The sequence below is a fragment of the Cervus canadensis genome, chromosome 13 (assembly GCF_019320065.1).
Source record: "Cervus canadensis isolate Bull #8, Minnesota chromosome 13, ASM1932006v1, whole genome shotgun sequence".
Classification (NCBI taxonomy): Eukaryota; Metazoa; Chordata; class Mammalia; order Artiodactyla; family Cervidae; genus Cervus; species Cervus canadensis.
In genome coordinates, this window is record NC_057398.1 from 53,605,193 (window position 1) to 53,749,371 (window position 144,179).

At 41.9% G+C, this 144,179-nt stretch overlaps 1 protein-coding gene across 1 annotated transcript; it reads left to right on the forward strand.

Annotated features, from left to right (window-relative positions):
* Window positions 1-50,885: 50,885 nt before the first annotated feature.
* DUSP10 (dual specificity phosphatase 10) lies at window positions 50,886-90,947 on the forward strand. The gene is made up of 4 exons (XM_043485709.1): window positions 50,886-51,031; window positions 53,202-54,055; window positions 85,626-85,997; window positions 89,681-90,947. The coding sequence occupies exons 2-4, from the start codon at window positions 53,245-53,247 to the stop codon at window positions 89,944-89,946; spliced, it is 1,449 nt and encodes a 482-aa protein (XP_043341644.1). The 5' UTR covers window positions 50,886-51,031; window positions 53,202-53,244; the 3' UTR covers window positions 89,947-90,947.
* Window positions 90,948-144,179: the final 53,232 nt, after the last annotated feature.

The window sequence follows — 144,179 nt, forward strand, 5'->3', positions numbered from 1 at the left end:
ATGTTGTTGGATTCTGTTTGCTAGAATTTTGTTAAGGATTTTTGCATCTATGTTCATCAGTGATATTGGCCTGTAGTTTTCTTTTTTTGTGGCATCTTTGTCTGGTTTTGGAATTAGGGTGATGGTGGCCTCATAGAATGAGTTTGGAAGTTTACCTTCCTCTGCAATTTTCTGGAAGAGTTTGAGTAAGATAGGTGTTAGCTCTTCTCTAAATTTTTGGTAGAATTCAGCTGTGAAGCCATCTGGTCCTGGGCTTTTGTTTGCTGGAAGATTTCTGATTACAGTTTCGATTTCCTGGCTTGTGATGGGTCTGTTAAGATCTTCTATTTCTTCCTGGTTCAGTTTTGGAAAGTTATACTTTTCTAAGAATTTGTCCATTTCATCCAAGTTGTCCATTTTATTGGCATAGAGCTGCTGGTAGTAGTCTCTTATGACCCTTTGTATTTCAGTGTTTTCTGTTGTGATCTCTCCTTTTTCATTTCTAATTTTGTTAATTTGGTTCTTCTCTCTTTGTTTCTTAATGCCCACCCCAGTATTCTTATCTGGAAAATCCTATGGACTGAGGAGCCTGGTGAGCTACAGTCCATGGATCACAGAACAATCAGACATGACTTAGTGATTAAACAGCAGCAACCACATGACAAAGGATGCAGATGAGGAGCTCGATGAAGAGACACATTGGGTGAGGTCCAGGGGGCCCAACACAAGAACTTCTGCTCCCACGGAGTTGGGGTGCACCACCTTCCCAACACACAGTTGTGTTCACCAACCCAGAAGCTCTCTGAACCCCATATTTTAGAGGTTTTTATAGAGGCTTCATGGGGTATGTATGGTCTATTAATTCATTTCCCATTCCCTCTTCTCTCTAGAGGATGGTGGGGGGGGGGGAGTGGTAGGTAGAATGGAAAATTCCAAGCTTCTAAACATGACTTGGTCTTTCTAGCAATGAGTACCCATAAAAGATCCCACAAAGAGTTGCTTTATTAGAACAAATGGTGCTCCTATCACTCAGAAATTCCACGGGGTTTAGGAGCTCTGTGTCAGATATTCCTAACACCCCCATCACTCAGGAAATCACAAAGGTTTTTGGAGCTCTACGTTAGGAATGAGGGTGAAGAACCAAATATTATGACAAAAGATGTAGTCACATGTTCACTCAGGAAATGACAAGGGTTTTAGAAGTTCTGTGTCAGGAACTAGGATGAAGACTAAATATACATATCTTATTACATCTCAGGAAAAGTCCAAGCAATGGAAATGGAAAGAATAAGTTAGAGTAGGAATTGGCAACTTTTTTCTGAAAAGGCCAAGTAGTAAATATTTTAGGCTTTGTGGACCATTTGATGTCTGTGATAATGATTCATCTGCCACTGTAGCTTGGAGGCAGCCAGAGACAACACATAAACAAATGGGCATGGCTGTATCCCAATAAAACTTTATTTATAAATGTAGCCTGCAGATTGTATTTGGCCCAGGGCCATTGTTTGCTGACCCCTGAGTTAGGAGAAAGTTTCAGAACTAAAATTGTAAAAATTTACAGGTGTATCAGAAAATGGCGGTACAGTTCTTAGAATTCTTTCCCCAAGTAGGATGAGAGATCATGTTATTTTCTCACCTGCAACTCCCCACTACTGGGCTAAAGAAACACTCCCAATGTCATTATCACAGGTCTTCGAGAAACAGTAAAAAAAAGTGGACTGAGAATTGACTTATAAAGAATTGAGCGGTTAACAAAACAATGGAAACAGCCACATGCTCTGCCTGCAGAAAAGACTAAACTCAAATGAAAAAGTCTGGGTTTAAGGAGAAGAAAGTTAAAGCAGTCACTTAGTGACTGGGCTTCTTCAAAGCATTTGGCATGAAACGTCCACTGAATCATGGTTTCTGAAAAACTACATCTCAGACTGATTCTCCTAAATTCTCACACATTTCGCAGGAAGGTATCTTATGTGTACCTCCTTGCTAACTAGTCCCAGTTTTTCACTGTAACACCAATCCCAGCAAAGGGATGCCTTTGCTAATCCCAGTCCTGGTCCAGGGGTAGTTCGGTGTTTTTGGCATTTTCAGCACCAAGTCAGCACCAAGTGAGGCCAACCCCACCACTGATGGGAGACAAGTTCTGAGACTTATTGCTGTCCTGAGTTTGAAGCCTTGGAGAAGCAAATAACACAGGCTCGTGATTCAGAAAGGACCTGGTTTGGATCAAATGTGTAGACATTTGGGGCATTCCTTAACCCCTCTGATCTTTAGGTGCTTCACCTGTAAATTGAGAATTTATAAAGTACCTTCTTCCTGTGATATAAATATAAAGATTAAATGAGGTGGTATCTGAAGAGCACTTAACACAGCATACATTAAATGCTCAATAAACATGAGTAAACTACATTGGGCTTCCCTGGTAGCTCAGTGGTAAAGAATCCGCCTGCCAATGCAGGAGACGTGGGTTCGATCCCTGATCCAGAAAGACTCCCTGGAGAAGGAAATGGCAGCTCAATCCAGTATTCTTGCCTGGGAAATTCCATGGACAGAGGAGCCGGGCAGGCTACAGTCCATGGGGTCAACTGAACAACAACAAAATCTGTACTACTTTCTACTACTTTGGGACATACCTGGGTCAGGAAAGAAAATGAGATTTCCCCCCTTCAGAGATTGTGGATGATTCCAAAGAGACATTGCTTAGCTCATTGGGTGAAATAGCAATGTCAGGAAAACACCTAATGGTATCAATCTGTGGCCAGGTGCTTTCCATGCCTTTCCTCATTTAATACTCATCAAAATCCTAGGGGAAAGGCCTTTTTATCTCCATTTCTACTTATGGGAAACCAAGCCCAAGATACGTGGTGGGCATAACTCATCACCACTACCTTGGACCCAAACCCAGGTGTTCACAGAATAAGTTTATTTTTTCCCTACCTCATTGAGCAACTGTAAGTACTTATGTATATGGCTTGCATGTGCTGAGTTGTTCAGTCGCATCTGATCCTTTATCCATGGGATTTCCCAGGCAAGGATACTAGAGTGGGTTGCCATTTCCTTCTCCAGGGGATCTTCCCAACCCAGGGATCAAACCCATGTCTCCTGTAATGGCAGATGGATTCTTTACCACTAGTGCCATTTGGAAAGCCTGTGTATATGGCTTAGTACCACAGCTTCCTATTGGTATTAAGCCCTCCCTATACAATATAGTTGGAGAAGGCAATGGCACCCCACTCCAGTACTCTTGCCTGGAAAATCCCATGGATGGAGGAGCCTGGTGGGCTACAGTCCATGGGGTCGTGAAGAGTCAGACACGACTAAGTGACTTCACTTTCACTTTTCACTTTCATGCATTGGAGAAGGAAATGGCAACCCACTCCAATGTTCTTGCCTGGAGAATCCCAGGGACGGGGGAGCCTGGTGGGCTGCCGTCTATGGGGTCACGCAGAGTCGGACACAACTGAAGTGACTTAGCAGCAGCAGCATATACTATAGAGTTTTAGACCTTGTAAACACCTCTCATGATATCCAACACAGTGTCTTGTAAATGGTAGGGATTCTTATATTTTTTGAGTGAATGAATCTATTTCCTACCCATTCCTTCTTAGACACAAGATCCCTTCCCAGCTGTGGGTCCCCTAAGAGGACAATGATAAGCTAAGGCATGGAATTCCAACTTCTGTGAGTGTAGAGGTAGGGTATGGGGGACCCTGCATGACTGGAACCCCTGTTAGTGAGGATTGGAACCCAGGTCTTGGCCTCTGTCTCTGTGTCTCCCCATGTTGAAGGAACAGTGTCCAGCTACCCATCATCCTTTGCTCTCCCACCACTCTATTTATTGGGAGAAAGGCTTTCTGGAGTTGCCAGAAATCCTTTTGCTCTAATTTTCTGTCTGACATGAAGTGGGTGAATGGTTATCATTGAGGAAAAATAGAATTTGTAGCCAGGAGTGTCTGATACACAGTTCTCGTGAGGTTCCCTGGTCAAATTCCTTGACTAGGTCATCAGACAACATTTGGATGCTCTATGAACTTTTTTGCATGTTTACCCAGACCTCTGAACTCTTAGATCTTCTCTCACTGCAACTTACCACAGGGAAAGAAATAGATGACTGTAGACGGAAGCTATTTTAAAGAATAAATTGGAATTAAATGGTAATGATTTCCCTAGGCAAAGGCTTCTTTTGTAAAACAAACTGTCTTTGGTTGGATGACAAGAAAATCATGCCTTCATTTAACCCACTCTCCCCTCCTCATCCTTCGACTGGTCCTATAGGTTTACCTGTAGCCCCCAAATGGCTGGAACAGAACTTGAAGGCCCAAAGATGAATGGACTTTAAAAGATTCCCCTGGAAGCTTACCTGAGGCTGTGGTGATGGCCCCTTCACAGTGAAGGAGGTACACTGTGCATTTCCAGAGACTTTAAAGGCAGTGCCTTAAACCCTGAGTTTGTAACTAGGGCTTCTTTTAGTTAGTATTTAAAACTGCAGGGTGCTCTGGGGTGTGCTCTGTATACAGGTGTGTCTACACAGGTGGGGCAGGCACAAAGCGACCTAGAGGTGCCATAGGGGTAGGAAAGTGTCAAGTTCCTGACTGGGCCCACTGTAAGCTGGTTAAGAGTCAACAGTCATGATGGAATGCAAAGCTTCACTTCTGCATCAACCCAGACCACTGAGAAAGCTCTCAGGACAGCTACCATTTTAACAAGGGGAAGGTCAGGTTTGAGGGTTTGTTTTGTTTTTTAAAGTGATGTTGAGGCTTGGGTTGGGTTGGAGGACAGCAACTGGGGAGAGTACTGGATGGAGTCAAGGGCAAAAGTAGGCAATCCATCTAGGTCTGGGGAGTTTTTAACTTTCTCAACATGTAAACAATGCACAGAAAGCCCATTTCACCACAGTTCGCATTTTGCTGCTTGTTTGTTGATTTGTCAACTTTTGCAGGCGCTTGTGTGGACTGGGTTCTGATTTCTAGACCTTGTATAGGGAAGAAACTAGGGCTTCCCAGGTGGCTCAGTGGTAAAGAATATGTTTGCCAATGCAGGAGGCATGGGTTCGATCCCTGGGTCAGAAAGATCCCCTGGAGAAGGAAATGGCAACTCACTCCAGTATACTTGCCTGAAAAATCCCATGAACAGAAGAGCCTGGTGGGGTGCAGAGGGGTCACAGAGTCGGACACGACAGAGTGACAGACAAGCATGCTGTCCTCTCTGTATGGACACAGAGCCTTATACCTAAGTCTCAACTAACCCCCTCTCCTGTGACCTACAGGAAGCCCCTGCTGATCCTGACTGTGCTAATAAAGTGGGTGCTTGTGCTGGAAGTAATTAAATGCGATTGTCAGATCTCCAAGGGCTGAAACGCTATCTCTTGCCAGGGCAAGAGTAATAGCATAGCTCCTTTGTTGGGGATATAATGAAAGAAATGGGAGAGAAGAAAGCCCATTGTCAGCAGCACAGATCACTTGGATGTACCTGGGATTTCATATAAGGGTATATTTTGATGGCTCATTATGTTGGGAAGAATGTTTCCTTATCTTCAAGACTATTCAGCAGAACAGAGGAAATAATCCCAGTGTAACATTTATTTATCTTGATGTGGGGCCTTAATAGTCACAATGGGAGCTCTGTGTGGACCAGAGTGTCATGTGCACACCAGGTTCTTTAGTACTTCTCTGCTTTTACCTGGACAACTTATGTAGGTGGATCTGGGACTGGTCGAAATGGTCATCTTGCAGAGAGGCACGCCTGAGGACCATCATCCAAGACTGATCTTTTTCAGGACTGAGGTTCTGAAAATGACATTTTGATCCCCCAATAAAAGAGATTTTCCCCACTTCCTATTTGAGATTGGATGGCAGGTAACGGGAAAGTAATTTCCACTGTAAAAGAAGTCTGGGAAACCCTAGGTGGAAGGAAGAAACTGAGAATGCCTTACTCTAGGCCAGCTCAGAACTTTGATACGCTGATGTGCACTGTAATTCTGCAAGAAGGCAAGAGAATGCATTAGAGAGCCTTTCCCAAACCAGGCTCTTCTTAAGGATGAAGTCATTTGCAGGATTAGTGTTCCATGGGATGGAACTTTAAGACGTGATATTTATAGAATAACATTTCCCCCTGCCGCTTGGCATTGGGCTATGGGTCCTTTCCTAAAGGTTGAACTTTTATCTTGGCCACTTTTCTCTAAAAATTCAACTTTTAAGAACTTCTCTGGTGGTTCAGTGGTTAAGAATCCACCTTGCAAGGCAGGGGACTCAGGTTTGATACCTGATTGGGGAACTAAGATCCCACGTGCAGTGGAGCAACTTAAGCCCACGCATCACTACTGAGACCCATGTTGAACGAAAGTTCCCCCAATGCAGTGAAGATTCTGTGAGCCACAACTAAGACCTGACACGGCCAAATAAATAAATATTTAAAAGAATAGATTTTAGAACTATCCAGACATGATCAGATCAGTTATATTCCTAGGTTTCCAAAATAGGTCTCAGTAACCATCCTGGTTAATGGTTGGAGACCAAAGATGATTAGTATCAATCACAGGTCTCACCTGGCTCTTTCTTTCATCCCCCTCAAGCTCTCAGATGATAAACCTGGCTTCATTGAGTGCATGTCAGTATATCTGGACACTGGGGTCTCGGTGATTCCCATCATCACCACTCTCAGGAGATGCTCTTTATTACGCTGTGATGCTTTGAGTTAGGAAGGTGACACACTTGAGGAAAATGGTTTCCCCAGGAAAGAGCTGGCCCCATTCTTTTCATTCTTTTCCATTTCTTTTTCTCTTAAATATTTCTACCTCTGCTGGCCACTTTAATCCAAATAGCTCCTCTCATTTCTGCTTGAAGATTTGGCTTGCAAGATACCAGTTGTAAAGTCTGAATGGGTTTTGCACCTCAACCCTTATCATCATGGTTGAGAGCTGGCAAAGTCTACATATGGTTTCATTTGGATGATCCATGTATATCCAGCTTTTAGAACACCTGGCCAATGCTACCTACAGGGAGTGGAGGGGAGCATGAGGGATGATTAGGGTGCAGTGGTTCCATCCCGGGTCTATGTTCCTGCGCTGTCAATGATGTGGCTGCACCCCTGGTTCATGATCACTGCCAGCCCCTCACAATCACAAGGAAGGCTTTATTCGGCTCAGATCACCACTGTCCAAGGGAAAGCCAGCCCAACCTGCCAGTCACTTTGGATAGTGAAGATCAAGCTCATCACTTTCCAGGCCTTTCTATGTGACCCAGACAGGATTTTACAGCCAGTTCTGTGAAGTTTTGAGTTTTCAGTGCTGAATCAAACCACTTCCCTCTCATACTCTTCCTTCTGCCTCTCCTCTGTCAAATCTGTGTCACCAGTTTCTCAAATTCCCTCTTTTTTAAAAAAAATATTTATAGTGGGTTCTGTTTTCTTGGTTGGACCCTGGCTAATACAGGCACCCCAGAAAGCAAGCTGCCTAGATTCAATATCTACCCTATGCTCCTCACCTCTTTCCTCTAAGAAGAGCCTTGCATAGAAGATACAGGTAAAGTCTGGATGGTGGCTGTGGTCCAGCCCACAGTCAACACAATCAAGTCAGCCACCTGGAACTTAGAAAGGCCTAGCATCTATCTATTGTGAGTCCATTCCTTCTCCTAGATGGAGTAATTCATTCATCATCCATCCATCCATCCACCCATTATATTTTAGAGAATGCTTCTGTCTGCAGAAAACTTAGCTAGAGATCCAATTAGGGTGAAGCAGGATGCAGGCTATGAAAAGCACAGAAGCATCCTTTGAGCTTAATGTAAAAATTCCCCATACCAGCTGTGTTGAGATATGAGGTCTGCAGAAGCAGAATGTGGAGATCACAAGCTGGACCTCTCTGCTCCAATGCCCCCAGGCAATTGACTACAAGGGGTCAGTAGCTCTGTTTAGAGGTCTGGTGGGTTGTTAAAAACATGCACTCCAGCACAAGATGGGGAAAAATAGCATTCCATATTTTGTCTGCTGACAAAATGTTTCCACTCTGTTATCAACTCAGACAAAACCCCTTAAGTCCATCAGCGTTGACCTCTCAGGGCCTCAGCATAGAATGGGTGGGTGACAAGTCAACTGTGGTGCACAACAAAAAGATTTTCACAAACTCCTGTTTCTGAAAATGAAATGGGGCCGGGGGGTGGGGGGTGGAGAAATGCATGCTGGCTTCCCTGGAAGCTCAGATGGAAAAGAATCTGCCTGCAATGCAGGAGACCCAGGTTCGATCCCTGGGTCAGGAAGATCCCTTGGAGAAGGAAATGGCTACCCACTCCAATATTCTTGCCTGGAGAATTCTATGGACAGAGGAGCCTGGTAGGTTACAGTCCATGGGGTAACAAAGAGTCAGACATGACTGAGCGACTAACACTCACCCACAGAACAAGAATCCTCTTCATTGATGACCTCATAGTTGCCCCCACAATGAAGATGGTGCCATGCCAGGAGCTCCACGTGTGTGGTTTGATTATGTCCCCACAACTCTACACGATAAGCATTTGTTAATTCCAATTTTACAGATGAAGAGTCTAAACCCAGGTACATTTCTATAATCTGATCCGGAATATGAAGCTCACAAATGGCAGAGTTGGGAGCCAGGCCCATGCCCACTTTCTAGCTCAGAGCCTTCCCATGGCTCTTCCCCAGGCTACTTTTCAGTAACGTTTGAATTTTCATGGGCATATCCTGGGTTTCTAGGTCACTTACCCACAGCAGGGCTGGAAGGCAAGCTAAGTCACTTTCATGGTGTCAGAGCCAAAAAGAATGAGGTAAGGGAAAATCAGTGCTGGAAAAAAAAGCCCATCGGCAACAGGACAGGGACATGGGGCCCTCAGTAGCTTTGGGGCACCCGACTCAGCTCCTTTTTTTTTATGGGGACAGTTATGAGTTCAGGGCATGCCTAGGGGAGCAGTGGGAGATAGGAAATGCCTATGTCCCATCTCATAACTTTTTTGGAAGAGGGCTTCACATTACCAATGAGCTGATGCTGCTGAAAAGCCAGTGATGGTGGAGGACATGGACTTGCCACACACCAGCCATGTAAAGTTAAGCAAGCTGCTTAAATTCTCTGAGCCTCGGTGACACGTCTGTAAATGAGGCTATGAGAAATTCTTCCATTATAGATTTGTTGTGAGCATTAAAGGAGGGAATATTTGTAAAACACTTAGTGCCTGCACAGTGATGCTATTTAAGGGTTAGCTGCTATTCTTATCATTATTTTTTCTTATGTTCTCAGGTGGCCGGAGAGCACAGATGCCCTCCGTTGTGGACACAATGGAGCTTCTACAAAAATGTCAATGAGTCAGCAGTGACCGATATGGCCAAGGCATGCTTGACCCCTGGACCCTGCTGCAGACCTCAAGTAATAGTGACCCCGAGAAAGAAAGACCCCCAAACCTCTTATCTGGTGAGCCAGACAGTCTTTAGGCCCAACACCATTTTGGGGGCCTAGATGTGCCTAGAGGAACTTCTGACTTTGAACTCTAAAGTGATGGCCAGATACTCTGCCTGAGGTCTCACGGTGCAGGTGCGCTTGACACGCCTCACGGTTCTCCTGCAAACCCAGTGGAGAGAGGTAAACTGGTTCTGGAGAACAGGTTAGAGGCAGGGGTGAGGACAGGCACGCCACACACACACACAGACACGCACACGCACGCCCGCACCCCTCCTGTCTCTCTGGCTCACTCATGTCCGCTGAAAACGGTCACCTTCATCTTTTTCTGTGACTTGCCCTCTTAGTGCATCTGAATCCAGATCTTTTACTGCTTTGACTCACCTCTCGCTCTGCCATTCTTTAACTAGAGATGAGAATCAGCTCAAGACAGCATTTTGGCAGAGGGAAGAAAAGGAACGCAAATGAGAAAATGTCTTGAGACAAAAATCTATTTCTCTGCATCTTTAGGGGCTTCAGAGCTTTGATTTCAGGTTGACATTCTCAACTGTATCTATGAGAACACCAGCGAGGAAACAGGATGATACTGCATTGCTGAAGCCCTTACACAAGACGGCTGAGGAGACCATTTATCATATTTATCTATTGCGATGTGGCAGCTGACGGCGGGGCCCGTGTTGGGGCTCACACTTTGCTCCGGTCAGTACTTGGCTCTGGTTTTGAGGCCTCTGCCTCACTGACCTATACCCCCAGCTCCTCCTCTGTCCCGGGGGCTCCCGCCTGTCAGGTGACCACCCCTCTGAGACTCGGCAACCGTGATGATGGATGACGAGCAGTCTGCAGCTGGGCAGCGGTTAGATGACATCACCCAGTTTCATCCACTGTTTCCCCAGAAGGAAGTGGGTCAAGAGTATCGAAGCAGAAAGGCCATGGGTGGCTCAGTCCTAGGCTGAGGCCCTTGAAGTGGAAAGGATGACCCATGGGCAGGACTGAGACCCCATCACAGGCCAACAGCCAGGAGTCTGAGCCCTCCTATAAATCAAGACCAGCAGGAGCTCCTATGCTAGCCTCTGGCCCCTCATCTGTAAAATGGACACAGGAACATCTGGAAACAGCATGAGTCTTTCTACCTACAGAGTGAATCTGCAAAGTGGCTAAAGTTTAGAACAAGCTCAGGCTATCGGATTGCATGAGTCTCGGAAATTCCACCCTCATGAGTATCATCTTTGGGCCGGTTTGGATTCGGCAGTGGGGAGCCTGCCTAGTTATAGTCTTTTTCAGAACTCACACAAAAAGCCTGGCTCGTTTACTCAGAGGAAAACAGAGTGACATAGATGGGTAGAATTTGCAATGAATTGATCACCAGCTTGTGGCAGGGAGGGGGAGAGGGGTGGGGTGTGGATCTTTCATGAAGTGATGGGGGCTCAGTGGGTGGGTGGGGCATTGCTTAAGGGAAACTAGAGGAGCTGGTATATTTGTTTTTGACTGCTGAGTAGCAAGTAACCTCCAGACAGGTTTAAAACAAAATTATCAGCTGTTCTCTTTCATGGTTCCTGTTGATCAGGAATTCAACAGCAGCTTGGCTGGTAGTTCTGGCTAAAGGTCTGTCATGAGGGCAAGGTCATTAACAAAGCTGTCATATAAAGGCTTGTCCAGACCCCTGGGCCCTCATTCCAAGATGTCCCGCTCGCTGGCTGCAAACTGGTGCTGGTTCTTGGTGGGAAGCTCTAGTTTCCCTCCGCGTGGCCCCTGCAAGGGGTGCTCTTGAGTGCACTCTGGGCAAAGCAGTTGACTTCCCAGCTTAGTGCTAGATCTAAGAATAAAAGACAAGAGTCTCAGAAGTCACACCCATTCTTACTTCAGCTGCAGTCTGTTGTGGTCATTCCTGACTCACTGGGGGGAAAACTCATGAGGGTGTGAAAGGCAGGGAGGGAGGGAGGGAGGATCCATGGAGACCATCTTGGAAGCTGGCTACCCCAGCTGGGGGAAGTGCTATTTGGAAAGCCAACTAAACCAGACTTGAAAACGGGTGTGGAGGGGGAAGGACAGAGAGGAGCAGACAGATATCAGAACAGGAACTTGGGGACCAGAGACCAAGCCTCAGGCCAGCCTGTTCAGACTGGAATGCCTAGTATGAATCCATGCAGAGCAGACACATTTCCGTAGGGAGGCTGCAAACGAGGGGCTGACTCAGGTTGCAGCACTGGCTGGACCCAGGTTAGGCTACCTGTGAGGGGATTTGTGAACCAGACAGAGTCCTTCGTTCATTTCTGAACCTGGCTTGTCTAGGAGGACTGGATGCAGAGCCCCCTGGGTGAGGCAAAAACTGCTCAAGAGCCTCCCTTCTCAAGGCAGGATGGGTCTTGGAAGCAGAATGGACAACTGTGCAGGGAGAATGGAGAACGCAGAGGCTGGGAGGTGGCAGAGATGCTGGTGCTATCTGTCCAATGGCTGGGGCTGAACTATGCCTTGTGTCCTGAGGAAGGACAGGATTTCCTGTGACTGGTTTTGGTTTTCAACTGTGTGAATGGATGCTGTGCCCTAGAGAGAGAACTCAGAAGGTTTGAAACCAAAGGTGGACCCAGCAACCCAATGGACCTTTTTTGTGCCTCTCACCCTCAGCACATGGGATTAGTCACAAAATTGTCCCCCTTACATTTCTACCCATGCAGATGACACCACCCTAATGGCAGAAAGCCAAGAGGAACTAAAGAGCTTCTTGATTAAGTTGAAAGAGGACAGTGAAAAAGCTGGCTTAAAACTCAACATCACATCACTTCATGGCAAATATATGGGGAAACAATGGAAACAGTGACAGACTTTATTTTCTTGGGCTCCCAAAGCACTGCAGATGGTGACTGAAATCATGAAATTAGAAGATGCTTGCTCCTTGGAAGAAAAACTATGACCAACTTAGCACAGTAAAAAGCAGAGACATTGCTTTGCTGACAAAGGTCTGTCTAATCAAAGCTATGGTTTTTCCAGTAGTCATGTATGGATATGGGAGTTGGACCATAAAGAAGGTTGAGTGCCAAAGAATTGATGCTTTTGAACTGTGGTGTTGGAGAAGACTCTTGAGAGTCCCTTGGACTACAAGAAGATCAAACCAGTCAATCCTAAAGTAAATCAATCATGAATATTTATCGGAAGGACTGATGCTGAAGTTGAAAGTCCCATACTTTGGCCACCTGATGGGAAGAGCTGACTCATTAGAAAAGATCCTGATGCTGTGAAAGACTGAAGGCAGGAGGAGAAGGCGATGACAGAGGATGAGATGGCTGGATGGCATCACCAACTCAATGGACATGAGTTTGAGCAAGCTCTGGGGTTGGTGATGGACAGGGAGACCTGCTGTGCTACAGTCCATGGGGTCGCAAAGAGTCAGACATGACTGAGCAGATGAACAACAACAGCATTTCTACCCAGATCTCAACTTTCAAAGTCCTTTCAACATTACCTCCTTTGGTCCTCAGTTGTTATTCAGTCACTCAGTCATGTCTGAATCTTTGCCACCCTTTGGACTGAAGCATGCCAGACTTCCCTGTCCTTCACCATCTCTCAGAGTTTGCTCAAACTCATGTCCATTGAGTCGGTGATGCCATCCAACCATCTCATCCTCTGATATCCCCTTCTCCTCTTCCCCTCAATCTTTCCCGGCATCAGGGTCTTTTCTAGTGAGTCAGCTCTTCACATCGGTGACCACAGTACTGGAGCTTCAGCTTCAGCATAAGTACTTCCAATGAATAGTCAAGGTACTCAAAGCACAAGTCAAAGCTCAAGGGGAGTTGCCATCACTGACATCACTAAACACACGAGAAAGCAGAGACAACCAGAGGCAAGAGGCTGTGACCACACTCACCTGGCTGAGGTTAATGCTCTGACCTTGGTCCATGCACCCCTGAATACGGCATCAGCAGAGCAACCCCACAGAGGAAGTGCTGTAAAGGTTCCTGGGTAAAAGGATGAATCTGGGGCCCCCAAACAATAAGGAATGGCCCCAACACTTGCAACAATCCATGGGACTCCCAACCCTGCTGATACACATTTTTACAATTTTTTTTTTTTAAGATGTACCTCAGTGTCCTTTTCTTGGAATGAATCCTAGACACAAGCTCACTCTGCTCCTGGTTTTCAGCACAAAGAATCTCTACAGTAGGTTTCCTTTCAGTCTCCTAAATTGATCATTCCATACTATCAACTTACTTGCCTACTATCTGCACTTGACTTTTCCAGCAGTCAAAAGGCAGAATGGGAAATTCATTGGACCTCAGGTGTCTTGAGGCTTCCCTCAGAGGTGAAGAATTCACCTGAAATGCAGGAGATGCAGAAGATTCAGTTTCAATCCCTGGGTCAGGAAGATCTTCTGAAGGAAGAAATGGCAACCCACTGCGGTATTCTTGCCTGAAAAATCCCATGGACAGAGAGTCTTTTGGGCTACAGTCCAAAGGATTGCAAAGAGTCAGACATGACTGAGCAACTGAACACTCACTCATGGTAGGTGTCTTATGAGCCAAGGTCCTTTCCAGCCTTCGCTGATGAATGAACCAGGTCATCATCCCAGCAGGTACTCTGGTTAGTGTTCAGTGAAGGCAGACATGTTTTTAGGAGTGCATCCATTTCAAGGGGACTTTGCCAAGCAAGCAATGTCTGCCTTCTTTGTGAAAGTAAGGTTTGTAAGTCAACAGAGGAGGGGAGTGCTGTAAGGTTGGACTCCCCCCCTGCCCCCACTCCTGTGTGGGGGATGGAGAGTGATAATTCTCTGGTGCTTCCTTTCCATGTGGTGACCTTAGGCTCCCTGTCTTCCTGGTTGTAGGGGAAATCATGTACTGGGGTGCTGGGAAACATCTCAGTTCAGTTCAGTCACTCAGTCATGTCCGACTCTTTGCAACGCTATGGACTGCAGCAAGCCAGGCCTCCCTGTCCATCACCAACTCCCGGAGTTTACCCAGACTCATCTCCATTGAGTCGGTGATGCCATCCAACCATCTCATCCTCTGTCGTCCCCTTCTCCTCCTGCCCTCAATCTTTCCCAGCATCAGGGTCTTTTCCAATGAGTCAGCGCTTCACATCAGGTGGCCAAAGTATTGGAGTTTCAGCTTTAGCATCAGTCCTTCCTAGCCTTCTTGGAATGCCTACTCCAGCCATATGTCAAGCTTTTGTCCCTTGCAGAACACTTCTGTGGGGCAGGCTCTCTTAACAACATGAGCAGATGAAGAGAGACAGTCTCCTGGAGGCAAAATCATTTCCCTAGGACCCCACCACTTACTAGTTTCTAGAGCTGGGGTTTGAATGCAAGCTTCATGGCTCCTTTGTTCATAGTTTCTCTGACCATGTTATCACCCTGGGAAGGAGATCTGAAGTCTTCCAATGAAATAGTTTTCCCCTTGTAGAAATTAATACAACAATATAGCAATAAAATGTTCTAGAAAGATGATTTTTTCCAGCCAAGTTGCCCTGATACCCAGGGCTAGGAGAGGGGTGGGTTTCCTAGAGGTGGTGGCCAGGCAGCAAGAAGGGACCATGTTTGCTTAAGGTGCTGCTGGCACCTCAGGGTGGTCTAGCACGTCTCAGGGAGGGGTCTGAGAGTCAGCCTCTTGTGGTGTGGGCGAATTTTTTTAAATTATAAAAATGTCTGCAGGTCTGGTTTCAGCCTGACTTAGTAATTTGCTTATATAACCTCTGTGCCTCGTCTTGGTGGCCCAAAGGGCCCCTGGATCAAGAGTTTTATGAACATCCTGCTGTGTTTAGTCTGTTGTACCTGAGAGTATCTATTTCACTAACCCAGATGGTGCTGTTACCACACACATATCCTAAAAGGGCAGGGATTGTATTAACAAGTATAACCAGTAAAACCACAGCATTTTGATTTAGCAAAAGGGTCTGGCGCCGGAAGCAGGTAAATCCCCTTCTGCCCACACACCCAGTGCTCGCCACCCTTTTATGAAGTTAGAGTCTCGGGCTGTGCACTCCTCTCTGCTTCTGGGGGTCAAATAGGGCACTGGGGGAGCCCACAGGGCTCATGCTCAGCTCAGAACACTCCTGGACTATATGTGGGCTTTGCTGTTTCCTTAATGGCGGGAGAAGCCATAATTGCTTGATTTTCCCTTCTCTTTCTCTGTTGTTTCTCCTTCTTCTTTAGAGAATGGTGGTCTTTTTGGACCACACTTTCCAAATGGGCCCCTGAAGACCAATTCTAGGGTGTATTCCTCACCAGAAATATAGTATGTTTCTGATTATTGATAAGAAAGGTGAGGAGGCCCCACTGGTTTCCCTGAAAACAGTGTAATGTTTAAGTTCTTCTCTTGTACTCCTGCCCGCTCCCATTCTGCCACCCTCCAGAAGCACGTAGCTCACTGCTGAGCACATTATAAACATTGAAAAGTCATTAACTAATTAGTTTTTAAAGTCTATTTTTTTTTCTGTAGCAAGCCATTGTGGATAAGATGCTTCTTTTCCCCGCAAGAGGTTGCCCATTGACTTGAATGATTAAGCACATCTTCAGAGAGTCACAGTGCACTAGCATCTCTACTGTACAAGACACCTTTTTAGACACCAGAGAGGGAGGCCTGCAATGTGGTCCTCTGTTCCAGGCTCAGAACAAAGAGGTCTTTAGCTCACCAGCTCCTGGCAATGTCAGTGAAAATGAAAGTCACTCAGTCGTGTTGACTCTTTGTGACCCCATGGACTATAGAGTCCATGGAATTCTCTAGGCCAGATTACTGGAGTGGATAGTCTTTCCCTTCTCCAGGGGATCTTCCCAACCCAGGAATCAAACCTGGGTCTCCTGCATTGCATCTTTATCAGCGGAACCACCAGGGAAGTCTAAGGATACTGGAAAGGGTAGCCTATCCCTTCTCCAGTGGATCTTCCCCACCCAGGAATCGAACCGCGATCTACTGCATTGCAGGTGGATTCTTTACCAACTGAGCTAGCAGGGAAGCCTGACAAGGTCAAAGATTGCCAAATGAGTGTTGAGAATGATATAAGGACAGTCAGATTGTTGAGACTGTTTTATGTTTGTGAGTATTTTGCATTTAAATATGGGTTTGAGTTCATCATCTCATGTGGTGCTCACAAAAAAACCCTAAAGTTGATGTGGTATTTTATCATTTTGCAGAGGTGTTTCTCAGGTGTTACATGGTTTGCTAAAGGGGCACAGATAGTGAATGATAGAACAGGATCAGGCAGCAGGGTTTCTTCCTCGGTAAGTTGATGTTCTTCCCAGGAGCCCTGCCTGCTTGCCTTTCTTATTGGAAGTTACATCAGTCACTTAATTTAGGGGTCAAAAATGGCTCTCAGTGAAAATACATGTTCACAGGAAAACCTGTAAATGAGTGTTCATAGTAGGAAATGGCAACTTGATCCAGTATTTTTGCCTGGAAAATTCCAGGAACAGAGGAGACTGGTGGGCTTCAGCCCATGGGGTCACAAAGAGTTCGGTCAGTCATGACTGCACAACTGAACACAGCACAACGGCAGCATCTTTATCACCAAAACCAGAAAGCAACCCAGATGTCCACCAACAGATGAAGAGATATGAGATATATCCATAGGATGAAATACTATTTGGCTATCAAAAGGAATGAAATATTTCAATTCATGCTACAAAGTGGATAAACCCTGAAAAAACTATACTAAGTGAAAGAAACCTATCACAAAAGGCCACATATTGTGGGATGCCCTTATATGAAAGTTCAGAGTAGGCAAATTCATAAAGAGGAGAAGTAGATCAGTGTTTGTTCTTGGACTGGGGACTGGAAGGGCCATGGGCAGGTGTCCTCTAGTGGGTATGGACTTCTTGAATGATGAAAGTGTCTTAAAATTGGTTGTGGTAGCAATTTGAATATATAAAACTTGTTGAAATGGATACTTTAAAAGGGTGAATTGCACAGTGTGCAAACTATATCTCAATAGACTGCTATTAAAAGCAATTGTAACTTCCTCTGGCCATGGGTACTTTCAGGGCTCCAAAGCTCCTGGCTACTCTGATCTTCTCTCACGGTGAGAAATTCCCCCAACTCTTTGCCTGCTTCAAGTTGTGGGGGTGAAGTCAGGCACCTCCATAGTCCCAAATACAAACAGCTAGAAATATCTTCTCTGTGTCTCACACAGGAATGTACACTCAGCTCACCTGGTGATCTAGATAAAATGCAGATTCTGATCCAGCAGTTCCAGGACATAGCAGGCATGCTGCACTTCTAGCAGGCTTCCAAGTGATGCTGAGGCTGATGCTGGAGATCATGCTTTCAGAAGCAAGGGTGGCAACCACATAACCAGTTAGTGGAAATGTTTATTTTTCAACCTCTGACTTTGCCACATGAAGATGCAGCCTTTGATTCCAAAACACCAACCTGTGCAATTGAATCAAATATCAGAATCTTTTTCTACTCTCCATCCAGTTGTGAGGACCTTATACAGAAGACTACTAATCATTCAGAACACATTCATCTTTGTGGAAAACACCTACCAAAATATTTGAATATTTTTTCTTTGAACTAATCAAATTAGCTCTCTGTTTCTATGTGGTAGGGAAAACCCCACATTGTCCTAAGTTTGTGCCTCTTTGATTATGAGTCTACATTTTAAAATTACAAGATCCATTTCTATCTTCAAAACCCCAAAAAAGGCTTAGAAAAGCTCTTCAGAAGGAGAAAAAAAAAAAAAAAACCAAAGATTATGAACTTTTCAATGGGTTGTGGTAGAATTATGTATGCAGATTCATTTTTATTTAATAAGCCTCTGTTAACATGGGGGCTTCCCCGGTGGTTCAGCGGTAGAGAATCCTGCAATGCAGGACATACAGGAGACATGGATTTGATCCTTTGCTCTGGAAGATCCCCTAGAGGAGGAAATGGAAACCCACTCTAGTATTCTTGCCTGGAGAATTTCATGGACAGAGGAGCCTGGTGGGCTACAGTCTATGGGGTCACAAAAGAATCAGACATGACTTAAAGACTGAACAGCAAGAACAGCAAATAATAGTCTAGAAAAGTTTCTTGCAGATGTGTTACTTACTCACAGAGTTGCCAAGAGTCGGACAGGACTGATGCAACTTAGCCTGTGCCCACACACTGTTAACATAGCTGCAACATACTACCTGCCATGGCTATCCAGCAGAATGGCAGGTATTTAAGACCAGAAGACACTCTCTGGGCCCCTAGAGGGGCCTGGTTCCTGGTGGGGAGAAAGACGAGCTTACCACGAAAAGCAAGAAAGGAAGAGGAAGGAGAGCCACATTTGGGGCAGAGAGCGTGTTTGTGACTGCTGTCACTATGTGACTGGTTTGCTTTCTGTCCTCTCTCCAGATTTTGCTGATGTTGCTCCGAAATACTGGACATCCTCTTAACCCAAATAACACTTGCATTTACATAGGCTTTGCTAAAGACAAACAAGGGAAATGGCAGCGGTAGCATTAAGCTCGTGGAACCCTGCTTAAAAGCAGCCCTTCATCATCCTCAGGCAGGCTGGGATCCTAGGCTCCAGGCTCTGCAGATTTTGATAAAGGGAAACTGACTGGGTTCCAAACCTTAGAAGTGCTATGGATGTGGTATGAAAAAAAAAAAATTTCAAGTCGAAATTCCATTTCTGCCAAGGCTTTAGCTGGCCGACAGCTTGGCTCTGTGTACCTGCTGGGCTTTGATTTCATCTCTAATATCAAGATGATTATGTTAACTTCTTCACAGGTATGAAGCAAGGAGGAAATGGGCTAAAATATAGAGAAGAGCTTCATGTGCTGGAAAGCGTGCTGGGCTATGAGAGATAATGACTTTTTTTCTTCTCCCACATACACCAGGCTCACCTGCCCTTCTCCTCCCCTCCGATCTAGCAAAGTTCACCTACCATCCAGACACTGTCTCAGAGCTGTTTTCGGGTGATTCTTGATGAGCTAAGTGAATGTGGGGTTTTCCTAATGACTGTGTAATGTGACTGTGATCAGGGGACTTAAATCTGATAAGGGGACTTAATTTTCTGGGACTCTGTTTCTGCAGCTCTAAAATAAAGATATTGCATTTTGAAATTCTGCTAGAGAAATTCCCACCCAATAGTAGGCGGAATTTCTATTTGGGGCCCTATATCTTATCTTCCATATGAAAAAATTGTCTGCAGTTCATTTTTTTCTTCCCTGGATTTTTGAGTCTGAGTCCTTATTTCCCACCAGCTGGGAAAATAAAAGTTTGAAAACACCATGATACCTCTATTTGGTTAACCATCAGCTCTTTTTCATCATCCTTATTGCCTGGGAGTCTGAATCTACTGCAGGTCCTCCACCACCCCCTTCCTAAGGAGTACATGTATGTGTGTGCTTAGTCATTCAGTCGTGTCTGACTCTTTGTGACCCTGTGGACTGCATCCCTCCAGGGTCCTCTGTCCATGGAATTCTCCAAGCAAGAATACTGCCATGGGTTGCAATTTCCTTCTCCAGGGCATCTTCCCGACCCAGAGATCAAACCCACATCTTTGTCTCCTGCGTTGGCAGGTGGATTCTTTAGCACTGAGCCACTTGAGAACAGGGACCACTTATCAGCCCCTACTTTTGAGCTTTTAAAGCTAATCAGTGCAGATACTCTAATTCCTGTTATCTTCAACCAAATAACAAACCAGAAACTGGACAAACTCTTGACAGTAAAAATATCACTTTTAAATACGATTGATAAAATACTGACTGAGCCAATATGAACCTCAACTGATAAAAGTTAGTGAGCATTTCCAGCAAGCCTGCTGTTGAGAAAATATTTTTTAAAAAACTCAACCTTAATTAACCCCACCCCAAACTTGCTATATAAATTCTCTTCTCCAGAAGGTGAGACAAGTATGCATAATATAACATACATGCAGATATATGTCCTGTGTAAATTATTCCCAGGTCTCATTTGATAGATGTAGGCTATAAATCTACACTCAGGATGAAGAGATACACTAATAATTACTTCTCTAGTGTTAGATATTTGTAAAGTGACTTGCAGTTATTTATTACATGGTTCTTACTCTACATAGAACAGTATTCTCCTTGATAAGAGAGAGCAGAGGATGAAGTCAGGGCTGTCAAGAAAGGTTAGAAAGATGACTTTACTATCTTCTAAGGTTTAACTGCATGTTGCTGTTATTGTTTATTCATTAAGCCAAGTCTGACCCTTTTGCAACCCCATGGACTATGGCCTGCCAAGTTCCTCTGTCCATGGGATTTTCCAGGCAAGAATGCTAGAGTGGGTTGACATTTCCTTCTCCAAGGGATCTTCCCAAACAAGGATCAAACTCAAGTCTCCTGCATTGCAGGCAGTTTCCTTATCAGTTAGCCATAGCTTGGACCAAAGTGTTCTCTCTTGACACAAGACTACAACCACTGCCTAGCTCCTTCTTTTCTGTGAGAATGCCCTTAATTTGGGGGGAGGAGTGGAGAGTCCAAACAATAAAGGTTTGGATTTGATGAGACCAAGATCTTGGCCCTACTACCTCATTGACTAGCTTTGTGATCTCAGTCAAGTTGCTCCACTGTTTCTGGACTCTGAGTTCTTTGTCACACAAGAGTGATAGCATCAAATGTATCAGAATATAACAAGGTTTCCTATGAGAATAAAATAATAGGCAGAAAAACGTTTTAAAGATACTGAAAGTCCATAAGGTGGTGTTATTACTCTTATTCAAATAAACAGCTTTTTCCATCTCATCCTGTCTGAAAGTGAAAATTCATCCTGTCTGAAAGTGAAAATTCCTTGGTCAGCTTCCCTGTTCAAGATTTTAATCATTCACTTTGCCTTACCCCACAATTTCTTTATAGGTTTTAACTTCTTCTTTTTTTTATTTTTGAGACCAAAACAAAATAGCATAGTGGTTGAGATAACTAATTCTAGATTCAGATGGCAAGGATTTAAATTCTGGCTTATTTAAGACATCAAGCTCTGGTCATGATGAAGTAACTGTTACTGAACTAGACCTCCTTCCATAAAAAAATATAAAACAGGACAAAATATATGAGGCCTTCTTTCAGTCATTGAACATACAACATATGTACCAGAGTCTGATCCCTGAGAAGAGACAAACTCACAAGGTGAAAGTCACTTTGGCCCCAGGTCTCTCCTTGTGGAACAGCATAGAGAAATAGAGTAAAAGCAGAGGACAGAGGAGTCTCTCGGCTAAGGGTCAGCACTTGAAGCTGTTCAAGGGGCTGAAATCAGTGGGGCAGGACACAGGAGAGAAGGAAGGTGTGAAGAGAAGATTATGACTCTATTTGGAGGTTCCCTATGAGTTCTCAGGTGAGGAATGAATGGGCTGAACTTGCACAGAATGAGACAAAAGGATACTTAGATAATAGGAAGGGTTGTAAGCAGAACAGAGGTAATTGTGGTTCAGTCCTACTGGCAAATGTTGGATACCAACTTAGGTTTTCCTAACTATCAGCATAACCAGCTGGAATCCTAGGAAAAATACATGTGAGACGTACATGCCCTAGAATAAAATCTATTCTATAAAAAAATCTTAAAACCAAGCCTTGAGAAGGTCTGCATGGAAGACAAGGTTAGTAGTTTGAGACCCACCAAGATAAAAGCTTGGAAAACGTCTTGATCTTTTTATAGATTTTCCCTAACAAGGGGCTTCCCTGGTAGCTCAGCTGGTAAAAAATACTCCTGCAATGCAGGAGACCCCAGTTTGATTCCTAGGACAGGCAGATCCACTGGAGAAGGGATAGGCTACCCACTGCAGTATTCTTGGGCTTCTCGGGTAACTCAGCTAGTAAAGAATCTGTCCACAATGCAAGAGACCTGGGTTCAATCCCTGGGTTCTGAAGATCCCCTGAAGAAGGGAACGGCTACCCACTCCATTATCCCACTCCATTATCTTCCCTAATAAAGCTTAAACTAAAGCCTAAACAAATTCAAAGTGATTAACCAGTGGTGGAAATGCCTGCTAGAATAAAGCTCAAGGTTTCAGAGAATGATAACAGAATCCACAGTCTCTACAAGATATAACTAACAATACCTAGTATGCAATCAAAACTATTAAACATGGAAGGAAACAGGAAAATGTGATCTCTCATCAGGAAAAGAAGTCAATAGAAACTGACCTCGGGGTGGCCCAGAGTGGCCATGAATTAAAAGAAAATATGTTCTTAATGAGTAAACATAAAAAATATTAAAAGCAGAGAAAAAACTATAAAACAGAACCAAATGCTCATTTAAGGACTGAAAATTTAAATAATTGAGATGAAAATTTTACCTGAAGGCCTTAACAGGAAATGGAGACAGCAGAATAAAGGACAGAGGACCAACTTGGAGAAATATAGGTATAAATTATCCTAAAAAACTGCAGAGCAATATTAAATAGTAATACATCAGTCATGTAATTGCAGTTGCAGAAGAAAAGAGCAAGTACAGAGCAGGACATAAGTTATTTCAAGAAATAGTCACTGTAAAAGTCCCAAATTTGAAGAAAAAGATCACTTACAAATTTAAGAAGCTTGAGAAACCCTAGGCAAAATTAATATATAGAAAACCACACCCAGATGCATCATAGTCACACTTACAAGACAAAACTAAAAAAACAGGAAGAAGAGAAAGGAAAACAGAAGAAAAGATTAGTGGTATCAAGCCACAAAAACATACAGCAGAAATATAAATGCATATAATTTAGAGAAACTTGTCTGAAAATGCTACATACTATGTGATTCCAACTGTATAACATTCTGAAAAGGCAAAACTATAGAGATATTAAAAAAGATTAGCAATTGCCAAGAGTTTGAAGAGAGAGGAGAAGGATAAATCTTTGGAACCCAGGAGATTTTTAAGGCAGTGGAATGACTCTATACTATAATGGTGGGTACTTGACATTGTGTATCTGTCAAAACCCATAGAATGTACAACACAAAGAGTGAACCTTAATGAACATTAATGCTCCTAATGTAAACTATGGACTTTGGTCAAAGTAATGTATCAATATTGGTTCATCAATTTTAATAAATGTATTATGCTAATACAAGATGTTAATAATAGCAAAAACTGTGAGTAGGGGAAAGAGGGTATATGGGAACTAAAACTAATTTAAAAGTCATAGTCAATTAAGTAATTTATAAAAATTATAAACAGGAGGAAATGATGAGCAATTAAAACTATTCTTGTCACAAACAGTGGTGGCCAGAGACACTGAAACAGTGCTTTTAAAGTCTGTCAACCAAGATTTCCATATCCTAAAGAAAAATATCTTTCAAAAATGAAGATAAATGAATACCCTTTTAAATAAACAAAAGTTGAGACATATACTAAGCAGTTAATATAAGAAATGAAATAGAATGTTAAAAAAACATAAAACAAAAAAATCAGAGAAACAGAGGGATAAAAAAGTGGAAGGGAATAAAAGGGAAACAAATAGCAGGATGGTAGGATAAATTCAATGCTATCAATAACTTCATTCAGTGTAAATGCAATGAACAAATTATAAGGGGGTATGAAGAAAACTCAGAAAAGCTAACCACGTGCCAATTCTAGAACTTTGGAAATCAGTTTGGAAGTTCAAAGAAAAGACAGTTATGATTTTTATTATCAGACAATCTAGGAGGAAAATCACCAGGGTGGGAACTTGACTTCTGACATCATAGTAGAATCCAGATGTCAAAGGACACAATATGTGCAAAATAATATTTAGAGACACAACCTGCACACTGATGGTAGGACATGGGATGACCAGTTACCTGTAAAGGGATCGTAATCATGTGGTGTGATCAGATGGGTCTGCCTGGAGAGAAGGCCATGGGGGCCACATAGGAGCGAGGGAACTGACATTGCTGCAGGATTTTAAGCAAGATTAATAAGTTCTGCAGGTTTACCATACAACACAGTGTCTATAGCTAATGATACTATATTGAATCCTTAAAATTCTCTAAAAGGTAGGTCTTGTGTTCTTAACACACACACAGATCATATCATCATCATCATCCATGATTTTGATGATGGTGATTGTTTGATGGATGTATACATATGCCCACATTTACTGAGTTTTATATGTTAAATATGTATGGATTTTTACATGTACCTTAATACAGTGGAAAGAAAGAAAGAGACTGAGAGAGGAGCGGGGAGAAAGGAGGGAGGGGCAGGGCAGAGGGAGAAGGGGAAAGGAAGGAAGAAAGAAAGAAGGAAGGAAGGAAGGAAAGAAAAATAAGGAAAGAAAGAAAAAAAAGATTAACAAAATAAGGAATGAGACACTCTGGTGTAAAGGAAGAGTGCCCGAGCAGTATGCAAAATATGGGGATAGGAGTAGACAACCACTCAATGGCAGCGAGTTACAGATGCCAGCAGCTGAGGTGGCAGAGGTTCTGCAAGGCGGGGAGGCTGTTTCAAACCAGGAGTTTAGGAAAGTCCCCAAACACATGGGCGGGGCCACGGACAGAGCCAGACCTTGACCTTGAAGAACGTCAGGAACTATAATGGCCCTGGAGTCAGACAATGTTTCCTTCAAGCTTTGTGGGACTTGAAGTTTATACAGTTTGGTGGTTCAATTTAAGAAAAACAGTACAAAGCAACATATACAAAGAAAGACACAAAAGTGACTTCATTTAGAATGAGAAACCACAGCACGCTACATATTTGGAAAAGTTGGCAGTTCACAAATTTTATAGAACACAGAAATAGAACGTGATTTCACAACTGATATTCCTGACTCAATGCTCTGACCGCTATGTGTTTGACACATCTTTAAAATACTTTCTTTTTGTGTTTTGATTGCATATTCTTTAATCTCCTTTTCCTATTACAATGATATTGTAATTATTTTCTACACCAGAAAGATGATTCAGTCCCTCCTCTAACACGCCTGATTGAATTTTTTAAAATAAACGTAAATTTTTGAAATAACTTTTGATTTACAGAAAAATTGTGAAGATAGAACGGAGTCCCCATACACCCCACACCGTTTCCCCTATTACTGGTCTTTTCCATTTGCATGGTACATTAGCTGCCATTAATGAAGGGCTAGTAATACATTTCCTTTAACTAGTCAATACATTATTCAGGTTTTCTTAGTTTTTAACTAAATGTCCCTTTTCTATTCCAGCACCCCATCCAGACACCACACGACACTTCACTGTCAGGTATCTTTAGGCTCCTCTTAACTGTGGCATTTTCTTCCTTTCCTTGGTCTTGAGAAGTGGTTTGGGAAGCTACCAATATTCTTGCCTGGAGAAATGCAAGGACAGAGGAATCTGGCGGGCTACAATCCATGGGGTCGCAAAGGCTGGACAGGATTGAGTGACCAACACCTTCACCTCACTTTCACTTTGGAAGTCTACCAACCAGGGATTTTGTACTATGCCCTTCAGTTGGAATTTATCTGATGTTATTCTCATGATTAGACTGAGGTTACAGGTTTCAGGGAGGAAAAACCACAGAGATAAACTGTCATTTTCATTACACCTTATCAAAGGCACTTATCACTCCTCCTTCTCCCTCCCTCCTTTCAATCTGTCCCCTTTGAAAGGACGTCGCTAAGTCTGGGCCACATTTAAGGAGTAGGGAGTCATGCTCCACCTCCTTGAGACAGAACATTTACATAAGCTAATTTGAAATTTTCAGCATGGGAGATTTATCTCTTCTCCTCACTTATGTATTCAATCATTTATTTAATTATTATAAGTACATGGATGTTTATTTCATACTTTGGGTTATAATCCAATACTATTTCATTTGCTTTATTGTTCAAATTATTCCCAACTTTAACCATTGGGGGCTGTTTTACTTGGCTCCAATGCCACGTTTGAAATACCCCTGTCATTATGTTGCTATTTTTTTTAACACTTTACTTTCTGACACTGGAGCTATTCCAGGGTCATCTTGCATATTTCCTTCCTCAGGCATAAAATCAACCATTTCTCCAAGGAACTCTGGTTCCTTCTAATGGAGATTGATATTACAAAACAAGATCTAAATATTAAGTACATTCATTGACACTAAAATTTAGTCACTTCTGGGACCTTGCAGCTGACAAAATAAGGAAATAGAAATGTATATACTAGCCTGTGTAAATATACATATCTACATATATTTCTATATGTAATCATCTTTATCTATATTAAGCTAAATATCAGTTAGTACAAATGTCTGCTGCTCTCAACTATTCCTTCATGTATCATTCCAGACTCTTTTCCTTGATATTTCTAACCTCCCACTTCAACAGTGAGAAGCCTGCCCCTACCATCCACCCTCTTTTATTTAATTGTTCAATTCCAGTACCATTGTGCACCAATATCAGAATTGTTAACTCTTCCTCCTGTGAGACTCAGCTTTATCAGCTAGAGTATAGTACTTACACACAGTTTCTTTGGCCTTAAGTCTTACAGATTCTACTAATTTGCCAAGTTACTTAGGTCAGCACTCCTTCTGCGCCCCCATCCCTTTCAGTAAGGTTGTTTCACACATTAGTAATACAGTTAGATTATTTTGTCACATTCTGCATTCCATCCGAAGATCTCCTGACCTCTTAAATTATATTTTTTAATTTGTGTAAAGTTCACCCTCAGTGAATATTCCACATCTTCAATAAACTACCAATTGCCTACCCTTACATAGTACTTATTATGTGCCAGACCTGTAACAAACTTGTAGTTAATGGGGATAAGGCAGGGTCAGGGGAAGGATAAATTGGAAGATTGGGATTGACATATATACACTACTATATATAAGCTAGTTAACTAATAAGAACCTGATATAGCACAGGAAACTCTATTCCATGCTCTCTAATGGCCTATATGGGAAAAGCATCTAAAGAAAGAAAAGAGTGAATGAGTAAGAAAGAAAGAAAAGAGTAAATGAATAACTGATCCACTTTGCTCTACACCTGAAACGAACACGTTTTAAATCAACTATTCTCCAACAAAAGTTTTTAAGAAATAGATCACATTTTGTGATGCAAAATGACTAGTGTCTGGCATCCATAATTGTAGGAAATTTGATTTTTCCTAATGAGTGTTTACCAGGCTTCCCAGGTGGCTCAGTGGTAAAGAATCCACCTTCAATACAGGAGACGTGGGTTTGACCCCTGGATTGGGGAGATCCCCCAGAGGAGGAAACGGCAACCCACTCCAGTATTCTTACATGGGAAATCCCATGGAAAGAAGAGCCTGGCAGGCTACAGTCTATGGGGTCACAAAAGAATCAGATAGGACTTAGAGACTGAACAACAAGAAGAGCAAACAATAATTTGGAAAAGTTTCTTTCAGATGTGTTACTTATTCTTAGGAATGTCAAATACATTTGTAGGATTGTGACCAAAGTTGGTAAAACTCTACTGAGGTTTCGTGAACAAGCTGTAAGATTTGGGAGAACTTTCCACAGACCACCAGCTGGGGCCGGGCACTTCAGGCTTTGTTTCTCCTCCACATCCACATACTTCTGATGCCGCAGCCCCACACCTTTGTGTCCCAACATCAAGTGAGCCCTCCCAGAGGATAGTAGCAGTATTCCTGGTCACCATTCTTGCTTTGGAATAGTTAGTAGTGATGTAACTATACCTGGACGTGTTTAGATCCATGTAAAACACTTCTGCAGTTTTAAATAATTGCAGCTCAAATATCTTTGTTGCTGCAAGTTATTAAAAAATACTACCATGTGGGCATGAGCCTACATTCCTTAGAAAATGAGGGGCCCTGAGGATTAAATTTATTGGCTTCATGTAAATTTACCTCTGAGTCAATCCTTTCATTCATTTATTCAACAAACATTTAACGGTCACCTCACGTGTAAAGGGGCTTGTGTTCAAGTGAAAAATGAGACAAAACCCCTGACCTCATGCCATCAGAAACCCCTTTCAGTAGAAAGAAACAGTACAGCTTATTGACAAGTAATTTCAAAATTTTATTTTCCATGAAGAAAATAAACAGGTTGCTATGATGAAGAATAAGAGGAGGACCTAATTTTAAAAACTGCAAATGAGGTGATATCTAAGCTCAAACTAGAAGGAAGAAAAGGAGTCCAGTATGTAAAGAGCTGGGGATGAGCCTTCAGGGAAGGAAATGGCTCACAGACATACACTCAGGATGGAAAGAGATCAGCCTCCTCCTGGATCTGATGTGCTGGAGTTTAGTGAGAGAAAGAAAAGGGACAAGATCGAGGCTGTGCAGTGAAATGGGAGCCATACCCTACAGGGCATTCTCTGCAGGCCCAGAGAAGAATGAAAGTGAAAGTGAAAGTCACTCGGTTGTGTCTGACTCTTTGCGACCCCATGGACTATACAGTTCAAGGAATTCTCTAGTCCAGAATACTGGAGTGAGTAGTCTTTCCCTTCCCCAGGGGATCTTCCCAACCCAGGGATTGAACCCAGGTCTCCTGCATTACAGGCAGATTCTTTTGGTAAAGAATCTGAGCCACAAGGAAAGAATGAGTTGTATTCAAATGGCAGAGAAAGCGCTGAAGTATTGGGTTGGCCAAAAAGTTCTTTCAGATCTTTTCACTGCGTCTTATGGAAAAACCCAAAGGAAATTTTTGGCCAACCCAATATTTTTAAAAAGAGAGTGACTGTTTGAGACTTTCCTCTTTTAAAGTAGAGGAAACTCTTCTTTTAAAGGAGAGTTCTGTAAGGGGAATAGATTGGGGGGGGAGGTCATAAAGGGAGCTGGGAGACCAGTTATCTGGGTGGAGAGCTGCTTTCATCATTTCCAGACCAGGTGGCCTTGGGTAAGCTATTTAACCTCTCTTAGCCTCAGCTCGAAGTTGGGGTGGGGTGAGAAGATGGCCCCTCAGCCTGCTCTTAGTGTAACCCTAGAGTCCTCTGCTGAGACACAGACCACCTAGGAGGCAGAAGAGTGGTGGAAATTTCTGGTGTTCCAGGTCAGGGTCTGTCTCAACCCTGACTTTCGTCAGCAAGCCAGACACAGTATCGAGTGAACAAATGAACAGGAGGCTATCTCTCAAAGTGAGGTCAGGGGAATAAACTGAACTTTTATTTACTTTGCTGTTCTTGTGTGAACAGCAAGGAAAGGAACTAACTCCTTGGACTTCTTCAATAATCGTATTTTAGTCAGTCATTCGAAGCTCAAGCTTCATGAGAGGGAGGCTAGAAGGAGCTCCAGCTTTGTAGGTGGGCAGGCAGCAGTTGGTCTGCGGATGGCTAAGGGGATCTGCCAGACCCCTGGGATCCACCCAGTGTCAGAGTTGCGCCTGTCACTGTGGTGGAAATGATAAAGCTACAAAATAAGAGAAAGGCCATGAGTTCGCATAGTCTGGGGACCATACCTTTGTCTGGGGGATGAACAGAGCTGGTCAGGAAATTTGCTTAAAACATCCAGACTCTTCCCCTAAATTCTCTTCCCTAGAAGCTTAGCATGTAACTCCCTCTTACTCCTCTGTCATCTCCTCCTCTTTCTCTAAATATTCATTCTCCCCCCTCCAAACTTGCCTAATCTCCAACCCCCTCCTCATCTTTACCCAGAGCCTCTTTGCTTCCCCCATGACATATCTGACACTCTCTCAACTTCTCCAATTTGCATGGCCATCCTCTGAAAATAGCTCATCATTTATTTTTTTTCCACTCTCAGACACATCAACATTTAGTGAGCATGTATAATATATACCATGCATTGAGTAACTTTTCACATTTAAGTTTCACTTCTACCCTATGAGCTAAGTCCTGGTATTTTCCAGATTTTACTAATAAGAAAACTGAGGGGTAGCAAAATGAAGCAAATTGCCTGGAGGAAGTAGTACTTGCCAGCCTTGACCTCCTGTTGCTTGATTCCCAATGCCACATTCTTAACTAATATGCCATCCTGTCTCCAAGTGACAGTGATAAAACCTGTAACCTCTGGATGACCTTCCCACAAGGATGGAAGCGTGTTCAAGGTAACAGGGGTCACAGGAAACCAAGTTGTACCTGCTCATAGAGAGGGTAGCTCTGTTCCCTGGAGGGTGGAGTGGGGTCAGGGGACCTGCCATCCAGTGTGGAAGTGGCATTTGGACCCAGCATTGGATGGAGGTGTTCTCCCTGAGATGAGGGATGAAGAGAGTGCCCTCATCTCTTAGGATGGGCCTGAGTGGATGGTTCGCAGCAGGAAAAAGAAAACCCTCCAAGGAAACCTGGCAGACGGTCTCAGGAGCTGGTATGGAACACAGGAAGTAGATCCAGGAGAAAGATGTGGCAAAGCCAGGCCATCTTAGTTGCCAGGGAAACAGGAAAACAGCTTCAGGCAGGAGGGGCATCTATGAAGGTGGATGCTATGACAGAAGCGAGTCAGGGTCAACGACTCCCTTTTGGAAAATCAATTCATTTATTTAGTCATCAAATACTTCTTGTGCACCTCCTGTGTTCCTGGCCTGAGTCTCAGGGTTTGGTGTTCATGACTGAACAAAATTGACCGAATACTCTGCTCTGCGGAGAATTAATCGGTGCCACTCTTGCAGTGAAGTGACCAAAATGCACTGGATGATGACAGTGAGAAGAGTGTACCAGGCCTGAAGACACACACAGTAAGAGCTGTCAGAAGAATGAATCACCCAGGATGGGGGTCTGGGGGTGGGCAGAGGGGGACAGGGACAGGAGTTGGGAGGCTGCAGGGGGTGCTGGGAACTCCTAGAAGTTCTGCAAAGAATTTGTAGCTGATGGAGGAAATGTGTTTCTTTTATTGAACTGGGCTCATGAAAAGCTTTGACTGGGATGGTGCAGCTTCTTTAGCTTATGACTATCTGGGGTTGTGCTCCCAGTCAAGGTCAATGATCCGTTTTCCTTGGGCCTCGCAGCTAGTGGGGCAGTCTGGCCAAAGGGCCAGGGACTCTGTCCCAGGTGTCCTGGAGTTGAGAGCTGGAGGGAGGACTCTATTTCTGGCCCAGGGGAATTCAAGACTGGCAGCTTCCATGAAATCTTTATTTTTATTAAAAAAAAAAAAGAAGAATCAGGCAACAAATATTTGCTGTTGCAAACTTCTTTGCTTCGCAGAAAGAGTTTACTCTGAAACTCTTTCAAATACATACCAGAGAAAGATCCCTCAGTTGGTGCAAAATGGAATCTAAATAATCAAAAGTGTATTTATGACCAACTTTTCCAAAATTTGCCTCAGACAGGTCAGGATGTCCCAGTGAGCAGGTACTAATAAGGTGGCCTAATTTCTGTGACTGACGCTATAATACCAGTTTAAATTACTAGTTTTGTAAGGCATGTGATAGTAAAGCTATTCCAAACATTTAAATGAACAAATGCCTATGGCAAGGACCAAAAATTAGAGTCTATAATATTAATTGTGTAACTAACCTCTTTTGTGACCTTGAACAAATCATTTCACCTTTGTAAACCCAGGGCTTCTTTCCTCATAAAAGAGAGAGTGCATTAAACAATTCCTAAGTTCCCTTCCCATCCTGACGTAGCATTTCTGCAAGGTTCCATGAAGAAAATCACTAGGAGATTTGCATGAATGGAGCAGAGCTAGCATGCCTACCAAATGCAGAAGAAGAAAAGACACACAACAGCCAGAGGGTCACAGCTCTGAGAGCCTGGATCTAGGCATCCTCCTGTATAGGAGGATTGCACAGATGATGATACAGACTGTGGGCATCACTCACTCAGGAGAGATTTTGTTTTCCATTCTGTGGCCTAAGGGACAAGTTGTTGTGATCATGTAGATAAAGACTAGAGGGTCTTTAAGAGTAGTTTCATGTGTAGGCGGCTCCTTGGAGAAAGGTGCTCTGCATAAGTGAATTCCCAGATAAATCCCAAGTATATATCTGCAGCTATCAACACTACTTTCACTAGGTTTAACCTATTTTTCTCGGAGCTGGTGTGAAGAATATGCACTGTTATTCTGTGTTACCTGATAGGTTGTGGCTGGTTAAGGAAATAAAGTTCTGACTCTGGATGACCGGGTACTCTTTATCTTTAAAGCTTTTTTTAGTTTCCTCGCTTCTTTGTTTTCATTCTCTCTGCAGTTCACTCTCTTCTTGTCCTTGCTTTTTTGTTTTGATTTGCATGTGTCTGTTTCACACAGAACTACCTAGGGGAGGGCATGAAGGATATAACATGTGTAATTCACTTGAGCTTCCTGACTACTCCTTTCTCAGAATGAGGCTTTTATAACTTTCTATCAGGATGACAGAGCTACAAGACTGATCTCCATCAGTTACTCAGGTATGTACATCTGTATTTAGAAATCAAGAATCAATTCATAAAATAAGCAATGATTTGCTTTCATGAATCTCCTGTTTTAAAGAGGGAGGCAATGTGCATTGTGGGAAATTCAGATGGGGTCCAATCAGAAGAGGATCTTGCTCTATGAAATGTGAAAACATCACTTCCTCTTGAACTTTATGCTCTCTTGTCTGCAACATGAGACTAGGAATGCCCACCACAGAGCTGTTGTTAAGTTCAGATGTGGTAGAGAGATAAAGTGAAAACACTTTGTAAAGCACAACATGAAATTCAGTTCTTATGACATAGCGTTGCACTATTATTTGTGGGCCCATCTCATCCTCTAAACTGTAATCTATTTTCGGATAGAACGTTTGCCTTATATCAAAGGGTGAATGCAAAATATTTAACAACTGGCAGGGTGTCAGCCAATCAGGTTGGACCCTGGCCTAATCAAAGCAGATGCTGGTAATAAACAGCCAGAGTGCCTAAGCCTGCCCTTAGATCAGCCCTGCTCTCACCCATGGGAATCTTCCAAAGAACTAGTATAGTACCTTGCACAGGGATGCTCAGTGAATGAACGGAACTGCTGCTTTGCTGCTTTTTATCTACTTTGTATAACTACTCGCAAAAATTTTAGAGGAACGTTCCTCATTAAATTAAAAAAAAAAGAAGAACTACATCTCTCTATTTCCCCAAGATGTCTTAGGGGCATGTGATCTGTCTCTGCCCTACTTGACTTCCCCACAGAGTATTTTTTTCCAAGCTCAGTTCCAGGCACTAATCCCTGAACACCTGAAGCCTCTTTTCTTTTACCTGAGTTATAGATTCATTAACCCAGACTTTTTAGAAATGTTATTATTAGAACTTTAATCACCCATGTCCTCCTTTTAAGTTCTTTCTAAAATTACTTTCTGGCAATAATAATTATGTCAATCAGGGGCCAGCCAAATATAACTGTGGCCCTCGAGCCAAATCAAGACGGGAGTTTCCAGCCATAATCTATTATTTGGCTCCAAACCGTGTGCTAGTTTTCCTCCACCCCCACCCCACCTCCAAACTCCCTTCCCTGTCCTACCTGGCGTTCTTTGGCAGAAAATGACAATAATAACAAATGGAGTCCAAAAGACCAGGGTAGAATGTTAGAATTGGATCTGTCTTAGCATCTATTGCTTATGTTGGAATCTAGGGCCAGATTCTGCCAGTCATGTCTTAAAGGAATGTGAAAAATGACATCGTAAGTAAATAGGGTCAAAGTCAAGGGCAGAGGCCAAAATAGTGGTGGAATGGCAGGGGGTGGGGCAGGGCTTGGGAGGGTCGTGATATTTGGGTTGGAAGAGAGAGAAACCAGAGACATGTAGACATGAAAGAAGACACAAAGTGCGCAGGTGGTAGGACTCTCATTTTGCAAGGTGATCTCAGCCACGGATGCTTCTGATGTGATGCAGGAGAGCTGTGGCGAATGTATCAGATGCAGACAGAAGTCACATCCAGTGGACGCATGTTAGCCATGGCTCACGTGACTTCCCGCTTTCCCACCCTCCCATCTCTGTGGCCAGAATTCTGTGGAGTCCAGGCTTGGAGCTCACTTTGACCAGAGCCACGCAGCATTTCATGACCCCACTTTCATCATCTTTGCTCAGTATGAGGCCAACGACGTTGTCCCTTTCTGCCTTGACTTCATTTATTCATTCAACAAACAAGCACCAGGAACCTACGCTTTCCCAGACACTGCGCTGGGTGTTGGTGTGGCAAAGATTCTATTCCTAGGGGTAAGGCATTGCAATGACAGACACAGGAAGCCAAAAATCACACTCGAAGGGAGCAGTGTGCTTGAATACTCAGAGGTCAGATAAAAGGCAGACGCCAGTAGTTCAGAGTGCCCAACTTGGGAGGAGGGGTCTAGGAGCCATTCCAGGGTGCTTCTGTAGATGAGGAGGGACCGTGGAAGGATCAGCCCAGGAAGTGAGGTGTTTAGATTTGGGTGTGGACAGCTCATTGGGGTAGCAGTGTTGAGGGGTGGCTTTCCCAAGGTTTGTGGTAATATCCAAGCCCAATCTTGGTAGTCTGGACTAGATTGACAATCCTGAGGATGAAGAGAAGAGGCTGGATCTGAGAGCTAAGCAGTGAGTATTGAGGAGTCTGGTGAATGACTGACCAAGGAAGGTGCTGGAGGCCTAGGTTAAACTGCCCTCTCCCTTGTTTCTGTCTTAGAGACCTGGTGCGTGGAGGCACTGGCTCCCTGCAGAAGACAGTCAAGGAGCAGAAGTCGGTTTAGGAGGTGAGGTGATGGTGAGAGGTCTATGGGTATTAACGCAGACTGTCAGTAGGAGATGTTACCCAAAACTACCTGCTTTGTACACCGAGATGAGAAAGGGAATCCAGCCAGAAAGAAGGTCAATGAATACTCTGCTACTTTCAAGGAGGGAAAAATTTCAGCTACACTGAATAGTGTGCTTAGTAATTTTTTTCTTTTTTCTTTTTTGCATCTGACATAAGCTACTTCTCTGAACTGAGAGCAGCGATAAGCAGCCTGTGGTCCTGCTCTGGTCCACGGACCACACTTTGAAAAGCCTGGGCCAGATGAGTCTGGGCTGCTCGCACAAGTAAAATGCCAGCATGGCATCCCCTCCTCACCCCCTCCTTTGTCTTGCTTCCCACTGCACTTCTTAAACAGTTCTTCTCTGCCCTCCATGCTTAATGGATTGTTTACTCACATTTCCTTTTCATTTCTGGAGGAAAGGGTCCCCTGGCTAACGATTGTCCTGGTCCTGCTGACCCATTCCTCTGTCCTCCCGCCTCCAGGGTTTCTTGCTGACAACTGCTTTCTTCCTCTCTTGTACTTTTTGTATCTCATTTCAAGCAGCAACTCAGCTCAGCTGCCAAAACCCCCAACCCCTGCTTTCTGAAACAGAGTTCCCTGGTACTTCCACTCCTTCCATCTAGCTTTTTATCTCATCCCTTTCCTTAATCACAACACTTCTTGAAGGGGGGAGTCCTTGACACTGTCACCTCCTCTGTCATCTGGCTTCTTCTTCCTTGCCTCTCTGCCACTTGCTGTTAGTTGTCATGCCCAAGTGTACTCCCTGACCTCAACCTACTAAAGTTCCCTACAGCATCAGACACATTGTCATCCTCTTTTTTTGAAATTCCTTTCTAAGCTCCTCTTTCTCCTGATCTTCCCTTATTCCTCTGACTGCTTTTCCATAAATTCTTTCTTTTCCCACAAGTGCCTTGCAGATAGGATCAGTGTATTCTTTTAAAAAAAAATATTTTTAATTGGAGGATAATTGTTTTGTAATATTGTATTGGTTTCTGCCATACATCAAGGACCAGCATATTCTTTTCTAGAACTACTATTGAAAGTGTATTACTGGGTAAGTTGCTTCCACTCTGGCTACTATTTTTTTCTGCAAATGAGGAGCTTGGTATGAGGACACTTGCACTGTCTATTTCAGGAATAGTTTGATTTCAATGGCTTTTTACTGACTAGTTCTTCTGTGCAAAGAATGGCTTTGGGAAATGCACTCAATAAGTTTGAATGACATCAGGAGCCAAAGTTACTCTACCATCTGTAATGTGACAGTGACCCAACCAGCTACTGCAAACACTTAGTGGAATGAGACAGGGTTAGGGTTCTACAGAAAAACAGAACCAATAAGATGTGTATAGAAACATAGAAGAGGAGATTTGTTATTTGAGTCGGCTCATACAGTCATGGAGGCTCCAAAGCCACCCCACCGCTGCCACCGCCCCAGTCTGCAAACTGAAAAACCAGGACAGCCAGTAATTCAGTCTGAGTCCAAAGGCCTACAGAGCAGGGGACTGATGGTGCAACTCCCGGTTCAAGGGTGAAGTTCTAAGGCATAAGTCCCAGAGTCTGAAGGCCAGAGAACCAGGAACTCCTATGTCCAAGGGCAGGGAATTTTTCCCCTTTTACATTTTTGTTCTGTTTGGGCTGTCCAGGGATTGACTTATGCCCATGCACCTTTTTTATCCCCATCTATTTGCTATGAAGTGATGCGGCTGGATGCCATGATCTTAGTTTTTAAAAGCTTCATGGCAAACAGATGGGGGGAAAATGACAGACTTTATTTTCTTGAGCTCCAGAATCATTGTGGACCATGACTGCAGCCATAAAATTAAAAGACGCTTGCTCCTTGGAAGAAGCTATGACAAACCTATTAAAAAGCAGAGACATCACTTTGCTGACAAAGGTCCGTATAGTCAAAGCTATGGTTTTTCCAATAGTCATGTACAGATGTGAGAATTGGACCATAAAGAAAGCTGAGTGCTGAAAAATTGATGCTTTTGATCTGTGGTGTTGGAGAAGACTTTTGAGAGTCCCTTAGACAGCAAGGAGATCAATCCCAGTTAATTCTAAAGGAAGTAAATCCTGAATATTCATTGGAAGGACTGATGCTGAAGCTGAAGCTCCAGTACTTCGGGCACCTGATGTGAAGAGCTGACTCATTGGAAAAGACCCTGATCCTGGGGAAGATTGAGGGCAGGAGGAGAAGGGGCGACAGAGGATGAGATGATTGGATAACATCATCGACTCTATGGATATGAGTTTGAGCAGACTCCGGGAGATAGTGAAGGACAGGGAAGCCTGGCGGGCTGCAGTCCGTGGGGTCACAAAAAGTTGTGACTGACCAACATGCACATTGGTGAAGGTGTCTTCTTCACTGTGATGATTCAAATGCTCATCTCTCCAGGAACACCCTCATAGACCTCACATAGAAATAATGCTTCACCAGAGCTGTTTACTTAACATAGAAACAGGCAGCATATAAATAAGCAAACAAATACATGTGATCAGCATTGCTCACCTTTATTTAGCCAGCCAGCAACTGTTCATTGAACACTTATTCTGTACCAGACATTATGCTAGCTATACAAATATAATCATTGTTTATAATCCTTACAAAACCTCAGAAAGCATTGTTATTATTTCTATTCCAAAAATTAAACTGAGGCTCAGAAAGGGAAATGAATAGTCACAGAAGAAAAAAAAAAGGAGAAGTTGGGACGGTATTTTGTAATCTGCTTCTTCATGTACTTTTTGACAATGTCTATTTTCTCTTCTAAACTGTAACCTCTTTAGGACAGAGGATATGCTAACTTTGTTCATTCATGAATCCCTAGCATCTAAAAGAGAGGCATGGGGTAGACTATAAGTTAAGTAATAAATTGATCAAATTAAACTCCAGGGTCTCTTGACTCTAAAGCCCATGCCCTTTTTGTTGAGAGACTTGGTCTTTTATGAATGCTATGTGTCACAGATATGTATGTATGTGTATGTGTCACAGACTTTTGGGGAACACAAAGGAGAGCCCCATTAATGAGTTTGGGGGAGGGTTTCTGTGTTATTTTTGGCTAGGCCTTGCTAGAGAGTATACAGTCTAACAGACAGGGCCCAAGATGGCCAAGCAGCATTGGGATTGACTTTAGAATGTGTGGGCAGGGGCTGAGAGACAATACTACAGGAGAAAGTTCTAAGGAGTTAAGGAGATGGATTCAGTGCCTGGCAAAAAGTGATCAAAGGAATAGGAAACTCACTCCCTTACAAATACCTCTAGGGCCAGCTCTGTTGATCTGGAACAGCATTATCCAACGGAAATGTCACGCTAGCCACATGTGCAAACAATAGATGTAATTTTAAATTCCTAGTAACTCCATTTAAAAAATGTAACAAGGAACAGGTGGAAGTAGCTTAATAGTATGTTTTGTTTAATCCCATATTTCTAAAATGTTATTTCAAGATGTTCTTAAGATGAAATTATTCATGAGACATTTTGTCTATTTTTCCTATTGAATCTTCAAAATCTAGGCATGCATTTTATATGGACAGTAGGCGTTTATTCATTCTAGCCACGTTTCAAGTGCTCAAATAGCCATGTGTGGCTAGTGGCTACCGTATTAGACAGTGTGGGGCTAGATATACAAAGTATGTTCTGTGGACCAGCTACATCAAAGTTTCTGAAAAGTGTGAGGGAATGCAGAGGCTCCAGTCTCACCCCTGACCCCATGAGTCAGAATCAGCAGTTTAACAAGATACCCTGGGGAATCTGTGTGTAGTTGAAGCTGGAGAAGCTTTGGTCTAGAGAGCAGGCAGGAGCTTCCAGTCTGCTAGAAGCCAAGGAGGATGAAGCAGAGAGCTGTATATTCACAGTCAAGTGCTTCACACATTCCTGATAAAGAGCCAGGAAAACCAAAAACATTAGGCAGCTGCAAAAATACAGTACATTTTTATGTCCCATGTGGTTTTGTGAACTGTGACCTCTTCATTTCGCCAAATCCACTCCTTAGGCCCTTACGCTGAGATCTTGTAATAATTCAACTGTAGGTCGATTAACTTGGGAAAGCAAAACAAGGAATAAATAACTGCAACAAGATGTCACCATTAATTCTGGGATTTAAAATAGCTTTCTTAATACAGGACAGAACACTGGGAAAGCAATCTGCATTGACTGTGGAAGCTCCTGATGGGCTCAAAATTCAGGATGTTTAGATAAAGATTAAATATGCATTTGTGGGGGAGAGTGAAAATATTCATATCTTTCTTCCTTTAGGCTAAATGGACACAAATCAGAGGCTTAGAAACTTATCTCAGGTTTATTTTTGTATTTTCAATCTCTAGATTGCTTTAGATTTCTAAAACTAGACACTTTACTGCTTTTTTCTGCTTTCTCCTAATAAATTATAGTGGGGGGAGGGCGGGGGGATTTGTTTTCCTTCATTAATAATCATAGCTTAGATTTTCAAATAATTTTTTTTTCTATCCTAGACTTATTTGGTGTGTAGTCATTACCGTTTCAGAGTAGTTCTACACTCTTGGAAATGAAGGCATTCAAAGATGAGGTGTACTCAATTTAGTGTGTCTTCTGTAATACAGGAAAGGAATGGAGCTGTGCTAACACTCAGTAGAATGCTTATTTCCCAGGTCTTGCTCTGCTCTGTCCACAAAAACAAAGAAGGTTGTATTAGTGTATTAGTCAGGGTTTTCCATAGAAACAGAACCACTAGTATGTGTGTTTGTATGTATGAAGTGGTTTTGGGGGGGGGGTTGTTTTAAGGAAAAGGCTTCTCTGGTCATTCGCTCAGTCGTGTCTGACTCTTTGTGACCCCATGGACTGTAGCCCACCAGGCTCCTCCGTCCATGGGATTTCCCAGGCAAGGATACTGGAGTGGGTTGCCATTTCCTTCTCCAGGGGATCTTCCGGACCCAGGGATTGAACCCAGGTCTCCCGCATTGCAGGCAGACAAAGGCAGATGCAGGCTGACGCTTTAACCTCTGAGCCACCAGGGAAGCCCCTCTCTGGTCATAGAGGCTGGCAAGTCCATAATCTGCAGAATGAGCTGTCACTCTGGAGACCTAAGAAGAACCAATGTTGTGTTTTAAGTCCAAAGGCCATCTGCTGGTAGAATTCTTTCTTTTGTTGGCAGAGGGGGAGATTAGTCTTGGTTCTGTTGAGATCTTTAACTGGTTGGATGAGGCCCACCCATATTATGAAGGGCAATCTGCTTGACTCAAAATTCACTGATTTAAACATTGGTCCCAGCCAATGAAAGACCCTCACAGAAATATCCAGAATACTGTTTGATCATCTCTCTGGGCACCATGGCCAAGTCAACTTGACACTTGAAATTAACCATCACAGATGGAGATTGCAGCAGCTCAAAAACACAAGGGAAAAGCTCTGCATCATCATGAGAGAAGAAGGCACAATCTGCTCCTCATACTATGGGATCAAAGAAACTCATCTTTGGGGATCTCCAAGGTTTGAGTACAGTGTCTCTGAGCATGTATTAAAACTCAACATTCAAAAAACTAAGGTCATGGCATCTGGTCCCATTACTTCATGGAAAATAGATGGGGAAACAATGGAAACAGTGAGAGACTTTCTTTTCTTGGGCTCCAAAATCACTGCAGATGATGACTGCAGTCATGAAATTAAAAGATGCTTGCTCCTTGGAAGAAAGGCTATGACAAACCTAGACAGAATGTTAAAAAGCAGAGATATTACTTTGCTGACAAAGGTTTGTCTAGTCAAAGCTATGATTTTTCCAGTAGTCATGCATGGATTGAGAGTTGGATCATGAAGAAAGCTGAGTGCCAAAGAGCTGATGCTTTTGAACTGTGGTGTTGGAGAAGACTCTTGGGAGTCCCTTGGACTGCAAAGAGATCCAACCAGTCAATCCTAAAGGAAATCCTAAATATTCATTGGAAGGACTGACGCTGAAGCTGAAGCTCCAGTACTTTTGCCACCTGATGTGAAGAACTGACTCATTGGAAAAGACCCTAATGCTGGGAAAGATTGAAGTCAGGAGGAGAAGGGGACGACAGAGGACAAGATGATTGGATGGCATCACTGACTCAATGGACATGAGTTTGAGCAAGCACTGGGAGCTGGTGATGGACAGGGAAGCCTGGTGTGCTGCAGTCCATGGAGTCGCAAAGAGTTGGAAAAGGCTGAGCGACTGAATTGGGCATGCATTTGAACTCACTAAGCTTCCCCAAGGGCTGCTACCAGATCCTCTCATACTTGATGCCCTCTGGTCTGGCATAAAAACAATCAGCTTTTGTCTGGGTCAGAGTTGCCCCTCACAGGGATGCAGCAAGACCAGCAGCGTGACTGCTTCCCTCCCACCCCATGAGTGCGGGCCCAGCATCTGACAACCAGACTGAGCTTCAATGCTACCTCATTTCTGGCTGCAAAGATTTCAACAACTCCTTTCTGTGGCCAAATTCTGTTCTAGTCTGTTTATCTCATGAAAACAAAAATGTTTGGAATTGGCAACATTTCTCCTGCTTGACCAGTCCTTGCCCCTCTCTGCCCAAATGTACCTTTCCCAATCCCATAATCAAAAGTACAAAGAAATAATTTGTAAACAAAACAAAACCCCTCTCCTTGGCATATGTCCAGAAAAAAACTCTTATTTGAAAAAATACATGCACCCCAATGTTCACAGCAGCACCTATTTACAATAGCCTCGACATGGAAGCAACCTAAATGTACATTACTGGATGAATGGATAAAGAAGGTGTATACACACACACACACACACACACACACACACTACTTGGCCATAAAAAATAATGTCACTTGTAGCAACATGAATGAAATTAGAGATTATCATATTAAGTGAAGTCAGACAAAGAAAACAAATATCATATGATTTCACTTATATGTGGAATCTAAAAAAAGATACAAAAGAATTTATTTACAAACTAGAAGTAGACTCATGGACCTAGAAAACAAACTGCTGCTTACTAGGGGGATATATTAGGAATTTGTGATTAATATGTATATACCACTCTCTACAAAACAGGTAAACAACATGATCTACTGTATAGCACAGGGAATTATACTCAATATCTTTTAATAACCTACAATGGAAAAGAATCAAAAAATTAATGCATATTATATACCATTTTCCATGCACTTGAACTAACACAGCCTTGTAAACTAACTATGCTTCAATAAAAAATTAATATCTAATGTAAAAGCAAAAGAAAACAATAAAAATTTCTAGCCATCTCAGTCTTCCTTTTTTCTTCTTTTCTTCCTCCTTTCGACTTCTCCCTTATTTCTCCCAGAAGTAATCTTAACAATTGGAAGATGGGAAGTGGGAAAGAAAAAATTTGAACTTTAGGGAAAGTTGTAACAAATTCTAGGTAGGCTAGAAACAACAATTGGTAAAATATTCTGGGTCATCTTGGAGAGTGCCTAAGTCTCTAGCTTTTCTAGTTCCTACTTTGGAGAACTCACATAATACATGAGGACTGGGACTGTGCATTGACAGGGAACCAGAATTTTGTTGTCATTTCTGTTCTGTGCATAATACAGGGAAAATAGTTCATTGGACTGGTTGATGTCATTAATGCAATTTAAAGTTCAGATGAGAAGTTTATCAAGTAGCAGTAGTTTTCCTAGTTCCTGAGAATGGGGGCGGGGGAAAAAGGCAGAGACATTACTTTGCTGACTAAGGTCCCTATAGTCAAAGCTATTGTTCTTCCAGTAGTCATGTATGGATGTGAGAGTTGGACCATGAAGAAAGCTGAACACCGAAGAGTTGATGCTTTTGAACTGTGGTCCTAGAGAAGACTCCTGAGAGTCCCTTGGACTGCAAGGTTATCAAACCAGTCAATCCTAAAGAAAATCAGTCCTGAGTATTCATTGGAAGGGCTGATGCTGAAGCTCCAATACTTTGGCCACCTGATGTGAAGAACTGACTCATTGGAAAAGACCCTGATGCTGGGAAATATTGAAGGCGAGAGGAGAAGGCAATGACAGAGGGTGAGATGGTTGGATGGTATCACCGACTCAATGGACATGAGTTTGAGCAAACTCCAGGATTTGGTGATGGACAAGGAAGCCTGGTGTGCTGCAGTCCATGGGGTCACATAGAGTCGGACATGACTGAGCAACTGAACTGAACTGACCTGAAAGAGATGGGAGGCAGTTGTTGGTTCGTCCATACCCACTATGTCACAGGTTGATCCATACATCAATAGTTGAATGAAATAAGCTCCAGCACTCCATTTGGCCACTCTTTGATCCAATCTCTCTCTCTTAAAATTCTGAATTTTTGTGAGCTGAAAGTTTATGGCATCCATTCATCCATCTTAAAGATTCCAACTTGAACTAAAAATGTCATCAATTCCAATAGAGACTTTTCTCTTACCTGTTTAACACCTTGAAGTGACTTGAACTGACTTGAATTCATTTGAGCACCTACTATGTGCTAGGGGTGGTACTGCAGGCCCACTACTCAGCATACAGAGAATACTTAAATTCACCCATAAAGGGACTCATCCACCACATTTGTACGTTCTTGGCCCTCGCAAGCCAAGAGTGCAATTCTAAAGTGGTTGCTTTATCAATCACGTAAATCAGGGGACCTCACTGAACATTCTGCCTAGGTAGGAAGTCTAGTGGGCCACGGGACTCCTTCACAGAACAATGGAAACAGGGCTTCTCAGAGTGCTGCTCCCCATCTTGCCGAGAATAGAGAGGAGAGTTTCCTTTCAAAGCACATCACCCAACTCCCAGGAACATGAAAAACGTAGTTTCCAGGCACAGGTCTTGATGAAATGCCTCTTTCTGGAAAAAGCTGTTTATTGACATCGGTCACATGTTGGACAATAAACACTGGCCAAGCCCTCTGTTGGGCTTCCCTGGTGGCTCAGTGGTGAAGAATCCACCTGTCAATGCAGGAGACAGAGGTTTGATCCCTGGATTGGGAAGATACCCTGGAGGAGGAAATGGCAACCTGCTCCAGGATTCTTGCCTGGGAAATCCCATGGACAGAAGAGCTTGGGGGGCTACAGTCCATTAGGTCACAAAAGAGCTGGACATGACTCAGTGACTAAACAACAACAACAAAGCCCTCAGTTGGGAAGCTGAATATAAGAAAACAAATGCCTTGAATACTCTAAAACAGATGTTAAAAGGGAAAGTGAAGATACCTTCATTCTGTTGGAACAGTGAAAATAATGAGGGATATTTTCCTAAGTGTGGAAGATGAACATAATGTCAATAATGCTGGCAAATGCGAAAATACAACTATTGTGTGGATTTTAATGAGAAAGCTGATACTTTCATAGATGCTAGCGGAAAAGAAACTGGATTTAAACTGTAAATAGGATAATATGGCAACAAACAAACAAGAATGATGTGTAAACAACATGGATCCCCAAAGACAGATGCTTGATTAACATCTGCATGAATCATTCAGGAGAGGATTGGATTTAGGGACTTCAGAGGTCCCTCAAGTTTCAACTATCAGGGAGAAGGCAAAATGAGTAATTAGAAAAGTGTCAGATGAACCCGGATATGTAGCTAAAAAAACCCAACAATTCATGGCGCATATAAGAAAAATGCTATTCGTTCATTCATTCATTCATTTGCTGACTCACTCATTCATTGATTCAACGGAGCTTCTGCGCTCACCCTATGCTGGCTCCTGTCCTATGTTAGGGATGGGACAGTAACAAGACGTGGTTGGCAAAGGAGAAGTCATTGGCCCTTCCTGAATCTGTCAGTCGAGCCTGCAGTGAAACCCTAGCACTGCTAAGTTTACGGCACTGTTAGAGAGGATTCTGGAAATGGAGTAGAAGTTTAATAGGTCCCAAGCATGGAGGATCCAGTGGTGAGAGAGACCACATGAGACATAGTGGACTCTGGGGAGTTCAGGAGAAAGCAGAGGAAAAAACAGTGAATTCTTCCAAAGAGGTAATTAAAAATAGCCTGGCAGCTGGAGGCTGAGGGGGATATGATAGAAGTTTATAAAATCATAGAGACCGTGAATTAAATGACACAGAATTGTTAAAAGCAGATGCTCTGGGGCCGGATTGTCTGGGTTCAAATGTTGCCTCTGCTGCTTTCCAGCTGTGTGACTGGGGCAGATGACTTAATCCATCTGTATTTCTGTTTCTTCATCTTTCAAGTAAGGCTAACAAAAGTAACCGACTTACAGCATCCATACAGATATGAAGATTGAAATGAGTTCACGTCTGTGAATCTCTTTCAACAGTGCTTGGGACAAAGCAAAACACTACGAAATGTTACCCGCTATTATTTTTTTCTCCTTAGAATCAGTTTAATCAATGTTTAATTGTGAAGGACATAAAGCTCAAGACACACTCCGTAACCTAAAGGGAACTGTAGGATCCAGAAGTGGTACTGTCTTAATCCACTAGGTGATGCTGAGAAGGTTAGATTAATTCCTTCATGCTAGACCTGCAACAAGTCCTAAGGGGGTTTAAGAATGCTAAAGGTGTCTGTTTATCTCTTATCTTTGCTTCCCACAATATGCACAGCACAGCCTGACACAGCCTCCTGCGGCTGAAGGTCTCTGGGCCTGACAGCACTGCTTAATGAGAAAATGATTGCTCAGTTTGGCAAAGGGGAAAATGGTAAGTTTTTGATGTAGCAACACATAATAATAATAAGCCATCCACTGCAGAGCAAGGCATTGCCAGAGACCTAGGGCCAATGAGTTAGTGTTTGTTATTTTCACAAGGAAATAAGTTGGTGTCAAGATCCACACACCTGGGCCTAGTCAGAACCCTCTTGACAAAGAACAGGAGGAATGTGTGAGACCACAGACGGTGGGGGGCGTGGGGGAGGAATAACTAACTGCAGAAAGGGCATTTCTCACTGCAGCTGAGACAATTGTTGTTTAGTCCCTAAGTCTTGCCTGACTCTTTTGCAACCCCATGGGCGGTGGCCCTCCTGGCTCCTCTGTCCATGGGATTGAGAGTTTCTTAACCCCCAAGCCAATAGGTCGGTCGGTCACCTTCTCTACTGCCAGACTGGACTTTGAAATGAGGGCTGATGTAAAGCCTGGTGTTGGGCCCTGCCCTCTGCATTCACTGGGCCTCAGATTGGCTTGCAGGTAAAACAATGGACCAGGATTAAAAAATAAAGAAAGAAAGAACAAATAAAATAGCCAGAATCTGTTGTTTCCTTCCAGTGAAATCTTACTTTGGAGTTTCAGGAGTAATATATGTAGATACATCTTAAGAAAGGAGCAGTGGGGGTGGGGTTGGTCTTAGAGCTCCACCAGCTCTCTGCTGCCTTGGATTTAGTCACTCCCAGTTGCATCACATCCCTTCTCCCTCTGGCTCATCCTAACACAGTTTGAAAACCACTGGCCTAGATAAGCTCTCAAGTCCCCTCCAGGTCAATGTTCGACCTAGCTCTGTGGTTCTGGTGACTTTGGCACCAATGTGACCTCAAATCAAAGGAGCCATTTCAGGTTCTAGAAGAGCACTGTCCAATAGAAATATGTAAATGGCATAAGTCATTGAACATCTTCTAATAGTCATATTCTAAGAAGAAAAGGAGAAGGCAATGGCACCCCACTCCAGTACTCTTGCCTGGAAAATCCCATGGACGGAGGAGCCTGGTAAGCTGCAGGCCATGGGGTCGCTAAGAGTCAGACACGACTGAACAACTTCACTTTCACTTTTCACTTTCATGCATTGGAGAAGGAAATGGCAACCCACTCCAGTGTTCTTGCCTGGAGAATCCCAGGGACGGGGGAGCCTGGTGGGCTGCCGTCTATGGCGTCGCACAGAGTTGGACACCACTGAAGTAACTTAGCAGCAGCAGCAAGAAGAAAAAAGAAATAGGTAAAATGAATTTTATTAGCATATTTTATTTAACTCATATTCAAACTATAGATAATTCAGTATGTAATGACATAAAAGTAACATATTTTACATTTTTTATACAAAGTTTTCAAAATCCAGTGTAAACTTAGAGCACATCTCAAATCAGATTTGTCACATTTCAACAGTCACATGCAGCAAGTGGCTATCACACTAGTACAAGCAGATAAAGAAACTTCAGTGCCTCAAAACCTTTTCCTGAGTCCCAAGTGCACTTAGTCGTTGTTTTAGTTGCTAGGTCGTATCTGACTCTTTTGGGACCCCACAGACTGTAGCCCGTTAGGCTCCTCTGTCCATGGGATTTCCCAGGCAAGAATACTAGAGTGGGTTGCCATTTCCTTCTCCAGGGGATCTTCCCAACCCAGTGATCAAACCCAGGTCTCCTGCATTGTCAGGCGGGTTCTTTACCACCGAGCCACCTGGGAAGCCCCAAACTGCATTTTACCCATGAATTTAACGAGAAAGATCTGCAGGCCTCCTGTGTTCAAAACTCAGAGACAGTGAAAAGCGTAGACGGGCCCTCTCTGTTTCTGTTGCCCCCATAAGCACTGCAGTGGCTCGCTCTTTCAGGGGATCCTTCTCCTTAGCCTTCCCCAAGGCCTAGAAATGTCACAGGATATTTCAACAGGCTGGTCTCAATAGCTTCATCTGCTCATCACCTCACTTTTCTATCCCACTGCTCATCCCCCACTGCTTATTGATTTAACGTCACCTTTATCCTGCAGTTTCCTCTTTCTAAATGTTCTCTAAGCCTTTCTCTGCCTTAATTCTAGTATCTTCAGGAATCCACTTCAACCTTGAGTATTTTGAAAAGCTAACTCTCACCAGTCCCAACCCTCTGCCATCATCCCACACACTTAACCATTTGTGTGCACATAAAAGCAGTCATTTAATTAATACATCCCTTTTTCCTTTTGGTCAAGCCTCACAGCATTTGCAACCTTAGTTCCCCACCAGGGATAAAACTTGTGTTCCCTGTGGTAAAAGTGTGCAGTCTTAACCACTGGACCACCAGGGAAGTCCCTTAATACATTTTTCGATATTATCCATATTATGTCTCATATGCTGGCTTAAGGTAGCTTCACCCTCTTGCTTTAACACAGTGCTATGCACTGAAGGAAATCATATTTTTCTCACAATGTTTGTTTGTCGGAACAAAGATACAGCTCAGTACAATCATGTTAGAACACTCAAATGCAGTGAAGACGTGTCACTATTTCTTTGGGACTAAAATTGAACATTAAGGCTTTGCCAGATATTTGTATACAGATCAGGTTCACAGCCACTGGTTGGCTGATATTACTAATTTAAATATAAGGGTCGTACTTCAGATACTATTTCCTCATTTATGACTCAAAAAATGGAACAAAATCAACTCTTTTTTGTACAAAAGAATCTGTTTTTTTTTTCTACCACTATAATTTGAATATAAGCTATACACTTAGAGATGCTTAATTTAAAAAATAATTACATCTGTGTATATGTTAATGACATGTTTATTCCAAGTTTTAGGCTTGATAACTGATGAGGAATTTTGCCGTCTTTCCCAATTTTTCAGTAGAACTGGCTTAGATTCTTAGCTAACTAAATTATAATAATTCACTAGTTTGAAACTATAATAAAATAATCATCTCATTAAATGAACTGCTTTCCTTTTGAAGCTACTTTCCCCTCTGGGCCTTGTAGAAAGGCTGTTAAGAAGTATTCCTCAATTGCATAAATTCCTGCTTTGTTTGGACTTAGATACTGAGGTGTCAGCAATGAATTCATAACTTATAAATGGTGAGTACCTTTAAATAGAGGCACAGCATTTCCTGAAGTAAAGACAATACTTTTTTACTGAATGCCCTTGATCTGCAGAGAACCTCTCCCCCCCTCACCTTTCCCCCTACTCCCTCTACCTCCCCACTTCCCACCACCAAAGCGCTTACACTGGAACTTTTTCCTTTTCTTTTGAGCTGGAGTTTTGCTATTTTACAGACATATAAATAAACATAGTGTTTCTGAATGAACAGTATAAGAGATGAGAGTCAGAATCAGGACTTATAGTTAGAACTCTCCAACCCTGGATTAGTCAATATTTTTTCAATAATTATCTACAGTTAGGAAAAGGCAAGTTATTAAAGCTGCAAATAGATCCAGGGTTAGAGCCTCTGGAAAGTTCTTTTCTGATTTCTGTGGAAACTACCCAGAACCCACCTTTCTTGGCCAGGATCTGCTGATCCCTAAAAATGTAAGGACTAAATGGTGTCTCCAAGCCAGTCACTGGTTATCATTAAAGGGTAATGTGTATGTGTGTTAGTGTGTGAGTGGAGAGGGGGGCTACAAAAATCCTTTCCTGTTTAAGATCATTGCATGCATTCACTTCAGTTTGAAACACTGCTGTGAAGCCTAGACTGTGTGCATATGTATATATGGGATCTCTCAGCTCACTGAACATAGCTGGCCAGCAGGCCAAGGTTTGGCATCTTCAAATTTCAGGTCTGTACTTAAAGCAATGACTTGAATATGTCCCCAGGTCACTTAGCTCGCCTACCAGGCTTGCAACCTGAAGTACGTCCAGACGCCTTCAGTCTGGTAAGAGAAAAAGATCATAACCAAATAGTCTATAGTGCTCAGAACATATTACTCCACTGTAATTATTTCACTCTTTCACCCCTGCCTCTCTCAGACAGGAGACAGGAAAACGAAAAAAAGCTCTATTTCTTTAGGGTTCCTTGATGCAAACTCTCTGCAGTTTATCTCATCATCTCCACTTCTTTTCCTACCCCAAGACTTTCCCGCAGTTTCTCTGATATTTCCTGACGACGAACAGGCCAGCTGGCAACACACCCTCCTCCAAATCCCCTCTTTTGCTCAGATGGTCGCCTCTGCCCGCGACCCCTCCGGCGACGAAAATCAGGAGAACCCAGAGAGGCGGCGTCGGCTCCACTCATGCTGGTTATTTCTTCTCAGCTCCAGCTCCCTTCCTCCAGCAGCTGCTGTTCCAAAAGCTCCGGGCTGTTGGGTCCTCGGCTCCTAGGGGCCCTACAGGGTGGCGGGCAACTGTGGAGGGGCGAGGGGAAGGCGGGCCTCGGGCCGGCAGCGCGCTGCTCTGCGGAGCGCGGCGCGGGGACCTTACTCGCTGGGTGGAAGAGGGGGCGCTAGCGGGCAGGAGGCCTTGCCCGGGTGCCGGGGCGGGGGCGCGGCGAGCCCCAGGACGCCCCGGCTCTGGGGCGGTGCCTGTGCAGCCCCTCGGGGGCGCGCCCGTTGTAGCTTTTGGCTGGGAACCAGGCTGCCGCCTCCGAGCAGCCCTCCGCAGCGCTGCCTTCGAGCTACGGGTGGAGGCCCGGGAGGCAGGCGAGGGAAGCGGGGGCGTGACTGGGGCGCTGAAGTAGGCGAGCCACAGGGCGCCGCGCCACCGCCGCGCCGGGCAGCAGTAGGGCAGTCGGAGGGGCAGCGACATCTGCGGGCGGGCGGTCGATGCTTCCTGGCGGCGCGGAGCAAGCGGGGCGGCCCCGAGGACTCGGGCGGCGGCGAGGCTGGCGGGCCTCACTGCGGGTGGATGGACGGCAGACTTGCCAGTCCCACTAGAGCCCAGGCCTCCAGCGCATGGCCCCGGGCCTAGACTGTAGAAGAAGCAACGTCCCTGGCCGCTCGCTTACATTCATTCCCCCGCTCGGCTAGCTGGGCGACGTCCGTGGATCTTCGGTTTATCAAGTCACCTCGAGGGACTCAGGGAACCCGTTTTCCCAAATGGGGATAGTGATTATTCTCGTTGCCTCTTGCCTTTGGAAAGTTATTCTAACACGGTTGATCAGCCAGCCAGAGTAAGAAGGAAAAATAAGTAGCGTGGTCTGTCCCTTGGTGAGGGGATGTAGAGGGATCCCGCCAAGTGGGCAGAGCCAGTTTCAGGCGGAGCGGCAAACACAGCCCATTGACAATTCAGCCCCGGAAAGGGTTAACTGCATCCTGCAGGTTCGGTTTACATGTAAATAGAGAGCAGCTGCTCCGCGCGGGCCCCAGTTGGCCCTTTTAAGTTTTTGATTGGTTGCCAATGACATCACCGTCCGTATTATAACACAGTGGACCCAAAGCGGCGTCGGATAAACCCTCCTTAAAGAGCCATGGCCACGCCCCGGCTCCGCCCCCTCCAGGTGCCCATTGGCCGCGAGCTGCAGCGAAGTAGCGGTCAGGTTTCTCCGGATTCCTATTGGTTCAACCTGCCGTCGGTCGGCAGCCGACCCGCCCCCTCAGAACCTTACATTTACAGTGTAGCAAAAGAGAAAGTAACTATGTTGCTGCTGGAGATCAATGAAGCCTAGTGAATGAGGGCTGAATGTGCGAATCCCTTGCTGAAGCGGAGCGCCAGATGGTGGAGGGTTACACTTATTTATGAAGTAAGTGGAAGTCACTGTGGCTACTCCTGAGAGTCCAGGGGTGTGAGGCGGTGTGAGTGTGAGTATGTGTGTGGTGTGTGTCTGCGCGCGTGTGTGTTGCGATGTTTACGGAGGAGCCACAGCAGGTGAGGTTGAAGTGTTCCCGCTGTTGGCTCACGCCGCCCTGTGCGTTTACTCTCTCTGCAGTCTACTTGGATTGGGGGCGAAGGAAAAAATGAGGTTTGTTGGGATGCTTTGCGGCAGTTTTAAAGGCCAGGGACTTGTTAGTGCGCTGTGTTGCGAAGGAGGATGTTAAGTGCCCCGGAGTGGGGAAGCAGCATTCTCTGACCACTTAATTTTCTTTCCAGCCGCTGACTAGAGGTGGAAGAACGACTAGAGTGGGAGGGGGATAGCTCAGTGTTTTTCGGGGAGGTTTCCTAGGCTGTCTGGATGGTTTCACGGGCAATATAAACGCCCGACCCTCTGCTGCAGGGATGCAGGTCTCTTTATACACTCCGTGCGTGCGTGTGTGTCTGTGAGAGAGAGAGAGCGTGTGTGCGCGCCGCGCACTCTGTGTGGAGGTGGGGGTCCCAGCTTGTGTCTCCGCGAGCACGCTTCTGCGTCCCTCTCAAGGGAAATGGACTGTTGATCCTGGGACGTATCCTACCAGGTAACACAATAGCAAAGACTTTTCACCGCTGGGTCCAGCTGGGAAACAGTTATAGCTTCTGGAATAGTACTCGCTCTTCAAAAAATACTACGCAAGGGAGGAAGGGGAGGGGAAGGGAGGGAGGGAAGAAAGGAGAAAGGGAGGGAGAACAGGGGTTGGATTCTTCTTGCCCATTCAAAGGTGGTGAGAGAAAGCTGAGTCGGTGGGGATATGTGGATGTGATAGGTGCGTTGTGTGTGTGTGTGTGTGTATTCTGCCTGTGACATTTTGGCTCTGTGTCTGAGAATGGTGACAGTCGTGTGTAGACGGATGTTGGATGACATTTTTCCAGACATCTCTTAAAGTTGGTTTAGACGAGCTCCTCTTGCATGGCGTTTGGTTTCTCCTCTCTGTGTATGTCTAGTAGGAGAGGAGCCGGCAGGGCCCAGGAGTGGAGTGCCTCTATGACTATGGGGAGGATGGCACTGTCCCTTTGCAGGTACCCTCTCATGAGACAGGACATAGACCCTGTGGGCAACTCTTTACTTCTCACTGGGAAGTCTTCTTTATGAATCCATCCTCTTGAAGAGGGGGCACATCTGTGTGAGATCAAAAGATTATGCATAGTGGCTGCCTTCCGCTGAGAGAAGCTCTAGGATGTTCCTGTAGGGAAAGGTGGAGAATGGAGAGTTGAAGTGGTCCTTTCCTTAAAGGCAGGAGTGGAGGGGGTGGTGTGGCAAGGGAGCCATCTGAGGGATGGATCTGTCAGGATCGGGGTTTTCAGACCTCCCTCCCTAGCTTAAGGCTTTGTTTTAGGGGACCAGTATGTAATGAAAGAGGAAATGCAGATTAATTTATAAATAAGAGGGCAATAGGAAACATGGGAGGTTTTAATATGACTCTGTTGTGCTTTTCAAAGGACTTGGGAGAAAGAAAAGTGAGAATAGCTCAAAATTAAAGAGATTCACTTAGAGGGCTACTTTCATTCTGATATGCAGAAAGTTGACATCTGCCCCTGATGTATATTTAGCTGCTATATATTCCCATGAGCCTTGCCAGCACTCTTGGTCATTCCTTTGCCTTTGCAGTGGCTGAAGGAATTACATGGAAAGTATGCAAGGGTGGACGTATGGGTCCTTCTCAGATGGTTGCAGTATACTTCTGCCCTGGAGATGAGGCCCAGAAGAGATGCCTCTTAACAACCTTCCCTTCCATCTTGAGCTTTTCTGATCCTTTGTGCTTGTACTTTTTCTAAGGCTGAAATTGGATGTGGGTCCATGAAAAGTTGTTCATCAACATTTGCATAGACTTTACATCTAACCTTAGACTCAGCAAGGACAGGGGTTGGGGAGGGGGGTGGTCCTCAGGTGTGCATCCTCTTCGAATCCCTAGTGGTGAGAGTCAAGCTTTGAGTGACAGGATACTGGGCATGTAGGACGACTTCACTAAGAGGGATGCAAAGTCCTTTCCTAGGGATTGGATTCGACTGCTTTTTGTGTCACATGACTTTATTCTTTCTTTCCCCCCCCCCCTTCTTTACAGACTGTCTTGAGTTCTTCTTGAATTGCCAGTTTTCAGCCTCCTCATGCCTCCGTCTCCTTTAGACGACAGGGTAGTGGTGGCACTGTCTAGGCCCGTTCGACCTCAGGATCTCAACCTTTGTTTAGACTCTAGCTACCTTGGCTCTGCCGCCCCTGGCAGTACCAGCCACCCTCCTGTCATCGCCAACACCGTTGTGTCCCTAAAGGCGGCGAATCTGACGTATATGCCCTCATCCAGCGGCTCTGCCCGCTCCCTGAATTGTGGGTGCAGCAGTGCCAGTTGCTGCACTGTGGCAGCCTACGACAAGGACACTCAGGCCCCGACCCAGGCCACTGCCGCTGGCACCGTCGCCACCGCCGTCGGGAGCTCTGCCGCCTGTCCTGCCAGCCAGATGGTCAACAGCAGTGAGAATGCAGGCTCTCTAAGTCCATCAGGTGGGGTGGGCAGCCCTGTGGCAGGGACCCCCAAACAGCTAGCCAGCATCAAAATAATCTACCCCAATGACTTGGCCAAGAAGATGACCAAATGCAGCAAGAGTCACCTGCCGAGCCAGGGCCCTGTCATCATTGACTGCCGGCCCTTCATGGAGTACAACAAGAGTCACATCCAAGGAGCTGTCCACATTAACTGTGCCGATAAGATCAGCCGGCGGAGACTGCAGCAGGGCAAGATCACTGTCTTAGACTTGATTTCCTGTAGGGAAGGCAAGGACTCTTTCAAGAGGATCTTTTCCAAAGAAATTATAGTTTACGATGAGAATACCAATGAGCCGAGCCGAGTGGTACCCTCCCAGCCACTCCACATAGTCCTCGAGTCTCTGAAGAGAGAAGGCAAAGAACCTCTGGTGTTGAAAGGTAATGCCCCCACCCCTTCCCCAAGCACAGCCCTGGGGTCACCCTGGGTTTTCTCTGAGAAGTACCAGCATCCTCCTTCCGCTGGCTGCAAAAGACCAGAATTGCCTTTCTTCTTCTTATCTTCCCTTCTGTGCCCTCTCTTAATTATTTTGGGGTTGGGAGAGAAACCCAGCAACCTTGAACTGAAAGCCAGAAGATTTGGGCTCTAGTCTTTAATTCACCTTCTCATTTGCATTGTGCAAGTCATTTCCCCCTCTCGGAGATGGTTTTCTCATCTTTCTAAAAAGGGGCTCTATGACACCAGATGGCATCTTCACTCATGCCTGCTCTGGTACCTCTGTTCCATTCAAACTAGCTGGAAAGTTCTTGTCTCTCAGACTTAACCAAAGCTGATGGAACGGAGAAAACCGCAACTGTGGTGAACTGCAAGTAAACCTCCAGGTACCCAGTTCTTTCTGTGGGAAATTCTTCCTCTTTCTCACCTCTCTGAAAGTGACCTTCAAAAAGGGCAGAGATCCTTATTTTAGGACCTCTTAGAGAGTTCACCCCAAACATCCGTTCCGTTGCCAAAACTCCAAGGGAAAGAGTCATTTTTATGAAATACTCCCCAACACACTGTTTCTTCTGGTGTCACCTGACAACTGTTGACATCATAGCTCCTTCCAAGATGGGGTGGTGGGTCACTTGCCCCAGGACACTGAGCATGAATAACCGGGATGTCAGTGTCACTGAGCCCTGGCAGGAGGAATTAATTGCCCACCCGTCTCTGGGCTCCTTCTGCACAGCATTGCCTAACCTAGAGGGAGTCCGCATCCCCTGTCCCTCCCAGATGTACCTCTTTGCCCTTGGATGCCATCCTTTGGGACACTATACACCACACTTCATCTTTAGTGTTTTTTGTCAGGTGGTGGCAATGATGGTGGTAGTGAGAGACAGTCATCTTCTTTCTTCTCTTTCCTTGCGTGTTGAGTCAAGGCACACAGTCTGGGCCACATTGGCAGCCAGTCTCCTGCACTGTGTAGGCCAAAGGCATCGCTGGGTTCCTTTGAACACCTTGCATATTTAAATTGCAACAGGCCATTGGAATGAGCAGGGTAGTTGGTTTTCCGTTGTGGGCTAGTTCTGCCATTCTTCTTGTCTTGCCAATGGTGCGTTCTGCCTTTTGTTGAGGAGTGTTCTTAGAAATCCATTTCTAAATTTCTTGGACATCATCTCCCCTGCCCACCCTCACTGGCCTCAAGCCTACTCTTATTGGGCTCAACTAGCACAAAGGTACAGCTTCCCTTAAGGAAGGGCTGGTAGGCTCTCAGGGGAAGAAGAACATCATGGAAGTTACATCCAGAGTGTTCCAGAAGCACCCAGGCATTTTATATTGTTTTTGATGGGTTTTTTTGTGGTTACTGATATGCTCATATTTTCTCTGTGTATCCTTGTATTTTGTCGTTTTGTATTCTTGTTTGGCTGACTTTGCATGATTCCCAGTAGGTTTACCCAGCTAGCGTTCTGTCTCTGTGATCCTGGCTTGTCTCATCTTTTTCAGATGAGAAAATACACTCTACCAACTTATCATTTGTAAGAGTTTGTATTGGGGAGCCAAGAAGTGGAGAATCAATGGAGTGATCTTCAGGGTGGTCTCTCGCTCAGGTAGAGTAGATGCCGTTGAGGGAAAGCAGGCCTTTTGTGTCCAAATGATCTGAGAACAGGCATCAAATAATCCACGTGAAGATGACCCTGGACTTAAATATTGAGAGTGTTGAGGAGGAGCTGTAGATTCTACCCTCTACTTTGGAGTGGGCATTATTGTGTATGGGGGTGGCTTGTCAGTTGCTGGGAAATGAATCTCCTAGGTGTTGCTGATCAAAGTGGGGTTCCTCTCCCCATTTCCTGTGGATGCAGCTGAGAGCCCAGGCAGCCTGGGCTTGTTCCTCGGTGTCAGTAAGGTTGCCTCAATGGGGCGGGGCCAGACATGCTGCTGATGTCACCGCTGGGCGCCTGCCGCCACCACCGCCAACAGGGCTCATCATTTTCGGGTTGGTGAGACGCAGCGGCAGTCGACCTGGAAGTTGCACTGGTGGTAGAGGTTGTATTATTTGTAGTTTGGGCTCTTTCTTCAAATATCTGGGAATCTCGTTGAAGATATGTAGTTCGGGAGCAGAAGGATCTGTAATGTACTTTATTAATTATTTTTGTCATTGTGATTTTAGTCTCTTTGGGGGGGGGGAATGGCCTAAAATTGGGGCCATGATGGTAAAGAAGGGAAATAGATCAATATTAGAATGCCCCTCTAGCTGCCCTTTCATCTGGGTAAACCAAAGGTTAATACCACAACACCACTGAGGTGAAAATGGGGTGGGTACCTCTGAGAAAGCATGGCCAGCAACTTCTCCTAGGTTCCTGAGTGGGTCTATCAGACCATTCTGATCTGGCTTTTCTGCTGAGGTTTATTTTGGTAATCCCCACCCTTGGTGATGTAAGATTTTATTTTAGCAAGAGTAGTAGCGGTACCATTTTGGAAGGAGTGGTTTTCGCAGGGAAGATGTGGTGGGGGTGGGGGTTGGTTAGCATCTGAGGTAGATGCTTCTAAGGCTTCAGGAATTCATTTTCAGAGATTTCAGTCCAATCTCGGGTTAATTGATGGCTGACCCCTCTGATTCTCTGGTTTATGTTTGTAAACACTGGTTGCTACCCTCCCCGTCCAAGTTTTACGTCCCCCTGTTTCGGTGCCATGTTCTCCATTTTTGGTGCTGCCTGTCAAGCCGAGTGGCCGCTCAGACACTGTTTTAGTAATGCTGTGTCAGGCTGGGAGGAAACTGATGATAGGCGCAGAAGCCCCTGGGATTAAGTGACTGCTCTAATTTACAGTCCCCTCCCCGTTGTGACCTACGTCTGAATTCGTATTTTATTCTCATCCTCCAAAGAAGAAATGGCATCAGACCTGTGCTTCTGTTCCACCTGGCAAACCATGAGTCAAATGCGTACATGTGTAGAGACTTACAAAGGTTTAGAAAGGATTATAATCTGTTTCACACAAAGTTGATTATTAATGTGATTTTGTACCCAGCTGAATAAGGAGGCTAGATGATTCTGGGTTTTCCATAACAAGAGCTACCATGTTTGCTATGATGTTTATAAGGTTCCCTTTCTTTACAGCAAGGCTGAGTCCGGGAAAGTAATTTGTCATTTACCTATGTAGGAATGGATAGTCTATTATCACCTCCTCTTTAAAGACAATCTGTGCCTTTAAAACTTTTATTTCAAATACAGAGAAACATAGAAAAAAGTATCATGATCACCATATACCTAGTACCCAGATTAAACAATTGTTAATGTTTTCCCTCTCTGCTTTCTCTTCCTTTATTGGTTGTTGAAATATATTAGAAAATAGATAATGTTTAACTATATTTCAGTATGTTTCATGTTTAAACTTAATGTTTTCAAATTAAGAAGGATGGGCATATTTTATAGTACAGTACGGACAACATTTTCACTCCTAAATATTGGTGTCATGTTCCCTTGTTGACTTTCTCAAACTTGGAATTCCACTTTGACTAACTGGCTACTATTGAATCTATGGGAGTGCCCCCCCACCCCACCAACACCCACCCACTCCCCCAGACTGGGAGGGATCTATAGCGTCCTCTTCCACAGGAGTCTATCAGGTCCCATACCTGTACTTGCTCTGTGCTGTCACAAAACAAAGAGTGACTGACAGGTCTGCCTCTGAGTCAGCAGTATTTATTGGGGGGAGGGCTGGCGGGGGATGAGTGAGTATCACTTCAGGAAGCTGATTCAGTAGCAAAGATTTGATCACATAGAAAGGTAACTTTTTATGCTAGAAAACTTTCCGTCAAAACTCCTGAAGTGAGCAACATAGATGGCACATCTTCCCATAGTCACAAAGGGCTCTGAAGTCAATAATTGTAGGCAGTACTGAGTCTGATGACAAAGTGAAGGGCTGTGCTTAGACATCAGAGACCCCCGAGGAAATATGTTTTCTCTTCTGCATTGTTTTGTGGGGGAAGCAAAAGTCTTCCTCTTGTCCGTCAGGGATGTTAGGAGGATTTTTTTTTTTTTTTAAGATATGTGAAACAAAAGCATAATCTATATTCACAGGCTTACTGTTTCTGAGCTTCTGTTTAACATCCAGACATACTGAATATTAGCTGTGTAGCAAACGGTGGAGAGATTCAGGCAAGAGCAGGGGGCCAGCCTGTCTGAGCTCTCGTCTTGGCTCATGTGCCCTTGGCCAACGGCTACTTCCCTTATGTCCTTATTTTCCTTATTTACAAAAAGGATGTAACAGCGGTACTCTCCTGGTAGTAGTTTAGGTAGTAAATGAATTAATGTGTACAAAGTGTCTAGAACAGTTCCTCATACAGAGTGAGCTCTCACTCCATGTAGCCCAGTAGTATTACTATTGGTTGAACAGAAATGATGGTGTCAGTAAAACTGGAGTTTTGGCCTTTCTTCCAAAGGAGTGCAAATAACAAGTTAGGTACAGCCGTGTGTGTGTGTGTGTCTGTGTGTGTGCGTGTGTGCGTGTGTGTTGCTATGGCCTAAAAATAACTTGATGACTGTTACCTAATTTAAGTAGCATACAGTTGGAGTGCCAAGTAATTACAAAGACATGTTGGGTCAGAAGGCCAGAGTAATTTCGGCATATCCTAGAATTATTTATTCAGTGGGGAATTTGTAAAAATGTGATGATAAATCTGTCCAACGAATGTCCCTTAACTAAATAATGAAAGTATAAAACTATTAAGCTTTGCTTTTTCTGGCCTCTCATCAGGCTGATTTATTTTTGGAATAAGGATTGTAGTCTGACTATAAAAGGGGAGGTGGAAGGAGTGGGGAGTATGCTTCATTTTGAAAAGTTCTCGAAGCTCTGCATTTTGATGAGATGGAAGGCCAGGGACAAGGAGGGAGTTCATGGAAAGGCCTGCTCATGTCTTTCAGCGAGTCTTGAACTTTCCCTCCAGCTGGTTCAGAGTTGCCTGTATCTTCCTTAAGCTTTTGGATATACTGTGCTGCTTCCTAATTAAAATGTCAGTGAAAAGCCCACTCCTTGTGTGTTCAGTAGAGTTTAGCTCACTTTCAGCTGAGCTCCGATCGGGACTTTGCCACTGACCAGCCAGAGGTGTCCTTAGGTAACTCAGCTTACCACTCCAAGCCCGTTTCTCTTCACTGTAAAACAGGGATAATCCCAACATCAAGGATGAAAAACAATCTAAATAGAGTGTCTGACACATAGATAGCTGTCAATAAATCAGGCCCCTGGGCTCTGCCCCACTATCCCCACACCCTTTCAGAATCTCATCCATGAGACTGGTGGGGCGGGCAGTGGGATGGGAAGGAGGGGTGCCCCCTTCCTAAACACAGCCCTAGAGAGCATGTTAAATAGGAACCACTGTCCTCACCCATTTAGATCAGTTAAGTTAACCATCTGGCTTGTCAAGGACAAGTTCAAGAAACTCCTTTTAGATGAGAAAAAGCAGGGTAGAGGAAGGGAGATTTGGCAAAATTACAGGAACCGAAGCATTCTCTAGACATAGCCTTGTGTTCCTGCTCTCAGGAGCCAGCATTAACCTCTGACCAGGAGCTGGCCCTGCTTCCTTTATTCCAGCATTAGCACCAACCAGACTGCCGGGCTCAGCATCACTGGGGAGCGCTAGTTTGGGCATAAGTTTGCAGTCCCGAAGCAATTTGGTTCAAGCAGCTACAGGACACACGAGGGGCAGCAGTTCTCATCCCAGGAGAAGTCATCTCACCTCTTCTGAACTCGAGAATCCCAGGGCATAGAAGAGGAAGGAGGCTTAGAGGTCACTAGTCCAGGAACCTTCACTGCAGGCTGCGCCTTGAAATCACCTGAGGCAACTTAAAGCCTAGGATGCTCTGTTCCTACCCCCAGTGATTCTGATTAAATTGGTCTGGGGTCCAGCTGAAGTATCAAGATTTGTAAAAGCTCCCAGGTGATTCAAACATGCAGTGAACTGGGACACCATCAATCTCATCCAGTCTTCTTCTTATGCAGTTACAGAATTGGGGCCTAGAGAGGTTTACTGCTTATCCAAGGTCACATGCATGATTAATTTCAGAGCCTTAGTGCAAAAATAGGCCTTTCCAGGTCGATAGGTTGATTGTGTGTCTCTGTGTGTGTGTCTGTGTGTGTAGGTGTGTACTATAATCTAATGATAACAGTATCTACTATATTGTATGCAAATATAAAATAATACATATGTAATTTTAAAGATATATCTGTTTTAAAATCTTTATTGAATTTGTTGCAATATTGCTTCTAATTTTTTTTAATCCATCCATCCTGTTTATTAAGTTCACTATGTTTTTTTTTTTTTCCCCAAACTTTAAACTTTTTATTTTGTATTGGGATATAGCCGATTAACAATGTTGTGATAGTTTCAGGTGAGCAGTGAAGGGACTCAGCCATACATGTACATGTATCACTCTCCCCCAGACTCCCCTCCCATCTAGGCTGGCACATAACATTGAGCAGAGTTCCCTGTGCTGTGCAATAGGTCCTTGTTGATTATACATTTTAAATGCAGCAATGTGTACATGACCTTCCTAAAGTCCTTAATTATCCCTTCCCCTTAGCAACCATAAGTTCATTTTCTATGTTTTGTTTTTTTGGCCTCAAGGCATGTGGGGTCTTAGCTCCTCCACCAGATATCAAACCCAGGTACCCTGCATTGGAAGGCAAAGTCTTAACCATTGGACTGCTAGGGAAGTCCCTAAAATAGTATGTTTAATCGAGGATGAGATGGTTGGATGGCATCACTGACTCAGTGGACATGAGTTTGGGCAAACTCAGGGAGATAGTGAAGGACAGGGAAGCCTGGTGTACTGCAGTCACAGATTCGGACATGATTTAGTGACTGAACAGCAACGACAATCAATCATTTCGAGTATTGCTACCTTTGTTCTTGAATTTGGGGATTTCAGTCCAGAAGTATAAGGACTTAAGTCTAAGATATTATGAAACCAGCAAGCTTCATGGCCCTGATATTTACCTGGGTCCTAGAAATATAGAACAATACTCATGGTTATTTGATCCCATCTTCCAGGGAACTTAATGGTTTCAGGAAGAGCTAGAAAACAATGATCAAAATGCACCCCTATAACTAGATGTCTAAGGACTTATGGATTGGTTGGTTTCTGTGCATGTAAAGCCCTGTGGGTATGGGAGATTCATTCATTTCTTTAAATTTTCTTTCTTGTTTTTTTCATTGAAGTATAGTTGATGTAGAATATAGTGTTGCATTAATTACTGCTATACTGCAAAGTGATTGTTCATCAGATATCACTGAATGCCTTCTACATGCTCAGCACTGGTCTTCATGCAGAGGCATCTGCCGTCATAACTAGGAAAGTTTGAATGTTAGAATGAGATCATATGTGGACCAGGCTAATATTCCAAATTCATTTCACCTTGCAGCTCATGTACCTGTGTGGATTCTTCATTCTCTTCTGCAGCAAAATCTTGTTTAAGAAACAGTTTATCTGGAGGAAATATCATTCTCCTGGGAAATCCATGTTTGTGTGACCTTTGGCTTTTTTTCTCCTTTATTTTTCCCTTTCAAGATAGAGTCTGGCCTTTTCTTAGCACATCTTCTTGGGCCAACACAATTTTTTTCCAAAGTCTTGATCCAAAAAGAGGTTTTTTTCTTTTTTTAATTTTTTGGTTTTTTATCAAAAAAGGAAATGCACATACTCTCTCTGTCTCAAGAAGCTCAAGGCTGACAGGCCTCCTCTGTGCATTGGAGTGGAACTGTGTCATTTGAACCTCACTAATTTGGGACATGTTGCTGATAGGAATAAGACCTGTGTTTATTTTTTCCTGCAAGCTCTCTATGAAAAGAGGACATGCAAAGCAAACAAACATTGTAAATGGTATTTCAGAGACAAGGTTTTGGCCTGCTTAGGAAAAAAAAGAGTTTCCAAGTACAATTAAAAACCACTCTAAGGGACCAACTGAGCTATCAGGGAAGCCTACTGTAAGGGACAGGGCTGCGATAAAAACACAAGCATTTATCGTTTTGAAGCCTGTGCTATTTTCCCTAAACTGTGTGGGTCCCTCTTGCACAGATTTTCTGTGGCTACAGATCCATGTACTGTAACCTTACTAATTAGAAAAATGGGAGGGAAGGAAAAAGTGTGAGTGTGAACCACAGTCTGAATTTTATTGTAGAAGTATTTCAAAATACACATTTTATATTCATGTTGATGTAGTATCGTTTCTAATTATGAAGTCCTTGATTCTAGATGCTTTTATGCATAAGTGAGGAGGAAAGTCTCAGCATCTTTTTTTTTAGCTTATATCTGTATAATCTATTATTACTTAAAGTTGGGAAATATATCTATACTTATGTAAATATATTTACAAATACATTATATATATGTGTGTGTAAATATATTTATAAATATATATATATATGTGTGTATATATATATATATATATTTTCCAGCCCCCACCCCAACAAGACCCATATTTTATGTAACTTAAAGGGAAAACAAGCTTGAGCCTATGCTTTTGGATACAGAAATGAGCGTGCAGCCTGGTATTTTCATATAAGATAAAGTATGCTACCCCATGCTCTGCCTCTACATCACTAATGGGAAGAAAAGTTTTGTGGACTCATCAAATTATCCATATTGCCATGATGTTTTATTTGTGATAGAAGTCTACTTATCTTTCTTTCACCACCCCTCCCCAAGTCTGGAATTTCATGGACATCGAAATCAAGCTAAACTCTTCCAGAACTCTTCAACAAAGGGTGTGGTTTGGCCTTTCTACTTCCCAGTGGACTCCCATCAGGCATCTGTTGCCCAATTCTCAATTAAGTAAATAGATGGAGCTGCCCGATGCAGGGGGCATTGTCAGGCTGTCCTCCCTTTGAGGAGTGTAAGCTTTTCCCCTTATGATGTGAGCTCATGTGAGCTTACTTTATGTCCCTGGCTAAGGAGGCTGTCACCACTTTAGGCAGAACATTACTGTCCAGCTCTTTAGTACTCGGTGCTTATTCTATGGGAGAAATTATCCCATATTTTTTGAACTGTGGCTCTGGGGTTTGCTACCACTGGGCTAAGTATCACCAGCTGTTGCTCCTGGCAGACAGGGAAGAAAAAGCAGGTTGGGAGGAAAGGAAGGAGGGGCAGGGGTGCAGAGGAAAGAGAACAATGTGAGGGCAGAGGGTGCTGTCAGAGGCAGAGACCGGATCGTCAGGCTCCTCGACTGGAGTCCTGGGTTCCAGTTTTCAAGGCAGTGAATTACTCTCATTAGTTATGACAAAATGTCTGTGTCCCTCTTAAAATAATAAGACAGACTTCTCAGAAGGGCTTCCTTGAAGGGATCCGGGACTTCTTCCTGGGCCTTGTATTTCTTATTAAATAGCATATTTTTATGCTATTTAAGATCTATAAGATCTGTAAGATCTATAATGGTCTGATGATTCTCATGGAGTGATATTTTACTCTGACAGTGGAATACTATGTAATCACATATAACTGACCATCCTATCATCCCTAAAATTAGAAAATTATTTTCCATATAGTTTCGGGGGAAAAAAAGCGATTGAAAGCTTTCTATGTGCTGGGCATTGGGCTATCACATCAGCGTGTTAGTTAGTTCCCAGCACAGCTTCCTGAGAGAGGTTTTAGATTCCTAGTTTTACACGGGGAGAATCAGAGGAGGAGATTCAATACCCTCCCCTGCCCTGATTGTTAACCAGTGAGTTTCACTGGTTAACTGAAATGAGAACTGAAACCCAGTTCTAAGGATCTCAAAGGCTCAGTTCTTTCCAGGCTGGCCACATGTTTATTTACAAGCAAGCTATAGATCTCATTCCTTAGGGTCCCTTTAGCTGTGCTTTGTCTATGAAGTGTCCTTGGTTACCATATCCGTGCTGCCCCACACCCCCATTTTCTTGTATTTCCTCAACTGAAAATTCCAGTGCTCAGAGTGGCTGACTATGTCCTCAGAGAGGAGCTGGCTGCTCAGTGACCTCATCCTGAATTATATCCCAACTTTGGGAAACTTCAAATTTTGGTCACGGCAGAGGTACTAACTAGAGCAACCAATCAATGAAAGAAATGTTTAAAAACTGCAATGATTATTTCTGGCATTTATGAAATGTTTGCTATCTAGTGGACTCTGACATGGGAGCACTATTTCTCGTAACTGTACTCTACGTATGAGTGACTGAGACTCAGAGAGGTCCAGACACTTGTCCAGGGTCACTCAGCTGTACCTGGTAGAGACTGGGCACAGTGTTCTGAAGCTTCTGCTCCATGTATTTTCAACACAGAGATGTTTAGAGTGCATTCTTCTAGTAGCCTGTGGATCTGAGGATGAGGCTTCCTTCTTTTGTTCATATGAATGTATCACTTTCTAGAGTTGGGAGTAGATAAGGAAGAAGGAAGACAAGTATGAAATTATATATAATGAGTAAGAAGGCATGTTTGATAGGTATATATGACTATATCCCAAAGACTCTAAGACCCGACAATATTTGATTATTTATGGTTTATATTCATTATCTGTTCTATTAATATGGATAATGATATTAACTATGTTTTTTCCCCCCTCAAGGGTGTAAAGAATTTCTGTTGTTACCATTTCCACCTCTGGGAAGTGAATTTTCTGGGATTAGTGAATAAGAATTTTATCAAAGTATTTACTATTTATTGTTTTCCTCTTCTACTTTCTTTATCTTTCTTCTTCTGTTCTATAATCTAAGCTTATAAATACAGCTCAGGTAACCTGAGTGTGACAGGGACAGACCCCAGAGAAAGCATAAATAACATTCTTGAAGGATAGCAGAATGGACCCCTGGGAACCATGTGCTTGAAGTAGTATTCATTCAGGCAGAATTACTGAACATTTTTTTACACTGTCCCATTTTACAGATATGGAAACTAATTACTTACCCAAGAGAACGTCAGTAGTTGGTAGCAGCACTGGCATAGAATCCATATTTCCTAACTCTCTGTTTTATTAATTATCCTTTAAATCCCAGTGGGAGTATAATGCTTTGGTTTGCATTTGAGTTGTTACTAAATAAGCAAATTTTGTGGGTTCACGTGTTTGGCCAGGTTGCTTCATGTTTTCCTTCCCTTCCCCTTTGTAAGGAGCTGATTAAGTGACTTCTCAGTGAATTGATTGGCTGATTTGCATTTGTATTCAGCTTTCCTATTAGAAATTTGCATCTTTTCTAGCAGAGGGAATATATTAATAGTAAGTTAACAGCACAGATTCTAAAGTCAGCCTGCTGAGTTTGAATCTCAACTTTGCCACTTATTAGCAGCATGAAGTTGAGTGAAATAAATTTGGTGTGCCTCAGTTTTCTTTTCCATGAACTAGGGAAGGGAATGACAATTTTCTCATGCATTTCTTTGAGGTTAAATTAGATAATATATATATGAACAATGCTGGACACATAGTTGCTAACATTTATTACAAATGTATCATAATTATAATACCATATATCTGTAATAAAAGTTCATCATCATAGATTTATCTCCAAGGGATATATGAGTAATATATTCAGTCAAATAAATTGACATCGCCACTGGTGAATGTAAGTAAAAACGACTCTTTGATGCTTGGCAGATTTTTTTATGTTTAAAGGTTTGGAAAAACCCAGCCTTTCTAGTGGGGTGGATAGGTAACTACATCAGGACTTTTTTCTGAATCAGTGCTACTCTGGAAAATTATATACTATTTCTATGTAAGGAAATCTTATAAAATTAAGTCTTAGAAAGACTCAATTATATACCCACTGTTGGACTATTAAGAAAATTTTAGAAAGAAAAATTAGATGATACGCTAATCCCCCGGACTGGCCTAGTTTCACTTTTACATATTCTCTGCATTCCTTACCCATATATGTGCATATTTTGCAGAGTTTTTCATACAGAAACTGAAATTCATTTTCACTTTATACTGCGTATGCTTTTACTTCCTGTATAGTCATCACAGGTTCTCTTTGAATGTTATAACGTGTCTTATTTTATGGTTGTATCACTTTTTACTTAATTCGTTTGTCTACTCATGAAGTTAAGATTATTCCCAAATGTTTGATATTATAAGAGAAATCTCTGGAGGGAACCCCCTGTTTGGGAGTTTCTCTACTTTTCCATTGAGGAATGGAAGCTCCGGGCCAGCCACCTTGGGTTTCTTTTTTCCCTTTAATCCTCCTTCATTTTTTCATTCCTGCGTGTCTCTTCAAAAACAAGCTCCAACTGCCTATTAGAGTTTATTAGGTTTGTAGGGAAGTCTTTATCTTTCATCACAAAGTGTTTGCACAAATTTTGTGTGTGCCACACACGTGCCCTAAGGCATGTACTGTAAATCTCCAATTTCTGTGTTGGTGGGCAGAATAAGGGAGTGTAGAGGCACCCAGTCAGTACTATTAAAAACCAGAAACTATTGTGGACATGAATGATCTGGCAGGACCAACACCACCTCCTTGTTTCAGAAATCTGAGTCACTGAATCAAATAGCAGTTTGATGCTATTGATAAGACATTTTGAAAGGAATATCCTTGCAAATAACAACAGAAAGAGTTAGATTTTGTGAGAAGCTATTAAGTGTTTGTGCCCCTGCCCCTTTCTCCTCCTTTCTTAAAACACTGGGGTTTTAGTGCAGCTTGGAATTCTTTTGAGTGCTTAAGCAGTCAGAAGAATACATCAGGATGGAAAGACAATTCCCATTAGTTCGTTTGCCAAATTAAGGTAAAATGCCCTTTAAATAGGAGCTAATTCTCTGACAGATAATTAGCTTGTCTTTCTTGATAAAGTATGTGAATTGGATTGAGTTTATTATAATTAATCTTGCATATTATGTAAAAATGCATTTGTCTGCCCTTATTAGGTGAATCTCTTCATTCCTACCTTAAGGGTGGCTTGGAACTTCTATCCCACTCCAGTAAGAACTGACTGAATTGGATGAATGCCAGGGTGATGGGCAGCTTTGTTAAGGTTGGGAGAGGCTGAATGTGGAGTACCGCTATTCAAAGACAGGGCTTTCTTAATAATGTGTGTGTGTCCTCAGTCACTCGGTGGCATCCAACTCTTTGTGGCCCCGTGGACTGTAGCCCACCAGATTCCTCTGCCCATGGGATTGTCCAGGTATGAATTCTGAAGTGGGTTGCCAATTCCTACTCCAGGGGATCTTCCGGACCCAGGGATCGAAACTGTGTCTCTTGCATCTCCTTTACAGGCAGGTGAATTCTTTACCATTAGTACCACCTAGGAAGCCCTTTTCTTATTAATATCTACATCTAAAAACAAACAAACAAACAAAAACTTTGATTATGTTTTGGGTCCTGAGAAATCAGATGCTACAAAGCTGCCTAAATAATTGCCTTGAAATCAATCTCCTACTCATGACACTCTTTTGGATTTACAAAGCAGAGCATTTTCTAGGGACCGAAGAGAGGGGTGATTGGCAAGTACACTTGCTGGGGTCTAAGCGGTGACTCTGGGAGGTGGCCTGAGGGGGAGCAGAGGGGCTACCCAGCGACTTCATGAGCGCAGTGTGCCCCCCCTACCCTCCGCCCCCCGTAGCTTTCTTCCTCCCCACCCTCCAGCTATTCAGAGTTTCTTGAGACTCCCCATCTGGCTGCTTTCAGGGCTTCTTTTCTCATCAAAAGCTATTGTCCATGGCTACTTGATTTTGCCAAGGGCAAATGTGGGCTGGGGAGATGGAGTTTGGGATTCAAAGGACACACTGTAGATGATTCACCCAAGAGCCTCTCTCCTCCAAGCTCAAGTTTTTCTTTTCCAGAGAAGATATTTGATGTTGTGTGGGAGTTGCCTGACACAGGGCTTAGACCACCTTAGGGTGTAGCCCTTGGTCACTGTGTGTGTGTGTGTATGTGCACACACATATGTTAGTTAACATTTGCAAAATGGACACTCAGCATTACCTCATTTAATGAAGATAGCAATAGTCATCTCTATCTGCAGCCGTGGCTCGATATGATAGCCATGAGCTACATGGGACTTGAAATGAGGTGAGTCCAAACTGAGGTGTGCTGTGTGTTTAAGATACATGCTGGATTTCAAAGACTTTGCATAAAAAGTATTTAATATATTGCGTTGATCATTGTTTTACTGTAGATTACACATTGGAATGATACTATTTTGGACATGTTGAGCTAAGTAAAATATGTAATTAATGTTAATTCTACCAATTTCTTTTTCCTTTTTTAAAATATAGCTATGAGAAAAAAGATTTGTTACATAGCAACTGGCATCATACTTCTATGGAATAGCATTGATCTCTATATAGTGATAACAGTATTATTATCTCTGCTTTTTAGATGAGGAAACTGATGCTCAGAGAGCTTAGGTAAATTGCCAAAGTCACACAGCAGCAAGTCAAATTCTTACTGCAAAGCCAATGTAAAGCAATGTGATTATAGGGTAGGGACTTTGTTTGTAGTTTGAGCTCCGCCTAGGAGGAAGTGGGGGCTGGAGATTGAGTTTTGTCACGTGACTAGTTCACTCAGTGGGGCCTAGCAGTGAAGCCCTAATGAAAACTCAACTCCAGAGCTGCATTCAGCTTTCTGATTCATGAACACAATGGAAGGCTGATTAGTCCACGGGACGCTGAAGGTCCTTGTTCAGGACCCTCTCAGCTCTCTCTCTGTGTATCTCTTCACTTGGCTGGTCCTGATATGTGTATTCTTTGTAATAAAAACATCAAGCTCTTTCCTGCATTCTGTGAGCCATTTAGTGAATTATCCAACCTGAGGGGGAATGTGTGGGAAGCCAAGAATTTTAAGCTGATTGGTCAGAAGTGCGGGTGGCCTGGGAACCCCTGGGCTTGTGGCTGGCGTCAGAAGTAAGGGACAGTCTTGTTGGGTTTCATGCCCTTAGCTTATTGACTCTGTGTTGTTAGGGACAGTTACACTGTGGTTTTATAAGAATAGACTGCTTTCCATCGAGATGTATGTTTTAGGGGTACAGTGTCCAGGAAAACAGAGTACTGTAGCTTAACTTCTCTAACCCCACATCTCAGGTGACAATGGCCAGTTATGCTCTAGACTTGTGAAATGACTCAGTCTTCTGGCAACTGCTGTTGACCACGAGACTTGGCCCTGAGACAGGGTAGCCTCTGACACCACCATGCCCAGAACCTTCCAGCCTGCAACTCTTGGGGTCCCTCTGCTTCTTCATGTCCAATAATACCACATAAAGGGTGATGACATATATATTACATATCACTTTGATAACAGAGATTTTTAAATATTGGTGTTGGGATTAAGTTCCTTACAGAAAACTGTTGTAGGGTGATAACATAGGTAGGTGTGTTTTATAGTTTTTTTTTTTTTTTCTCTTTTTAAGTAGTTTGCAATGTCTGGGGCTTCCGAGGCTCAGTAGTAAAGAATCCGCCTGCCAATGCAGCTGACTCGGGTTTGATCCCTGGGTCAGGAAGATCACCTGAAGAAGGAAATGGCAACCCACTCCAGTATTCTTGCCTGGAGAATCCCATGGACAGAGGAGCCTGGTGGGCTACAGTCCATGGGGGTCACAAAAAAGCCGGACACAACTGAGTGACCCAGCAGCAGCAGCAGCAATGTTTTGAATCACACTTTTGTCATACGTGTCCTATTGACATCTCCTAAATGCTGTGTTCAGATCTTTTCTTTAGGGGCTTTGGTTTGGATTTTTAAACCATCATTCCATGTGTTTTCTTTTTCTTTTTCAGTTTGGTTTCGCCTTCCTTCTTAAAATAGACACTCTGTCTTCCCTGTGGTCCTGCTAACTGTCACCCTTCTGTTACCGCTGAGGCCTGGCTCTCTTCCTGAAGGCCCTCTTAGGTCACCAGCTCCTAGAAAGTGGACTCCTACAAGGGCATCTTGGGGCTGCCCTAGAAGGCTCATTTCTAAGAAAAGACAAACTTAAGCTGTGTAGTTCCTGCAAGGGGAGAGTCCTTTACCAATGAAAACGAGGAATGAAACAAAGACTGTTCTAGAATTGGAAAAGAAGTCTCTTGAAATGCCCACGGTGACTTGATTTCTACCTACTTGGGCCAGCTCTGGGCACTCTGCATGCTACCACTATGCCAGGCTTGCTCTTTAGGACTGTTCGGCTTTGAGGTTGCAGAGAGTTAGGTAACTGCCACTCTCAGTAACTGTGGGAGATAATTCCCAGTTCCTAGGAAGGTTAGAAAGAGTTTGTGAGAACCAACCAAAAAGGCACAGAAAACTGGGCGTTCTCTTCCCACTCTGTGTCCCTGAGTCTCACCTTCCAGAAGACCAGTGGCTCTGAGAAGTGCTTTGTCTCTGTCACTCAAGAACACCGGTAACGTGACCCCTGCGGGAGAACCAGGGCTGGAACAGTCTTTTTTAGAGAAGAGGAAACTCCTGTGTTTGAAGAAAAAGCTCCTAAGATATGACTGTATTTTAAAATGGCTGCTGAGTTAAGTAACTTGCGCAAAGGGGCAAGGTTAAGAGGGAGGGATGGGAGGACCCTGGAATTGCTGATTTTACACCCAGCCTCTGTCCCTTCAACAGGAGGCAGAAAAAATGGCCCTGGGGCTGGTGAATTCACATATTGTGACTCATCCATCTGCTAACTCAGCTTGTCTCAGTGGGCAAGCCAGTTAGCTGGGAGGGGGCCCAATTAGATCTCAGTACTGTCCCCCCCAGCCCACATTTCATGCTTAATAAATGCGTGTATAAATGGACTGGGGGGGTCTCTCCCCCTGTTCCCTGACTTCCCGCAGGCTGAGTGCTCCCTCCTAAGTAAGCTTTTACTTGTTCATGGCTCTTTCTATTCATTTATCACTTAAATAGAATGTCCACGAAGGAGGCATGGAGAGAGGAGAAAAGGTTAAGGGCCACAGGTATGATCTGTCTTTGACCCCAGCCATCCTCAGGCGTGGCTCTTGGTCAGTTCTACAGGCTGCCTCTTCCCATGAGCCTTTCCAGCCCCCCTTCCCAGTCTGGGAGGGGGACAGGATTTCTGTGTCCTCACGCTAAACTCACCTGGCTGGCCCTGTACCTGTCCTACACAAGTCTCAATGGGCTGGCATCACTTCAGGTGTTCTTTTTTTAAGATTTTATTCAAGTATAGCTGGTTTACCGTGTCGTGTTGATTTCTGCTGTACAGAAATCAGCAAAGTGAGTCAGTTACAGCTAGACAGACACATCTTCTTTTTCATATTCTTTTCCAATGTGGTTTATCACAGGGTATTCGAGGAGTTTTAAAACATTTCTTCTGCCAGGCCTTTTGCTTAATTTCCTCGATTTTTCCTTCATCGCTTTCTTTCTCTCATTTGACTCATCTTCAGAGACCATATATTTTTAAAAGCTTTTTAATCTTTTAAATTCCTAGCATTATACATGCTAGGAATTTAAAAGATTAAAAAGTTTTAAAAGATATATGCTGAGCAACATATAGTACATCTTTACAATGAACTGGATCTTTCCCCTCTCATTCCAAAGCTCATTTAATCTAGAAATATTTTTAACAAATATGTAACCATACTGCTTATTGTTTGTAATCAATGTGTCAAGAAATTCTGTCATTCATAGTCAATATTTCTCTTCTTTACAAGGAAGTTATAAGTTTTGTTGCTGCTCAGTCACTAAGTCCTGTCTGACTCTTTGTGGTCCCATGGACCGTAGCCCATCAGGTTCCTCTGTCCATGGGATTTCTCAGGCAAGAACACTGAAGTGGTTTGCAGTTTCCTTCTCCAGGGGATCTTCCTGACCCAGGCATCAAACTCATGTCTCTTGCATTGCAGGCAGATTCTTTATCACTGGGCCACCTGGGAAGTCTGAGATATAAATTAGGAATAGCTATTTACCTGTAACTGACACTCAGAGAATTTACAGTATAAGGACACTCAGCTAGTAATTGGCAGAGATGGGATTGGAATTCAGGTCTCCTGACTTCAAACAAGTTATTCTTCCACCCTCAGTGGCATTTCCTATCTCAACTAATGTGTCTCTTCTTTAAACTCTAGAAACATTTAATGAGCACCTACTATAAAAATCAGGTATGGCTGTAGGTGCCAAATAGTGCACACTCCCAATTTCTATGAATAACTCCCAGTATTAGTTCATTAAATCCTTGAAGTGACTCCATTGTTGCCTGTTGGAGCTATTATTAGCCCTGTTTTGCAAATGAGGAAGCTTGGGTGCAAGGAGGCTAAGGAACTTTGCTGAAATCATGCTGCTGGAAAGTGCAGCGGCTGCCTGAGCCACAGGGCAGTGATGTTGTTTTTCCTCTAAGATGCACAACAGCTCGGCTTTGTTGGGATCCACACTTTAAGAATAAACAAGGGAAGAAATTAACAAGTGATTTCAGATAAGCGATCAGTGAAGACTATGAAAGTTTAGAACTTCACAATATAGTGAAAGAGATCTGTGGGAAAGTTGCTGTAAATTAAAGGAAGACCTTTACGACGACGGGATCCTGTTTGATCTGAGGTATGAATCACCTACACGAGAACCTAGGGGAAGGGAGTTCCGGGAATAGGGAACAACACGTGCAGAAGTCCTGAGGTGGGAGGCAGGTCACTAGGGTTCATAAATCCCATGATAATGGCTCTCGTGGTTGTTCATCGATGTCCAGTTTGTCCACACTGTGCTGAAATTATAGAATGCTGAAATTGGGAGAAACTTACAGATGATCCAAACCCCTGGTTTGCTAGAAGTGGCATGAGGGGTCACAGAGCTAGCACCCAGTACAACTGCAGCATGGAAGCAGGGGCAGTGTTCCAAGTCCCTGCTGTCAGGATGTCCGTTCCCCGAGCACTGCTAGGCCTGGCTTCAAGGGAGGGGGCTGGCACCCTGCCGGTGCCAGACGTGGGGTGCATCTCAAATTTCCTCTCCTTTTTGCCCATCCCAGGTTGAACCAACCATGACCTGGCCGACCTTCCACTAAACCTCAAGTCTACACTGAAAATATATGATCCCAGTCCTCCCTGCCAGAGATGTACTGGCTTCCTGGTTTAGTTTTCCTTCCCTTTCATCCCAGAAGGTGATCCATGACATGGGGACACACCAGCTTTTGACCTGGTGCAAACTCGTGTATCTCTCGGCACACCAAGGCCCCTCACCTGGCTCTAGGCTGATCTTTCCAAGTTCAGCCCTCATGTGGGGCTTAGACCACTGGGCACGGCTGACTCAATGAATCCTTGAGCCAAGAGAGCTCATGCCTGCTCTTTCTGGCAGTTTATCCTTAATGCTCAGACTTGCTTAGTATTCTTGCCAAATATAGAATTCAGCTCAGTGGCTTGAGGAAGTTGTTGCTATGCCTTTTGTGAACTGAAAACTCTGGTTCAGTAAAACGACTCATGGTTTGATGTTGACACTTGATCCTTTCCCCTGCCACTTCCTGAATTCCCTAAGCCACAGCCTTTTGACCCCCAGATCATAGGAAAACACATCCTTGTAAAAGCTGTTTGTTTGGACATGGGAGTGTCAGCCACAGCTAGCGGAGATGCTCACAGCACTCTTTGCCCGGTGCTTCCCTACACGATAGTAAGGATGAAACCCACCCTTCACTTTCAAGACCCCATCTCGCTTCCTGCCTTTCTTCCCCTCCTCTTGTCGTGGATGTTTGTAGATGACCTTTTACGAACATGATTTCCAATGGGAATGTTTCACAGTAGAAATATGTTCTCTCCTGAGGCCTGCTCTTGATATTTCTAGAGATTTATTTAATTGGACTCTACTTAAATCCCTCTGGGAAACATACTTTTGCCATGAAGTTGTGATGTGTTTAATTTGGGGTCTAAGATAAATGCTGGTCCTCAGGGGAGGTGGATCATTAAGCAACAGTTTTCCTTTTGTACAGTGGGCTTGTTTAATGAATAACTTTACTGGGCTTTCCTCTGTTTGTTTGTTTAGCAATGCTTCATTATTTAAACTCCTGCGCTGCAAAGCAAAGAATGCTTTCCCCTCTCTTCAGAGACCTAAACAAGCGTGGAGAGTATCTGCTTGAGCTCTTGGGGAAAACACGGCTTTGTGTTTTATGGCTCTCTTCTCCTGTTAACATTCTCCCCTCTCTGGTCTTCCAGCATGATCTCATGGATTTCCCCGCCCCCCCTTCCTTAATCCTTCCTGATGGATTAACCGGTATTGAGCTTTTTAGTGAACAGAGGAGGAGAAGCCCTAACATGGTATCGAGTGGCCTCCCTGATACACAGAAAGTCTCCAGCTAAACCTTTCTTCAACCCAGAGAGAGGCTTCAGGAAGGACATGGGTCAGCACTGCTCCACGGGGAGAGTATAACTAATGAGGAGGCATGTGTTTTGGGGAAGAAATGGGCTCCTCTGCTTGTAGCTGGCTGTGGCACAAAGGTTCCGGAAGATTCCACAGGCATGCTTTAGGCAGCTTTCCCATCTTGACCTTGGACCACTTCTGGCTTGAATTTGAGATATGGTACCTACTTGGGCTGGCTCCCAGGGGTCAGATTCTCAGGCAGTCCGCAGCCATGGGTATGGTACTTCCAAAGTAAGCATTATAATTTATATTTTCAAAAAGTAAGCTATAGTGGGAATTAAAAGCATTGCTGTGTTTGTCTGCTTGGGCTGCCATGACAAAATACCATAGACTGGGTGCCTTCAAGAACAGACATTTATTTTCTCACAATTTTGGAGGCCAGAAGTCCAAGATCAGAATATAGGATGGTCAGGTTCTGGTGAGGTCTTCCTGGCTTGCAGATGGACACCTTCTTGCTGTGTCCTCCGTCTGAGACACACACAGAGGGACAGACCAAGGTATCTGCTGTCTCTTCTTGTAAGGGTTCTAACCCCCTGTATAAGGACCCCGCCTCATAACCTCATCTAAACCTAATTATTTCTCAAAAGTCCCATCTCCAAATAATATCACATTAGGGATTAGGGCTTCAGCATGAGAATTTGGGTGGGGACAGGGGGAGACACAGTCAGTCCATAGTGGGTACAAAATGTGTATTCTGCAAAAAGAAGGGTATGAATTTTGCCCAGGTTTGGAGTATAGATAAACTGTGCCATCTGCCAAATTATTAATAACTTTTTTCTCACTCTTCTCTCTCTTTCCCTTTCAAACTCATATTGATCATGTATTATGGACTTCTAAACATTCAGGAGTTTCCTGCTGAAGTTAGATTAACATCCCAATTGCTTAACGGCTCCAAGAGGCCCTCTGCAGACTCCTGGGCCTCCTCTGATCACTCTCGCTCCCTCATTCTGCTTCATCACATTCTGTCCCTTTGAGTCATCAAGGCCTCATGAGTCTCCTGCCTTGGCCTCTAGTGCAGTCCTCTCTGCCTCAACTGTTCTCCTGGGTCCCCTCCCCTTTAGCCATTTTCCAAACCGGTCAATCCCTTCTTATCCCCAGAGAGGCTGCCCTGAAACCTGATCTAATCTACCCCCTCTCACAGCATCCGAGACGTGGAGGGCACCTCATGGCCCTCATTGTCATTAATCATTATCTTTTTATTTGTGTTTTATATGTTGATCATCCATCTCCTCCCATTGGACCCTGACTGATGGGGAGGGAGGGAGGTGGGGAGAGGGAAGGGGCGTCGTCAGCCTGTCACTCAAATCTTAAAATATCTGGGAGGGCTTGCTCTCAGATAAAAGAGATCTTCTAAATATTTACTTATATATTTCACTGTGCTGTGTCTTAGTTCAAGTTTCCAGGCTCTTAGTTCCCTAACCAGTGATTGAACTTAGGCCCCTTGCACTGGGAGAACACAGTCTTAACCGCTGGACTGTCAGGAAAGTCACTAAAAGAGATTTTAAAAGTTGTGTTCATGTAACAGGTGTGTCTGTTTAGAAAACCCATAGGCCTGAGCTGTGTGTTTGCGATGTGCCTTTCTCCCTAGGAACTGGTTGGCCTGGGATGAAATAGGTAAAGTTTAGATGTGGAGGGACCAGAAGGAAATCTGAACTTTTCACGTTTTCAGGAACAAGAGGCTTGAACTTGTCTGTCTTTTCTATCAGCCCCTCTATATACTGTCTGTAGTTTGATAGGTACACTTTGTAGCAGAAAGCTGTTCCCTTGATTGAATCCCAAAGCTCTGTCTTGAAAAGAAGAACTATTGCGTTAATTTCTTTAATTGGCATTTTTGTGAGTGGGTGTGAAAGTCAGTCTCACAAATGAAAATGAAGTCCATAACGTGGGACTTTGGACAGACTTGGGGGAGAAGGGTGCAGCTAGACCCATAGAGGTCAGCTCCGACCAGTCCAGGCTCGGCCTAAGGGAGCATGGACAACTTCTCTTGCCCCTCAGGCTGAAGAAGCGACTTGGAAAAATCAATTATGCCTGCCTCCTGCCTTCCAGGTTGTTACTATTATTGCTCAGTCCCCAAGTCATGTCCCACTCTTTGCAACCCCATGGACTGCAACCTGCCAGACGTCCCTGTCCTTCACCGTCTCCTGGAGTTTGCTCAGATTTCTATTCATTGAGTTGGTGATGCTATCTAACCATCCTCTGCCGCCCTCTTCTCCTTTTACCTTCAGTCTTTCCCAGCATCAGCATCTTTTCCAATGAGTCTGCCCTTCCCACCGGGTATGCCAAAGTATTGGAGCTTCAGCTTCAGTCCTTCCAATGAATATTCAGGGTTGATTTCCTTTAGGATTAACTGGCTTGATCTCTCTGCCTTCCAGATGGTGCTTCCTGAAACTTTTAGGAGACAGAATGGGGAGGGTGATGTAAAGATGGTATTCTCTACACTCGGGGGCCTCATGGTGTGTGTGTTGGGGGTTGGGGGGACAGGAGGGAGGCTTGACCACTTTTCCCATCTTCGCTTCAACTCTTTAAAAATAGGTTTCAAAAATATTGTGTGGATCCATTGGACGTTTAAGCATCAAACATGTTCCAGGTAGAATCTCCCTTTTGTTTTCTTTCCAAAGTGTTTTATGAGAGAGGCAGGGGGAGGGTGGGGAGGGAGAAAGAGAAGCTAACAGAGGTAGGCTGGCAGTTCCGGGGGCCAAAGGGTGTTTTTCCTTAAAGTCATAGTGACTTCTGCCAAACCTGAGGGGTTCCTCCTGGCTGTGGGAACTCAGCGATCTTAAGTCTGAAGCCTGCTCTCAGAAAAGTCATCTGCTCATTAAAAGAACACAAGGCTGTTTAATTGTTGTCTTTGTGGAAAATTTCATGACTGTCATCAGCTGTTGCTTCTGGCAGTGCTTTCTGTTCTAATGTAAATAAATGAGGTAACAGATTTAAAGAAACAGGCTGTATTTACATACTTGGAGAGCGAAGTATGCTCTCAAACAATCTGCCCGTGTTCTTCAAATACACACAGATTAAACTGCTCTATCCTAAACACTAGTTACTCATTAAAGCCTTAAAGTACGAAAGCTAAGGAGGGGGCAACGCAAGTGCACCACCCTTCAAGGGAAGTAACAAGAAGCTGCTTTTTCTGTGCAGTTGAGAGCTACTTCAGCAGGCTGAAATTTAATCCCCAGCTTTCTTCTCCACCAATTCAGTAGTGAGGCAACTTCTTAAAAAATTTCATTTTATTGAAATACAGTTGATTTACAATGCTGTGTTCATTTCTGCTGTCCAACAAAGTGATTCAGTTACACCTAGACATATGGTCTTTTTCATATTCTTTTCCATTATCGTTTATCACAGAATATTGAATTTACTTCCCTATGCTATATCGTAGGACCTTGTTATTTATCTACTCTATGTCTAATAGTTTGTATCTGCTGATCCCAAATTCAAAATTCATTCCACGTTCAACTTCATTTTTGTTGCTTTTTTGTTTGTTTTTGATTTGTTTTTAAAGTAGCTTTATTGATCTATTATTTGAATACTATAAAATTAGCTCACTTTATGTTTTGTTGAATTATAATTGCCATATATTACATTAGTCTCAGGTGTATAACATAGTGATTCAATATTCTTATACATTACAAAATGATCACCATGCTAAGCCTAGTTTCCATCTGTCACCATACAGAGTTATTACAATATTATTGATGTTCCCTGTGCTGTGAATTTCATCCTCATGACTTACATATTTTATAGTTGGAATTTTGTACCTCTTCATCCCCTTCACTTTTTTGTCTGTCTCCTAACAAACCAAATAAACAAACAAAACAAAACTGAAACAGACTTATTAGAGAACAAGCTGATTATGGCCCGAGTGGAGGAAGCAGGAACAACTTGTGAGCTGAGGGTAGGGTGGTAGGGTTAAAAGGAGAAACTCTGAAACTTTGACAAAAACATGCTAGTGTCAGCGTTTCTTGGAATGCATACAATTAAAGCTTCATTTTCAGTTTTTATAAGTCAAAGTTCCTAAGTCATTGGATCTTTCTGACTCTGTTTGCTTTCTTGAGGTAAATATTTAGGCAGGAATTAACAACAAAAAAATTCTTTCCATTGAGGGCAGTACAAAGATTCTATCTGTCAAAGAAGGAAGTGATATATTTTAAAACACAAGAAGTCAGAGCCCCCAAACAAGTTAATAATTGGAAGTAGTTGTAGAAGTATGTAGAACCAAATATTTAGCGGAAAGCACACTGTATATTATATGAAGATTTAGGAAAGAGCAAAAATTATTGCTTTTAACTCTTGATACATATTATAGCGAAATATTAGCTGATTCAGAGTGCTAGAGTTTATAACCTCCTGAGCTGTTGTAGTAGAAAGGATGGCAAATAATCTGGAATGTCGATTTCAGGTAAGCATTAATAGTCTAAATTATGATTTTTGTCCAGCAGAAAATTCAATGAAAGGACCATATCATTAACTCAAAATTTGAGAATATTCTGGCATAAATTTTTGAAGACTTTTCTGTTTTTTTTTTTTCCTCTCAAAATATCACCAAATATAACTTTGTTAAATTACTATTAGGTGTAAAGATAGGGGTAATATTTATTTTGTGAGGGGCATTCTTGAAGTAATTTCCACCTATGATTTGTCACTAGGTAAGATAGACACCAGAGAGATCCTTTTACATATCTTTTAACTTACATGAGTTATTTCCAAAAAGAGATTGATCACCCATCCATGACTGAGAGATTGATCTCTTCCCTACAGTTATTGGTATCAAAACATATCAACAAATCACCTATCTTCTTATAACATGTAGCTAAGTCCTGTGTACAAAGGGATTTAAATTGGGTTATTCCTGCACTCTTTCCCTGATGCCTGATATATAATAGACTGCCTTCTACACTTGGCTTTTAAAGTACATCTGTAGAGAACTTGTATCTCCTACTAAAGAGACCAGACAGTACAAAATCCATGAGGCAAGGGACTAACAAACGAACAGATATATCTTCCCAGAACACAAATACTGCCCAAATAATCAAAATGTGCTCCTTTGAATTCAAGATCCTAATTTTTCTTAAAGAGTTTTAACCTTTATGGTAACTTGTTGCTTGTGTTTTTTCACACATTGGACAGTTCACATGTAAGCAATGAAATGACATCATTTTAAGGGTCATAGGGATACTCTTCTCTGACTCACAGTCTCCACCAGCAACACTGTTGGACTCAGCCTTCTAAGTTTCTCTCTTCCCCCCGTAACAAAGTCGTTTCTTTATCCCTTTTGTTCTTACCTTACACCTGGTGACACAGTACTTCTGACTCATTCTCCCTCTGTAATGCCACCTCGCTTAGGAAAGGATATGCATTCCCTGGGGACACAACTGATCATAAAACAGTTTAGGTGATACCTCCTGGTATTGAACTTGAAACCATTCCTACTATAAAATCCCCTCTTGCATCTATGACTTATGAAGACAATTTCCTGAAGAATAAGAGGTGGAAGTAATCTTTGTGGATCTAGATTATATGCCTAATATCCTATAATATTCTAATATTCCTCTCTCCTGTTAAGGTGGGTGATTTTCTTCCCTGAAAAGTATGAAAGAATCCCCCACCCACCCACCCCATCTTCTTTGAGACTTTCAACTCTGGAAGCCTGACGTCAGCTCCAATTTATTCAGGCTTTGTGAGAATAGGATCTTGAGAATCTGCTCAGGTGGACTCCAGTTTCCACAGAGAACCCACAAAATAGTATCCACAAGGACCCATTTTCTAACAGTCGCTTTCTCATTTATAGTGGTAATAACTCATGTAGCATCTTATCCATATTAAGGGCTCTATGACCTAAACACTACTGTTAGTTCCACATGATGGGTGTGGAAGTTGAAATGCAAAAGTGTTAAATAACTCACCAAGGTAACACAGCTAGTTAGGAGGGAAACCACGATTCTCAGCACAAGCAATCGGGCTCCAGAGTCTATGTTCTTAACCACTATCATCAAGCACCACTTTACTTTAAAAAACTAATTACCCAGTAAGAAAATCTAGACAACAAAAAGTAACAATGAATATGCTCACAGCAGGCTTGTAGAAAAGTCCATCTTGCATTCCTTTCCACTTTTGTTTGGATGTTCATGCCATTTGCTGACCTTCAGTGAGCATTTTCATTAGATTTCTGGAAAATACTCTTTTCAACTTAGCGTACAGCCAAAAAGCTGGGGTGCTAAAGTGCTGGCCATCTTTGGAAGATGGAAATGTTTTGCTTATAGATTCTGCATTTGGATGTAGTTTCTTTAATTTGCCACCCAGAGCACTGCTTCTGAATCACATTACAGAGGGCTCTTGTGTTTCTAGAGCTGGGATAGCCAAAACAGCTACAAGAGCTGAAATGCATCTATAAAGAGAGGTTTCCCACTTCAACTAGAATCCATTGCTTCAGTAGTACTCTCACCACACTGACCTTCTGTTGGAGGAAACTCACCAGTTGCGTTTTTACATATTTTGTGGGGGTACTGTGTATTCTTTGTTGTTGCCATTCAGAATCCACATGCTGACCATACTCATTTTGGCAGAGAACCTGGTTTTGAGATAAGGTTTGAAATGTCTGCCCCCAGGACTGTTGCTCATGCCTGGGAAATATTTGCACTGATAACTGCGAGGAATTTTGTGTCTGGAGAGATCACTCAGTCTGTGAGACTTGGGGGCACAGGGGAGAGAAGCGAAGGGAGGGGAGAAGAGGGATTTGACTGAAAACACTCAATTCTCCTCTGGCAAAACCAGGAATCCAAAGACATGCAGACTTTTCTTGGGAAAGCTAGGATGAAGAAAATGAAATCAGATGCTTTGTTTAGGAAAGACAGGATGCTGTTGCTTTCTTTATAATAAAAGTATATTATTTAAACTATAAAATTGCTCAGATACCTTGGTTCCTAGTTCTTCTTCAATAAACTTTTAAAATAAAAGCTCTCGAACATTAGCTTATCTATCATTTAGAGTCTTTATATTAAGCACAATTTTTTTCTGGGTTATAACCTCATATCTTGAAGCTCTTTTATTAATTCAGTTTGTACTTTATTTTTCCTCCTTTTCTGGCTTCTTTAGAAATTTTTTTGAGATATCTAGTTTTCTTTTTTTTATGAAAGTATAGTTGATTTACAATGTTGTATTAATTCCTGGTGTATAGCAAAGTGATTCAGTTACACCTATATACACATTCTTTTTTAAAATTTTCTTTTCCACTGTGGTTTATCATAGGGTATTGAATATAGTCCTCTATGCTATACAGTAGGACTTTGTTGTTTATCCATTCTATATATAAAAGTTTATATCTGCTAACCCCAACCTCACACTCCACCCCTCCCCCAAATTCCTCCCCTTTGGCAACCACCAGTATGTTCTTTATCCATGATTCTGTTTCATAGATAGATTCATTTCTGTCGTGTTTTATATTCCACATATAAGTGATATCACATGGTATCTGTCTTAGAATTTTTTTTTAGGTCTTTAAAGTGGTAGTTTCCCAAAGTAATGAAAAAGGTGCTTAATATGTGCTATATATTGTTTCAAAATACTTTATTCTTATAAATCAGTTTAATTCTCAAGACTGTCGATAAGGTAGGTGACCCTGTTTCATCTGTGGGGAAACGGAGAGGCCGAGAGGTAAGGACCTTGTACAAGGTCTCATTGCCAGTGTTTGGCAGTGCTGGGATTCAGGCTGAGCAGTCTGGCCTCAGAATCACTGCACTGCGTTGAGGGTTCTCACAAACTTCAGAGTCAGCAGATCTGCTGAAGGTGAGGGCAGCAGCAATGATGACACTGTAGTAATGAAATATTATTTATCAAATGCCTGATCATATGTTTACATAGGTATCCTATACCATGATTCTTTGGGTAGGTGATATTATGCCCACTTCACAGATCAGTAAACTGAGGCTTAATGAGGAAAAGAGATTTGTACCAGGTCTTACAACTCTCATGAGACAGAGTCACAGTTGCAATCTGTATCTGACTGCCTCTTACCCTTCTCTTAACCACCATGCTACATTGCCTCTGTCATCTTGTAATGTTCCTGTGTTGTCCTAACAAATACAAGATAATCAAAGCTCCTCATGAAGTGACCAGTCTGTTCAGCTTCTATGGGATGTGGTAAGGTAGGGAGGAGGGAAAGTCATTGGAAGAGAGAACCACATGAGCCCTCCTCCTTCCCTTCACTTCCAAACCCCTAAGGGAAGAAAACAGTCCTCCCTACAGACCTCTCTCTCAAAGCCACTACTATAAGATTCTGCTGGTTCATTTTGCTGTAAGCACCATCCTCAGAGTTCTTTAACTGCAGTATCTTTATGTGCATGACCCTTAGGGAGAACTGATGCTGACATTGGTCAGCAGACTGGCAGTTGAACAGACTGTTTGTTCATATCCCTCAATGAGCGTTTCCTTGTCTAGTTAATATGTGTGAATTAGAATATTTCCTTTTCTATCCACTCTGCCTCCAAAGATTCGATGAACAGAGTTCCCACATGGCTTAAACATACACATAATTTCGCACGTGAGCACCCCCTGGGATCCGGAGCATTTTGTGTCTGTCTGTCTCCAATTCCCTCTCTTCCCCTCCCCTATGGGTTTTCTCCCCCCATTAGGCAAATGGAAGGCTCATGCCACCTGTTAGCATTACGTCATTGGCTCCCCAGAACACAGTTGCACCAAAGGCCTTAAACAAAGTAGTTCTTCTTGTATTGTTTGCACTCAAAGAGCTGATATCATGCCAACTGATGTCATTGTATGTCTTTGTGTAACTGCTATGGCAACTGGGCAGGTGGGGAGTCTCCAGCTGATGTCATTGGGGAAGGAGGTGTAGAGACAGAATTTTAAAAAGCTCTATGCTGCTTTTTTTCTGTGTGTGTGGTTTTCTGGTGTGCAGTTGTTTTTTTTTTCCAAACTAGCTGCTTTTAAGACAAATTACAGCTTGAGTACCCGAAATAAGAACACAGAGAAGCCTCCCCCCCTCCTCCACCTACCCCCTAAAGGCTTCTTTTGAGTTTGTTTTGTTGTTCTGTCCTCTCATCTTATATGGAAAACTGTAACAACTGTCTTTTTCTTAAGGAAAAAAAAGTGAACTAGGTTCCCATCACAGAACTGGTGTGGAACTGTTTGCTAGGATTTTATGGAGCCAGAGCTGAGCAGACTTCTAAATAACTCTTCAGTCTCTTTCATGGAGCTTGTGTTGGTGATGGTGGGTAATTTCAAATTCTTGTTTAGATATTTCACTAATGAAGTTTTTTCTGGTAATCTCCATTTCTTCCATCTGCTTGAAAAATGATCCCTTTGGATCCAGATAAACTTTTTACTTTAATCATTATTTCATAGCAGAGTAAACTAATAAATGTAAAGGCAGAATTTAATTCTAGAAATTAATTAAAATGAATCTATAGCTCTTGTTTTTCTTTTCAAATATGTTTAGACACAGATGGTCATGATACTACTCCTTTCAAATCACCTTTGAGTCATGGCTGCATCTTAATGAAAATAATGATTTCCCGGGTTTTTACAACTTGTGTGCCATTGGCTGTGAACAGCACTGAGTCTTGGTCTGGATTACAGCCTGGAGCTTCCTGGTGTGGCTGGCAGAGATGAGACTTGAAATGGAGCAGGACATAGATTCAGAAACTGGTGAACAGTTCGACTTCCTGTATTTATTTTAACACAACCATATCCTGTTCACACTTATGTTTCCTCTCTTATCTCCTCAAACTATCAAGAGAGAAGTAAGGCATCTGTCTGGAGGACAGGGGGAGTGGTAAATGTTGTGTTCTGATGACTTTCAGCTTCTAGGAGATCTCCAGCTTCTGCCTGTGTTCAAAGGGAAGGCCAGAGTGTATCTGATTGATAAGAATTAGAGCTCGCTGAGTAGGTAATACTGTCAACTCTGATTTCATAGCCCTTACATGCACATTGTGTAACTTGACGTTCATAATAATCCTTTGGGCTTACCCACAAACACATCTACCAAATATTAAAGAAAAAGTTTAAACAACAGACTATAATCCATACATTTCCTAATTTAAATGAGTGCTCTTTTTTGCTTGGTTCTTTAGCTTTTGATCATGTGGATGGTGAGCATTTTTGAATCAACTTTTTTCATTTAATATTAAATAGAAACATAGTTTTTATTTTCATATGCCTTTCACAACTTTGAATGGCTACATAGTATTGTACCTGGGTGACTGACAACTTTTCTCTTTTCAAAAATGTTTTTGTTTTTGACTTGGCCTTTCTAGAAAACAGATACTGCTGTAGTGAACATCTTTATGCATCTAGCTGGATATCTTTGGGCAGAAGATTTCCTTAAGATATATATTCCCATAAATGATACTGCATTTGATGAGGGGGAGGTCTGCATACTTTGTATGGATCTCTGTATGCTGCTGCTGCTGCTAGTCGCTTCAGTCGTGTCCAACCCTGTGCGACCCCATAGACGGCAGCCCACCAGGCTCCCTGGTCCCTGGGATTCGCCAGGCAAGAACACTGGAGTGGGTTGCCATTTTCTTCTCCAATGCATGAAAGTGAAAGTGAAGTCAGTCCTGTCCGACTCTTAGTGACCTAATGGACTGCAGCCTACCAGGCTCCTCTGTCCATGGGATTTTCCAGGCAAGAGTACTGGGGTAGGGTGCCATTGCCTTCTCCGGATCCCTGTATACCAGATTCCTAATAACACTAAGAGGTATATGTCATTACCCTCATTTTACAGATGGGGAATTTGAGGCTGAGAGAGAGAAATTAACTTATCCAGATCACAGACCCAGGAAGTGGTGGAACTGGGATTATAACCAAGATAATCTGGGTTCTTCTAAGGTCCTTGCTTGTAACCACTCTCTTGTTTGGGAGCAAACTTGGCCTTCTGGGTGAGGTGAGCTTACAAAGGGTGCAAGTCACACACCTCCACTGCCCAGTTAGTTACTGGCAGAAATTCTACACCCGAGGAAGTCATCTGTGCCTTCCTGGGCTCCTAAAGTGCAAGGCTGTATATAGGCCACTGAGCATATGACTCTTAGGGGCAGATCAAATGTGCGGCTAATGAAATTGCCTGATGCTTCGTGGAACTCTTTCCAGGGGAACATGCCCCAGTTTGGATAAAAGGCATAAACCCAAACTATTGCATGCAGCCTCCGAAATTTGCCCTGGGTCTCCCAACCGACTTTCATTTGTGTTTTGATTTTCTTTCTAAAAAAAATACAATAAGCAACTACACACATTCATTCTTCCGCCAGCTCTGAAGTTCGAGGGGGGAGTCATTCTCACTTCCTGTGTTTGTGTTCCAGGTGGACTTAGCAGTTTTAAGCAGAACCATGAAAACCTCTGTGACAACTCCCTCCAGCTCCAAGAGTGCCGGGAGGTGGGGGGCGGCGCGTCTGCGGCCTCGAGCATGCTACCTCAGTCCATCCCCAGCACCCCCGACATCGAGAACGCCGAGCTGACGCCCATCTTGCCCTTCCTGTTCCTTGGCAACGAGCAGGACGCTCAGGACCTGGACACGATGCAGCGGCTGAACATCGGCTACGTCATCAACGTCACCACCCACCTGCCCCTCTACCACTACGAGAAAGGCCTGTTCAACTACAAGCGGCTGCCGGCCACCGACAGCAACAAGCAGAACCTGCGGCAGTACTTTGAAGAGGCTTTTGAGTTCATCGGTAACTATCTCCCACGGGGAACTCTCATCTTCCACCTTCCTTTTCCCTCCAGCTTTTTGCTTTGATAGCAGGTCCAAGATTTCTGCCTGAGCTGCAGAAAAGCTACGCGGAAGTGTTTTTGGGCTCCACCACCTGGTGCAGAGTATTCTCCTACGTCATAACCCAGCAAGTGTTTTGGAGCCATGGTTATCAAAGTACAGTCATTCAACTGGGTTGGGAATCCATTCAGTGAGACCTCCTCATCTCTCCAGTTCTTAGTGAAAAAGTGGCAGGGGTTAGCATCGAGATGTCCTATGACATCATCTCAAAAGAGTTGGTAGAAAGGAAGAAGTTGGTGGTCAAAGCAGGTGCAGGGGTATATGGTCTACTGAGATTCCTTGGCATTTTGTAGGGAGTAAAATATAGCCTGCCCTCTGGTGAGCTTCCCTGTGTCTCAGACAGTAAAGGATCCATCTGCAATGCAGGAGACCTGGGTTGGGAAGATCCCCTGGAGGAGGGCATGGCAACCTACTCCAGTCTTGCCTGGAGAATCCCCATGGGCAGGGAGCCTGGCGGGCTGCAATCCATGGAGTCGCAGAGTTGTTCACGACTGGGCGACTAAGCACAGCAGAGCACTGTATCCACAGGTTCCACCTCTGCAGATTCAGCCAGCCACTGATGGAATTTCTGGATATAGAGGGCTGATTGTACTGTGCCATTTTATATAAAGGGACTTGAACATCCATGGATTTTATCCATGGGAGTAGAGGGATCCAGGAACCAATGCCCTGCAGGTTCTGAGTGCTGGCTGTATTGTAAATATGACACGGGCTTCTAAGCTCATCTGTGTCTCCCTTACCTTGAGTCAATTGCCATTGCTTGAGATCAAGGTAGCATTTGCTGAAGGAGTGTTTCTGAAGGATATTTTTCAGAAACACAGTGCTATAGTGAACATCTTTATGTATCACATCAGTGCAAAGGTGGCGGGGGGAGTGGGGAGTAGTATTCCCCTTCAGTTTGCTTTGTCTCTCCATTCCTAAAGGTTGTGTAGCCAAAGGGTGTGAAGTTGAGTGCTCATGAGATGATGCTAGATTTCCTTAGTTCACCCAGGCTCATTAAGTAGAAAAGACCAAATAGTATAGCCCATGTAGTTCTCAAGGAGAGAAAGTTCTAGTAGCAGCAGGCTTTAATCTCCAGAAGGAAGCAACGACCAGCCTAACCCTAATCCTCAACTTTAACTTTTGCTGCTTCTAAGCCTCAAACTGTTGCAAGGCTTAAATGATCATTTGGAGAGGACCTGGTACTCAACAATTTTTTTTTTCTCAAGTGACTCCAGTCTTTCTTATACAAAAGAGTGACCCAGTCCTTTTCCTAAATATTGTAGCAGGTTGTTACTGGCCTCTGTCTCAGGAAGAATGCACTCATGTTCAGTGCTCCTTTGTCAGGAAAAAAAAAAAAAAACCAACTTGGATTTATCAGCCATTGAAGGAGGTAGATTTGCTGTAGAGTTGGCAGCTCTGGTCACTTGGCCCAGGCATTTTCTTGCTAATCTTGCCTGGTTTTGCAGGGCTATGAAATGTTCAATCTGGAAGGAAATTCCGAGTGGTCACTAAACTCAGACAAGTAAAGTGACTTCTCCTAGATTGTAGGAACTTTAGTGTTAGAGAAGGGACCAGAGCCTAATGCTCTTGACTCCAAGGCCAGACACTGGGGCTAGATGCTCGGGCAGTGTTTACAAGGCTCTATTATTGGGTTGGCCAAAAATTTGTTTGGATTTTTCTGTAAGTCAAATGTTACAATAGTTCTAATGCATAATGCTTGTGGATGCAAAGATACCTTAAATTCTCTATTAATGATATCTGAATCAAACTTTGAGTCCCAAGGGAGAAAAGTTTGCATCCAAGTAGATGAGGAACTTCCTGGTTGACATATGATGTCATGAGTGCAATTTTTTGTCTTAGTTCCAGTTGAGGGAAGTTAGGAAATTGTTTTCTGTTTAATGAGTAGCATCAGATGTGCTTAGGGTCTAAGAGGATTTCGATCAAAGCACCCACATTCCTTATAAATTATTCAGGCTCACCTGGTTTTTTAGAAAGAAAACAAAACAAACAAAAAAAATAAATAGCATTAAAGCCTGGAAACAGGTCCACATCACACCCTGAACAGGCACAATTTTTAAATTTTCATTGTTATATCATTGGGTAAACTGAAATCTTACAGTCTTGCTTTAAGAAAAACACACCCTGTTTTAGAAACATAATAGCATTCACAGAGAGGCTGATGTAAACTAAGCGGAGTCTAGGTTTAGGATTTAACTATGACAGTTGGTTATTGCTGTGTCGGCTAATATTATTCCTGTATTTGCCTGTGCCTGGTTAGTATTACTCCCATTATTCAGATCGGAGGATTGAGCCTCTGAGGAGTTACAGGATTCATGCAAGTTCCTCTGCAAGGTGGAACCATGGCCAGACCTAGCCCTTTGTGGCTCATCTTCTTAATCCCCATGCTTCCCACTCTTGGGGTGGAGGCCATTAAATAGTGTGTGCTAAAAAAAAGAAATTGAAAACAGGAGATGCTTTTGTAAAATACTGTTATCTATGAGAAGTAAGTCAAATCTCTGAATTTTTAAGATGAAAATTTGCACGATGTTTGTTTTATTGAGCTATGAGTGAGTAACCAGTAGAAGTAGTTCATGTTAAAATGTGGCTCTCCTTTACATACTCTTTTCCTAGTCTTCTAATTGGTATATTTTTCAGGGATACTCTCTTTGGGATGACTTTTATCGGGTTGGCCAAAAAGTTCACTCGGGTCTTCGTACTCTCCAAGAACCCAAATGAACTTTTTGGCCAAGCCAATAGTTTAGAAGTATCACTAAGAATTCATTCAGACAGTGCCCACAAGCTGTTCTCCTGGGTTTTTAATATATCTGAAAACCTTTAAAGTATTATCTTTTTCAATTGCCCTGGATTCTGAGCCATCACTGAAATTCCTCCGTCTTCCATGTCATTGCCATGTTAGAACAACATGCACGGATGTGTGGGGATTGGACAGTTCAGATGGAGGTCACACCCTGTGCCTGAGTACTGCAAGTCTTTAGTTTTGCAACAGTAGGGCTTTTTGGTGAGATGCTGAACACAGTAACTTTCTAGTTTTGTTCCTTTAGCCTCCTTCAGCATTTCCTAAGACTGAAACTCTTTATCTATTTAATACTAGTTCCTGTACAGAGCAGTTCTACAATATAAAAAAAGAAGTTCTTTTTCTCTATCACAGGTGGGAGGGACATTGTTAATAATACTAGTTTCGATAAGTGACACAGTGTGACGATGGGAATTAGCATCCTTAATCAGAAGGGTCTACTTAACCAGTGACTTATTTAACATTTAGGCTGATGATGTCATGGCTCCTTCCTCAGTTGACCACCATCACCTGTGAAGTCCACTATTAGGGTGAATGACTCTTTCACCTAATCTTCTGTCTAAATGTAGAAATGTAGGTTCTTATTCAAGCTAATGTGGCTTTTAGCCAGTTCTGGAGGTTGTGACATAAACAGACACAAATAGGAGATTATACTTAGTTTCCAAACCATTTTAATGTCGTCTTTCTCTACAAAATATGGCGTCATCAAGTCTAGATAAACGCTAACCTCTCTCCCTCCATCTCTCTTTCCCCTCCCCGGCACCTCTTGCTTTTCTCCCTCATTCCAGAGGAAGCTCACCAGTGTGGGAAGGGGCTGCTCATCCACTGTCAGGCGGGGGTGTCCCGCTCTGCCACCATCGTCATTGCTTACTTGATGAAGCACACGCGGATGACCATGACTGATGCTTATAAATTTGTCAAAGGCAAACGACCAATTATTTCCCCAAACCTTAACTTCATGGGGCAGTTGCTGGAGTTTGAGGAAGACCTGAACAACGGTGTGACACCGCGAATCCTTACACCAAAGCTGATGGGTGTGGAGACAGTTGTGTGACCATAGTCTGGCTGGAAAGGATGACTGTTCTCCATTAGGAGATGAAGAGGAAGGAGTATGGATTCTTTCTTTTCTTTTTTCTCTTTTTTTTTTTTTTAGATGGGGGTAAAGTTTGTGAATGGAAGCAAACTTGTTTAAAAACTTTATTTTTAACCAGTGTGAGAAGAATTTAACTTTTGATGCCATTGAGATTTACTTCCCACCAACTGACAAAGCAGGGAGTCTAAAGAAATAATTTTTTTAAGCCAACAATAAAAATATCATAAAACCTGTTTCTTCCCCTTTTCCTTTTAAGCTATTTGTAGAGTTTACGATTAACTAGTCTGTGCAGGTTCATAGACCGAAGATACTACACTTTAAACCAATTAAAAAGAACCCAAAGTAAGTAGAAAAGACATTGAATCATGAAGACCTAGGATCTGCCTGACCTGTCCTTACAGAAAACAAAAACCCAACCAAACCAAGCCCTGCTGTGCTCACTGGTGCAAAGAGAAGACCAGGGCAGCTTAAGTGGTCTAAGAACCCTTCACATTCTTTAAAGAAACAAAGGATACTGTTGATTTTGTGTGTTTCATACTCTGGATTATTTTTCTTCCCTCTCTGTGTTTAAGAGATTTTTTTTTTTTTCAAATAGCAAGGAACTGACCATTATACCATATGCCTTCACTGGCTCCTCGTGCAATAATATGGTGTTTTGAGTGTGCAAATGAGTTAGAGTTGGCAGCTTAAAAATAGACAAATAGTGAAAAGTTGCCAGCTTGGAGATAGAAAGGAATTAAACAAAACCAGTTACTTTCTTTCCCACCTTTTTCCTTTTTTTTTTTCTTTGATTTGATTCTGGTTATAGTGCCATAAACCTTGTTACATATGTATATCAGAATGTAAAAAAAAAAAAAAGACAAAAATTTATTTAAAAATATTTTTCGCAAAAAAACTTGGTGTGTTTCTGTTGATTGTGTAAAAATTTTATTTTCATTATATAAATGAAAATCATTTGGAAATGTGTCTTTTTCCTCTTCTTTTCCTCAATTCAAGTATCTCTTACCTCTTGTAAGCTGTCCATGTAACGTAACTGAAAGTAAACACAAATTTTTGATACAGGGATAGAAAGATGAGGGAGAGGAAATATTCTCTGGCCTCAGTGTGAAGCAGGGAGAATTAGCAAGGAAGTGAAAAAGCTCTAGTCTGCCGGGTCACGGTCCCCTCTATGGTCGTAGTCCTGCCATCCACTTCTGCCAGTGTAATTCCTCTTGCAAAGGGGAAACCTCAGGTAATCTCCTTGAGAAAGGTGTGAGGTTTTACACCACACCTTGGTGTGATGTCTTGGTGACCAGGTCACAGCCAGATTGATGGGTTAGAATTCTCTGATCCTCCCCAGTGGCGCTTTGATCAATATCTGTGACCCCTACAATATCAATATTGTAGGGGTCTTGATATCCCCCTTCCATTGTCATTTACCCACTTGGCATCTTTGGGAACATTAATCATGAAGCATTGCAGGCAGATTCTTTACCATCTGAGCCACCAGGGAAGACCTGGTACATACTGCAACACACCGCTGTCTCCTACTTTTCTGCCAGCAAACTGAATTCAACTTCATAAGTACAGCTTCCCCAACACACTTGGTTAATACATAGTTGGTATTCCATGGGTTCCCAGTCCACAGAGGAGTAGGGAGGGTGTAGGGGAAGAACACAAATCAAATGTTTTCCATGTTTTATTAAAATAGAAGCATCCAGGGAATTGGCCATAGGGAGGATTCACAGCAAATTAAAATTTGCCCAAGGTGAGTAAAAAAGAATGATTTTGAAATTTCCAATTCTATATGAGTACATTTGGACATAATATCCTTGTGAACATTTTCTGACCAGTGTTATAATGAAGTATTTTTGACATTTTAAAAATAGCTTTTCTATTAGAAGTGATTAACTTTTTGTTTGATTAGAAAAGTAGAGACTGAATTTAACAAGAATTAACTGAAGGTTGTCTTGACTTAGTTTGGTTTATTACAAAGCATTAAGGTGAAAATCAAATTTTTCTTATGGTGCTTTCTACTCTTCAATCTAACAATTTTCTTGGTGCTAGAACATATTTAAGGAGTGGGATTGATGTGTAATTAGGGATTTAAAATATATAATGATTTACTATATATTTATTTTTCTTTATTCTAAGTCCAAATATTAAAGTTCTGATAGTGTGAGTTTTATTCCCTTTTTTTTTCCTTTTTAACAAAATAAGAATTGCTATAGTTTCTTGAGCTATATGGAAATAATTTATGATTTTTGAACTTTATAACATTATGGTTTTGAGAGCAAGATTGTCCTGGGGCAGATAGGAATTCTGCCAATGAGCATACCAAGAATTCTGAGAAACTCATCTTCTTTCTACTAATCTGTTTTGAATCACTTAGCCTCTGTTTCTTCATGAGGAATGTTAACCACTTAGTGAAATTTACATGGATTAACCAAGCCATTGCACTAGAAACCAGATTCCCCAGGTTTTGTTACTGAGTCAGACTTTGGTTTGCTCACCTTCCAGTTGTAAAGGCAGTCTGTTGACACCAGGTTGTGGTGAAGGAAAGTGCAGTGTTTATTGCAAGATGTCAAGCAAGGAGTTAGGGCAGCTGGTACTTAAAACATCCAAACTGCTAGATGGGTTTCAGCAAAGCATTTTTAAGGACAAGGTAAGGAACTGGAGTCCCGAGGTATGTGATCAGCTTGTGCTGATCGGCTGATGGTGAGGTAACAGTGCAGCGTTACAGAGCTTAACATTATCATTGCTTAGGTGCCAGTAGGTCTGGGGGTTGTGTGCTCATGGCCATCAAGTAGTTAATTTCTTCTCTTTGATGGTGGTTTTAGCATCTGTGAAACAACTCAGGAAATGTGCATCAATACTGTCATCTAGGCACTTCAAAAAGGATCTAAGCCAAGGATATGAGGGAGGAGTTTGCCCTGAGAAGGTCCCATAGGGTTCTGCTCTGTTACAGGTTCTGAGCCTCACTTGTCTCAGAGCTTTGGGACTGAGCCGGAAATTCACTGTTGTCTTCCTGAGAAGCAGGGTCTCTGAATAGCTGATGAACATATTATTCTCTGAGTCCAGCAAGAATTGTTTCATGTTGGATTAATTTAACAATAGAATGAATCTGTAATGTATCTAATCAAATAAAAGAAAAACACAGGCATTGTTACTTTACATTAAATAGAATAGTAGCTTCAGCTCCTCTATAAGCACTTCCCCCCACCCACAGTTAATATGTTTTTAATCAAGGAATATTAACCCAGAAGTAGAGTTCACATTTCATGGAGGAGCTCGTGCTAGCAACTTTTGGAAAAGGACATGTAAGGCAGGACATGTGGCAGGGGAGCTGACAAAAGGAGGACATGTACAAGGGAAGATATGAAAGAGGAAATGCACATGTCTCCCAAACCACATGTTGATAGTAAATGAGAAAAGACAACCCTCTGAAAGGTGATAACATACGGGCAACAGGAGAAAATGGGAGTTTATAGTAAAACAAACAAAAAGAACTAGGAAAACTAAATCACACTTCAGAAGTTGAATAAGATAGAATGCTTGTAAATTGCTCTAACTAGATCTTCTGGAAGGTGAGAAATTTGGCAAGTAAAACTGAATAGAAATCAAGAAATAATGGGTGTCACCCTGACTGTGAGTAGGCTCTTATAAATAAGCTACAACACATTATATTTTATTCCCCAAGCATTGTAACATCCAATCTCCAGAGATATGGGTTGATATTTGTTTTTAAGCTCTCATTGGAGACAGTCATAATATATGGATGTGTGGAAGAGAGCATCAAAAATGACGAGTAAGGATCCAGAAAGGCAATAAGAAGGTATTTAGAAATAACTGTCCAAAACCTATCTGTAGAAGATTTTCTGACTTTATGGAGATTGTAGACTATGAATGCCAGTGCTTTCCATTGTTCCTGATTTCCTCCTTTGTGACAAACTTTGCCAGTGTTTGCTGGAAGATACACAGGGTTAGACAACTGTGTGCTATAGTGAAGAAGTCAATGCGAGTGTATTGCCTCCATGCTTGATGATGATGATCCATGTCTCTGTGGATCAACAGAGCTAACAGGGAGAAAAGGTGGCCATAAAGTAAAGGAGAACAAGGAAGAACTGTAATTATGTGGAAAAACATAGTGCCCACATTTACCTTTTACCAACTTCCATGATGTGGGTGGCTTAGAAGTATCCAGTACCCAGAAGTATCCTTTCCCATGTTGCTGACCATGTACCTCGTGCAGGACTTATGAAGCAAAGGAGGAGATCTGGAAATAGCTTTAAGAGCTGCAGTCACAGTTATGGCCCTAAGCTAAGGTGAGTTTCCAGGTAGGTGAAAATGTGCATAGATTGCAATAGTCATTGGTGTACTCTTCATAGTATAATGGCTGCTGCTTCTTGTGTGTTACAATCTCATGCAGATTTCTTTTAAGGTGAACCTTATCCCAGTGTGAAATAGAGAAAGGATTTCTGGGAAATGCAATTTCAGATTCAGCTAAGTTGACCTCGCACAAAACTGCCAGAGTCTATCATTTGCCAACTTGCTATCCATTTACACTTCTCTTAACCATATATATATATATATATAAAACTTCCAAACAAAGACATAAGAAAGTGATGTTTCCACCTAAGAAGATGCAGCTATCACTTCCACAGTTGAAGAGATACTAATCCTCTCTCAAAATGAGAGTGCATAGTCTCATGTGTTACTTTATTCATTTGGGGGCAATCATTTCTCTTGTACTTGAGATCTGCTCTCTCTTTGAAATTATGTAATTTAAATGCTGAGATATAAGGATATTGTAGATTGAATTGTGTTTGCCAAAAAGATGTTTTTGAAGTTTTAATTTCAGACCTTGTAAATGTGATCTTATTTGAAAATAGCATAGTTGCAGATGTAATCAAGGTTTTAAAAGGTCATATTGGATTAGGATGGGAGCTAATACAATTACTGGTATAATTGGACAAATCCCTCTTATAAAAGGGTGATTTGGACACACACAGAGGAACCAATGCCATATAACTAGGGAGGTGGAGACTGGAGTGATTCATCTAAGAGTTAAGGAGCACCAAAAATTACTGGATATCACCAGAAGCTAGGAGAGAGACATGAAACATATTCTCAGAGTCTCCAAAAGAACCAACCCTGCTAACACCTTGATTTTGGACTTCAAGCCTCCAGACTATAAGGTAATACATTTCTATTACTTTTAGTTACTCAGTTTTGGGGACTTTGTTATTACAGCCCAAAGAGACTACTACAAAGAATAACCACATTTAATATTAGATGGTACAATAGCTATAGGAGAAAAAAAGAATTGATTAATATAAATCAAATATATTTATACCAAAGTAAGAAATGTTTATAACTCTTACTGTCCTAATTTCTACAAGTGATCATGTAGTCATAGGTGATAATTATAACTTCCTTCTTTTACTACCCATTCTATTTACCCTTTGTCCTCAACAAGCATCTCACCTGCTCACAGTTTCCTGGCTGTTGGGATAACCTAAATCTTTATTTTTGATGGATCTGAACCTTTGGCAGTCCTACCTGCATTGGGTCCTTTTATTGTAAGACATGAGAGTACAAGAGGTCCCTTCATCTAGATTTAGTTCTTCCTACTCCCATAGTCCTATAGTAATCCAGTTACCCCTTGGTAGTCACAAGTCATTCCAGAAATACAGCAACCCCATCCTTTGCCTGTTTTCTTCTTTAGCATGAGGAGCCCAAATTAGCAGATAGCGTCAACTTCCAGTATAATGGAGCCATTGTAGGATCTCCTAGCAGGTGCATCTGTGCTTTGGAAACTAAGACTTCTGGACCAGTAGAGCACAAAGGTGCAGAGTAGATAGAACAAATTTTGCAAGTAGATCACCAGGAGTAACAGTGAGAGGAATTTTTTTCATTTACAGCTCTTTCTGGGCCTGTGAATCTTGGATAAGGGAGAAACAGCAACATATATTTGTTGACATATATGTTCGAGAATTTACTGCATCTTGCAGGACATTACCCTAGTCCTGAAAAGTTTTCCATCCATCTAGCTCCATAACTGAAATGTCAAGAGCACTATTTTACTGCTTCAGAATGACGGATAACATAGCAAGAGTAGTAAATTCCACAAGTGTGAGCCTGTCACCCCACTTCCTGTGCTGCAAAATAAGTTCCTTCATCAGAAACAAGGCATTGTGGAATGCTATGATGGTGAATAGATTTAAGAATTCTATAAGCCCACAGATACTAATTTTGGCAAAAGTATTGCAAGTGAAGTCTAATCCATCTGAGGAGTGTGTTTCTATAGAGTGGGAACAAAACACTTCTCCTTCCATGATAGGAGAGTTCCAGTGTAATTAACCTACAGCATATAGCTGTCTGATTACCCTAGAAATGGTTCCATTTCCAGGGCTTGGTATTTGTCTCTGCTTTGGGTAAGTTGGGTGCTCAGTGTTGGCTGTAGTCAGAGTAGCCATGGTGAATGGAAATTCATGTTACTGACCCCATGCATAACCTCCATCTCTTCCATCATGGCTACTTTGTACATGAGCCACTGGTTAAAGACAGGTGTGACTGGGAGAACCAGACTTGACAGAGATTCACAGAATACATTTTCTTGTCCCTTATTAAGATCTTTTTATGCTGAGGTTGAGCTTTTTGAACACTCACATGGTACGTCTTATGCCCATTCAGAGAGTTCTGTCCATTGACTTATTCCCCAGAATTTTCCGTCTCCAATTTGTCAATCGTATTTCTTCTAAGTCCCTGAGAAGCCATCTAAACCATTAGCTACTTCTTGTGAAGCAATGTAGATCCATATCTCTGACTCTCAGGCAAAATGAACAACCAGGTGCACTGCTGGAAGTTCTGCCCGCTGGGAAATTTTTCCTTCACCACTCTCAGCCTTGGCCGCCCACTGAGTGGGGCTGTAGTGACGTAGCCATTCGTTTTAGGATGATATCGAGATATCATACAAAACTCTGCAATCAAGATCAAATATTTTTCTTTCAGTCCACTGGTCACAGAGAACACTCCATGAAGCCATAACTGTGAGTACAAGAAAGTGATGCAGCAGGAATAGATCACTTATTTATTTAACTTACTTGAATCTGATTTCACATAGTGCAGTTCCACTTGACAATCAAATAATGTTATTCTTGCCCAATTTAGAGACTTAGTGGGTCAGTAATACATTTCTTCATGAACAATCCAGGTTGTGTTATAAAATAATGATCTATGATTAAGCTTTCAATTTCAAACTGTTACTGAAAAAAAGAATAGTATTTTCCTGAAGAAGCTGTCAGAGTTTTGTTCCAAAATCCTAAATGGCTGCTCTATCATTCACCTATCAGGTTAACGGCTTCGTACACGATCCCTGTCTAATAACGACCCTTCTAGCACCATGGGATGTACTAGGTATAGATATCAGAGCAGCTTTCAGAACAGTCTTGAAATATTGCAGACACTTCTCTTATTCTGGAGCTCAGCTTCTACACCCAGTTCTAATGTGTGGGTTTTTTTCCCCACCATACCAAGTTATTATTGGAAACCAGTTGGGTGTCCTACAATTCAACTAGATTCTGACACTATCTATTTGGAGATAGCACCAGGTGCCACAGGTTAAGGATTTAGTCCTACAAGACTATACCCTCCCACTCCAGACATCAATCACAAGTCCAGGTTATTACCAGTGTTTCTGAATGACCATCTGAAGATTGTGAGTTCCAATGACACCCTCCCTGGATTTAATTTGCTAGATGGCATAGAGGACTCTGAGAAACATTTGACTTACTAGATTACCAGTTTATTAGGAATGGCCAAGTAGAAGAAATACATAGGGCAAGATATAGGAAAAGGGCACAGAGCTTTTATGCCTTCTTAGAGCACACCATTCTTCCCAAATCTCCATGTGTTCACTAGCCCAGAACCTCATCAAGTCCTGTCCTTTTGGGTTTTTACAGAGGTTTTGTTATGTTGGCACGACTGATTAAATCATTAGTGATTGAACTAAATCTCCAGCCTCTTTCTCCTCTCCAGAGGTCTAAGGTGGGGCTGAAAGTTCCAAATATTTAATTACATGGTTGGTTTCCCTAGCGCCTAGCCCCCGTCCTTAGGTGCTTTCCAAAAGTTATCTCACTGGCGTGACAAAATGCACCGGTATCACTCTCATCCGTGGGAAATTCCAAGGGTTTTAGGAACTCTATATATCAAAAGCAGGAACAAAGACCAAATATTTATTTGTTACTGTAAATTATAATACATCAGGAACCTTACTCCCTGGTGAATCAGATGGTAAAGAGTCTGCCTGCAGTGTGGGAGACCCAGGTTCGATCCCTGGGTCAGAAGATCTTCTGGAGAAGGAAATGGCAACCCACTCCAGGATTCTTGTCTGGAAAACCTCATGGATGGAGGAGCCTGGCAGGCTACAGTCCATGGGGTAGCAAAGAGTTGGACACGACTGAGCGACTTCACTTCCTTTCTTTCTAATTAAATTAATAACCTTTCATGTTACTTGGTAGATTGGATTAGCATGCCCAGTGAGGATATATGTTTTCGGTAAAATTCAAGAAAACCTATTAGACACTGTGCCTCTTTCCTTAGTAGTAGGAAGGATTATCTGTAACAACTTATCCTTTATCTTGAAGAGAATTCCCTAAAAGCCACTTGTCTTTGGTGCCAGGATAAAGTTGAGGCTACTGAGCCCTCTAAAAACATATATGATTGTATAATCTTTGTAAGTTGTGTTTAAATTATAATTATTTCCTTCTGAATCATTTCATGATTGAACAAACCTGAAGCTCAAAAGAGGAAGTGTGCACTTAAGTCAGCTTTTTGTTTTTCTCATTACCACTATTTTCTTATAAGGGGATAAATATGTTTTCTCCTCAGGACAAATATGAACTGGAATGTCCTGGAACAACAAACAGTACATACTATGCTTAAGGATTCCTCTTATATAGTTTAAAGAGATTTAGGTCTAATGGCCTATCTCACCAAAGGGCTCAAGACCCAGCACCACTCACCCATGGACAAGCACAGTCTTCAGAAGGAACATGTTTCCGACAAAGGAACAAACTAAAATCCTAGAGGAAGAGCTAAGTGAAGTAGAAACGGATAATCTATATATGAGGATGAGTTCAGGGCAGTGACTAAAAAGATGATCAAAGATCTTGGGAGTAAAATGGATGCACAGAGCAAGAAATTAGACGTTTTTAACAGAGAATTAGAAAATAAAAAGAACAGCCAAATGGAGATGAAGAATATAATATCTGACATTAAAAATACTCTGGAAGGAATCAAAAGTAGGCTAAATGATACAGAAGGATGCATCAGCAGCTAGAAGACAGAGTAATGGGAATCAGTGATGCTAAAGAGAAAAAAGAACAAAGCATGAAAACAGAAGTGAGGACCATCCCACGTTGATGACTTGCCCACAGGAGTTCAAGGTGGCCCTCTCTGGGACCTACTGTGGGCCCTGCTGCTGGGCCTGACTTTCCTCTCCATACTTCAACTTTTAGAAAATAAAGATGGCCATAAAATCTTAGAAATGGAGGTAATAATACCTGTTCTTTATCAGCCCCTTGGCAATCGCATGGGAAAATTACTTAATGGCTGCTAAGAATTTTCAAATCCAGAGTGCCGTTAGCTCCTGACTTAAGAGTATCTTTTCACAAGGACAGAAAATCACTTCATAATGACCCAGTGTCCACACAACTGTTTGGCATCAGGTGGTTGCAATGATACAGATGCGTCTTTGCTCACCCCTGTCCATCAAGTTGGTCGTGTTGAGATATAAGGTTGATCGACTTATGCAATACTCCTTCCACGCTCTCAGTTCTAAGACGAACTGCTCCTTTTAATGGTCTGGTGGCAAACCTGCGGGCTTGGCTCTTCAGGGTCCATAAATGTCAGGATGCATTACTGGGGCTGACGTGGTTCTTCACTCCTGAATTGTCTCTGACAGCCCATGTGTGGCTAAAAGGCCAGGGCATTTTTAGCTTTAGTTAAGCAACACCAAAATCCTCCAGGTTGCTGCTAAATCCTTCTTTTAGTGCTCTTGGAGTGCTAGCTGAGGGCACTGTGTATCCTCAGCACCCAAGGCGCCAGCACAGATGGGGCTGCTCTGGGCTGATTCTCCTATATTTAACACAGCCCTAATTACCCACAGGTCTCTGAGTGAGGAGGGCTGATGAGCAGTTCAAGTTCCCTGCATAGAAATAGCCCCAGAATAGTTCCAGTGTTGTTTCTAATTGCAATGGATGAGCAGACTGTCTCATTAATCCTCCCCTATCAGCGTGCAAACTGGCTGCCCCAGAATAGCCCTGAGCTCAGTCAGCCTGCAGCCTGCGCTGGGGATGGTGGTTTTGTACATATTTGGAGAGGGAAGGATCTTCTCCCCAGGGATGGATGCAAGTGTTTGGGGGTGAGAAACAGTCTATGAATTCCGGAGTCTTGGGTAAACACAAAGACAGGATGCAGAAAAGTAAAGATTATCACATCAGGTTTGGACGGACTTGGTTCAGACAGAGAAGCTATGAAGTAGCAGAGTCAGACCTTCAAGTGTGCTGGCAGGTTCTTATGCCCTTTTACCTCTGTGCCTGAATATTTGACTCTGTTCCATTCTCCTTGTTCCACCCTTTCTTCCCTACTCAGTGAAGGATCTGGTATCAGTTATAGACACTTTGTATGAACGTCACTAACAGGTCTTCACATGTTTATAGCTTTAAAATTATCAAAGGTTATTTTCCTTTACACACTCATACTATGGAGACCCTCACAGCAATCTTGCAGAGTTAGCAATGGCAGGCATTATTGCTATTACACAAAAGAGGAAACTGAGGACCAGCAGGTAAGTCTGTAAGCAACCCGAAATCACACAGTTAGTAACCGATCTTAGACAAGAAATCAGATCTTTTCTCTGATAGTTCTGTTTTCTTGTTAAAGAAATAGCAGTATTTGATGGTCAGGATGCCATGGAAACAGAAGACTCTGGAATCAGACTGGGATTTCAATGTCTGGGACTTTGGGCATGTTGTGAGGATTAAATAAGATAACACACACAGAAAAATCCCTAGTCAGAAAAGTGCAAGTCTCAGGGCGGAAAAAAAACACCTTAATTCCACAACACTAAGTTATTTTGCCCTTTCCCTTGGGGAGAAGGAGATAACTCTTCAGGGCACAGTTCAGTTTGGTTGCTCAGTCATGTCTGACTCTTTGAGACCCCATGGACTGCAGCACTCCAGGCCTCCCTATCCATCACCAACTCCCGGAGCTTGCTCAAACTCATGTCCATCGAGTTGGTGATGCAATCCAACCATCTCATCCTTTGTTGTCCCCTTCTCCTCCTACTTTCAATTTTTCCCAGCATCACCGTCTTTTCCAATGAGTTAGTTCTTCACATCAGGAGGTCAAGGTACTGGAGCTTCAGCTTCAGCATCAGTCCTTCCAATGGATATTCAGGACTGATTTCCTTTAGGATGGACTGGTTTGATTTCCTTGCAGTCCAAGGGATGCTCAAGAGTCTTCTCCAACACCACAGTTCAAAAACATCAATTCTTCGGGGCACAGCTTTCTTTATGGTCCAACTCTCACATCCATACATGACTGCTGGTAAAACCATAGCTTTATGAACCACAAGGTTCATAAAGTAGTATATGGACCTTGCTTTCTTCATCTCTGTCCTTCCTCTGCTCCTTCTCTCTCCTTTCCATCCCCAACCACCCATGGAGCCCTCTGTATGTGCTAGAATCTCTGGGAGATACAGTAATTTGGAAGTCAAGTTGCCCTGAAGTTTCAGACCATGAAATCCAATCACAGATCTTTAGGAACACATGTGGTTGTTTTCTCTTCTAGAAGATCGAGTCCTTCACAGTCTTCCAGACCCATCTTCAAAGTCACTGTCTCCTTGAAGCCTTTCCAGATCCTCCTCTTCCTCTCTCCATTCTTTGCCCATGTAGATGGGTCTTTTCCCCCGTGTGCTCCCAAAGTGGGTTGCACACACAGCATAGCTTACACTGCATAACTTCACTGTAATTTAAAAGTTCTCATGTCTCACATTTATCTCTGGCAAAATCCTTCAGGGGAGGAGGCAACTGCAATGCCTGATAGATCAACTAAGAAGTAAATAGAAAGAGTCCACATCTCGAGAAGTGGAGGTACTCTGTAGTGCTACCTGGGCTTCACTGAGTATTGGCTTCCCAGATGACTCTCTGGTAAAGAATCTGCCTGCCAATGCAGGAGATGTGGGTTTGATCCCTGTGTTGGGAAGATCCCCTGGAGGAGTAAATGGCAACTCACTCCAGTATTCTTGCCTGGGAAACCCCATGGTCAGAGGAGTCTGGCTACAGGAGACTGGGCTACAGTCCATGGGGCTGCTAAGAGTCAGGCATGATTGAGCGGCTGCACGTATATGTATGCAGTGAGTTTTTAGTGCACCCCAAACACACCTCCAATCCTTTGCATAAGCTTCTCATCTGGTCCTCGTAAGTTCTCTGAAAGGTAGACATTAGTACCCCCCCCCGCCTTTTTTTTAAATAAATGAAGACTTTGCCAAGTCTAATACCTAACTCTGTCAAGGTCATCTCAGCATAGTGGGGAGACAGGAGTGGAAGCCCAGCCTGTGTCACCCAAAGCCCTTAGTCTTTAATCTCAATGTCTGACGTTCTCCTACATCAAAGGGTATTGGCTTCTTCGTTGCTTGGATAACTGCATGAATGAATAAAAGAAGGAAATAAATGAAGGAACTTAATCTGTTCCCTCTAACTTTCCTATTCTCTCAGCATCCAAAATTCCATCAATTATGGTTGGTATTGATCTTCTGAAGTTTTGAATAACCATCCCAGACAACACGGGCACTCTGGAACACTGGTACCACCACTGTAAGCACTGCCTGAAAGCTGATTTCTCAAAATATTACTCTTCATGACCAGACCTGCCTGTGCAAGGGTGCTCAGTCATGACTGACTGTGCAACTTCATGGACTGTAGCCCATCACGCTTCTCTGTCCATGGGATTTTCCAGGCAAGAACACGGGAGTGGGTTGCCATTTCCTCCTCCCAATCCAGGGACTGAAACCCTGTCTCTTGCATTGCAGGCAAATTCTTTACCACTTGAGCCATGGCTCTCTGTAAATGCCTAAGATTTTATTGTCAGGACATTCCTTTTGACAAGGGGCTAGTAAAGTAAAAATTCCCAGGGAAAGAGCTGTGTATTTATTCATTGTTGGGTATTAACATCAACATTTCACCTCCACAAATGTTTCAGGAATGTACTTGTTTCCTGTGGCTGTTCTAACCAATTAGTACGACCTTGGTGGTTTCAAGTGACAGAAGTATATTCCCTCACATTTCTGAAGGCTAGAAGTTAAAAAGGTTAAAAACCTTCATGATAAAGTTTCCATTAGGGCCACACAGCTTTGGAAGGCTCTCAGGGCATATCCCTGGAGAAGGAAATGGCAACCCACTCCAGTATTCTTGCCTGGAGAATCCCATGGAGGGAGGGGCATGGTGGGCTACAGTCGATGGGGTTGCAAAGAGTTGGACACGACTAAGCAACTAACAAAACCTAAAAGATGATGCTGTGAAAGTGCTATCCTCAATATGCCAGCAAATTTAGAAAACTCAACAGTGGCCACAGGACTGGAAAAGGTCAGTTTTCATTCCAATCCCTAAGAAAGGTAATCCCAAAGAATGCTCAAACTACCACACAATTGTACTCATCTCACACGCTAGTAAGATAATGCTCAAAATTCTCCAAGCCAGGCTTCAGCAATACGTGAACCAAGAACTTCCAGATGCTCAAGCTGATTTTAGAAAAGGCAGAGGAACCAGAGATCAAATTGCCAATATCTGCTGGGTCATCAAAAAGCAAGAGAGTTCCAGAAAACATCTTTTTCTGTTTTATTGACTATGCCAAAGCCTTCGACTGTGTGGATCACAAGAAACTGGAAAATTCTGAAGGAGATGAGAATACAGGATCACGTGACCTGCCTCTTGAGAAACCTGTATGCAGGTCAGGAAACAACAGTTAGAACTGGACATGGAACAACAGACTGGTTCCAAATAGGAAAAGCAGTACGTCAAGGCTGTATATTGTCACCCTGCTTATTTAATTTATATGCAGAGTACATTATGAGAAACGTTGGGCTGGAAGAAGCACAAGCTGGAATCAAGATAGCCGGGAGAAATATCAGTCACCTCAGACATGCAGATGACACCACCCTTATGGCAGAAAGTGAAAACGAACTAAAAAGCCTCTTGATGAAAGTGAAAGAGGACAGTGAAAAATTTGGCTTAAAGCTCAACATTCAGAAAACTAAGATCATGGCATCTGGTCCCATCACCTCATGGGAAATAGATGGGGAGACAGTGGAAACAGTGGCAGACTTTATTTTTTTGGGCTCCAAAATCACTGCAGATGGTGACTGCAGCCATGAAATTAAAAGATGCTTACTCCTTGAGAGGAAAGTTATGACCAACCTAGATAGCATATTAAAAAGCAGAGATAGTACTTTGCCAACAAAGGTCCATCTGGTCAAGGCTGTGGTTTTTCCAGTGGTCATGTATGGATGTGACAGTTGGACTGTGAAGAAAGCTGAGCACCGAAAAATTGATATTTTTGAACTGTGGTGTTGGAGAAGACTCTTGAGAGTCCCTTGGACTGCAAGGAGATCCAACCAGTCCATCCTGAAGGAGATAAATCCTGGGTGTTCACTGGAAGGACTGATGCTGAAGCTGAAACTCCAATACTCTGGCCACCTCATGCAAAGAGTTGACTCATTGGAAAACACCCTGATGCTGGGAGGGATTGGGGGCAGGAGAAGGGGGCGACAGAGGATGAGATGGCTGGATGGCATCACTGACTCGATGGGCATGAGTTTGAGTAAACTCTGGGAATTTGTAATGGACAGGGAGGCCTGGCGTGCTGCTAATCCTGGGGTCACAAAGAGTCGAACACGACTAAGCGACTGAAGTGAACTGAACTGAGCTACTCCTTGGAAGGAAAGTTATGACCAACCTAGACAGCATGTTAAAAAGCAGAGATAGTACTTTGCCAACAAAGGTCTGTCTGGTCAAAGCTATGGTTTTTCCAGTGGTCATGTATGGATGTGAGAGTTGGACTGTGAAGAAAGCTGAGCGCTGAAAAATTGATGCTTTTGAACTATGGTGTTGGAGAAGACTCTTGAGAGTCCCTTGGACTGCAAGGAGATCCAACCAGTCCATCCTGAAGGAGATAAATCCTGGGTGTTCACTGGAAGGACTGATGCTGAAGCTGAAACTCCAATACTCTGGCCACCTCATGCAAAGAGTTGACTCATTGGAAAATACCCTGATGCTGGGAGGGATTGGGGGCAGGAGGAGAAGGGGGCGACTGAGGATGAGATGGCTGGATGGCATCACCGACTCGATGGGCATGAGTTTGTGTAAACTTCGGGAGATTATGATGGACAGGGAGGCCTGGCATGCTGCAATTCATGGGGTCGCAAAGAGTCGGACACGACTGAGCAACTAACACACACACAAACACGGCATATCCATCTCTTGCTTTTCCAGCTTTTCTTGGCTCGTGGCTGTCTCATGCCTTAGTCTTCTCATCTCCTTCCCCTCTGTGTGTATCTAATTTCCCTCTATCTTTCTCTTATGAAAACACATGACATATTTAGGCCCACCTGCATAATCCAGAATAATCTCCTTAAAAGCCTTCATATAGTCAAATTATGGACACCTTACCATATAAAACAACATCCACAGGGTTCTGGAACTGAGGTCTGATACCCACTGGCATGGGGTTCCCAAGTGGTGCTAGTGGTAAAGAATCTTCCTGCCAATGCTGAGGACATATGAGACGTGGGTTCAGTCCCTTTGTCTGCAAGATCCCCTGGAGAAGAGATGGCAGTCCACTCCAGGATTCTTGCCTGGAGAATCCCATGGACAGTGAAGTCTGGCAGGCTACAGTCCAGAGGGTTGCACAGAATCCAACACTACTGAAGCGACTTAGCACTCACACTCCCACTGGCAGGAAATTCCTTGAGTTTATCCAAAATTTTCTCTCCAGCTAGAACTCAACATTGTAAATCAGCTACATTTCAATTAGAAAAAAAAGAAATATAGTCTGAGCCTGAGTTCAGAATATTGATCTAAATTACTTATTTACATTCTCAGGAAAAATCATAGGATAGAATTTTTATAATCTGCTGCTGACAGATGCACCATAATATCTTTCTTGACAAATGTGATTGCATTTCAGTTCAGTTCAGTTCGGTTGCTCAGTCGTGTCCGACTCTTTGTGACCCCATGAAGAGCAGCACACCAGGCCTCACTGTCCATCACCAACTGCCAGAGTCCACCAAAACCCATGTCCATTGAGTTGGTGATGCCACCCAACCATCTCATTCTCTGTCGTTCCCTTCTCCTCCTGCCCTCAATCTTTCCCATCATCAGGGTCTTTTCAAATGAGTCAGCATCAGGTGGCCAAGTATTGGAGTTTCAGCTTCAACATCAAGTCCTTCCAATGAACATCCAGGACTGATCTCCTTTAGGATGGACTGGTTGGATCTCCTTGCAGTCCAAGGGACTCGAAAGAGTCTTCTCTAACACCACAGTTCAAAATCATCAATTCTTCGGCACTCAGCTTTCTTCACAGTCCAACTCGCACATCCATACATGACCACTGGGAAAACCATTGCCTTGACTAGACAGTCCTTTGTTAGCAAAGTACTGTTTCTGCTTTTTAATATGCTATTTAGGTTGGTCATAACTTTCCTTCCAAGGAGTAAGCATCTGTTAATTTCATGGCTGCAGTCACCATCTACAGTGATTTTGGAGCCCCCCAAAATAAAGGCAGCCACTGTTTCCACTGTTTCCCCATCTATTTGCTATGAAGTGATGGGACTGGATGCTATGATCTTAGTTTTCTGAATGTTGAGCTTTAAGCCAACTTTTTCACTCTCCTCTTTCACTTTCATCAAGAGGCTCTTTACTTCTTCACTTTCTGTGATAAGGGTGGTGTCATCTGCATATCTAAGGTGATTGATATTTCTCCCGGCAATCTTGATTCCATCTTGAGCTTCATCCAGCCCAGCGTTTCTCATGATGTATCCTGCATATAAGTTAAATAAGCAGGGTGACAATATATAGCTTTGACGTACTGCTTTTCCTATTTGGAACCAGTCTGTTGTTCCATGTCCAGTTCTAACTGTTGCTTCCTGACTTGCATACAGGTTTCTCAAGAGGCAGGTCAGGTGGTCTGGTATTCCCATCTCCTTCAGAATTTTCCATAGTTTGTGGTGATCCACATAATCACAGGCTTTGGCATAGTCAATAAAGCAGAAATGTTTTTCTGGAACTCTCTTGCTTTTTCGATGATCCAGCAGATGTTGGCACTTCGATCTCTGGTTCCTCTGCCTTTTCTAAAACCAGCTTGAACATCTGGAAGTTCACGGTTCACAATTGTTGAAGCCTGGCTTGGAGAATTTTGAGCATTACTTTACTAGCGTGTGAGATGCGTGCAATTGTGCAGTAGTTTGAACATTCTTTGGCATTGCCTTTCTTTGGGATTGGAATGAAAACTGACCTTCTCCAATCCTGTGGCCACTGCTGAGTTTTCCAAATTTGCTGGCATATTGAGGGCAGCACTTTCACAGCATCATCTTTCAGGATTTGAAATAGCTCAACTGGAATTCCATCACCTCCACTAGCTTTGTTCATAGTGATTCTTCTTAAGGCTCACTTGACTTCAAATTCCAGGATGTTGACTCTAGGTGAGTGTGAGGGATCACACCATCATGATTATCTGGGTCATGAAGGTCTTTTTTGTACAGTTCTTCTGTGTATTCTTGCCACCTCTTTTTAATATCTTCTGCTTCTATTAGATCCATATGATTTCTGTCCTTTATTGAGCCCATCTTTGCATGAAACATTCCCTTGGTATCTTTATTTTTCTTGAAGAGATCTCTAGAGTTTCCCATTCTATTTTTTACCTCTATTTCTTTGCAGTGAATGATGAGGAAAGCTTTCTTATCTCTCCTTGCTATTCTTTTTTTTTTTTTTTTTTTTAATTTTTTTTTTTATTATTATTTTTTTTTTCCAGTGGGTTTTGTCATACATTGATATGAATCAGCCATGGATTTACATGTATTCCCAATCCCGATCCCCCCTCCCACCTCCCTCTCCACCTTGGAACTCTGCATTCAAATGGATACATCTTTCCTTTTCTCCTTTGTTTTTTGCTTCTCTTCTTTTCACAGCTTTGTGTAAGGCCTTCTCAGACAGCCATTTTGCTTTTTTGCATTTCTTTTTCTTGGGGATGGTCTTGATTCCTGTCTCCTGTACAATGTCTTGAACCTCCACCCATAGTTCATCAGGCAGTCTGTCTATCAGATCTAGTCCCTTAAATCTGTTTCTCACTTCCACTGTATAGTCATAAAGGATTTGATTTAGGTCATACCTGAATGGTCTAGTGGGTTTCCCCACTTATTGCATTTAGAGTTTAACAAATAATCCCTTTCAAGATGGTAGACTGAACAAATGCTGTAAGTGCCCTCCTGAGCACACTCCAAATTTCAAACACACAGAAATACAGGGTAATAGATTTAAAATACATCTTTAAAAGTACGCTGCCAGTTTTTAAATCAAGAAGTAAATTCTCTAGGTATCAGAAATGAAGGAGATTTTGGACATAAAAAGTAAGTAGGGTGTGAAGAATGTGTCCCAGAAGGTTATACAATCAGATGAAAGAAGTAGGGTTCAAATACCCGAGTAGGAACAGAAGATTGGATAGCAAACTTTGTACCTGGTGGAAGATGAAAATGTACTCCTTGCAAGAAATCCCAGCTCCACATGAAACTTTGGCTCCTGTCCAATGATATGGCGCAAAATTAGGATGTTTTTCTAAATATGATGGAAATAGACTCAACTATAACAAGAACCCCTATTTACATCATGTTTTGAAGTGAGATAAATCTCTTGTATTACTAACTCAGTAAGAATCAATACAAGTAGTGAACTTAAAATGGTCTCAGCAAAAACTATGCAGTGACTCTAAGATACATCTTCAGTCTGTGAGGAAGGACAGGAAGTATTTGTAAGACAGGTCTGATAAATATTTAGTTCTTTCTCAACATGAAAACAGAAAAAAAACTTTTTAAATAAACATGTTTAAGATGTTCAAGTATAAGGAAAAGAAAATAATTCATAGAACAATAATAGGAAATTATGAAGGAGAACAGGTGCTTTTGAAAAGGAAAGCTAGAAATTCTCAAAGATGAAAAATGAGTGGTAAAAATATACACAATGCACAAGATAAACACTAAACTATAAATACCAGAGGAGAGATTAATGGATTGAAAAATAATTTTGAGGAAACCACTTAAAATATCCTAGATCAAGAAAAATGAGTAGAGCATTTGGAAGAAAAGTTAAAAGGTACAGTGAACAGAAGCAAAGATTCTGACAAATGTCTAATAGAATTCCAAAAAGAAAGACTAGAGATAGTAGGAACAAATAATATTCAAAAATATGGTAGTAGAGAGTTTGGGAATTAGAAACAAACACCAGATGCAGACTGAAAAAAGAGCAATGGTGATGAAGCAGGATAAATAAAAACAAATTGATACTTAAATACTTTGTGGAGAAACTACAGAATATCAAGGAAAATTAGAAAACCTTAAAAGCTACCAGATTTTTTGTTGATTTTATTGAAGTATATTTGACTTACAATGTTGTATTAGTTTTAGGTGTACAGCAAAGTGATTCAGTCATACATACGTTTTTCCCATATCTTTTTCCTTATATTTAATACTTTGTAATAACCTGTAAGGGATAAGGATTTGCTTATGGTAAAGTAGGGCTAGCAATTTGGGTCAATTACTATACTAAAATTAATTACTATGGGACTTCCCCAACAGTCCAGTGGTTAACACAGGGGTCATGGGTCCAATCTCTGGTCAGGGAACTAAGATCCCACATGCCCCATGGCATGGTCAAAATTTTTTTTAAAAAAATGAGATAAACTTAAAAAATAATTACTAAAACTGGATTTAATACAAGAAACATTTTTGAAAACACTAGAGAACTGCTGAAGTCATTCTAAATTATGGAAACAAAATTCAGGAGAATAAGGAAAGCCAGAGAGGTAATCTTGGCATTTGGGCATGCTTTAACACTAAAGCATCTTCCGGTTCTGGAAGAGTCAGCTGAGAGGATGAAAAGTTGAGCAAAGTCTTTGGCAAAGACTAAAGGAAACATTGGAGTCCAATGTTCCCTCCAAGGAGGGAAGGATACTGGTAAATCTCCCAGATTTTGGATTGGTACCCTCAAAGGATTATAGCTGTGGACTAAGGAGATAATGAGTATATCAACCCTTATAGAGTTTGTAATCCATCCTTGCAGCATTTTAGTCATGTGTTGGATTAAGATGAGTATGGGATTGAAAGTACTCCTAGCATTAGCCTGGGTGATGGATAAACATTATCCAGAGCTCCAGATTATCTCTCCACAATTTCAGATATATGTATAATGTATGTATGTATATATATACATGTGTGTGTATATGTATATATGATATATATATATCTTTCAGACATGGGGATTGAATTTTATGTTCACTTAATATCACAAGATAAACTTAGAATTTTGGAAGAGAACTAGACACTTAAACAAATGTAAATTATATTACTAAAACATATTAACTAAAATTTAAAAATCAATGGATGGATTTAACAATGATTAGACATAACTAAAGAAAAAACTAGGGAGCTGAAAGAAAAATTAGAAGAAAGTTTATAGAATTAAGAATGAAAACTCAAAAAGATGGAAAACACATATAGGAGAAGGAAATCCATGAGGAAATACGTATTTGATTCAATGACATGTATATGAGAAAAGTTCATGTAGTATAGTGAATATATGTGTAACTAGAGTTCAGTGAGTAGACGAACAGAAGAAGACAGAAGCAATATTTGCCTAGAAAATGATTAATATTGCTCACACCATATGTCAAGCTACAGATGCAAGAAGCATCATATATTGGTCATTTGGAAAATATTTGGTTCACTGAGTATATTAGTTTTACATTGCTGCGACAAGCAATTTCCACAAATTTAGAGGCTTAACACAATACCCATTTCTCACAGTTTCCATGGATCAGAAGTCCAGATATTGTGTCTCAAATGGGTTCTCTGCTTAGGTCTGAGAAGGCCAAAATCAAGGTAAGGGTCATATGAATTGCTTAGGGGAGACTGAGGAAGAATTCACTTCCAATCTCATTCAAAGCATTCACAGAGTTCATTCTCTTCTTACACTTTCTATGGTGATACCCTCAAGATCAGTAAAGCAGGTTGAGTCCTTTTCATTCTTTAAATCCCTCTCTTCTGTTTCTTCTTTTTCTTGTTAAGGGCTTCTGCAATTTGGATTCATCTATATAATCCAGGATATTCAGTGTATCTTAAAATCAACTAATCGTGAACCTTAATTACATCTGCAAACTCCTTTTTGTCATGTATTACAACAAAAATCATGCGACACCAGGGGCCAAAAGTTGTGGGGTCAAAATTTAACCTATTACAGTTCTTCCAAATGTTTATGTATTTCATTATAGAGTATTTAAGAGCTACATTCATTGACCTCATAATTGATATCATCAGGAAAGTATTTATTAGGAAGTTCTTAAGCTAAGGGCTTCCCTGGTGGCTTAGAGGGTAAAGCATCTGCCTACAATGTGGGAGACCTGGGTTCAATCCCTGGGTCAGGAAGATCCCCTGGAGAAGGAAATGGCAATCCACTCCAATATTCTTGCCTGGAGAATCCCATGGATGGAGGAGCCTGGTAGGCTACAGTCCACAGGGTCGCAAAGAGTCAGAAACGACTGAGCAACTTCACGTCTACTTCTCTTAAGCTAAATGTCATGATAAAAAAGCAGTGCTTTTCTTTTCCCTAAAATTTTAATTTTCACTTGAAATCTCAAATTTTACTACTGGCAATTATTTTTTCATTTGTATTCTTTTAGTGACATGCTTACTTCATTCACTTTTGAGAAAATGTCTGATCAAATACCAAAGCCTGAGTAACCATAGTTTGTCAGTCATTTTTTTTCAAGTGAAAATAGTGTTTCATGAAATGAGTGGCTAGTTCAGCTTGTACCACAAACAATCTCCAAGTGCTTTCCTTTCAAATTCAGCCATAATATTTTGGTATGTAGCATAGTTGCTTTTTGCTGACTTCCCACTTTGTCACATAGCTGCTAAGATATTTATTCAAAGGTTGAGATTTAATAATGTTAATAGTTTTGACTGATCCATCAAATGAGTGAAATGAGTACTTTTTCTTAACTGGATCTGTGTGGCAATGGAAAAAAGATAACTACTATTATTTGGTGTCAATACCAAGATTTGCGTGAAAGCACCAGCTGTTTTACCCACCACCAATTTTGCATCACTGGTACAAATGTTAACACAATGAAAAAGACAATGTCTTCATAGTATTATGAAAAGTGTTTTTACCCCCATGATCTTCCTTTAAATGATCTCAGGAAGCCCTAGGATTCTTTGAACCACTTTAAGAACCAATTGTCTGGGTAGTTTTTCAAAGCATTAAGAGATACACTTGAAAATAATTATAAGGAGCTCCCTTCACACAACTAGTAATAAATTTTTGAACTTATTGCCTCAAGAAAAGGTACAGGTAGAGAATAAGCAGACTCTAAATGCTCCATTGTGCTTCTGGATGATATGAAGGTGGCCCAACCGTTTGTCACTGATGTTCTGGCGAAGAGTTACAGTATCCCACAGAAATTTCTTTAGAAGCATGCTCAGAGTCCTAACACTGGTGTTAATGAGTTATGAATTGTTTTCAGAATACCATTCTTTTTATGCTCTTATGAAACGAAGAGAACAGCTGCCTTTTTCAACACTGCAAAATGAATATTTAGAATCGATGTATACATATGTGGAGTTAAAAATATACATGGGGTAGGTGCGAAGAATGGATGAACATATTCCTATGAGACCAGATTCAAAGACGTGTTATTTGAGTCCATAATATCCATTAATCACATGCCACCAGGGTAAAAGGCTGCCACTGGAGGAGAATGGCAGGCATACCCGTGTTACTGGGTCACCTCCCAACATCGTATGAAGTTGAGAAGATAAAATTCCTGTGAAATGAAACAAACCAGCTTATCAAACAAGTTAAACATGCCACCATCCACCATGAGAAATATGCACGAGGACTTCAGGGCTGTTAACAAATGGAATGAGGAAGAAGAGGGTGAATGAGTATTTGAGTGCTGAATTGTGTTTTATGAGAAGGACTGGCCGCTGCACCTGAGTAAAATTGCAGCCATCCTTTCATACAACAAAGAGCAGTAGTCACCATTAGGACACCTCTGCAAAACCTCCAGGGAAACCCGACTGCCTGATAGCGCGGCGTGGTTGGTGGAAGAGGAAGTGGGGGCTGCTTGCTGATGATGTGGGCTTACAGGTTCATGACCTGGCCTTGCTTTGACCTCCTTGGCCTTCCCTTCATATCACCTGTTGGCCTGCTGCTATCAGCTGCTGTGTGAGCGTTTAGGATGGGCTCAGAGAGGAAGTGGCTGGGTTTCCCTACGACCCCCGAAAGCTTCATTCATCATGTATTCTACCAGCATTTTTCTGGCTCTCTTTGGACTGATCTGAAGTTTTGGGGTGGAAAGGGGATGGCAGGTGAGTCAGAGCCCAGAACTCTGCCTGGGTACCTGGTGAGCAGAATGTTTACTCAGCTTGCTTTGAAGAAGATGCAAAAGACATCGGGGCAGATTACAGACTATTCCTGTTATGGACATGAAAGGGACAGTAATTTGTTATTTCACCCTAAATTAGTATTTTAAAATTAGCAAGCCAGTCACATGAACACATGTTGAAAAATTCTTGTTGAATTCCAAAGACGAGCTTTCCAAATTCTCTCCACCTCTTTAGAATATTGAATAACATTTAAACGTCAAGAACTTTTCCCTTTTTCAGAATGTGAGATTTCTACATCAGAGCTCATTCTCTCCATGATTTTTCTCCATTGGATGTTAGACAAAGCTAAACTGATCTCCCTAATTGTTTATTGTTTGGGAATCTCATTCATTCAGTCAACAAACTTAGTGGCCACTGTATGCCAGGCGCTGTTCTCAGGCTATGAAATAACCAGAATGTCTTATAGTGATACAACATGATTTAAACTACTGCATTAATTTTATTGCTTTTAATTCTATCTCTTCCTTGTTTTTTCTTCCCCTCCATCTATCTCCAAGCTCTTTTACAAGGAAACTCATGAAGAGAACATATAACATGTATGAACCAACAAGACTGGTCAGAGTGCCTTTTGAGGACATTAGCCCCAATGAAAAGAAGATTCTGATTCAAAATTTTGATTCAAAATTTTAATTCAAAATTCAAAATGAAGCTCCTTGTGAATTCTGTGCAGGGGACGTTTTAGAGAAAATGGCTCCAGCCATACACCCTGAGCAATTAGAGACCATTCTCAAATGGACTCTCACATTTATAGATAAAAACCTTCACAAAGCCATGTGCAAATTTGCCTGTGTCTCTGGAGAGACACTTGGTTGAGTCATTTGTGGCATCAAATTAGATCCTAGGTTTATTTCACATTTCTTAGGTGCTGTTTCTCTGAAAAGGGAAGAAGGCAAATGTCACTGTCACGTCTGTCTTTCAGTCTCCTGTTAATCTGGCTCCCCTGTATCCAAGTGTGCATTGGCCCTAAGAAATAAGAGTAAAAATTTCTTACCAAGAAAGTTGAAGCATTGTTGTAAATCATTATATCATTTGGGGATCCATGCTTACCTTTTTAACAATCCTCATAATAATTTAGGATAACAGAAACAAGTTATCTTTTCAAGTAAATTCAGTTTTTTCTGTTAACATATCAATGGACAGCCTTCATCATATCCAACCTTGAAATGCCAAATGGTTTCCTAGTGGTGGGGTGGGGAGTGAGCTTTAGAACTGGAAGAGTTATTTAATAAACAGCCTCTCACAGCTGTTCCCAACAGGAAATGAAGAATAATGCTACAGACAACTGTTGCGATCCCAGACTGGGATACCACAGTGCCAGCGTTTTTGAATAAACTCCCTTTGCCAAAACACTTTGAGACGTTTCGGGAGAGAGATGCCAAAAGGTGGTGTTCCAAAAGAGAATTACCCCATTTTATTTTCCTTTTAGTTTTAACTATTTGGTGTTTGTGTAGAAGGGATGGAATGTGTTAGCTTGATGTAGACAGATTGAAAAAGGGGGGATTAAGGAAGGGAAGGGACAGATGATCCACTATCCTGTCTTCTGACCAGAGACTGTCCAATGTATTATAATTGACTGGTACTACCTATAACCTTAGAGTCAGTGTGTTCTTCCAGTTTACTGAGGAAAAGTAATGTGCAATAAGAAATGTAGACCACACATGAAAGGGCATGGAATAGTCATAGGATGAGTAACCAGGTTTATCTAGTCCAAAAGGGACATATTACAGAGAGCTATGGGACATTCCTAGGCCCTCAAGTAACTGCACAATGAGAAGATCCAGATTTTACCAATCTGAGACTTTCTTCACCTTGTAGGGAGTGTAATAAAATATCTCCACTGACACCACAGCTTCAAAACATGATTGAGGCAACCAGCTAGAAATAACAGGATATTTCCAATAAAGACAGCAAAAGCTGCAGTGTTATCCAAATAGAGAAAAAGGTTTTCTCTGACAATAAAGCCATGGTAACCCATGGCTTGCTCAGTTAGCTGAAGCAAACCCCAGCCTCCTTAATTACATCTTTGACAGAGGTTCTCTTTATGTGCTTGTTCAATGTTCGCTTCAAATTTCGAGCCTGAGCCTGCAAACCAGATGAGTGCATGCTCAGTTGCTAAGTTTTGTCCAACTCTTCACGACCCTATGGACTGCAGCTGGCCAACCTCCTCTGTCCATGGGATTTCCCAGGCAAGAATATTGGAGTGGGTTGCCATTTCCTTCTTCAGGGGATCTTTCCAATGCAGGAATCGAACCTTCATCTCCTGGTTGACAGGCGGATTCTTTACCACTGAGCCACCAGGGAAACCCAGATAGAGGCAGGTGAATATTCTGGCTGGAAATGCAGAGGGTTAGGCTAGCAGGGTCACCCAGGAGAGGGTTAAAAAAACTTTAGTGCTGCAACATTTAGATGATTATCACAGGATAGAAGACCTCTTCAAGGTCTGAACTGGCTAAAGATCTTGACGTGTTCCTTAGTAAGATGCAGTTGGAAATTACTACTAAAATGATATTTTTATAGTGTTATTGGGTGAATATAATTATACTGGAGTTACCTAAACACAGAAGTGACTCTAGAATTTAAACAGAAGAAGATTTAGTGTTGGCAATCTGGATAGAGGTAGTTAGCGGAGACACAATTGATGCTGTATTTGCAGTAAATATAAGCCTTTTATTTAGGTTGCACATCTACATGGGATGACTTGGGTGGCTATATTGGGATGACTTGACCTGAAGGCTGTTATTGGGTGGCCTCTAATGATTCCTCCAGTAAATTCTTTGTCTCGTTTGCCAATCTTATATCCTAGTGTGCTTTAGTTATTTTCCACATATCCTTCTGTCAAGCCCTGAAACATTTGGGGGGTATTGACATGGATAGTGGAGAAGGAAATGGCAGCCCACTCCAGTGTTCTTGCCTGGAGAGTCCCAGGGATGGCAGAGCCTGCTGGGCTGCCATCTATGGGGCCGCACAGAGTCGGACACAACTGAAGCGACTCAGCAGCAGCAGCAGCAGACATGGATAGATGTGTGGACTCCATGGACAATTGCAGTTCAGAGTATAGCATCCAGCAAGGGCAAACCAAGCAAGTGACTTTCTGACCCAATTATGTTTTAACAAGGCTTATTTACATTGGAGGGAGAAGGCAATGGCACCCCACTCCAGTACTCTTGCCTGGAAAATCCCACGGACAGAGGAGTCTGGTAAGCTGCAGTCCATGGGGTCTCGAAGAGTCAGACACGACTGAACAACTTCACTTTCACTTTTCACTTTCATGCATTGGAGAAGGAAATGGCAACCCACTCCGGTGTTCTCGCCTGGAGAATCCCAGGGACAGCGGAGCCTGGTGGGCTGCCGCCTATGGAGTCGCAGAGTCGGATATGACTAAAGCGACTTAGCAGCAGCAGCAGCAGCAATTACATTGGAGGGGTGGGAGGAGTGGGTGGTGCTAAGTGCTCTGTATAAAAAGTTAAATTCATACTTTAAAGCAGTTGTGGTCTCGCAGAGTCATTTTGTTTGGCCAGCCATCTGCTGTGGAACACATGCACAATTTTATGGGGACTGTCTCTCCCTGCAAATAGCATGTAATAGCACTATGAACTCAGTAGGTATCTGAAAGTGGTAACCACTTTGGGTCACTATTCACTAGATGGGGAATGGGGATTTGAGTAAGATGGGCTATTTAGAGTCAAATCTTCAGAAATTTAGAATTAGGCAAGAGATCAGAGGTCAGTTTCTCTCTAGGCAGCTGGATGCATACTATGTGCATTTGGGAGATGTTGGTGTCTATGATATGTGGGAGAAAAAAATGTAAACAGATATTATAAGAGAAAAGAGCTGAGAGGGGTAGAGACCTGCTTGGATGTCTTACAATTTTTCAGTTCCTGATTCTCATCCTTTTCCTCAGGGTGGGCTATCTTTTCTTGACTTCTCTAAGCTATTACCAAATCCTTGCAATTTTATCTTTCCCTTTTATTGCTTAAGCTGGGCTTGTGTGATTCTTGTTACTTGTACCATCAGGATTCCTCACTCGGAAAGTGGCTCAAAAATGTTGTTTGTAGTCCCAAGAAATTTGAACATCTGCCATCTGAGAAGTCAATCCACAGTCCTAAGAATGATTAATTGCTTCCCTATTAAATTCTGTCAGTAGTTGTCTTGGTTTAAGTCTCTACAGACTTTGTGGGTGATCATTATTAGTAGTGAAGTCCTCATTTTATTTTTAAAATTTATTTATTTTAATTGGAGGCTAATTACTTTACAATATTGTAATGGTTTTTGCCATACACTGACATGAATCAACCATGGGTGTACATGTGCCTCCCATCCTCAACCCCCCTTCCCACCTCCCTCCCCATCCCATCCCTCAGGGTCATCCCAATGCACCAGCCCTGAAGCACCCTGTCTCATGCATCAAAGCTTGACTGGTGATCTATTTCATGCATGATAATATACATGTTTCAATGCTATTCTTTCAAATCATCCCATGCTCGCCTTTTCCCACAGAGTCCGAAAGACTGTTCTTTACATCTATGTCTCTTTTGCTGTCTCGCATATAGGGTCATCGTTATCATCTTTCTAAATTCTGTATATATGTGTTAGGATACTTTATTGGTGTTTTTCTTTCTGACTTACTTCACTCTGTAGAATAGGCTCCAGTGTCATCCACCTCATTAGAACTGATTCAACTGTATTCTTTTTAATGGCTGAGTAATATTCCATTTTGTATATGTACCACAGCTTTCTTATCCATTTGTTTGCTGATGGACATCTAGGTTGCTTCCATGTCCTGGCTATTGTAAACAGTGCTGTGATGAACACTGGGGTACACGTGTCTCTTTCAATTCCGGTTTCCTCGGTGTGTATGCCCAGGAGTGGGATTGCTGGGTTGTATGGCAATTTTTCCAGTTTTTTAAGGAATTTCCACACTGTTTGAGTTCTTTATTTTAGAGTGTAGAGGTTGAAGAAAAATTAGATACATTGTACTCATTATTACTAATGATTCAACTTTACACCATGAGAATACATTCAAAGTTACTGTGCATCATCACCAGAGCGCTGAAGAGTAATCAGATGTGTACTACAAATGCCTTAAAGTGAATTTTCTCTTCAGAGTAAAGAGTGAAAAAATAATAACCTGTCATCTGTGACACTTTACTCATTTCAGCTTATTCTGACAACTACCCAGTGAAGTCCTTATGGTTAAATATCAAATTTCCCAAATGGAGAGAAAGAGGCCTAGAGAGGTATATGTGTTTGAGATCTTTTAAGAGAAGAATATATGAGTAATTGCCTTTATTAACTAGCCTATGCTCATTCACAGTTTTGATTATAAGTGTAACATATGCTCATTAAATATGACTTTGAAAATTAAAAAAAAATAGTAAATATTCACCTTTTATTGCCAGTGTAAATATTTTGGTTTATTTCCTAACACACATTTTTTTCTAGGCATTTTAAAAATATAACTGTCTTCATTCTGTAAGTACAATTTTATAGTTACTCTTGTTTAACATGTTATTGAAAGTATTTTTGGAGTTATTACTTAGCTTTACTGATCAATTTTGAAATTGCATAGTACAACATCCTGTGAAATTATGCTTTATTTACTGAAATATGGTACATTGCTCAATATTAAGGAACATTCTGGTTTTTTTTACAACTATGGACCTTTCCACTGGTATGTCTCAAATTAAAGATAGTTTGCCAGAGACATCCCTGGTGGCCAAGTGGCTAAGACTCCACGTTCCCAACAGAGGAGGCCCAGATTTGATCCCTGGTCAGGGAACTAGATCCTATGGGATCTAGTTTATAGTTATGTATGTATTTTTTTAAGGCAAATTGTCTCAAGTTACTTTCAAGGCTACTCTTTCCTCTCACTGCATAACTTTCTCAGTCTTTTCCTAATCCATGCCTTCTACTTCCTTCAAGTCATGTTGTTTTCAATAAAGCCTGATTGTTCTTGAAGATACTAATATCAGTGTTGTTTCTTTTAAGACGGCTGTGTTCTATACTGCTTAGCTCTCACCTGCAAAGCTGTTGTCATGCTACCCGGCATTTGCCAATGCTTGGATTTTGCTTATTTTTTCAGGTCTTCCCCACCAAAGCACTTATATGTTGTTTAGCACATATTAAGGTTTAGTCATTTCTTGTGGAAGGAGAAAGAAGGGAAAGAAATGAGAAAGCAAAGAGGAAGTGAACTGGTACTGCTTTATAATTTTCTACTAATCTGGGTTACAGTTTTTGTATTTACTGAATGATAAACATCAATTTTGTTGCAAATTATGTTGTTTGTTACTAATATGATTCTAGCCTATCATGGTCTCTTTATTATGTCATAGTGAACTTTCTTGGTTTGATACCTCACCAATATGTACCTTTGAGGTATGTTAATAAGGCAACATAACATGAAAGTTTAAAAGTTTAATATCTTCATGGTGAGGCAGGTAGTATGCATTTCAACAGGCTCTTTATTTAAGAGCAAAGAATTCAGCACACATTTCTAACTTCTGAGACTCTTGTTGAGTCTTGAGATGTATCTTGAGATGATACATTAATTCTTAAAATAATATTTATTTTTTAAAATCTTGAAATAAGATTTTTCTTTGGGTGTTTTCTCCTTTTGTTTGAGGTTTTAACTTGCTGAAGAATCACTTTTAAAAAGGCCAGCAGACAGCTGACAACACACCTCTGAAGCCTTGTGAAACTGGTTTGATTTTTTAGGAATAATCACTAGATCCAAGGAGCAGAAACACAGACAAAGGACTGTTCCTTCAAAGCGAAGGGTAATTTTCTCAACAGTCTTGCAGCAGGTCCTATGTTTTGAATTTTCTTTCTCTTTTTTATGTAAAATATTAAATCTTAGAATTGAAAAGGGAAAGGGCAGCAGAAATTGAGGAGAAGGTTAGTCCTTATGTTTCTTCTCTTGGTGACATGAATTAATCTTCACCTAATGAGCAAACTTCCCCCTTCTCCTCATCCAAGCTCAATGGGCAAGACACCAAAGACAGAGCAGTCTTGGGCCAAGATTGCTCCAAGAGGCAGATAAACCCATACAAGTTAACCAAAACCACGCTTAAAAATTTGTTGGTTAGTTGCTAAGTGGTGTCTGACTCTTTTGCAATTTCATGGACTGTAGCCTGCCAGGCTTCTCTGTCCATGGGGTTTCCCAAGCAAGAATACTGGAGTGGGTTTACATTTCCTTCTCTACAGGATCTTCCTGACCGAGGGATTGAACCCGTGTCTCCTTGGATTCTTTACCACCAAGCCATCAGGAATGCATGATGATTAGACTGAATGCTGAGAAGTCTAGATAAATTTTAGAATTAGTTTTATATAGACAAATCAAATTTCACATGTTTTCTTCTCTGTGTTAGCTATCCAATAATCCTAATCAGCATTAATATTGACAACATGACCTAAATCTTTGTACATTTTAGTTCTCATTTTACTCACATTCTCTCTTTTGAATGCCTCTCACTTCAGATGGTGAATGATACTTTTGTAATTACTGCAATCATGTCTGGTATCAACATCTACAGATGTCTGTTAACATCTCAACAGCTACTATTTTTTAAATAGAGGAGAATAAAGTAGGGCCGAAGAAGGGCTTGAAAGAGTGAGGGCACTGGTGATTAGGCAACCTACCCTTCCTGTTCAGCCCCTCTTGCAACTGACGATTATCAAGCAATTTTGGAAATCAAACACCTTCACTTTGACTCTCATCTCTGATGTTAGCTAGCTGAACTGGTTATGCTTACCACTCTGATCCTCAGTTAGAGACAGTTTGGAAAAGATTCTGTTCCTATCGGGGCTTAGTAAGCATTGGTTCTTTTGGGACACCCACATTTTGATCATGTTTTTTCAACTAAACAGTATTTATTGAGCAGCCACCACATCCAAGGCATTTTTGCTAGCACACTAGAGATATAAAGATATATATGATATGGTGCCTACCCTGAAGCTGCTCCTTGTTTATTGGGAAAGCTTTGGACTATAACTGACTTAAGACAGATAACCAACAAAGACCTACCATACAGCAAAGGAAACTATACTCAACAGCTTGAAATAACCTATAAGGGAAAATAATCTGAAAAATAAATACATATATATATATATATATAAAACTGATTCTCTGTGCTTTACACCTGAAACTTACATGATATTTTAAGTCAACTCTTTGTTATTGTTGTTTAGTCACTAAGTCGTGTCTAACTCTTCACAACCCTTACATAGCCAGCCAGGTTCCTCTGTCCATGGGATTCTCCGGGCAAGAATACTGGAGTGGGTTGCCCTTTCCTTCTCCAGGGGATCTTCCTGACCCAGGGATTGAACCTGCCTGTCCTGCACTGATGGGCGAATTCTTTACCTCAGAGTCACCAGGGAAGCCCTCAAATCAACTATCCTTCAGTAAAAAAAATTTAAAATATATTTAAAAAAACCCTCAATGGTAAGAAACTATGTCCTCTGTTTGGAAAATGGCAACATGGGGAGGACTATGCTGATTAAAATCAGCAGTTTCACATGCAATGCACTGCAGATGGCAAGAATCCATAGAGACTATAGCAAGGAGACTCTACTTGAATGCAGCTTCTTATAGTTTCCTTATTTTTCTGTCTGAATTATTACTACCCCTAGACATGTTTGGCTGTGAAATTTGTGCGATTTGATTCATAGACAATTATGGATCAATCTATGACCCTACCGTCATCTTTCTTCACTGTGACTCTCTTTTCCTTGCTTGAACTGATGTTAAAAAGAAATACAATATTTTCTCCTCTATTATTTCAGCTGGAGGAATAAGAAATTGGATGAATTTTCCACAACAAGCAGAATAAAAAACAGCAAGGTGGTTTAAAATTCTCTCAACAATTAATGATATTCTTCTTCATGATTTCATCCCTTACCCTATTCACTGCTGTGGTTCTGATTTAATATTAATATTTTTCATGTGGTAGACTCCCCCAGGATCAGGAGTCCTGACCAATCCAAAAGGGGCATCTATATTTCTCTAATGCTGTCTTATTTTGGTTCTTTTAAATAAAAAGATACCTATATACCACTCTTTGAGCTAGCATGCAATTTTTCATATTACTCTTCGCTAATATGGGGCTTCACAGGTGCTTCAATAGTGAAAAATCAGTCTGCCAATTCAGGAGTCATGGGTTCAATTCCTGGGTCAGGAAGATCCCCTGGAGAAGGAAATGGCAACTCACTCCAGTGTTCTTGCTTGGGAAACCCCATGTACAGAGAAGCCTAGTGGGCTATAGTCCTTGGCATTGCAAAGAGTCAGACAAGACTGAGTGACTAAGCATGCACACACACACATTTGTCAATATTATTATCTACTTTTGGAGGCTGATGATCTTCTTGGGGCTATATCAGGAACAGATAATTCTACATCCTATCTCTGGAGCAGGCTGAACTAGATGCCCAGAAAGAGCCAGTAAGTGTGAGATACCAGACACAGAGGCATGTTCCTTGGAAGAAAAGCTATGAGAAACCTAGACAGCATATTAAAAAGCAGAGACACTGCTTTACCGACAAGACCCATATAGTCAAAGCTATAGTTTTTCCAGTAGTCATGTATGGATGTGACAGTTGGACTGTAAAGAAAGCTAAGTGTCAAAGAATTGATGCTTTTGAATGGTGGTGTTGGAGAAGACTCTTGAGAGTCCTTTGGACTGTAAGGAGTTCAAACTGGTCAATCCTAAAGGAAATAAATCCTGAATATTCATTGAAATGACTGATTCTGAAACTGAAGCTCCAATACTTTGGCCACCTGATGCGAAGAACTGACTCATGGGAAAAGACCCTGATGCCGGGAAACACTGAAGGCAGGAGAAGGGGATAACAGAGGATGAGATGTTTGGATGGCATCGCTGACTCAAAGGACATGAGTTTGAGTAAGCTCCAGGAGTTGATGATGGACAGGGAAGCCTGGCGTGCTGCAGTCCATGGGGTCACAAAGAGTTAGACATGACTGAATGATGGAACTTACAGACTGACCTGACACAGGACATTTGTTTTCCTAATAATTTCTCTTCAAATAGCTAGTATTTATCCACATTAAATGTGAGGCTGACTTAGGAGGGGATATGTATTTTTTTTTTTTGGATTCAAGTCAGAGAGAGAATTAAATCAATCCATTTCTCTGGTAAATGACCTGGAAGAGGTCTCTATGCTTCTTCTTGCTGTCCTCTAGCTCCTGGATGATGTAGACATTCACAAGAACAGTTTCCCATAAGATATACAGTGAGAGAAGGAACCAGGGAAAGTCTAGTCAGTTGACACCTTGACCCAGTATCTGTATATAAAATCCCAACCTCTAATCTTAAGTAAGGAAGTGTCCCCAAATTGTAAAACTTTAAGAAAAATGGACTCGTTTTCAAACAGCATTAATAAGACTTTGATTTTGTATCATTGTTATCATATTATTTTGAAAATCTTGGCTTTTATAGTGTGGTTTTAGCCCAGGCTGGATGCATGAGACAAGTGCTCGGGCCTGGTGCCCTGGGAAGACCCAGAGGAATCGGGTGGAAAGGGAGGTGGGAGGGGGGATCAGGATGGGGAATACATGTAAATCCATGGCTGATTCATGTCAATGTATGACAAAAACCACTACAATATTGTAAAGTAATTAGCCTCCGGCTAATAAAAATAAATGAAAAAAAAAAAAGTGTGGTTTTGTTTATATACTGCAGTGGAAATCAAAATAACAACAAAAATAAATAAAACAAATGATAAAAACCCCTCTTATTCTCCTTGAGTACAAAATGTAAAGACAAATTGAATATAAGGGCAATACAACCTTAGAGGTATCTCTTGCTAAGAGCCAAGAAGTTGGTTCTTCCTTCTCTGTGTTCTTGACATGGAAGTTTTATCCACGGACTATCAGAAAAGAGGCAAAATCTTCTCCTAAAAATAAAAGAGAAGCCCCTCACAAACACTGCCAAATAATCTGGTGATGTCACTGTGGTTTTGGACTCTTTAAGAAGTTCATGCCATTTGTATTAGATGGAGTTCTCTAGAGAACCAGAACTAGGAGAAAGTGTAGATATGTGAAAAGATATTTATTTATTTTACAGAATTGGCTTGTGCAATTGTGGAGGAGGGTGAGTGCAAAATCTCCAGGATGGACTGACAGGCTGAAGACCCAGAGAAGATCTTCTGCTGTGGTTTGAGTCTGAAGGCCTATCAGACTGAAGACCCAAGGAAGAGCTGCTGCTGCTGCTGCAATTGAAGGGCTGTCTCCTGGCATGATTATCTTTTGCTCGAAAGAGGTCAGTCTTTAGTTTTACTGAGGCTGTCAACTGATTGGATGAGGCCCACCTACACCATGGAGAACAACTGCTTTATTCAAGGTCCACCAATTTAAATATTCATCTTATTAAAAAAAAAAACCCTCATAGAAACATCCAAAATACTATTGGAGCACATATCTATGCACTGTGACCCAGTCAAAATGACACATAAAAGCAATCATCACACCATTTGACCCAGTTTTTCAACTTCTAAACAAATATGCTAAGAATAGAATGTATCCTAAGAATATATTGTAATCAGAGATATGGTTAGGGAATTACATGTAAGAAATATTTGTAATAGATGAAGCTTGAGATATCTTAAATGCCTAATGACATGTGTATGAGCAAATAATATATTGAAGATCTAATAAATGGACTACTATTCAAGTAATAAATAGTTTTTTCTAAAGATTATTTAGCATCATAGGAAATTACTCATAATGTTATGCTAAATGAAAAACTAATAACAATTTTACTATTCTTTTCCCTCTTTCCTTTCTCTTCTTCTCATTTTGTTTCCCTACTGATCTTTCTCTGTTTCTCTCTCAGAAATATTTCAAAATGTTGACAGTATTTTCTTTTCATAATTTTCCATGTTTATTGTAGAAGTAAACGTTTTTAATATGAGCATGCGTTAAGTTTATCATCAGGAAAAGTGAAGAGACTTTGTTAAGTTTTTGTGTCTATACTTAGCAACTTGCCTTTATCCTGACAGGAAACACAAAATCTCTTTAGGGGAAAAAACAAAACAAAACAGAGCATTTACTGCCACGTCAGTTCCTCACCATGGAGCATGAAGGAATAAATGTACTGCAAATGCAAAGGTGACGGCACAGGAGTGGAATCTGGATATTATGAGATGCAAAACTCATATAGGATGCCTGGCAAATCTGTTGCCATTTTCCGGGGACAGAAAGAAGGAAAGAGAGAGAAAGAGAGAGATCTTTGCTGCTCTGAAATGTAAAAAAAAATCCTTTATGCGATGAGAAAAGGAAGGTCCCCAGATTTTTATTACCAATAGAATGTAAGCAAAAAACTCTGAAAAAGATAAAATTTTAAATCTCCCCAGAGCAATTGGCTATCTCTAATTTATGAGGCATGTTAATTATTTAATCATTTAACCCAGGTTGTCAGTAACGTTGCCAAGAAAGCCCTGACAGCGCAAAAACATAAAATATTCACGAAGCATTTCTTTTTTTCCCCAACAGACTTCCACTTAGGATCTTTCGGGAGTGACTGCTCCCCTACTGTAAACAACCAGGAAACTGGACAAAATATAAAATGCATATTTAGGCACTGGACAATAGAAAATATAGACCTGTGATACAAAAGGGAAGGGAAACTGATGAGGTAAATTCCCCAATTATTTCAGCTTTTTTCGCAGAAGAATTTTCTGCAACAGCAGACAGGAAGGGAACTCAAGCAAAGCATAATACTTTCAACTGAGGGACAAGATGTACATTGAAATTCAGGGAGACAGAGACAGCTCAAATTCGAAGGGCTGAGCACCAGAGATGACATAGCTTTAAAGAAAGAGAGCTCCAAAAACTTGCGTTATGTAGATTACTAATGAGAATCTAGTGTAGAGCACAAGGACTCGACTCAATGCTCTGTAATGACCTACAGGGGAAGGGAACCCCCAAATGAGGCTATATATGTATGCATAAAGCTGAGTCACTTTACCGTACAGCAGAAAATGACACAATATTATACAGCAACTACACTCCATAAACTTTTTTTTAGAATCCCCTTTACCTGAATTTTAAACTGAGCTTGCATAGAGGCCAGAAGACAAACTTCTAGTACTAAAGAAAAAAAAAAAGAAAAGAAAATCACAACTTTCAAAGCACTTAGGGAATCCTGTTAATGGTGGTTGAGGTATAAGGCTTTGTTGATGAATTGTCATAATCAGCTCTGTTTAACTAAAAAAAAAAGAAAAATCAGCCCCTGGAAAGAGTGTTTCTAGAGTGATGGTGTAAGGACCTCTTAAAATCTGCTCCTTCCTGAAAACAATCAGCAACATTTTTCAAAATGCTGGAAATGAACCAAAATTTGCAATAATCTGAGGGACATTCATTCAGGAAAAACACATGATTCTTGGTAAGAAAATTTAGTTGTGTGGTGTCCCAGCTTAACTGTTCACATTCGCTTCTCGTTTCAGCAGTGGCCTTAAAACCAATGGTTCATTGTAGTTTTGATTTACATTTTTCTAATAATTAGTGATGTTGAGCACATTTTCATATGCCTCTTGGTCTTCTTTGGAGAAATGTTTCTTTAGGCCGTCCACCCACTTATACCACAGAGAACACTCCTCACTGCTCTGTGATCACCTAAATGGGAAGGGAATCTTAAAAAGGGGACATATGCATATGGATAGTTGACTCACTTCGCTGTACCGCAGAAGCTAACACAACATTGTAAAGCAACTGAACTCCAATTAATTTTTTTTAATTGGCCATAATAAGTTCAACAAAGGTTTGTCTGGTAGGGGGTCATTGAGATTTCACAAATATATAACAATGATAAAAGAAAAGGCTCTCAGTCAGTAACCATAACAACCAGTAATTTAGCAGTCATGGGAAGGGGCAGAATAGTTGGAATCTCCCAAAAAACTCATCACCATAGGTTTTTTATTATTTAACCTGTCTGGGTGTTCTCTGGCAATTCTTTTTTTTTTCCCCTCAAATATCATTCATTTATTCATTGCAAATCATACAAGCAGAGAATTTTAATTTAACCTAAGATTCTAATACATATTTTATTGGAATATATCTGGTTACTGAAAATATATATTATACACTACCATAATACTTTACTATATTAATTTATTTAATACTCACAGCAAATTTATGAGGTACACACATACTATTATTATACATATTTTCTAATTAGAAAAATAGAGTCCAAGATATAGGAGAAATTTCTTCTGACCACATGGTCCAATCATATTTTTCTTACCCTTAGTCTGGAAGCCATCACCAACATGAGTTTGATGTATATTCATCCATTCATTTGTCACTTTCTACATTCATACATCTATCCAAAACCAGTATAAAATAGTGTGTTGTGTGTTTTAAATGTATATAAATATTATCAGACTATCTCAAATTAGTGATTCAGCACTTTTTTTTTTTTGATGGGAAGATGTGAGTCTGGCCTTAATGAAAAAGTCATTCTTTTGATAGGCGCCTTGAGTGTCTAGGGCTCGTATCCTGCTTTTCTCTATCCTGAATCCCCTTGGGCTGCACTTTTGGGGGTGGCTACAGAGATAGATGGCTCAATGGCCACAGTATCTTAGGTTTACTGATATGGCAGGTCACAGTGTTCAATGCAGGAGACACAGGAAATGCGGGTTCAGTCCCCTGGGTTCCCCAGAGAAGGAAATGGTAAGCCACTCCAGTATTCTTGCCTGGGAAATCCCATGGACAGAGGAGCCTGGTGGGCCACAGTTCCTAGGGTCACAAATAACTGGACACAACAGAGCAACTAAGCAAGCATAGTGTTCAAACAAGTCTGAGGTGAGACCTGAGATTCTGCATTTCTCATAAGCTCTAGGGTAGATGATGGGGACGGTGCTGATCCACAGATCACACTTTGAGTAGCAAAGCTCCAGGCAACATGTGAGCAGGCTCTCTATATCATGGAAGACTCCCTGTAAGAGGAGGTTAGGCCAGGTTTTAAAGGAAGAATGGGCATGTTTTTTGTTTACTTTTTAAGTTTTTTAAAAATCTTTTTTTTATAGTGGAGAAAAGTTGATTAAAAGGTTGTGTTAGTTTCAGATGTACAGCAAAGTGATTCAGTTATACATGCACATGTACCTATTTTTCAAATTCTTTTCCCATTTACATTATATAGAATATTAAGCAGAGTTGCCTGTGCTGTACAGCTGATCCTTGTTGGATATCGATTTTAAGTAAAAGAGTGTGTATATGTCAATCTCAGGCTCCCAATTTACCACTTCCACCTACCATTCCTCTTTGGAAACCATAAGTTTGTTTTCTAAGTCTATGTGTCTGTCTCTGTTTTGTAAATTATTTCATTTGCATCATTTTTTAAGATTTCCCATAGAAGTGATATTATGTGATGTTTATCTTTCGGTTCAGTTCAGTTCAGTTCACTCAATCAGTTGTGTCCGACTCCTTGCGACCCAATGGACTGCAGCATGCCAGGCCTCCCTGTCCATCACCAACTCCCAGGAATTTATTCAAATTCATATCCATTGAGTTGGTGATGCCATCCAACCATCTCATCCTCTGTCACCCCATTCTCCTCCCACCTTCAATCTTTCCCAGCATCATGGTGTTTTCAAATGAGTCAGTTCTTCACATTAGGTGGCCAAAGTATTGGACTTTCAGCTTCAGCATCAGTCCTTCCAATGAATATTCAGGACTGATTTCCTTTAGGATGGACTGGTTGGATCTCCTTGCAGTCCAAGGGACTCTCAGGAGTCTTCACCAACACCACATTTCAAAAGCATTAACACTTCGGTGCTCAGCTTTCTTTATAGTCCAACTCTCACATCCATACATGACCACTGGAAGAACCATAGCCTTGACTAGATGGACCTTTGTTGGTAAAGTAATGTCTCTGCTTTTTAACATCCTGTCTAGGTTGGTCATAAATTTACTTCCAAGGAGTAAGCATCTTCTAATTTCATCTGCAGTGATTTTGGAGCCCCAGAAAATAAGTCTGTCACTGTTTCCACTGTTTCCCCATCTATTTGCTATGAAGCGATGGGACCGGATGCCATGATCTTAGTTTTCTGAATGTTGAGGTTTAAGCCAACTTTTTCACTCTCCTCTTTCACCTTCATCAAGAGGCTCTTTAGTTCTTCACTTTCTGCCATAAGGGTACTGTCCTCTGCATATCTGAGATTATTGATATTTTTCACAGCAATCTTGATTCCAGCCTGTGCTTCATCCAGCCCAGCGTTTCTCATGATGTACTCTGCATAGAAGTTAAATAAGCAGGGTGACAATATAGAGCCTTGAAGTACTCCTTTCCCTATTTGGAACAAGTCTGTTGTTCCATATCCAGTTCTAACTCTTGCTTCCTGACCTGCATACAGATTTCTCAAGAGGCAGGTCAGGTGGTCTGGTATTCCCATCTCTCAGAATTTTCCACAGTTTGTGGTGATCCACATAGTCAAAGTCTTTGGCATAGTCAATAAAGCAGTAGATGTTTTTCTGGAACTCTCTTTCTTTGATGATTCAATGGATGTTGGCAATTTGATCTCTGGTTCCTCTGCCTTTTCTAAAACCATCTTGAACATCTGGAAGTTCATGGTTCACATAATATTGAAGCCTGGCTTGGAGAATTTTGAGCATTACTTTACTAGCAAGTGAGATGAGTGCAATTGTGTGGCAGTTTGAGTATTCTTTGGCATTGCCCTTCTTTGAGCAATGAAAGACAATGAAATGACAACTGATCTTTTCCAGTCCTGTGGCTACTGCTGAGTTTTACAAGGTTGCTGACATATTGAATGCAACACGTTCACAACATCATCTTTTAGGACTGGAAACAGCTCAACTGGAATTCCATCACCTCCACTAGCTTTGTTTGTAGTGATGCTTCTAAGGCCCACTTGACTTCACATTCCAGGATGTCTGGCTCTAGGTGAGTGATCACACCATAGTGACTATCTGGGTCGTGAAGATCTTTTTTTGTACAGTTCTTCTGTGTATTCTTGCCACCTCTTCTTAGTATCCTCTGCTTCTGTTAGGTTCATACCATTTCTGTCCTTTATTGAGCCCATCTTTGCATGAAACATTCCTTTGGTATTTCTAATTTTCTTGAAGAGATCTCTAGTCTTTCCATTCTATTGTTTTCCTCTATTTCTTTGCATTGATCATTGAGGAAGGCTTTCTTATCCCTCCTTGCTATTCTGTGGAACTCTACATTCAAATGGGTATATCTTTCCCTTTCTCCTTTGCCTTTCACTTCTCTTCTTTTCACAGCTATTTGTAAGGCCTCCTCAAACAGCCATTTTGATTTTTACATTTCTGTTTCTTGGGCATGGTCTTGATCCCTGTCTCCTGTACAGTGTCTTGAACCTCTGTCCATAGTTCGTCTGCCACTCTCTCTATCAGATCTAATCCCTTGAATCTATTTCTTATTTTCATTGTATAGTTGTAAGGGATTTGGTTTAGGTCATACCTGAAAGGTCTAGAGGTTTTCCCTACTTTCTTCAGTTTAAGTCTGATATGGCAATAAGCAGTTCATGATCTGAGCCACAGTCAGCTCCCAGTCTTATTTTTGCTGACTGTATAGAGCTTCTCCATCTTTGGCTGCAAAGAATATAATCAATCTGATTTCAGTGTTGACCATCTGGTGATGTCCACATGTAGAGTCATCTCTTGTGTTTTTGGAAGAGTGTGTTTGCTATGACCAGTGTGTTCTCTTGGCAAAACTCTGTTAGCCTTTTCCCTGCTTCATTCTGTACTCCAAGGCCAAATTTGCTTGTTACTCCAGGTGTTTCTTGACTTCCTCCTTTTGCATTCCAGTCCCCTTATAATGAAAAGGACATCTTTTTGGGGTGTTAATAATAGAAGGTCTTGTAAGTCTTCATGGAACTGTTTAACTTCAGCTTCTTCAGCATTATTGGTCGGGTCATAGACTTGGATTACTGTGATATTGAATGGTTACCCTTGGAAATGAACAGAGATCATTTTGTCATTTTTGAGATTGCATCCAAATACTGTACTTCGGACTCTCTTGTTGACTATGATGGCTACTCCATTTCTTTTAAGGGATTCTTGCCCACAGTAGTAGATATAATGGTCATCTGAGTTAAATTCACTCATTACTGTCCATTTTAGTTCGCTGATCCCTAAAATGTCAGTGTTCACTCTTGTCATCTCCTGTTTGACCGCTTCTAATTTGCCTTGATTCATGAACCTAACATTCCAGGTTCCTATGCAATATTGCTCTTTACAGCATCAGATTTTGCTTCTATCACCAGTCCCATCCACAGCTGGGGTTTGTTTTTGCCTTAACTCCATCTCTTCACTGTTTCTGGAGTTATTTCTCCACCGATCTCCAGTAGCATATTGGGCACTTACTGACCTGGGGAGTTCATCTTTCAGTGTCCTATCTTTTTGCCTTTTCATACTGTTCATGGGGTTCTCAAGGCAAGAATACTGAAGTGGTTTGCCATTCCCTTCTCCAGTGGACCACATTTTATTAGAACTCTCCACCATGACCTGTCCGTCTTGGGTGGCCCTACACAGCATGGCTCATAGTTTCATGGAGTTAGACAAGGCTGTGGTCTATGTGATCAGATTGGTTAGTTTTCTGTGATTGTGGTTTTCAGTCTGTCTGCCCTCTGATGGAGACAGATAAGAGGCTTATGGAAGCTTCCTGATGGGAGAAACTGACTGAGGGGGAAACTAGGTCTTATTGTAATGGGCCAGACCATGCTCAGTAAATCTTTAATCCAATTTTCTCTTGATGGGTGTAGCTGTGTTCCCTCCCTGCTATTTACCTGGGGCCAAACTATGGTGGAAGTAATGAAGATAATGGTGACCTCCTTCTTGTACTGCTACACTCATTGCCCGCAACCCTGCAGCAGGCCACCATGGGCCCACACCTCCACTGGAGACTCCTGGACACTCCTGACCTAGTCTGGGTCATTCTCTTGTGGGGTCACTGCTCCTTTCTCCTGGGTCCTGGTGCTCACAAGTTTCTGTTTGTGCCCTCCAAGAGTCTATCTCCCAGCCCTGTGTAAGTTCTGGCAGCTCTATGGTGGGGTTAATGGCGACCTCCTCCAAGAGGGCTTATACCATCCCCAGGTCTGCTGCAGCCAGAGCCCCTATCCCTGTGGCAGCCCACTGGTGACCTGTACCTTCAGAGGAGATGCTCAAATACAATTCTGTCTCAGTCTCTGTGGCATCTCTGGGTCCTGGTGCACACAAGGTTTGCTTGAGCCCTCAGAGCATCTCTGGTGGGAATGGGGTTTGATTCTAAACGTGAATTCACCCCTCCTACCTTCTAGCTAGCGCTTCTCCTTTGCCCTTGGGTGTGGGGTCTCTCCTCACAGCCACTCCAGGGCCGTGAGGCTGCCGCTCCAGCGCCTACCGTCTTACTGGGGTTTCTCTGACCTTGGACATGGTGTGTCTCCTCACACTGCTCCAGCATCACACAGACACCACCCCAGCTCCGCGCAGCCACTTTGTCTGTCTAAATAACTTCACTTAGTATGATAATCTCCACATCCATTCATGTTGCTTCGAATGGACATATGGTGTTGTGTTTTTTTTTTTCACCAGAGCAGACATTCCAGGCGAATGAATGAGATGACTAAAAGGTAGAAAAATAAAGCAGATACAAACAAATGATACACTAGCTGGCTCAGCCCTACCAGAGAGCTGGAGACCTGGCAGAAAAGATAAATAAATTGCAAATCAGGGAAATTTAGTGGCCCTCTTATGATGTCTGGATGTGTCAGACTCAGTCACCCACTCCAAGACTGTGTTTTGTTTTTGTTTTTTTATGGCCTCGCACCTCTTCACCTCTTTATTTATTTATTTTTTCTTATTAGTTGGAGGCTAATTACTTTACAATATTGTAGTGTTTTCCCCATACATTGACATGAATCAGCCATGGATTTACATGTATTCCCCATCCCGATCCCCCCTCCCGCCTCCCTCTCCACCCCATCCCTCTAGGTCTTCCCAGTGCACCAGCCCCGAGCACTTGTCTCATGCATCACTGCTGGCCTGAGAATCGAACATCAGTATCTGCCTGGCTGTGCAATCAAATTAGAAGAGAAAATTCTGAGGTTATACTTTTACTTCTTTAACTTAATTTTTAAAATACTAATCTTTCCTTTCTCAGTGTGGAGTACATGCTTTATGCTCTTTTAAAAATGGTTTTATGCCACCAGGTATGTGTCTTCAAAAAAGTGGCAAATGACATACCTTTTTCCTCTCCCTTTCAAATGGTGATTTCCAATTCTGACTGCTCATGGGGGGCTGCTTATGACTATCATTATCCAACCCTCACTTTAAATATTTTGATATAGTAGCCTGAGGCGGGGCCTGAGAAGAAGTATTTTTGAAAAGCTGTACAAGTGATTTGAATGGGCAGCCATTGCTCTCTGATCATTATCTGACCTGACTCTGCATCCACAGAGGCACAGAGCAGGGTCTACACTGAGTTTTCTAGGGCTATTTGGTAACAAGAGGGAGTCTAAAGAGTCAGAGGCTGGGACAGTTTCACAAATCCTTGATAGAGTACTACCTATTTCATTAAAACATGTTAGGGATTATAAAGCAATGGTCAATAGTTGTTCCTGTTGGCCAAAAATACTCCTACTACTCAGAATGGATATTAGCTCAAGAAACTCACCCTTATAACTTCTCAAGATGGACATTTATAGTTTATGGAAAATGCCCAGAAAATAAATGGACCTGAATTTTTGGAGGAGAAGAGGATTCCCCTTTTAAAAAATTGGATGAGATGTTTTGAATACATTTGGACAGGAATTCATCCTTAATAGTCATGAGAGCTTGGCAAGAATCAGAGAAGTCTGAAAATCAGTGTGAATCACAATAGTCTTTGTGAACCCAAAAAGATCCCATTGGGGATTTTATTTGCATAGTTTATTTTTTAAATTCATTTATTTTCCTACTTTTTACTTTTGAAGTATGTGTGGTTGTTGTTCATTTGCTCTGTTGTGTCCAATTCTTTGCGATCCTATAGACTTCAGCATGCCAGGCTTCCCTGTCCTTCACCATCTCCCAGAGCTTGATCAAACTCATGTCCTTTGAGTGGGTGATCCTATTCAAACATATCATCCTCTGTCATCCCCTTCTCCTCCTGCCTTCAATCTTTCCCAGCAGCAGGGTCTTTTCTAATGAGTCAGCTTTTCGTGTTAGATGGCCAAAGTATTGGAGCTTCAGCTCCATTGAGTCCTTCCAATGAATATTCAGGATTGATTTCCTTTAGGATGAACTGGTTGGATCTCCTTGCAGTCCAAGGAACTCTCAAGAGTCTTCTCTAACACCACAGTTCAAAAGAACTAGTTCTTTGGTGCTCAGCCTTCTTCATGGTCCAACTTTCACATCCATACATGACTATGGAAAAAACCATAACTTGACTATATGGACCTTTGTTGGCAAAGTAATGTCTCTGCTTTTTAATAACGTGTCTAGATTTGTCATAGCTTTTGTTCCAAGGAGCAAGCATCTTTTAATTTCATGGCTGCAGTCACAATCTGCATTGATTTTGGAGCCCAAGAAAATAATATCTGTCACTGCTTCCATTGTTTCTCCACCTATCTGCCAGGAAATGATGGGACCAGTTGCCATGATCTTAGTTTTCTGAATGTTGAGATTTAAGCCAGCTTTTTCACTCTCCTCTTTCACCTTCATCAAGAGACTCTTTAATTCCTCTTCACTTTCTGCCATAAGGGTAGTGTCATCTGCAAATCTTAGATTATTGATATTTCTCCCAGCAGTCTTGATTCCAGCTTGTGCATCATCCAGTCTGGCATTTTGTATGATGTACTCTGCATATAAGTGAAATAAACGGAGTGACAATATACAGCCTTGACATACTCCTTTCCCAATTTGGACCCAGTCCATTGTTCCATGTCTGGCTCTAATGGTTGGTTACCTCTTGTGTGCATACAGGTTTCTCAGGAGGCAGTTACGGTGGTCTGGTATTCCCATATCTTGAAGAATTTTCCACAGTTTGTTGTGATCCACACAGTCAAAGGCTTTAGCATAGTCAAAGAAGCAGAAGTAGATGTTTTTCTGGAATTCTCTTGCTTTTTCTATGATCCAACCTATGTTGACAATTTGATTTCTGGTTCCTCTGCCTTTTCTAAATCCAGCTTGAACATCCGGAAGTTCTCAGTTCATGTACTGTTGAAGCCTAGCTTGGAGAATATTGAGCATTACTTTGCTAGCATGTGAGATAAGTGCAATTGTGTGGTAGTTTAAACATTCTTTGGTATTGCCTTTCTTTGGGATTGCAATGAAAGCTGACCTTTTCCAATATGATTTCTGTGTGTTAGTCACTCAGTCATGTCCAACTCTTTGACTCCATGGACTGTAGTCCACTAGGCGCCTCTGTCCATGGAAGTTTCCAGGCAAGAATACTGGAGTGAGTTGCCATTTCCTTCTCCAGGGCATTTTCCCAGCCCAGGGATGGAACCTGGATCTCCAGCATTGCAGGCAGATTCTTTACCATCTGAGCTACATGGGAAGCCAATATGATTTACACATAATAAAATAGACACATCTGAAGAGTACAGTTCAATCAGTGTGACAAATATATACCTGTGTGTTTCATTGTCCCAGTCAAGATAAAGGACATTTCTACATCACTCCGAAAAGTTCACATTTGTGGACCTGCAGTCATGGTCTCCCCAGCCCTCCCTTACGTAACTCCACTGGCCTGATTTCATATAAATGAAACATTAAATATGTATGCTTTTATTCTTTTATATAATTTTTCCAATCTGACTGAGATATAACTGGCATATAGCACTGCATACAGTATAATCACTTGATTACCTATATTGTAAAATGACTATTACAGTAAGTTTAGTTAACATCCATTATCTTACACAAATCCAAAAAAAGGAAAAAAATGTTTTTCTTTATGATGAGAACTCTTAGGAGCTACTCTCTTTACAACTTTCCTCTGCAGTTATATTTGTGGTCATCATGTTGTACATTACATCTCCAGTATTTATCTTGTAACTAGAAGTTTCTAGCTGTTGCCATTTAAACATATGTACATTTTTATATCTGACTTCTTCATTCAGCATGATGTTGAGATTCATCCATATTACTGCCTGAATCAGCAGCTTTAAAAAAAAAAAAATGAGTAGTAGTATGCATGTACAAGTTTTTTTTTTTAATTCACTTCCTTGTTGATGAAAATGTTTGTTAATTCCAGTTTGGAACTGCTGTGAATAAAACTGCATGAAGATTTATTTATAAGTTTTTGTGTGTATCTCTTCATGTAAATAATTAGACGTGGAACTGTTGGGACACAGGATAAGTAGATCACAGGGTAAAGTTATAAGAAATAGTCAAAATTTCTAAAGTGGTTATAACATTTACTTCCCTTCAATAATGTATGAGAGTTCCAGTTGCTGACTATGCTTACTAACACTTACATTGCCAGTTTTTTAATTTTAGCCATTCTGTTAATTTACAGAGATATTTCAGTGTGATGTTAGTTTCCATTCCCCTGATGACTAAAGATTTTTAAGCAAATGTTAGCCCCTATAGCAAGCCATATACAAATATTAACTAGAAATGAATAAACACAAAAAGAACACTTTTACAAGAAAGCATAGGAGAACTTTGTGACTGTGGGGGTAGGCAAATATTTCTTAGACAACTCATAAAAGGCACTTAAACATAAAAGAGAAAAAGTGATAATTTGGATTACATCAAAATTTAGATCTTTCACTTTTCAAAAGATAGTGTTAATAAAATTAAAAGATGAACCACAAACTGGGAGACAATGTTTTTATGAAATGCATTTAATAAAGGACTTGTATCCTGAATATATAAACAATTCTTACAACTCAAAATGAGAAAATGAATCCACTTAAAAAAGGGAAAAACAAATATGAATAGACACTTTCAATTATTTTTGTTTAACATTATTTTATACAAGTGCATAAATGTGATCAAATACATTTTAAAAAATACAATCTTATTTTTCCCATTTTAGCTTAGTTTCTACTTTCCTTATTCTACTCATGTCAGTACCCAGCTCTAAGCCCCTGGCCACCCATGGTAACAACCCAGAAGTATTTCTCTAGTAATGTAATCACATAAAGACACATACACACACACACACACACACACAGAGGCACAGATAGGGATTTTGTCTTTATTTTTTAAACAAAATGGGAATCATATTATTTTTGTATTTCTGCATCTTGTTTGCTTTTTTTTTTTTTTTACAAAACTTCATTATTAACACTGATCCAAATCAACTGCCATAATTCCAATTTTTCTCTTTTCATAGCTTCACATGGTTCTGTGCTATGTATTAACCATAAATCATTCAGCCATTGCCTTTGTTTCCATTTTACTCACTGAACAATGGAATGATAAACATCCTCGCACATATCCTTTCTTTTCGGTATTTTTGCTTTTAGGGGTGGAAATCTTGCCAAATTGCTTCATAAAAAGGCTATGCTCTCTCTTTTTTTTTTTTTTAAACTTAGTACACTGTAATTTTATTTCATTTATTTTTTAAAATTAATCCTTATTGGAGTATAGCTGCTTTACAATATTGTATTAGTTCTACTGTAGTTCAAGGTGAATCAGCCATACATATACATATATCCCCTCCCTTTTGGATTTTGTTTCTACAACTGACAAGAAATATGGGAAATGTGTGCCTTTTAGGGTTATCTTGAGAGCTGGTTGAAATAATAAAGGTTAAATTTCCACAGCCCTTAGAAAAGTAAAGACTATGCTCTTTCCCCACAGCCCAACCAGCACAGTGGACGTGGGGAGAGGTAATAACACACCCTTGTGTTCAGGCACAGAAAATCTGGTGCCAGACTGTCTGTGTTGTGTTCCTAGTTCTGCTACTTGTTAGCTGTGTCACTCTGTACCTCGGATTTCACATCTGTAAAATGGGGAAATAGCACTTACATCATTAAGAGTGTTGTGAAGATGAAATGAGTTAATACCTGCAGAGCAATTAGTGCCTGGTACATAGTAAGTAGGGTAGAATTGTTAGCTGCTTGTTGCTCATTTCATAAATGTTGAATAAGCATCTGCTATTTTTCTCAGCATCTATTTTAGACTCAGGCTATGGCTGTGAATAAAACTGACAAAAATATCACTTGCCTGTGGAGCTTTCATTCTAGTGGAAAAATCTGTTACAGTGCTTACAGTTTTAAAACAGTTTTGCTGTTCTGATAAACATTAGGTAATATCTCATTATTCCTTTTGATTTGCATTTTTCTGACTAGGAGTGCATTTGATCATCTTTTCGCTTACAAAATTGACACTTCTACTGGCTTTTGTACTTATATATTTTATGTATTTTACCTACTCTTTAAATTTTTAATCATTTTTGTTTGGTGTGTATACTAATACCTTCCTGTGTTACAAATTCTTTTTACCCAAATCTATGCTCTATCTGTTGACTTTCTGTAGTGCATCCTTTTCCATATGATTGTTGTTAATTTTTATATAGCTAACAATTTCCATCATTACTTTATAGCTTTTAGAGTAAAAGACTTAGCTAGGTTACATTGTACCAGTATATTCCAAAATATTTCTTACAAAGATTTAATTTTTTTCACATTTAAATATTTAATCCATTTGTGATTGATTTTTTAGTATTACTGGTGATATAATGGAGTTCCCTCTTTTTCTTCTAGATGAAGACCAAAATGTGTAGATATTTAAAAAGAAAACATATCCTTTTTCTACTGAATTTAAATGAATATTTAACATCATGCATAGTCCATCCTCGGAGAAGGCAATGGCACCCCACTCCAGTACTCTTGCCTGGAAAATCCCATGGACGGAGGAGCCTGGTAGGCTGTAGTCCATGGGGCAGCGAAGAGTCGGACACGACTGAGCGACTTCACTTTCACTTTTCACTTTCATGCATTGGAGAAGGAAATGGCAACCCACTCCGGTGTTCTTGCCTGGAGAATCCCAGGGATGGCGGAGCCTGGTGGGCTGCCATCCATGGGGTCGCACAGAGTCGGACACGACTGAAGCGACTTAGCAGCAGCAGCAGCAGCATAGTCCATCCTAAAGGAGATCAGTCCTGAGTATTCACTGGAAGGACTGACGTTGAAGCTGAAACTCCAATACCTTGGCCACCTGATGCAAAGAACTGACTCATTGGAAAAGACCCTGATGCTGGGAAAGATTGAAGGCGGGAGGAAAGGGGATGACAGAGGATGACAGTTGGATGGCATCACCGACTCAATGGACATGAGTTTGAGTAAACTCTGGGAGTTGGTGATGGACAGGGAGGCCTGGTGTGCTGCAGTCCATGGGATCACAAAGAGTTGGACGATATGACTGAGCAACTGAACTGAACTGATATATATGTATGTGTATGTGTGTGTGTGTGTGTGTGTATTGTATTTTCCACTTCCAAATTATTTATTCTATTTACAAATCTGTTCTTTTACCAATACCATATTGATCTGATCATACTGACTTTTGGTATGTGTTGGTGTCTAACAAAAATAATGAAAGATTTTTATGACGCCCCTTTCCCAACTCTCATAAATAGAGGAAATGCTTATAGAATTAGATAAGAGTGGCATTCCTTCTAATTTATTGAATGACTACTGCATGTCATGTGTTTTTTACATTATCTTACTTAATGTCCCATCATTCCTATCAGGCAAGTATTATACTGCATGTAATTGTCCAGAAAATCAAGCATCAGAGAATGATATTCTTTTTACTCAAAGTCTCATAACTGGTAGTTAGCAGAGTTACAGTTCATACCAAGTATGTCTCCCTCAAAAGTCCTCACATATGTTAATCTATCTCTCCTTTGTGATGCAATAATTCAACTTAAAAGAGTAAAATAAATTTAAAAAAACCCTAGAGAATCACTAAATTATGAGCTATAGAAAATATTGGTTTATGCAAGAATAATGCTGAGTAAAGTTAATTACTATTGGTTTTTTGATAGAATTACAAGATTAATGCCCAGGGGAGACAGCTGGTTGCAATACATCTTTATGTGAAAATGGTGCTTCCCTTCATTTGTCATGTAACGCAATTCTTTCAACTGATCTGAACTGGCCTTGTTAGCTTCTTCAAGAAGCTTTTATTTTTGATAGAATGAAAATACAATTGCCTTAAGTGTCTTTTGCAGGAAGTCAACTCCAGACAGTGAAAGCCATCCTCTGGGCAGGTATCTTGGCCTCTGTTGGCACTGGGACAGGGGCAGAAAATGACCCTGCACAGCTAAGGTCCAGACCAGCCCACACCCTCTTCACATGCTCATTCCTGAGGCCCAAAATCTCCACTCTCCTCTCCTCCCTATGTACCAGGTTCATACTGGGTTCTCAATAAAGCCTCACTCAAAAGTCCCCAATAAACAAAAAAACCCCACTCAAATTGTTCCACACAGTTCCTTTTTTCCCCACATTATTTAAGCATGTATTGCTGGAACCATTCATTATGGCATTTAATTGTTTGATATCTTCTATCACTGTCCTTAAGGTCATAAGTCTTGAGTCTACAATAAGGTGTATAGGTTCAGAAGGGTGAGCAGCTTACTGAACAACATGGAGCTTGAAAAAGCCCTAGCCCAATAACATAAGTTCCTGACTTGACTTGAATTCCTACTTATTAAGAAGTAAATCAGAACCTGGTCTTAGTGAGGCTCTGAAAATCTGAGGAAATCTCTGTTTCCTTTATTAGTTAAAATGTGGTAGATGGGTAGGGTCACAGCACCCAGGGCACTGTTTTAGTCCTTTCAGAAACCTCACTAACACTCCAAGTAAACAAGAGTTTCAAGTCAGTCCACACCAGTCCTCTGCCTCAGCCTTTCCCAAGGCTTTGGCTTAGGGGTAGGTTATTCCACTTCTGGGCTTCCCTGGTGGTTCAGATGGTAAAGACTCTGCCTGCAATGTGAGAGACCTGGGTTCAATCCCTGGGTCAGGAAGATCCCCTGGAGAAGAGAATGGCTACCCACGCCAGTACTCTTGCCTGGAGAATTCCATGGACAGAGGAGCCTGGCGGACTACAGTCCATGGGATTGTAAAAAATCAGATATGACTGAGCAACTAACACTTACTTACTATTTCACTTCTACCAGAACCACAGTTCAGAATCCAGCAGCCTCTCAGCCTTACAAGCCTCCACCAGTAGAATGGCCAGACTATTTCCAGAGCTCTTCTTGTAAAAGGATATGTCCTTGGAAAGAAATAGAGCAGCACAGTTTCCATCATGCTGTGGTGAGGAAAGAAATGTAAGCACTGTTGAGTCACTGCCAGGAACAGGTACGTTACCCAGCTTTAACTCAGCGAGACGAAGTGTGGCTGAGGCATGCTTAGCAGGAGGCTGTCAGTTTTTTAAGACTTCTAAAGCGTGACTTTCTCATCACTGGAATCGTGACTACTTTCTCCTGCAAAGTGAAGTCCATATTGAATTCTTGGGAAAGTGGTATAGTTAGGTGCTATTTCACAAAGGACCGTGCAAATCACGGCGTGTCATTTTGGAGATTAGCATTGCAATGTCTTAGAAAATTGTGTGTGTAAAAAAGTACTGTGGTGTAGTAGACATACTTTGCTTTGATTTCAACTTCCTTGTTTAAAATCAATCTTTATTGGAGTATAGTTACTTTGCAATGTTGTGTTAGTTTCTACTGGACAGCAAAATGAATCAGCCACACATATACATCTATCCCCTCCCTTTTGGACTTCATTCCCATTCAGGTCACCGCAGTGCATTAAGTAAAGTTCCCAGTTCTATAGGGCTTCCCTGGTAGCTCAACTGATAAAGAATTCACCTGCAATGCAGGAGACTCCGGTTTGATGCCTGGGTCAAGAAGATCCACTGGAGAAGCGATAGGATTTGTTCTCATTAGTTATCTATTTTATCCATAGTATCGCTAGTCAGCTTCTGACACAGAGCAGTTGCATGACCTTGGTCAATGTATCTGCCTTGTCTGAGAAGGAATCCTATCCATCCATGCAGGAACAAGGCTGTAGAAGTCAGTGAGGAATACTTCCAGACCCTCCGAACCACAGTTTCCACTGGGCTCGTTATTTGACTTCTCCAAGTGCCAGATGCCTAGTATCTGTCCAACTAAGAGTTGTTGTTTGACTGGCTGATTGATTGTGTGGATTTTAAAGGAATCCTATAAACAGCAGGCACTTCTCTTCTCAAAGTAAGTCTGAAGAGTGTCTGCTGAGTTTGGAAGTATCTCACGGCCTGCAACAAATAACAGAATGAGTGTGACTGGAGCAAGAATGGAAGTTGGGTGTCCTGGGTTCATGGGGATGCTCCCAGTTGGAGATGCAAGACTCTTGTCCAAGGGGAGGACAGGCTGAGCTGTTGAGAGAGTCCTCCTTCCTCCCATTCAGGCATGTTTGGAGTCCATTTCCAGCCCACACCAATCACAGAAGCAGACTGAAAGAACCAAATGAAATGAGATAATGAAAACCATCCCACAGCCAACAAAGGAGGCTGTCCAAAATGCAAGAACAAATAAAATAAAAACCTCTGGCAGAACTCAGAGAAAAAGGACTGTAATTCAAAAGGGAGCTAAAATTACTCTTAATAGATCTTGGTAGAACTGCCGAGATACCTCAATCTCTCAACTCTCTGTATTATTTATTGATTGAGCTGGCATTCTCATTGAATCATGAGTGCCTCAGAATCACTCCAGCTTTGGGTTGCAGAATGCAGCCCAGGAAAGAGAAGTCTTTGCTTGGGACCTACTTCTTCTTTGGCTATGTGATTTTGTTGGTTTCCCCCATGCCTCAGTTTCCTCATCTGGAAAATGCAGAGATGCTTGCAGGTATTGGTCATCTGTCTTTTTCTCAGAACTACTTTGACTAGCAGCCCTTGTGCAGTGATAAGACATTTTTTATGTCTCAGATTCAATTACAAATTTCTCCAAATAACTTATCTCAATATTTTTTTTTTTACTTGTAGTTCCTAAGTCCATCCACCTGTAGGAAGAGACCTTTTAAGCAATCTTGAATTTGACTGCAGCCCAGTCTGTGGCTGCATGGGTAACTGAGATGTCTCTGATAGATAGCACTTGGTCCATAAGATGTCTTCAGCAGATTAGTTGCAAAAAGTCAGAACTTGGGTTCTGTCCTGGCTTTGTCACCAGGGTGTTGTAAAATCTGGAACAAGACAATATATTTTTTTTCTCATCCATAAAATGAGAAGATTGGACTAGGTGCCTTTTAACATCCCTGCCAGCTCTTAGAGTTTGTATTACAGTAATGAAATTTGTGACACTGCTTCTCTTTCAAGAAGCAAAAAACATTGGCTTTAAAGATGCAGAAGAAAAATGGTAGCTTTCTTTCAGTCCATTAAGAATAATCTTCTGTTGCCAAATTAGTGATATGGTAAATTGGGGTTACTGTATTCAGTGTCTCTCCTTGGCCAGCACAAGCTGGTAATCAATCCTGGTTCTGTGAAACAGAA

What these genes read in the sequence shown, in the direction of transcription:
- DUSP10 (XM_043485709.1), top strand. Translation starts at nt 53,245, where the DNA reads ATGCCTCCGTCTCCTTTAGACGACAGGGTAGTGGTGGCACTGTCTAGG. An exon ending in AGAACCTCTGGTGTTGAAAG is followed by an intron (nt 54,056 to 85,625) that starts GTAATGCCCCCA and finishes TTTGTGTTCCAG; the next exon opens with GTGGACTTAGCAGTTTTAAG. An exon ending in AGAGGCTTTTGAGTTCATCG is followed by an intron (nt 85,998 to 89,680) that starts GTAACTATCTCC and finishes CCCTCATTCCAG; the next exon opens with AGGAAGCTCACCAGTGTGGG.